Genomic DNA, 104,902 nt, shown 5'->3' with positions numbered 1-104,902 from the left:
GCCCTCCCTCCCTCCCTACCCTGTCCCTCTGCCCTCCCTCCCTACCCCATGCCTCTGCCCTCCTTCCCTATCCCGTCCCTCTGCCCTCCCTCCCTACCCCGTCCCTCTGCCCTCCTTCCCTATCCCGTCCCTCTGCCCTCCCTCCTTCCCTACCCCGTCCCTCTGCCCTCCCTCCCTACCCCGTCCCTCTGCCCTCCCTCCCTACCCCATGCCTCTGCCCTCCTTCCCTATCCCGTCCCTCTGCCCTCCCTCCCTACCCCGTCCCTCTGCCCTCCTTCCCTACCCCGTCCCTCTGCCCTCCCGCCCACCCTACCCTGTCCCCCTATCCTCCCACTCTCCCTACCCCATCTCCCTCCCTCCCTACCCCATCCCTCTGCCCTCCCTCCCTCCCTACCCTGTCCTCCTATCCTCCCACTCTCCCTACCCCGTCTCCCTCCCTCCCTACCCCATCCCTCTGCCCCCCCTCCCTCCCTACCCTGTCCTCCTGTCCTCCCACTCTCCCTACCCCGTCTCCCTCCCTCCCTACCCCATCCCTCTGCCCTCCCTCATTCCCTCCCCATCCTCTGCTCTCTCTCCCTACCCTGACCCCCGATCCTCCCTCTCTCCCTACCCCGTCCCTCTGTCCCCCCTCCCTCCCTACCCCATCCTTCTGCCCTCCCTCACTCCCTTCCTACCCGTCCCTCTGTCCCCCTCCCTCCCTACTCCATCCCTCTGCCCTCCCTCCCTCCCTCCCTACCCCGTCCCTCTGTCCTCTTTCCCTCCCAACCCCATCCCTCTGTCCTCCCTCACTCACTTCCTCCCCGCTCACTCCCTCCCCCCCGCACTCTCCTCCCTCGCTCCCTCCACACTCGCTCCCTCCACATACCTGGGACTCAGTTTGCCTCTTCGAACCTGTGAGGGAGAGAGGGAGGCAGAGGCAGAGAGAGGGGGAGGGAGAAAGGGAGAGCGGGAGGGAGAGGAAGAGGGAGGGAGAGAGGGAGAGGGGGAGGGGGAGAGAAAAGGGGTGGGGGAAAGGGAGAGAGAGGGAGGGAGAGAGAGGGAGGGAGAGAGGGGGAGGAAGATGGAGAGGGAGAGAGAGAAAGGGGGAGAGAGAGAGAGGGGGAGAGAGGGGGAGGGGAAGGAGGGAGGGGGAGGGGAAGGAGGGAGAGAGGGTGGGAGAGAGGCAGGGCAGAGAGAGAGAGAGGGAGGGAGTGAGGCAGGAGAAGAGACAGAGAGAGAGGGAGATGAGAGAGGGAGGGAGAGAGAGAGAGAAGGGGAGAGAAAGGGAGTGAGAGAGGGAGAGGGGGAAAGAGGGGGAGGGAGAGAGGGAGAGAGAGGGGGAGGGATAGAGGAAGAGAGAGGGGGAGGGAGAGAGGAAGAGAGAGGGGGAGAGAGGGAGAGGGAAAGAGAGAGAGGGGGAGGGAGAGAGAGGGAGAGGGAGAGAGAGGGAGAGGGGAGAGAGAGGGTGAGGGAGAGAAAGGGAGGGGGAGAGAGGGAGCGGGAGGGGGAGAGAGGGAGCGGGAGGGCGAGAGAGGGAGCGGGAGGGGGAGAGAGGGAGCGGGAGGGGGAGAGAGGGAGCGGGAGGGGGAGAGAGGGAGCGGGAGGGGGAGAGAGGGAGCGGGAAGGGGAGAGAGGGAGCGGGAGGGGGGAGAGAGGGAGCGGGAGGGGGAGAGAGGGAGCGGGAGGGGGAGAGAGGGAGCGGGAGGGGGAGAGAGGGAGCGGGAGGGGGAGAGAGGGAGCGGGAGGGGGGAGAGAGGGAGCGGGAGGGGGAGAGAGGGAGGGGGAGAGAGGGAGCGGGAGGGGGAGAGAGGGAGCGGGAGGGAGAGAGAGGGAGCGGGAGGGGGAGAGAGGGAGCGGGAGGGGGAGAGAGGGAGCGGGAGGGGGAGAGAGGGAGCGGGAGGGGGAGAGAGGGAGCGGGAGGGGGAGAGAGCGAGCGGGAGGGGGAGAAAGGGAGCGGGAGGGGGAGAGAGGGAGCGGGAGGGGGAGAGAGGGAGCGGGAGGGGGAGAGAGGGAGCGGGAGGGGGAGAGAGGGAGCGGGAGGGGGAGGGAGGGAGGGAGAGGGAGCGGGAGGGGGAGGGAGGGAGGGAGAGCGAGGGAGGGGGAGAGAGGGGGGGGAGAGAGGGAGGGGGAGAGAGAAAGAGGGGGAGAGAGAAAGAGTGGGGGGAAGGGAGGGGAGGGAGGGAGAGGGGCGGATAAAGGGAAGGAGGGAAGAGGGGGAGAAAGAGAGAGAGAGAGAGAGGGAGACACAGAGAGGGAGAGGGGGAGAGGGAGAGAGTGGAGGGGGCAGAGGGAGAGGAGGAGAGGGAGGGAGAGGGAGAGAAAGGGAGAGAAAGGGGAGAAAGAGTGAAGGAGAGAGAGAAGGAGGGGTAGGGAGGGGGAGAACGAGAGAAGGTTAGTGACAGAAACACAGTGAGTGACATTCCGAGCCTCAAAATGGAGCGGCCCCACCGGGACGCCCCCTCCCTCCCCTCCCCTCGCGTTGGCCGTCCCGTGACCGTGAGACCCTGCAGAGGCTGGCGATGATCCAGCTCCGAGGGGCAACGCAGCGGGACAGGGGGTCAGCATGGCAGGAAGAGGGAGCCGGAACCCGTCTCCCAGACGGAGCAGGGTGGGGAGCAAGTGGGTAGTAGCGACCCTCGCACAGAGCGCGTGACCCCTGCCCTCTCTCGAACCTGTCGCGACCTCACCCAGCGTCACCTCAGATGGGAGACGATCTACGCAAGGGGAGGAGGGGAGAAGTGGGGAGGAGGCCTCATGTTGGCCTCAGTACCACAGCTGCCTGAATCTCGAGGTGGGACTTACCTCCACATATTCTGGACTTCCGGCTGCAGAGAAGAAAAACAACCAGGAAAGCAAAGCAGGGAACGCCGGTGGAGAACAGAGCGATTAACACATAGGATACATTCAAACCTGGAACATAACATAGATCATCAGATACAGAGTAAAGCTCCCTCTACACTGTCCCCCATCAAACACTCCCAGGACAGGTACAGCACGGGGTTAGATACAGAGTAAAGCTCCCTCTACACTGTCCCCCATCAAACACTCCCAGGACAGGTACAGCACGGGGTTAGATACAGAGTAAAGCTCCCTCTACACTGTCCCCCATCAAACACTCCCAGGACAGGTACAGCACGGGGTTAGATACAGAGTAAAGCTCCCTCTACACTGTCCCCCATCAAACACTCCCAGGACAGGTACAGCACGGGGTTAGATACAGAGTAAAGCTCCCTCTACACTGTCCCCATCAAACACTCCCAGGACAGGTACAGCACGGGGCTAGATACAGAGTAAAGCTCCCTCTACACTGTCCCCATCAAACACTCCCAGGACAGGTACAACACGGGGTTAGATACAGAGTAAAGCTCCCTCTACACTGTCCCCATCAGACACTCCCAGGACAGGTACAGCACGGGGTTAGATACAGAGTAAAGCACCCTCTACACTGTCCCCCATCAAACACTCCCAGGACAGGTACAGCATGGGGTTAGATACAGAGTAAAGCTCTCTCTACACTGTCCCCATCAAACACTCCCAGGACAGGTACAGCACGGGGTTAGATACAGAGTAAAGCTCCTTCTACACTGTCCCCATCAAACACTCCCAGGACAGGTACAGCACGGGGCTAGATACAGAGTAAAGCTCCCTCTACACTGTCCCCCATCAAACACTCCCAGGACAGGTACAGCACGGGGTTAGATACAGAGTAAAGCTCTCTCTACACTGTCCCCCATCAAACACTCCCAGGACAGGTACAGCACGGGGTTAGATACAGAGTAAAGCTCCCTCTACACTGTCCCCCATCAAACACTCCCAGGACAGGTACAGCACGGGGTTAGATACAGAGTAAAGCTCCCTCTACACTGTCCCCATCAAACACTCCCAGGACAGGTACAGCACGGGGTTAGATATAGAGTAAAGCTCCCTCTACACTGTCCCCATCAAACACTCCCAGGACAGGTACAGCATGGGGTTAGATACAGAGTAAAGCTCCCTCTACACTGTCCCCCATCAAACACTCCCAGGACAGGTACAGCACGGGGTTAGATACAGAGTAAAGCTCCCTCTACACTGTCCCCATCAAACACTCCCAGGACAGGTACAGCACGGGGTTAGATACAGAGTAAAGCTCCCTCTACACTGTCTCCATCAAACACTCCCAGGACAGGTACAGCACGGGGTTAGATACAGAGTAAAGCTCCCTCTACACTGTCCCCCATCAAACACTCCCAGGACAGGTACGGCGCGGAGTTAGAGACTTACTGTTGTTGGGTTGTGGGTCCCAGGTGGGTCTTTGGGTCCACATGCGTTCTGCACACACACTGTCTGACACTAGAGATCCCGGTTTCCATTCAATTAATCCAAACGCTGTACAACTGTACGGAGAGAGAGATTGAGAGAGAGGAGAGAGGGAGAGATGGATGGAGAGAGAGAGAGAGATGGACAGAGAGAGGGTGAGATGTTCAGAGAGAGAGAGGTGGATGGAGAGAGAGAGAGAGGTGGATGGAGAGAGAGAGAGAGAGGTGGATGGAGAGAGAGAGAGAGGTGGACATAGAGAGTAGTGGACAGAGAGAGAAAGAGAGATGGGCAGAGAGAGAGAGAGGTGGACAGGGGGAGAGAGGGAGAGATGGGCGGAGAGGGAGAGAGATGAATGGAGAGAGGGAGAGAGAGAAGTGTGTACAGAGAGAGAGAGAGATGGATTGAGAGAGACAGAAATGGACAGAGAGAGATGGTTGGAGAGTGAGGTGGACGGAGAGATAGAGAGATGGACAGAGAGAGAGAGAGATGTACGGAGAGAGATGTTGACGGAGGGAGAGGGGTGGACGGAGGGAGAGTGGTGGATGACGAGAAAGAGTGGTGGACGGAGAGAGAGGGGTGGATGGAGAGAGAGAGATGGACGGAGAGAGGGAGAGATGGGCGGAGAGAGAGATGGAGATGGGCGGGGAGAAGGAGAGATAGGCAGAGAGAGGGAGAGAGTGGTGGAGATGGGCAGAGAGAGAGAGAGAGATGGGCGGAGAGAGAGAGAGATGGGCGGAGAGAGGGAGAGATGGGCGGAGAGAGATGGAGATGGGCGGAGAGGGGGAGAGATGGGCAGAGAGAGAGAGAGAGGAAGATGGGCGGATAGAGGGAGAGATGGGCAGAGAGAGAGAGAGAGAGAGATGGGCAGCGAGAGAGATGGAGATGGGCAGAGAGAGGGAAAGACAGGCAGAGAGAGAGAGAGGGAGATGGGCGGAGAGAGGGAGAGATGGGCAGAGAGAGAGAGAGAGATGGGCAGAGAGAGAGATGGAGATGGGCAGAGAGAGGGAGAGACAGGCAGGGAGAGAGAGAGGGAGATGGGCGGAGAGAGGGAGAGATGGGCAGAGAGAGAGAGAGAGAGATGGGTGGAGAGAGGGAGAGATGGGCGGAGAGAGAGATGGAGATGGGCGGAGAGAGGGAGAGATGGGCGGAGAGAGGGAGAAATGGGCGGAGAGATGGAGATGGGCGGAGAGAGGAAGGGAGAATGAGAGAGGGAGCAGGGGAAGTGAAGTTAGAAGGGCGGGGAGAGAGTGAGCGAGAGAGAATGACAGGAGAGAGCGAGGTGATCAGATAAAGGAGGGAAGTAGAGGAATAGATAAAAAACAAGTCAAATTAATTTAACAGCCCGAGGGGTATCTTTCCAATATTTATTTCAATACATCATCATCTGATCGAGCATCTGTGCCTCATGGATATCTGAGAATTTCAATCAGGACATTCCGCACACTCTAATTCCCCAATTATCCCATCGAAGACCCTTCCTCTAATCCCCTAACTCTCCCATGGAAGAACATCCCTCTAATCCCCTAACTCTCCCATGGAAGAACATCCCTCTAATCCCCTAACTCTCCCAGCGAAGACCCTCCCTCTAATCCTCTAACTCTCCATCGAAGACAATCCCTCTAATCCCCTAAATCCCCATCGAAGACCCTCCCTCTAATCCCCTAACTCTCCAATCGAAGACCCTCCCTCTAATCCTCTAACTCTCCATCGAAGACAATGCCTCTAATCCCCTAAATCCCCATCGAAGACCATCCCTCTAATCCCCTAACTCTCCATCAAAGACCCTCCCTCTAATCCCCTAACTCTCCCATCGAAGACCCTCCCTCTAATCCCCTAACCCTCCATCGAAGACCCTCCCGCTAATCCCCTAACTCTCCATCGAAGACCCTCCCTCTAATCCCCTAATTCTCCAATCGAAGACCCTCCCTCTAAACCCCTAACTCTCCAATCAAAGACCATCCCTCTAATCCCCTAACTCTCCATCGAAGACCCTCCCTCTAATCCCCAAACTCTCCCATCGAAGACCCTCCCTCTAATCCCCTAACTCTCCAATCGAAGACCCTCCCTCTAATCCCCTAACTCTCCATTGAAGACCATCCCTCTAATCCCCCAACTCGCCCATCAAAGACCATCCCTCGAATTCCTTAACTCTCCATCGAAGACCATCCCTCTAATTCCCTAACTCTCCCATCGAAGATCATCCCTCTAATCCCCTAACTCACCATCGAAGACCATCCCTCTAATCCCCTAACTTTCCCAGCGAAGACCCTCCCTCTAATCCCCTAACTCTCCAATCAAAGACCATCCCTCTAATCCCCTAACTCTCCAATCGAAGACCCTCCCTCTAATCCCCTAACCCTCCATCGAAGACCCTCCCTCTAATCCCCTAACTCTCCATCGAAGACCCTCCCTCTAATCCCCTAATTCTCCAATCGAAGACCCTCCCTCTAAACCCCTAACTCTCCAATCAAAGACCATCCCTCTAATCCCCTAACTCTCCATCGAAGACCCTCCCTCTAATCCCCAAACTCTCCCATCGAAGACCCTCCCTCTAATCCCCTAACTCTCCATCAAAGACCCTCCCTCTAATCCCCTAACTCTCCCATCGAAGACCCTCCCTCTAATCCCCTAACCCTCCATCGAAGACCCTCCCTCTAATCCCCTAACTCTCCATCGAAGACCCTCCCTCTAATCCCCTAATTCTCCAATCGAAGACCCTCCCTCTAAACCCCTAACTCTCCAATCAAAGACCATCCCTCTAATCCCCTAACTCTCCATCGAAGACCCTCCCTCTAATCCCCAAACTCTCCCATCGAAGACCCTCCCTCTAATCCCCTAACTCTCCAATCGAAGACCCTCCCTCTAATCCCCTAACTCTCCATTGAAGACCATCCCTCTAATCCCCCAACTCGCCCATCAAAGACCATCCCTCGAATTCCTTAACTCTCCATCGAAGACCATCCCACTAATTCCCTAACTCTCCCATCGAAGATCATCCCTCTAATCCCCTAACTCACCATCGAAGACCATCCCTCTAATCCCCTAACTTTCCCAGCGAAGACCCTCCCTCTAATCCCCTAACTCTCCAATCAAAGACCATCCCTCTAATCCCCTAACTCTCCAATCGAAGACCCTCCCTCTAATCCCCTAACCCTCCATCGAAGACCCTCCCTCTAATCCCCTAACTCTCCATCGAAGACCCTCCCTCTAATCCCCTAATTCTCCAATCGAAGACCCTCCCTCTAAACCCCTAACTCTCCAATCAAAGACCATCCCTCTAATCCCCTAACTCTCCATCGAAGACCCTCCCTCTAATCCCCAAACTCTCCCATCGAAGACCCTCCCTCTAATCCCCTAACTCTCCATTGAAGACCATCCCTCTAATCCCCCAACTCGCCCATCAAAGACCATCCCTCGAGTCCCTTAACTCTCCATCGAAGACCATCCCTCTAATTCCCTAACTCTCCCATCGAAGATCATCCCTCTAATCCCCTAACTCTCCCATCGAAGATCATCCCTCTAATCCCCTAACTCACCATCGAAGACCATCCCTCTAATCCCCTAACTCTCCCATCGAAGACCCTCCCTCTAATCCTCTAACTCTCCCATCGAAGAACTTCCCTCTAATCCCCTAACTCTCCCATCGAAAACCCTCCCTCTAATCCTCTAACTCTCCCATCGAAGACCATCCATCTAATCCCCTAACTCTCCATCGAAGACCATCCCTCTAATCCCCTAACTCACCAGTGAAGACCCTCCCTCTAATCCCCTCGCGCTCCATCGAAGACCCTCCCTCTAATCCCCTAACTCTCCATCGAAGACCATCCCTCTAATCCCCTAACTCTCCCATCGAAGACCATCCCTCTAATCCCCTAACTCTCCCATCGAAGACCCTCCCTCTAATCCCCTAACTCTCCATCAAAGACCCTCCCTCTAATCCCCTAACTCTCCAATCAAAGACCATCCCTCTAGTCCCCTAACTCTCCAATCAAAGACCCTCCCTCTAATCCTCTAACTCTCCAATCGAAGACCCTCCCTCTAGTCCCCTAACTCTCCAATCAAAGACCCTCCCTCTAATCCCCTAACCCTCCATCGAAGACCCTCCCTCTAATCCCCTAACTCTCCAATCGAAGACTCTCCCTCTAATCCCCTAACTCTCCAATCAAAGACCATCCTCTAGTCCCCTAACTCTCCAATCAAAGACCATCCCTCTAGTCCCCTAACTCTCCAATCAAAGACCATCCCTCTCGTCCCCTAACTCTCCAATCAAAGACCATCCCTCTAGTCCCCTAACTCTCCCATCGAAGACCATCCCTCTAATCCCCTAACTCTCCATCAAAGACCCTCCCTCTAATCCTCTAACTCTCCAATCGAAGACCCTCCCTCTAATCCCCTAAATCCCCATCGAAGACCATCCCTCTAATCCCCTAACCCTCCATCAAAGACCCTCCCTCTAATCCTCTAACTCTCCAATCGAAGACCCTCCCTCTAATCCTCTAACTCTCCAATCGAAGACCCTCCCTCTAATCCCCTAACTCCCCATCGGAGACCCGCCCTCTAATCCCCTAACTCTCCCATCGAAGACCCGCCCTCTAGTCCCCTAACTCTCCCATCGAAGACCATCCCTCTAATCCCCTAACTCTCCAATCGAAGACCCTCCCTCTAATCCCCTAACTCTCGAATCGAAGACCCTCCCTCTAATCCCCTAACTCTCCCATCGAAGACCCTCCCTCTAATCCCCTCACTCTCTCATCGAAGACCCTCCCTCTAATCCCCTAACTCTCCCATCGAAGATCCTCCCTCTAGTCCCCTAACTCTCCCATCGAAGACCCTCCCTCTAATCCCCTAACTCTCCAATCGAAGACCCTCCCTCTAAACCCCTAACTCTCCCATCGAAGACCATCCCTCTAATCCCCTAACTCTCCAATCGAAGACCCTCCCTCTAATCCCCTAACTCTCCAATCGAAAACCCTCCCTCTAATCCCCTAACTCTCCAATCGAAGACCCTCCCTCTAATCCCCTAACTCTCCCATCGAAGACCCTCCCTCTAATCCCCTAACTCTCCAATCGAAGACTATTCCTCTAATCCCCTAACTCTCCCATCGAAGACCCTCCCTCTAATCCCCTAACTCTCCAATCGAAGACCCTCCCTCTAATCCCCTAATTCTCCAATCGAAGACCCTCCCTCTAATCCCCTAACTCTCCCATCGAAGACCATCCCTCTAATCCCCTAACTCTCCATCAAAGACCCTCCCTCTAATCCCCTAACTCTCCCATCGAAGACCCTCCCTCTAAACCCCTAACTCTCCCATCGAAGACCATCCCTCTAATCCCCTAACTCTCCCATCGAAGACCCTCCCTCTAATCCCCTAACTCTCCCATCGAAGACCCTCCCTCTAATCCCCTAACTCTCCCATCGAAGACCCTCCCTCTAATCCCCTAACTCTCCCATCGAAGACCCTCCCTCTAATCCACTAACTCTCCCATCGAAGACCCTCCCTCTAATCCCCTAACTCTCCAATCGAAGACCCTCCCTCTAATCCCCTAACTCTCCAATTGAAGACCCTCCCTCTAATCCCCTAACTCTCCAATCGAAGACCCTCCCTCTAATCCCCTAACTCTCCCATCGAAGCCCACCCTCTAATCCCCTCACTCTCTCATCGAAGACCCTCCCTCTAATCCCCTAACTCTCCCATCGAAGATCCTCCCTCTAAACCCCTAACTCTCCCATCGAAGACCATCCCTCTAATCCCCTAACTCTCCAATCGAAGACCCTCCCTCTAATCCCCTAACTCTCCAATCGAAGACCCTCCCTCTAATCCTCTAACTCCCCATCGAAGACCATCCCTCTAATCCCCTAACTCTCCAATCGAAGACCCTCCCTCTAATCCCCTAACTCCCCATCGAAGACCCTCCCTCTAATCCCCTAACTCTCCCAGCGAAGACCATCCCTCTAATCCTCTAACTCCCCATCGAAGACCCTCCCTCTAATCCCCTAACTCTCCCAGCGAAGACCATCCCTCTAAACCCCTAACTCTCCCATCGAAGACCATCCCTCTAATCCCCTAACTCTCCAATTGAAGACCCTCCCTCTAATCCCCTAACTCTCCAATCGAAGACCCTCCCTCTAATCCCCTAACTCTCCAATCGAAGACCCTCCCTCTAATCCCCTAACTCTCCAATCGAAGACCCTCCCTCTAATCCCCTAACTCTCCAATCAAAGACCATCCCTCTAGTCCCCTAACTCTCCAATCAAAGACCATCCCTCTAATCCCCTAACTCTCCAATCGAAGACCCTCCCTCTAATCCCCTAACTCTCCCATCGAAGACCCTCCCTCTAATCCCCTAACTCTCCCATCGAAGACCCTCCCTCTAATCCCCTAACTCTCCCATCGAAGACCCTCCCTCTAATCCCTGAATTCTCCATCAAAGACCCTCCCTCTAATCCTCTAACTCCCCATCGAAGACCCTCCCTCTAATCCTCTAACTCCCCATCGAAGACCCTCCCTCTAATCCCTGAATTCTCCATCAAAGACAGTTCCAAATGTCAATTCAACAGTTTGTCTTGAAGATTAGTCTTACTTTTTGTGATTTCTACATTTTTCGAATGTGGATTTGCTCTGGAAAGTTCCGGGCGGACAGTCTTTGCAGACTGTGTCCAAAGTTGGAGAGCCTGCAGCAGAAAAATGGGACAATTCTCAGAAAGAAGCGATACCGAGAGTGAGTTACAGCCTGGAATCAAATCGAGGGGTTCGGGGTGGTTTATATATAGAATAACAGATACCCGGGAGTGAGTTACAGACTGGAATCTAATCGAGGGGTTCGGGGTGGTTTATATATAGAATAACAGATACCCGGGAGTGAGTTACAGACTGGAATCTAATCGAGGGGTTCGGGGTGGTTTATATACAGAATAACAGATACCCGGGAGGGAGTTACAGACTGGAATCTAATCGAGGGGTGGTTTATATATAGAATAACAGATACCCGGGAGTGAGTTACAGACTGGAATCTAATCGAGGGGTGGTTTATATATAGAATAACAGATACCCGGGAGGGAGTTACAGACTAGAATCTAATCGAGGGGTTCGGGGTGGTTTATATATAGAATAACAGATACCTGGGAGTGAGTTACAGACTGGAATCTAATCGAGGGGTTCGGGATGGTTTATATATAGAATAACAGATACCCGGGAGGGAGTTACAGACTGGAATCTAATCGAGGGGTTCGGGGTGGTTTATATATAGAATAACATATACCCGGGAGTGAGTTACAGACTGGAATCTAATCGAGGGGTTTGGGGTGGTTTATATATAGAATAACAGATACCCGGGAGTGAGTTACAGACTGGAATCTAATCGAGGGGTGGTTTATATATAGAATAACAGATACCTGGGAGTGAGTTACAGACTGGAATCTAATCGAGGGGTTCAGGGTGGTTTATATATAGAATAACAGATACCCGGGAGTGAGTGACAGACTGGAATCTAATCGAGGGGTTCGGTGTGGTTTATATATAGAATAACATAGACCCGGGAGTGAGTTACAGACTGGAATCTAATCGAGGGGTTCGGTGTGGTTTATATATAGAATAACAGATACCCGGGAGTGAGTTACAGACTGGAATCTAATCGAGGGGTTCGGGGTGGTTTATATATAGAATAACAGATACCCGGGAGTGAGTTACAGACTGCAATCTAATCGAGGGGTTCGGGGTGGTTGATATATAGAATAACAGATACCCGGGAGTGAGTTACAGACTGGAATCTAATCGAGGGGTTCAGGGTGGTTTATATATAGAATAACAGATACCCGGGAGTGAGTTACAGACTGGAATCTAATCGAGGGGTTCAGGGTGGTTTATATATAGAATAACAGATACCCGGGAGTGAGTTACAGACTGGAATCTAATCGAGGGGTTCGGGGTGGTTTATATATAGAATAACAGATACCCGGGAGTGAGTTACAGACTGGAATCTAATCGAGAGGTTCAGGGTGGTTTATATATAGAATAACAGATACCCGGGAGTGAATTACAGACTGGAATCTAATCGAGGGGTTCGGGGTGGTTTATATACAGAATAACAGATACCCGGGTGTGAGTTACAGACTGGAATCTAATCGAGGGGTTCAGGGTGGTTTATATATAGAATAACAGATACCCGGGAGTGAGTTACAGACTGGAATCTAATCGAGGGGTTCAGGGTGGTTTATATATAGAATAACAGATACCCGGGAGTGAGTTACAGACTGGAATCTAATCGAGGGGTTCAGGGTGGTTTATATATAGAATAACAGATACCTGGGAGTGAGTTACAGACTGGAATCTAATCGAGGGGTTCGGGGTGGTTTATATATAGAATAACAGATAACCGGGAGTGAGTTACAGACTGGAATCTAATCGAGGGGTTCAGGGTGGTTTATATATAGAATAACAGATACCCGGGAGTGAGTTACAGACTGGAATCTAATCGAGGGGTTCAGGGTGGTTTATATATAGAATAACAGATACCCGGGAGTGAGTTACAGACTGGAATCTAATCGAGGGGTTCGGGGTGGTTTATATACAGAATAACAGATACCCGGGAGTGAGTTAAAGACTGGAATCAAATCGAGGGGTTCGGGGTGGTTTATATACAGAATAACAGATACCCGGGAGTGAGTTACAGACTGGAATCTAATCGAGGGGTTCAGGGTGGTTTATATATAGAATAACAGATACCCGGGAGTGAGTTACAGACTGGAATCTAATCGAGGGGTTCGGGGTGGTTTATATACAGAATAACAGATATCCGGGAGTGAGTTACAGACTGGAATCTAATCGAGGGGTGGTTTATATATAGAATAACAGATACCCGGGAGTGAGTTACAGACTGGAATCTAATCGAGGGGTGGTTTATATATAGAATAACAGATACCCGGGAGGGAGTTACAGACTGGAATCTAATCGAGGGGTTCGGGGTGGTTTATATATAGAATAACAGATACCCGGGAGTGAGTTACAGACTGGAATCTAATCGAGGGGTTCGGGATGGTTTATATATAGAATAACAGATACCCGGGAGGGAGTTACAGACTGGAATCTAATCGAGGGGTTCAGGGTGGTTTATATATAGAATAACAGATACCCGGGAGTGAGTTACAGACTGGAATCTAATCGAGGGGTTCAGGGTGGTTTATATATAGAATAACAGATACCTGGGAGTGAGTTACAGACTGGAATCTAATCGAGGGGTTCGGGGTGGTTTATATATAGAATAACAGATAACCGGGAGTGAGTTACAGACTGGAATCTAATCGAGGGGTTCAGGGTGGTTTATATATAGAATAACAGATACCCGGGAGTGAGTTACAGACTGGAATCTAATCGAGGGGTTCAGGGTGGTTTATATATAGAATAACAGATACCCGGGAGTGAGTTACAGACTGGAATCTAATCGAGGGGTTCGGGGTGGTTTATATACAGAATAACAGATACCCGGGAGTGAGTTAAAGACTGGAATCAAATCGAGGGGTTCGGGGTGGTTTATATACAGAATAACAGATACCCGGGAGTGAGTTACAGACTGGAATCTAATCGAGGGGTTCAGGGTGGTTTATATATAGAATAACAGATACCCGGGAGTGAGTTACAGACTGGAATCTAATCGAGGGGTTCGGGGTGGTTTATATACAGAATAACAGATATCCGGGAGTGAGTTACAGACTGGAATCTAATCGAGGGGTGGTTTATATATAGAATAACAGATACCCGGGAGTGAGTTACAGACTGGAATCTAATCGAGGGGTGGTTTATATATAGAATAACAGATACCCGGGAGGGAGTTACAGACTGGAATCTAATCGAGGGGTTCGGGGTGGTTTATATATAGAATAACAGATACCCGGGAGTGAGTTACAGACTGGAATCTAATCGAGGGGTTCGGGATGGTTTATATATAGAATAACAGATACCCGGGAGGGAGTTACAGACTGGAATCTAATCGAGGGGTTCGGGGTGGTTTATATATAGAATAACATATACCCGGGAGTGAGTTACAGACTGGAATCTAATCGAGGGGTTTGGGGTGGTTTATATATAGAATAACAGATACCCGGGAGTGAGTAACAGACTGGAATCTAATCGAGGGGTGGTTTATATATAGAATAACAGATACCTGGGAGTGAGTTACAGACTGGAATCTAATCGAGGGGTTCAGGGTGGTTTATATATAGAATAACAGATACCCGGGAGTGAGTTACAGACTGGAATCTAATCGAGGGGTTCGGTGTGGTTTATATATAGAATAACATATACCCGGGAGTGAGTTACAGACTGGAATCTAATCGAGGGGTTCGGTGTGGTTTATATATAGAATAACAGATACCCGGGAGTGAGTTACAGACTGGAATCTAATCGAGGGGTTCGGGGTGGTTTATATATAGAATAACAGATACCCGGGAGTGAGTTACAGACTGCAATCTAATCGAGGGGTTCGGGGTGGTTTATATATAGAATAACAGATACCCGGGAGTGAGTTACAGACTGGAATCTAATCGAGGGGTTCAGGGTGGTTTATATATAGAATAACAGATACCCGGGAGTGAGTTACAGACTGGAATCTAATCGAGGGGTTCAGGGTGGTTTATATATAGAATAACAGATACCCGGGAGTGAGTTACAGACTGGAATCTAATCGAGGGGTTCGGGGTGGTTTATATATAGAATAACAGATACCCGGGAGTGAGTTACAGACTGGAATCTAATCGAGAGGTTCAGGGTGGTTTATATATAGAATAACAGATACCCGGGAGTGAATTACAGACTGGAATCTAATCGAGGGGTTCGGGGTGGTTTATATACAGAATAACAGATACCCGGGTGTGAGTTACAGACTGGAATCTAATCGAGGGGTTCAGGATGGTTTATATATAGAATAACAGATACCTGGGAGTGAGTTACAGACTGGAATCTAATCGAGGGGCTCGGGGTGGTTTATATATAGAATAACAGATAACCGGGAGTGAGTTACAGACGGGAATCTAATCGAGGGGTTCAGGGTGGTTTATATATAGAATAACAGATACCCGGGAGTGAGTTACAGACTGGAATCTAATCGAGGGGTTCAGGGTGGTTTATATATAGAATAACAGATACCCGGGAGTGAGTTACAGACTGGAATCAAATCGAGGGGTTCGGGGTGGTTTATATACAGAATAACAGATACCCGGGAGTGAGTTAAAGACTGGAATCAAATCGAGGGGTTCGGGGTGGTTTATATACAGAATAACAGATACCCGGGAGTGAGTTACAGACTGGAATCTAATCGAGGGGTTCAGGGTGGTTTATATATAGAATAACAGATACCCGGGAGTGAGTTACAGACTGGAATCTAATCGAGGGGTTCGGGGTGGTTTATATATAGAATAACAGATACCCGGGAGTGAGTTACAGACTGGAATCTAATCGAGGGTTCGGGATGGTTTATATATAGAATAACAGATACCCGGGAGTGAGTTACAGACTGGAATCTAATCGAGGGGTGGTTTATATATAGAATAACAGATACCCGGGAGTGAGTTACAGACTGGAATCTAATCGAGGGGTGGTTTATATATAGAATAACAGATACCCGGGAGGGAGTTACAGACTGGAATCTAATCGAGGGGTTCGGGGTGGTTTATATATAGAATAACAGATACCCGGGAGTGAGTTACAGACTGGAATCTAATCGAGGGGTTCGGGATGGTTTATATATAGAATAACAGATACCCGGGAGTGAGTTACAGACTGGAATCTGATCGAGGGGTTCGGGGTGGTTTATATATAGAATAACAGATACCCGGGAGTGAGTTACAGACTGCAATCTAATCGAGGGGTGCGGGGTGGTTTATATATAGAATAACAGATACCCGGGAGTGAGTTACAGACTGGAATCTAATCGAGGGGTTCAGGGTGGTTTATATATAGAATAACAGATACCCGGGAGTGAGTTACAGACTGGAATCTAATCGAGGGGTTCGGGGTGGTTTATATACAGAATAACAGATACCCGGGAGTGAGTTAAAGACTGGAATCAAATCGAGGGGTTCGGGGTGGTTTATATACAGAATAACAGATACCCGGGAGTGAGTTACAGACTGGAATCTAATCGAGGGGTTCAGGGTGGTTTATATATAGAATAACAGATACCCGGGAGTGAGTTACAGACTGGAATCTAATCGAGGGGTTCGGGGTGGTTTATATACAGAATAACAGATACCCGGGAGTGAGTTACAGACTGGAATCTAATCGAGGGGTGGTTTATATATAGAATAACAGATACCCGGGAGTGAGTTACAGACTGGAATCTAATCGAGGGGTGGTTTATATATAGAATAACAGATACCCGGGAGGGAGTTACAGACTGGAATCTAATCGAGGGGTTCGGGGTGGTTTATATATAGAATAACAGATACCCGGGAGTGAGTTACAGACTGGAATCTAATCGAGGGGTTCGGGATGGTTTATATATAGAATAACAGATACCCGGGAGGGAGTTACAGACTGGAATCTAATCGAGGGGTTCGGGGTGGTTTATATATAGAATAACATATACCCGGGAGTGAGTTACAGACTGGAATCTAATCGAGGGGTTTGGGGTGGTTTATATATAGAATAACAGATACCCGGGAGTGAGTTACAGACTGGAATCTAATCGAGGGGTTCAGGGTGGTTTATATATAGAATAACAGATACCCGGGAGTGAGTTACAGACTGGAATCTAATCGAGGGGTTCAGGGTGGTTTATATATAGAATAACAGATACCCGGGAGTGAGTTACAGACTGGAATCTAATCGAGGGGTTCAGGGTGGTTTATATATAGAATAACAGATACCTGGGAGTGAGTTACAGACTGGAATCTAATCGAGGGGCTCGGGGTGGTTTATATATAGAATAACAGATAACCGGGAGTGAGTTACAGACTGGAATCTAATCGAGGGGTTCAGGGTGGTTTATATATAGAATAACAGATACCCGGGAGTGAGTTACAGACTGGAATCTAATCGAGGGGTTCAGGGTGGTTTATATATAGAATAACAGATACCCGGGAGTGAGTTACAGACTGGAATCTAATCGAGGGGTTCGGGGTGGTTCATATACAGAATAACAGACACCCGGGAGTGAGTTAAAGACTGGAATCAAATCGAGGGGTTCGGGGTGGTTTATATACAGAATAACAGATACCCGGGAGTGAGTTACAGACTGGAATCTAATCGAGGGGTTCAGGGTGGTTTATATATAGAATAACAGATACCCGGGAGTGAGTTACAGACTGGAATCTAATCGAGGGGTTCGGGGTGGTTTATATACAGAATAACAGATACCCGGGAGTGAGTTACAGACTGGAATCTAATCGAGGGGTTCGGGGTGGTTTATATACAGAATAACAGATACCCGGGAGGGAGTTACAGACTGGAATCTAATCGAGGGGTTCGGGGTGGTTTATATATAGAATAACAGATACCCGGGAGTGAGTTACAGACTGGAATCTAATCGAGGGGTTCGGGATGGTTTATATATAGAATAACAGATACCCGGGAGTGAGTTACAGACTGGAATCTAATCGAGGGGTTCGGGGTGGTTTATATATAGAATAACAGATACCCGGGAGTGAGTTACAGACTGCAATCTAATCGAGGGGTTCGGGGTGGTTTATATATAGAATAACAGATACCCGGGAGTGAGTTACAGACTGGAATCTAATCGAGGGGTTCAGGGTGGTTTATATATAGAATAACAGATACCCGGGAGTGAGTTACAGACTGGAATCTATTCGAGGGGTTCAGGGTGCTTTATATATAGAATAACAGATACCTGGGAGTGAGTTACAGACTGGAATCTAATCGAGGGGCTCGGGGTGGTTTATATATAGAATAACAGATACCCGGGAGTGAGTTACAGACTGGAATCTAATCGAGGGGTTCGGGGTGGTTTATATACAGAATAACAGATACCCGGGAGTGAGTTAAAGACTGGAATCAAATCGAGGGGTTCGGGGTGGTTTATATACAGAATAACAGATACCCGGGAGTGAGTTACAGACTGGAATCTAATCGAGGGGTTCAGGGTGGTTTATATATAGAATAACAGATACCCGGGAGTGAGTTACAGACTGGAATCTAATCGAGGGGTTCGGGGTGGTTTATATACAGAATAACAGATATCCGGGAGTGAGTTACAGACTGGAATCTAATCGAGGGGTGGTTTATATATAGAATAACAGATACCCGGGAGTGAGTTACAGACTGGAATCTAATCGAGGGGTGGTTTATATATAGAATAACAGATACCCGGGAGGGAGTTACAGACTGGAATCTAATCGAGGGGTTCGGGGTGGTTTATATATAGAATAACAGATACCCGGGAGTGAGTTACAGACTGGAATCTAATCGAGGGGTTCGGGATGGTTTATATATAGAATAACAGATACCCGGGAGGGAGTTACAGACTGGAATCTAATCGAGGGGTTCGGGGTGGTTTATATATAGAATAACATATACCCGGGAGTGAGTTACAGACTGGAATCTAATCGAGGGGTTTGGGGTGGTTTATATATAGAATAACAGATACCCGGGAGTGAGTAACAGACTGGAATCTAATCGAGGGGTGGTTTATATATAGAATAACAGATACCTGGGAGTGAGTTACAGACTGGAATCTAATCGAGGGGTTCAGGGTGGTTTATATATAGAATAACAGATACCCGGGAGTGAGTTACAGACTGGAATCTAATCGAGGGGTTCGGTGTGGTTTATATATAGAATAACATATACCCGGGAGTGAGTTACAGACTGGAATCTAATCGAGGGGTTCGGTGTGGTTTATATATAGAATAACAGATACCCGGGAGTGAGTTACAGACTGGAATCTAATCGAGGGGTTCGGGGTGGTTTATATATAGAATAACAGATACCCGGGAGTGAGTTACAGACTGCAATCTAATCGAGGGGTTCGGGGTGGTTTATATATAAAATAACAGATACCCGGGAGTGAGTTACAGACTGGAATCTAATCGAGGGGTTCAGGGTGGTTTATATATAGAATAACAGATACCCGGGAGTGAGTTACAGACTGGAATCTAATCGAGGGGTTCAGGGTGGTTTATATATAGAATAACAGATACCCGGGAGTGAGTTACAGACTGGAATCTAATCGAGGGGTTCGGGGTGGTTTATATATAGAATAACAGATACCCGGGAGTGAGTTACAGACTGGAATCTAATCGAGAGGTTCAGGGTGGTTTATATATAGAATAACAGATACCCGGGAGTGAATTACAGACTGGAATCTAATCGAGGGGTTCGGGGTGGTTTATATACAGAATAACAGATACCCGGGTGTGAGTTACAGACTGGAATCTAATCGAGGGGTTCAGGATGGTTTATATATAGAATAACAGATACCTGGGAGTGAGTTACAGACTGGAATCTAATCGAGGGGCTCGGGGTGGTTTATATATAGAATAACAGATAACCGGGAGTGAGTTACAGACTGGAATCTAATCGAGGGGTTCAGGGTGGTTTATATATAGAATAACAGATACCCGGGAGTGAGTTACAGACTGGAATCTAATCGAGGGGTTCAGGGTGGTTTATATATAGAATAACAGATACCCGGGAGTGAGTTACAGACTGGAATCTAATCGAGGGGTTCGGGGTGGTTTATATATAGAATAACAGATACCCGGGAGGGAGTTACAGACTGGAATCTAATCGAGGGGTTCGGGGTGGTTTATATATAGAATAACATATACCCGGGAGTGAGTTACAGACTGGAATCTAATCGAGGGGTTTGGGGTGGTTTATATATAGAATAACAGATACCCGGGAGTGAGTTACAGACTGGAATCTAATCGAGGGGTTTGGGGTGGTTTATATATAGAATAACAGATACCCGGGAGTGATTTACAGACTGGAATCTAATCGAGGGGTTCGGGGTGGTTTATATATAGAATAACAGATACCTGGGAGTGAGTTACAGACTGGAATCTAATCGAGGGGTTCAGGGTGGTTTATATATAGAATAACAGATACCCGGGAGTGAGTTACAGACTGGAATCTAATCGAGGGGTTCGGTGTGGTTTATATATAGAATAACATATACCCGGGAGTGAGTTACAGACTGGAATCTAATCGAGGGCTTCGGTGTGGTTTATATATAGAATAACAGATACCCGGGAGTGAGTTACAGACTGGAATCTAATCGAGGGGTTCGGGGTGGTTTATATATAGAATAACAGATACCCGGGAGTGAGTTACAGACTGCAATCTAATCGAGGGGTTCGGGGTGGTTTATATATAGAATAACAGATACCCGGGAGTGAGTTACAGACTGGAATCTAATCGAGGGGTTCAGGGTGGTTTATATATAGAATAACAGATACCCGGGAGTGAGTTACAGACTGGAATCTAATCGAGGGGTTCGGGGTGGTTTATATATAGAATAACAGATACCCGGGAGTGAGTTACAGACTGGAATCTAATCGAGAGGTTCAGGGTGGTTTATATATAGAATAACAGATACCCGGGAGTGAGTTACAGACTGGAATCTAATCGAGGGGTTCGGGATGGTTTATATATAGAATAACAGATACCCGGGAGTGAGTTACAGACTGGAATCTAATCGAGGGGTTCGGGGTGGTTTATATATAGAATAACAGATACCCGGGAGTGAGTTAAAGACTGGAATCAAATCGAGGGGTTCGGGGTGGTTTATATACAGAATAACAGATACCCGGGAGTGAGTTACAGACTGGAATCTAATCGAGGGGTTCGGGGTGGTTTATATATAGAATAACAGATACCCGGGAGTGAGTTACAGACTGGAATCTAATCGAGGGGTTCAGGGTGGTTTATATATAGAATAACAGATACCTGGGAGTGAGTTATAGACTGGAATCTAATCGAGGGGCTCGGGGTGGTTTATATATAGAATAACAGATAACCGGGAGTGAGTTACAGACTGGAATCTAATCGAGGGGTTCAGGGTGGTTTATATATAGAATAACAGATACCCGGGAGTGAGTTACAGACTGGAATCTAATCGAGGGGTTCAGGGTGGTTTATATATAGAATAACAGATACCCGGGAGTGAGTTACAGACTGGAATCTAATCGAGGGGTTCGGGGTGGTTTATATACAGAATAACAGATACCCGGGAGTGAGTTAAAGACTGGAATCAAATCGAGGGGTTCGGGGTGGTTTATATACAGAATAACAGATACCCGGGAGTGAGTTACAGACTGGAATCTAATCGAGGGGTTCAGGGTGGTTTATATATAGAATAACAGATACCCGGGAGTGAGTTACAGACTGGAATCTAATCGAGGGGTTCGGGGTGGTTTATATACAGAATAACAGATACCCGGGAGTGAGTTACAGACTGGAATCTAATCGAGGGGTGGTTTATATATAGAATAACAGATACCCGGGAGTGAGTTACAGACTGGAATCTAATCGAGGGGTGGTTTATATATAGAATAACAGATACCCGGGAGGGAGTTACAGACTGGAATCTAATCGAGGGGTTCGGGGTGGTTTATATATAGAATAACAGATACCCGGGAGTGAGTTACAGACTGGAATCTAATCGAGGGGTTCGGGATGGTTTATATATAGAATAACAGATACCCGGGAGGGAGTTACAGACTGGAATCTAATCGAGGGGTTCGGGGTGGTTTATATATAGAATAACATATACCCGGGAGTGAGTTACAGACTGGAATCTAATCGAGGGGTTTGGGGTGGTTTATATATAGAATAACAGATACCCGGGAGTGAGTTACAGACTGGAATCTAATCGAGGGGTGGTTTATATATAGAATAACAGATACCTGGGAGTGAGTTACAGACTGGAATCTAATCGAGGGGTTCAGGGTGGTTTATATATAGAATAACAGATACCCGGGAGTGAGTTACAGACTGGAATCTAATCGAGGGGTTCGGTGTGGTTTATATATAGAATAACATATACCCGGGAGTGAGTTACAGACTGGAATCTAATCGAGGGGTTCGGTGTGGTTTATATATAGAATAACAGATACCCGGGAGTGAGTTACAGACTGGAATCTAATCGAGGGGTTCGGGGTGGTTTATATATAGAATAACAGATACCCGGGAGTGAGTTACAGACTGCAATCTAATCGAGGGGTTCGGGGTGGTTTATATATAGAATAACAGATACCCGGGAGTGAGTTACAGACTGGAATCTAATCGAGGGGTTCAGGGTGGTTTATATATAGAATAACAGATACCCGGGAGTGAGTTACAGACTGGAATCTAATCGAGGGGTTCAGGGTGGTTTATATATAGAATAACAGATACCCGGGAGTGAGTTACAGACTGGAATCTAATCGAGGGGTTCAGGGTGGTTTATATATAGAATAACAGATACCCGGGTGTGAGTTACAGACTGGAATCTAATCGAGGGGTTCGGGGTGGTTTATATATAGAATAACAGATACCCGGGAGTGAGTTACAGACTGGAATCTAATCGAGAGGTTCAGGGTGGTTTATATATAGAATAACAGATACCCGGGAGTGAATTACAGACTGGAATCTAATCGAGGGGTTCGGGCTGTTTTATATACAGAATAACAGATACCCGGGTGTGAGTTACAGACTGGAATCTAATCGAGGGGTTCAGGGTGGTTTATATATAGAATAACAGATACCCGGGAGTGAGTTACAGACTGGAATCTAATCGAGGGGTTCGGGGTGGTTTATATACAGAATAACAGATACCCGGGAGTGAGTTACAGACTGGAATCTAATCGAGGGGTGGTTTATATATAGAATAACAGATACCCGGGAGTGAGTTACAGACTGGAATCTAATCGAGGGGTGGTTTATATATAGAATAACAGATACCCGGGAGGGAGTTACAGACTGGAATCTAATCGAGGGGTTCGGGGTGGTTTATATATAGAATAACAGATACCCGGGAGTGAGTTACAGACTGGAATCTAATCGAGGGGTTCGGGATGGTTGATATATAGAATAACAGATACCCGGGAGGGAGTTACAGACTGGAATCTAATCGAGGGGTTCGGGGTGGTTTATATATAGAATAACATATACCCGGGAGTGAGTTACAGACTGGAATCTAATCGAGGGGTTTGGGGTGGTTTATATATAGAATAACAGATACCCGGGAGTGAGTTACAGACTGGAATCTAATCGAGGGGTGGTTTATATATAGAATAACAGATACCTGGGAGTGAGTTACAGACTGGAATCTAATCGAGGGGTTCAGGGTGGTTTATATATAGAATAACAGATACCCGGGAGTGAGTTACAGACTGGAATCTAATCGAGGGGTTCGGTGTGGTTTATATATAGAATAACATATACCCGGGAGTGAGTTACAGACTGGAATCTAATCGAGGGGTTCGGTGTGGTTTATATATAGAATAACAGATACCCGGGAGTGAGTTACAGACTGGAATCTAATCGAGGGGTTCGGGGTGGTTTATATATAGAATAACAGATACCCGGGAGTGAGTTACAGACTGCAATCTAATCGAGGGGTTCGGGGTGGTTTATATATAGAATAACAGATACCCGGGAGTGAGTTACAGACTGGAATCTAATCGAGGGGTTCAGGGTGGTTTATATATAGAATAACAGATACCCGGGAGTGAGTTACAGACTGGAATCTAATCGAGGGGTTCAGGGTGGTTTATATATAGAATAACAGATACCCGGGAGTGAGTTACAGACTGGAATCTAATCGAGGGGTTCAGGGTGGTTTATATATAGAATAACAGATACCCGGGAGTGAGTTACAGACTGGAATCTAATCGAGGGGTTCGGGGTGGTTTATATATAGAATAACAGATACCCGGGAGTGAGTTACAGACTGGAATCTAATCGAGGGGTTCGGGGTGGTTTATATATAGAATAACAGATACCCGGGAGTGAGTTACAGACTGGAATCTAATCGAGGGGTTCGGGGTGGTTTATATATAGAATAACAGATACCCGGGAGTGAGTTACAGACTGGAATCTAATCGAGGGGTTCGGGGTGGTTTATATATAGAATAACAGATACCCGGGAGTGAGTTACAGACTGGAATCTAATCGAGGGGTTCGGGATGGTTTATATATAGAATAACAGATACCCGGGAGTGAATTACAGACTGGAATCTAATCGAGGGGTTCGGGGTGGTTTATATACAGAATAACAGATACCCGGGTGTGAGTTACAGACTGGAATCTAATCGAGGGGTTCAGGGTGGTTTATATATAGAATAACAGATACCCGGGAGTGAGTTACAGACTGGAATCTAATCGAGGGGTTCAGGATGGTTTATATATAGAATAACAGATACCTGGGAGTGAGTTACAGACTGGAATCTAATCGAGGGGCTCGGGGTGGTTTATATATAGAATAACAGATACCCGGGAGTGAGTTACAGACTGGAATCTAATCGAGGGGTTCAGGATGGTTTATATATAGAATAACAGATACCTGGGAGTGAGTTACAGACTGGAATCTAATCGAGGGGTTCGGGGTGGTATATATACAGAATAACAGATACCCGGGTGTGAGTTACAGACTGGAATCTAATCGAGGGGTTCAGGGTGGTTTATATATAGAATAACAGATACCCGGGAGTGAGTTACAGACTGGAATCTAATCGAGGGGTTCAGGATGGTTTATATATAGAATAACAGATACCTGGGAGTGAGTTACAGACTGGAATCTAATCGAGGGGCTCGGGGTGGTTTATATATAGAATAACAGATAACCGGGAGTGAGTTACAGACTGGAATCTAATCGAGGGGTTCAGGGTGGTTTATATATAGAATAACAGATACCCGGGAGTGAGTTACAGACTGGAATCTAATCGAGGGGTTCAGGGTGGTTTATATATAGAATAACAGATACCCGGGAGTGAGTTACAGACTGGAATCTAATCGAGGGGTTCAGGGTGGTTTATATATAGAATAACAGATACCCGGGAGTGAGTTACAGACTGGAATCTAATCGAGGGGTTCGGGGTGGTTTATATATAGAATAACAGATACCCGGGAGTGAGTTACAGACTGGAATCTAATCGAGAGGTTCAGGGTGGTTTATATATAGAATAACAGATACCCGGGAGTGAATTACAGACTGGAATCTAATCGAGGGGTTCGGGGTGGTTTATATACAGAATAACAGATACCCGGGGGTGAGTTAAAGACTGGAATCTAATTGAGGGGTTCAGGATGGTTGATATATAGAATAACAGATACCTGGGAGTGAGTTACAGACTGGAATCTAATCGAGGGGCTCGGGGTGGTTTATATATAGAATAACAGATAACCGGGAGTGAGTTACAGACTGGAATCTAATCGAGGGGTTCAGGGTGGTTTATATATAGAATAACAGATACCCGGGAGTGAGTTACAGACTGGAATCTAATCGAGGGGTTCAGGGTGGTTTATATATAGAATAACAGATACCCGGGAGTGAGTTACAGACTGGAATCTAATCGAGGGGTTCGGGGTGGTTTATATATAGAATAACAGATACCCGGGAGGGAGTTACAGACTGGAATCTAATCGAGGGGTTCGGGGTGGTTTATATATAGAATAACATATACCCGGGAGTGAGTTACAGACTGGAATCTAATCGAGGGGTTTGGGGTGGTTTATATATAGAATAACAGATACCCGGGAGTGAGTTACAGACTGGAATCTAATCGAGGGGTGGTTTATATATAGAATAACAGATACCTGGGAGTGAGTTACAGACTGGAATCTAATCGAGGGGTTCAGGGTGGTTTATATATAGAATAACAGATACCCGGGAGTGAGTTACAGACTGGAATCTAATCGAGGGGTTCGGTGTGGTTTATATATAGAATAACATATACCCGGGAGTGAGTTACAGACTGGAATCTAATCGAGGGCTTCGGTGTGGTTTATATATAGAATAACAGATACCCGGGAGTGAGTTACAGACTGGAATCTAATCGAGGGGTTCGGGGTGGTTTATATATAGAATAACAGATACCCGGGAGTGAGTTACAGACTGCAATCTAATCGAGGGGTTCGGTTTGGTTTATATATAGAATAACAGATACCCGGGAGTGAGTTACAGACTGGAATCTAATCGAGGGGTTCGGTGTGGTTTATATATAGAATAACAGATACCCGGGAGTGAGTTACAGACTGGAATCTAATCGAGGGGTTCGGGGTGGTTTATATATAGAATAACAGATACCCGGGAGTGAGTTACAGACTGGAATCTAATCGAGAGGTTCAGGGTGGTTTATATATAGAATAACAGATACCCGGGAGTGAATTACAGACTGGAATCTAATCGAGGGGTTCGGGGTGGTTTATATACAGAATAACAGATACCCGGGTGTGAGTTACAGACTGGAATCTAATCGAGGGGTTCAGGGTGGTTTATATATAGAATAACAGATACCCGGGAGTGAGTTACAGACTGGAATCTAATCGAGGGGTTCAGGGTGGTTTATATATAGAATAACAGATACCCGGGAGTGAGTTACAGACTGGAATCTAATCGAGGGGTTCAGGGTGGTTTATATATAGAATAACAGATACCTGGGAGTGAGTTATAGACTGGAATCTAATCGAGGGGCTCGGGGTGGTTTATATATAGAATAACAGATAACCGGGAGTGAGTTACAGACTGGAATCTAATCGAGGGGTTCAGGGTGGTTTATATATAGAATAACAGATACCCGGGAGTGAGTTACAGACTGGAATCTAATCGAGGGGTTCAGGGTGGTTTATATATAGAATAACAGATACCCGGGAGTGAGTTACAGACTGGAATCTAATCGAGGGGTTCGGGGTGGTTTATATACAGAATAACAGATACCCGGGAGTGAGTTAAAGACTGGAATCAAATCGAGGGGTTCGGGGTGGTTTATATACAGAATAACAGATACCCGGGAGTGAGTTACAGACTGGAATCTAATCGAGGGGTTCAGGGTGGTTTATATATAGAATAACAGATATCCGGGAGTGAGTTACAGACTGGAATCTAATCGAGGGGTTCGGGGTGGTTTATATACAGAATAACAGATACCCGGGAGTGAGTTACAGACTGGAATCTAATCGAGGGGTGGTTTATATATAGAATAACAGATACCCGGGAGTGAGTTACAGACTGGAATCTAATCGAGGGGTGGTTTATATATAGAATAACAGATACCCGGGAGGGAGTTACAGACTGGAATCTAATCGAGGGGTTCGGGGTGGTTTATATATAGAATAACAGATACCCGGGAGTGAGTTACAGACTGGAATCTAATCGAGGGGTTCGGGATGGTTTATATATAGAATAACAGATACCCGGGAGGGAGTTACAGACTGGAATCTAATCGAGGGGTTCGGGGTGGTTTATATATAGAATAACAGATACCCGGGAGTGAGTTACAGACTGGAATCTAATCGAGGGGTTCGGGATGGTTTATATATAGAATAACAGATACCCGGGAGTGAATTACAGACTGGAATCTAATCGAGGGGTTCGGGGTGGTTTATATACAGAATAACAGATACCCGGGTGTGAGTTACAGACTGGAATCTAATCGAGGGGTTCAGGGTGGTTTATATATAGAATAACAGATACCCGGGAGTGAGTTACAGACTGGAATCTAATCGAGGGGTTCAGGATGGTTTATATATAGAATAACAGATACCTGGGAGTGAGTTACAGACTGGAATCTAATCGAGGGGCTCGGGGTGGTTTATATATAGAATAACAGATACCCGGGAGTGAGTTACAGACTGGAATCTAATCGAGGGGTTCAGGATGGTTTATATATAGAATAACAGATACCTGGGAGTGAGTTACAGACTGGAATCTAATCGAGGGGTTCGGGGTGGTTTATATACAGAATAACAGATACCCGGGTGTGAGTTACAGACTGGAATCTAATCGAGGGGTTCAGGGTGGTTTATATATAGAATAACAGATACCCGGGAGTGAGTTACAGACTGGAATCTAATCGAGGGGTTCAGGATGGTTTATATATAGAATAACAGATACCTGGGAGTGAGTTACAGACTGGAATCTAATCGAGGGGCTCGGGGTGGTTTATATATAGAATAACAGATAACCGGGAGTGAGTTACAGACTGGAATCTAATCGAGGGGTTCAGGGTGGTTTATATATAGAATAACAGATACCCGGGAGTGAGTTACAGACTGGAATCTAATCGAGGGGTTCAGGGTGGTTTATATATAGAATAACAGATACCCGGGAGTGAGTTACAGACTGGAATCTAATCGAGGGGTTCAGGGTGGTTTATATATAGAATAACAGATACCCGGGAGTGAGTTACAGACTGGAATCTAATCGAGGGGTTCGGGGTGGTTTATATATAGAATAACAGATACCCGGGAGTGAGTTACAGACTGGAATCTAATCGAGAGTTTCAGGGTGGTTTATATATAGAATAACAGATACCCGGGAGTGAATTACAGACTGGAATCTAATCGAGGGGTTCGGGGTGGTTTATATACAGAATAACAGATACCCGGGGGTGAGTTAAAGACTGGAATCTAATCGAGGGGTTCAGGATGGTTGATATATAGAATAACAGATACCTGGGAGTGAGTTACAGACTGGAATCTAATCGAGGGGTTCAGGGTGGTTTATATATAGAATAACAGATAACCGGGAGTGAGTTACAGACTGGAATCTAATCGAGGGGTTCAGGGTGGTTTATATATAGAATAACAGATACCCGGGAGTGAGTTACAGACTGGAATCTAATCGAGGGGTTCAGGGTGGTTTATATATAGAATAACAGATACCCGGGAGTGAGTTACAGACTGGAATCTAATCGAGGGGTTCGGGGTGGTTTATATATAGAATAACAGATACCCGGGAGGGAGTTACAGACTGGAATCTAATCGAGGGGTTCGGGGTGGTTTATATATAGAATAACATATACCCGGGAGTGAGTTACAGACTGGAATCTAATCGAGGGGTTTGGGGTGGTTTATATATAGAATAACAGATACCCGGGAGTGAGTTACAGACTGGAATCTAATCGAGGGGTGGTTTATATATAGAATAACAGATACCTGGGAGTGAGTTACAGACTGGAATCTAATCGAGGGGTTCAGGGTGGTTTATATATAGAATAACAGATACCCGGGAGTGAGTTACAGACTGGAATCTAATCGAGGTGTTCGGTGTGGTTTATATATAGAATAACATATACCCGGGAGTGAGTTACAGACTGGAATCTAATCGAGGGCTTCGGTGTGGTTTATATATAGAATAACAGATACCCGGGAGTGAGTTACAGACTGGAATCTAATCGAGGGGTTCGGGGTGGTTTATATATAGAATAACAGATACCCGGGAGTGAGTTACAGACTGCAATCTAATCGAGGGGTTCGGGGTGGTTTATATATAGAATAACAGATACCCGGGAGTGAGTTACAGACTGGAATCTAATCGAGGGGTTCAGGGTGGTTTATATATAGAATAACAGATACCCGGGAGTGAGTTACAGACTGGAATCTAATCGAGGGGTTCGGGGTGGTTTATATATAGAATAACAGATACCCGGGAGTGAGTTACAGACTGGAATCTAATCGAGAGGTTCAGGGTGGTTTATATATAGAATAACAGATACCCGGGAGTGAATTACAGACTGGAATCTAATCGAGGGGTTCGGGGTGGTTTATATACAGAATAACAGATACCCGGGTGTGAGTTACAGACTGGAATCTAATCGAGGGGTTCAGGGTGGTTTATATATAGAATAACAGATACCCGGGAGTGAGTTACAGACTGGAATCTAATCGAGGGGTTCAGGGTGGTTTATATATAGAATAACAGATACCCGGGAGTGAGTTACAGACTGGAATCTAATCGAGGGGTTCAGGGTGGTTTATATATAGAATAACAGATACCTGGGAGTGAGTTATAGACTGGAATCTAATCGAGGGGCTCGGGGTGGTTTATATATAGAATAACAGATAACCGGGAGTGAGTTACAGACTGGAATCTAATCGAGGGGTTCAGGGTGGTTTATATATAGAATAACAGATACCCGGGAGTGAGTTACAGACTGGAATCTAATCGAGGGGTTCAGGGTGGTTTATATATAGAATAACAGATACCCGGGAGTGAGTTACAGACTGGAATCTAATCGAGGGGTTCGGGGTGGTTTATATACAGAATAACAGATACCCGGGAGTGAGTTAAAGACTGGAATCAAATCGAGGGGTTCGGGGTGGTTTATATACAGAATAACAGATACCCGGGAGTGAGTTACAGACTGGAATCTAATCGAGGGGTTCAGGGTGGTTTATATATAGAATAACAGATACCCGGGAGTGAGTTACAGACTGGAATCTAATCGAGGGGTTCGGGGTGGTTTATATACAGAATAACAGATACCCGGGAGTGAGTTACAGACTGGAATCTAATCGAGGGGTGGTTTATATATAGAATAACAGATACCCGGGAGTGAGTTACAGACTGGAATCTAATCGAGGGGTGGTTTATATATAGAATAACAGATACCCGGGAGGGAGTTACAGACTGGAATCTAATCGAGGGGTTCGGGGTGGTTTATATATAGAATAACAGATACCCGGGAGTGAGTTACAGACTGGAATCTAATCGAGGGGTTCGGGATGGTTTATATATAGAATAACAGATACCCGGGAGGGAGTTACAGACTGGAATCTAATCGAGGGGTTCGGGGTGGTTTATATATAGAATAACATATACCCGGGAGTGAGTTACAGACTGGAATCTAATCGAGGGGTTTGGGGTGGTTTATATATAGAATAACAGATACCCGGGAGTGAGTTACAGACTGGAATCTAATCGAGGGGTGGTTTATATATAGAATAACAGATACCTGGGAGTGAGTTACAGACTGGAATCTAATCGAGGGGTTCAGGGTGGTTTATATATAGAATAACAGATACCCGGGAGTGAGTTACAGACTGGAATCTAATCGAGGGGTTCGGTGTGGTTTATATATAGAATAACATATACCCGGGAGTGAGTTACAGACTGGAATCTAATCGAGGGGTTCGGTGTGGTTTATATATAGAATAACAGATACCCGGGAGTGAGTTACAGACTGGAATCTAATCGAGGGGTTCGGGGTGGTTTATATATAGAATAACAGATACCCGGGAGTGAGTTACAGACTGCAATCTAATCGAGGGGTTCGGGGTGGTTTATATATAGAATAACAGATACCCGGGAGTGAGTTACAGACTGGAATCTAATCGAGGGGTTCAGGGTGGTTTATATATAGAATAACAGATACCCGGGAGTGAGTTACAGACTGTAATCTAATCGAGGGGTTCGGGGTGATTTATATATAGAATAACAGATACCCGGGAGTGAGTTACAGACTGGAATCTAATCGAGGGGTTCGGGGTGGTTTATATATAGAATAACAGATACCCGGGAGTGAGTTACAGACTGGAATCTAATCGAGGGGTTCAGGGTGGTTTATATATAGAATAACAGATACCCGGGAGTGAGTTACAGACTGGAATCTAATCGAGGGGTTCGGGGTGGTTTATATATAGAATAACAGATACCCGGGAGTGAATTACAGACTGGAATCTAATCGAGGGGTTCGGGGTGGTTTATATATAGAATAACAGATACCCGGGAGTGAGTTACAGACTGGAATCTAATCGAGGGGTTCAGGGTGGTTTATATATAGAATAACAGATACCCGGGAGTGAGTTACAGACTGGAATCTAATCGAGAGGTTCAGGGTGGTTTATATATAGAATAACAGATACCCGGGAGTGAATTACAGACTGGAATCTAATCGAGGGGTTCGGGGTGGTTTATATATAGAATAACAGATACCCGGGAGTGAGTTACAGACTGGAATCTAATCGAGGGGTTCAGGGTGGTTTATATATAGAATAACAGATACCCGGGAGTGAGTTACAGACTGGAATCTAATCGAGGGGTTCAGGATGGTTTATATATAGAATAACAGATACCTGGGAGTGAGTTACAGACTGGAATCTAATCGAGGGGCTCGGGGTGGTTTATATATAGAATAACAGATAACCGGGAGTGAGTTACAGACTGGAATCTAATCGAGGGGTTCAGGGTGGTTTATATATAGAATAACAGATACCCGGGAGTGAGTTACAGACTGGAATCTAATCGAGGGGTTCAGGGTGGTTTATATATAGAATAACAGATACCCGGGAGTGAGTTACAGACTGGAATCTAATCGAGGGGTTCAGGATGGTTTATATATAGAATAACAGATACCTGGGAGTGAGTTACAGACTGGAATCTAATCGAGGGGCTCGGGGTGGTTTATATATAGAATAACAGATAACCGGGAGTGAGTTACAGACTGGAATCTAATCGAGGGGTTCAGGGTGGTTTATATATAGAATAACAGATACCCGGGAGTGAGTTACAGACTGGAATCTAATCGAGGGGTTCGGGGTGGTTTATATATAGAATAACAGATACCCGGGAGGGAGTTACAGACTGGAATCTAATCGAGGGGTTCGGGGTGGTTTATATATAGAATAACATATACCCGGGAGTGAGTTACAGACTGGAATCTAATCGAGGGGTTTGGGGTGGTTTATATATAGAATAACAGATACCCGGGAGTGAGTTACAGACTGGAATCTAATCGAGGGGTGGTTTATATATAGAATAACAGATACCTGGGAGTGAGTTACAGACTGGAATCTAATCGAGGGGTTCAGGGTGGTTTATATATAGAATAACAGATACCCGGGAGTGAGTTACAGACTGGAATCTAATCGAGGTGTTCGGTGTGGTTTATATATAGAATAACATATACCCGGGAGTGAGTTACAGACTGGAATCTAATCGAGGGCTTCGGTGTGGTTTATATATAGAATAACAGATACCCGGGAGTGAGTTACAGACTGGAATCTAATCGAGGGGTTCGGGGTGGTTTATATATAGAATAACAGATACCCGGGAGTGAGTTACAGACTGCAATCTAATCGAGGGGTTCGGGGTGGTTTATATATAGAATAACAGATACCCGGGAGTGAGTTACAGACTGGAATCTAATCGAGGGGTTCAGGGTGGTTTATATATAGAATAACAGATACCCGGGAGTGAGTTACAGACTGGAATCTAATCGAGGGGTTCGGGGTGGTTTATATATAGAATAACAGATACCCGGGAGTGAGTTACAGACTGGAATCTAATCGAGAGGTTCAGGGTGGTTTATATATAGAATAACAGATACCCGGGAGTGAATTACAGACTGGAATCTAATCGAGGGGTTCGGGGTGGTTTATATACAGAATAACAGATACCCGGGTGTGAGTTACAGACTGGAATCTAATCGAGGGGTTCAGGGTGGTTTATATATAGAATAACAGATACCCGGGAGTGAGTTACAGACTGGAATCTAATCGAGGGGTTCAGGGTGGTTTATATATAGAATAACAGATACCCGGGAGTGAGTTACAGACTGGAATCTAATCGAGGGGTTCAGGGTGGTTTATATATAGAATAACAGATACCTGGGAGTGAGTTATAGACTGGAATCTAATCGAGGGGCTCGGGGTGGTTTATATATAGAATAACAGATAACCGGGAGTGAGTTACAGACTGGAATCTAATCGAGGGGTTCAGGGTGGTTTATATATAGAATAACAGATACCCGGGAGTGAGTTACAGACTGGAATCTAATCGAGGGGTTCAGGGTGGTTTATATATAGAATAACAGATACCCGGGAGTGAGTTACAGACTGGAATCTAATCGAGGGGTTCGGGGTGGTTTATATACAGAATAACAGATACCCGGGAGTGAGTTAAAGACTGGAATCAAATCGAGGGGTTCGGGGTGGTTTATATACAGAATAACAGATACCCGGGAGTGAGTTACAGACTGGAATCTAATCGAGGGGTTCAGGGTGGTTTATATATAGAATAACAGATACCCGGGAGTGAGTTACAGACTGGAATCTAATCGAGGGGTTCGGGGTGGTTTATATACAGAATAACAGATACCCGGGAGTGAGTTACAGACTGGAATCTAATCGAGGGGTGGTTTATATATAGAATAACAGATACCCGGGAGTGAGTTACAGACTGGAATCTAATCGAGGGGTGGTTTATATATAGAATAACAGATACCCGGGAGGGAGTTACAGACTGGAATCTAATCGAGGGGTTCGGGGTGGTTTATATATAGAATAACAGATACCCGGGAGTGAGTTACAGACTGGAATCTAATCGAGGGGTTCGGGATGGTTTATATATAGAATAACAGATACCCGGGAGGGAGTTACAGACTGGAATCTAATCGAGGGGTTCGGGGTGGTTTATATATAGAATAACATATACCCGGGAGTGAGTTACAGACTGGAATCTAATCGAGGGGTTTGGGGTGGTTTATATATAGAATAACAGATACCCGGGAGTGAGTTACAGACTGGAATCTAATCGAGGGGTGGTTTATATATAGAATAACAGATACCTGGGAGTGAGTTACAGACTGGAATCTAATCGAGGGGTTCAGGGTGGTTTATATATAGAATAACAGATACCCGGGAGTGAGTTACAGACTGGAATCTAATCGAGGGGTTCGGTGTGGTTTATATATAGAATAACATATACCCGGGAGTGAGTTACAGACTGGAATCTAATCGAGGGGTTCGGTGTGGTTTATATATAGAATAACAGATACCCGGGAGTGAGTTACAGACTGGAATCTAATCGAGGGGTTCGGGGTGGTTTATATATAGAATAACAGATACCCGGGAGTGAGTTACAGACTGCAATCTAATCGAGGGGTTCGGGGTGGTTTATATATAGAATAACAGATACCCGGGAGTGAGTTACAGACTGGAATCTAATCGAGGGGTTCAGGGTGGTTTATATATAGAATAACAGATACCCGGGAGTGAGTTACAGACTGTAATCTAATCGAGGGGTTCGGGGTGATTTATATATAGAATAACAGATACCCGGGAGTGAGTTACAGACTGGAATCTAATCGAGGGGTTCGGGGTGGTTTATATATAGAATAACAGATACCCGGGAGTGAGTTACAGACTGGAATCTAATCGAGGGGTTCAGGGTGGTTTATATATAGAATAACAGATACCCGGGAGTGAGTTACAGACTGGAATCTAATCGAGGGGTTCGGGGTGGTTTATATATAGAATAACAGATACCCGGGAGTGAATTACAGACTGGAATCTAATCGAGGGGTTCGGGGTGGTTTATATATAGAATAACAGATACCCGGGAGTGAGTTACAGACTGGAATCTAATCGAGGGGTTCAGGGTGGTTTATATATAGAATAACAGATACCCGGGAGTGAGTTACAGACTGGAATCTAATCGAGAGGTTCAGGGTGGTTTATATATAGAATAACAGATACCCGGGAGTGAATTACAGACTGGAATCTAATCGAGGGGTTCGGGGTGGTTTATATATAGAATAACAGATACCCGGGAGTGAGTTACAGACTGGAATCTAATCGAGGGGTTCAGGGTGGTTTATATATAGAATAACAGATACCCGGGAGTGAGTTACAGACTGGAATCTAATCGAGGGGTTCAGGATGGTTTATATATAGAATAACAGATACCTGGGAGTGAGTTACAGACTGGAATCTAATCGAGGGGCTCGGGGTGGTTTATATATAGAATAACAGATAACCGGGAGTGAGTTACAGACTGGAATCTAATCGAGGGGTTCAGGGTGGTTTATATATAGAATAACAGATACCCGGGAGTGAGTTACAGACTGGAATCTAATCGAGGGGTTCAGGGTGGTTTATATATAGAATAACAGATACCCGGGAGTGAGTTACAGACTGGAATCTAATCGAGGGGTTCAGGATGGTTTATATATAGAATAACAGATACCTGGGAGTGAGTTACAGACTGGAATCTAATCGAGGGGCTCGGGGTGGTTTATATATAGAATAACAGATAACCGGGAGTGAGTTACAGACTGGAATCTAATCGAGGGGTTCAGGGTGGTTTATATATAGAATAACAGATACCCGGGAGTGAGTTACAGACTGGAATCTAATCGAGGGGTTCAGGGTGGTTTATATATAGAATAACAGATACCCGGGAGTGAGTTACAGACTGGAATCTAATCGAGGGGTTCGGGGTGGTTTATATATAGAATAACAGATACCCGGGAGAGAGTTACAGACTGGAATCTAATCGAGGGGTTCAGGGTGGTTTATATATAGAATAACAGATACCCGGGAGTGAGTTACAGACTGGAATATAATCGAGCGGTTCGGGGTGGTTTATATATAGAATAACAGATACCCGGGAGTGAGTTACAGACTGGAATCTAATCGAGGGGTTTGGGGTGGTTTATATATAGAATAACAGATACTCGGGAGTGAGTTATAGACTGGAATCTAATCGAGGTGTTCAGAGTGGTTTATATACAGAATAACAGATACCCGGGTGTGAGTGACAGACTGGAATCGAATCGAGGGGTTCGGGGTGGTTTATATATAGAATAACAGATACCCGGGAGTGAGTTACAGACTGGAATCTAATCGAGGGGTTTGGGGTGGTTTATATATTGAATAACAGATACCCGGGAGTGAGTTACAGACTGGAATCTAATCGAGGGGCTCGGGGTGGTTTATATATAGAATAACAGATAACCGGGAGTGAGTTACAGACTGGAATCTAATCGAGGGGTTCAGGGTGGTTTATATATAGAATAACAGATACCCGGGAGTGAGTTACAGACTGGAATCTAATCGAGGGGTTCGGGGTGGTTTATATATAGAATAACAGATACCCGGGAGTGAGTTACAGACTGGAATCTAATCGAGGGGTTCGGGGTGGTTTATATATAGAATAACAGATACCCGGGAGTGAGTTACAGACTGGAATCTAATCGAGGGGTTCGGGGTGGTTTATATATTGAATAACAGATACCCGGGAGTGAGTTACAGACTGGAATCTAATCGAGGGGCTCGGGGTGGTTTATATATAGAATAACAGATAACCGGGAGTGAGTTACAGACTGGAATCTAATCGAGGGGTTCAGGGTGGTTTATATATAGAATAACAGATACCCGGGAGTGAGTTACAGACTGGAATCTAATCGAGGGGTTCAGGGTGGTTTATATATAGAATAACAGATACCCGGGAGTGAGTTACAGACTGGAATCTAATCGAGGGGTTCGGGGTGGTTTATATATAGAATAACAGATACCCGGGAGTGAGTTACAGACTGGAATATAATCGAGGGGTTCGGGGTGGTTTATATATAGAATAACAGATACCCGGGAGTGAGTTACAGACTGGAATCTAATCGAGGGGTTTGGGGTGGTTTATATATAGAATAACAGATACTCGGGAGTGAGTTATAGACTGGAATCTAATCGAGGTGTTCAGAGTGGTTTATATACAGAATAACAGATACCCGGGTGTGAGTTACAGACTGGAATCTAATCGAGGGGTTCAGGGTGGTTTATATACAGAATAACAGATACCCGGGAGAGAGTTACAGACTGGAATCTAATCGAGGGGTTCGCGATGGTTTATATATAGAATAACAGATACCCGGGAGTGAGTTACAGACTGGAATCTAATCGAGGGGGTCGGGGTGGTTTATATATAGAACAACAGATATCCGGGAGTGAGTTACAGACTGGAATCTAATCGAGGGGTTCGGGGTGGTTTATATATAGAATAACAGATACCCGGGAGTGAGTTACAGGCTGGAATCTAATCGAGGGTTTCGGGGTGGTTTATATATAGAATAACAGATACCCGGGAGTGAGTTACAGACTGGAATCTAATCGAGGGTTCGGGGTGGTTTATATATAGAATAACAGATACCCAGGAGTGAGTTACAGACTGGAATCTAATCGAGGGGTTCGGGATGGTTTATATACAGAATAACAGATACCCGGGAGTCAGTTACAGACTGGAATCTAATCGAGGGGTTCGGGATGGTTTATATACAGAATAACAGATACCCGGGAGTCAGTTACAGACTGGAATCTAATCGAGGGGTTCGGGATGGTTTATATACAGAATAACAGATACCCGGGAGTGAGTTACAGGCTGGAATCTAATCGAGGGGTTCGGGGTGTTTTATATATAGAATAACAGATACCCGGGAGTGAGTGACAGACTGGAATCGAATCGAGGGGTTCGGGGTGGTTTATATATAGAATAACAGATACCCGGGAGTGAGTTACAGACTGGAATCTAATCGAGGGGTTCGGGGTGGTTTATATAGAGAATAACAGATACCCGGGAGTGAGTTACTGACTGGAATCTAATCGAGGGGTTCAGGGTGGTTTATATATAGAATAACAGATACCCGGGAGTGAGTTACAGACTGGAATCTAATCGAGGGGTTCAGGGTGGTTTATATACAGAATAACAGATACCCGGGAGTGAGTTACAGACTGGAATCTAATCGAGGGGTTCGCGATGGTTTATATATAGAATAACAGATACCCGGGAGTGAGTTACAGACTGGAATCTAATCGAGGGGTTCGGGGTGGTTTACATATAGAATAACAGATACCCGGGAGTGAGTTACAGACTGGAATCTAATCGAGGGGTTCGGGGTGGTTTATATATAGAATAACAGATACCCGGGAGTGAGTTACAGACTGGAATCTTATCGAGGGGTTCGGGGTGGTTTATATATAGAATAACAGATACCCGGGAGTGAGCTACAGACTGGAATCTAATCGAGGGGTTCAGTGTGGTTTATATAGAGAATAACAGATACCCGGGAGTGAGTTACAGACTGGAATCTAATCGAGGGGTTCGGGGTGGTTTATATAGAGAATAACAGATACCCGGGAGTGAGTTACAGACTGGAATCTAATCGAGGGGTTCGGGGTGGTTTATATAGAGAATAACAGATACCCGGGAGTGAGTTACAGACTGGAATCTAATCGAGGGGTTCGGGGTGGTTTATATAGAGAATAACAGATACCCGGGAGTGAGTTACAGACTGGAATCTAATCGAGGGGTTCGGGGTGGTTTATATAGAGAATAACAGATACCCGGGAGTGAGTTACAGACAGGAATCTAATCGAGGGGTTCGGGGTGGTTTATATATAGAATAACAGATACCCGGGAGTGAGTTACAGGCTGGAATCTAATCGAGGGGTTCGGGGTGGTTTATATACAGAATAACAGATACCCGGGAGTGAGTTACAGACTGGAATCTAATCGAGGGGTTCAGGGTGGTTTATATATAGAATAACAGATACCTGGGAGTGAGTTATAGACTGGAATCTAATCGAGGGGCTCGGGGTGGTTTATATATAGAATAACAGATAACCGGGAGTGAGTTACAGACTGGAATCTAATCGAGGGGTTCAGGGTGGTTTATATATAGAATAACAGATACCCGGGAGTGAGTTACAGACTGGAATCTAATCGAGGGGTTCAGGGTGGTTTATATATAGAATAACAGATACCCGGGAGTGAGTTACAGACTGGAATCTAATCGAGGGGTTCGGGGTGGTTTATATACAGAATAACAGATACCCGGGAGTGAGTTACAGACTGGAATCTAATCGAGGGGTTCAGGGTGGTTTATATATAGAATAACAGATACCTGGGAGTGAGTTATAGACTGGAATCTAATCGAGGGGCTCGGGGTGGTTTATATATAGAATAACAGATAACCGGGAGTGAGTTACAGACTGGAATCTAATCGAGGGGTTCAGGGTGGTTTATATATAGAATAACAGATACCCGGGAGTGAGTTACAGACTGGAATCTAATCGAGGGGTTCAGGGTGGTTTATATATAGAATAACAGATACCCGGGAGTGAGTTACAGACTGGAATCTAATCGAGGGGTTCGGGGTGGTTTATATACAGAATAACAGATACCCGGGAGTGAGTTAAAGACTGGAATCAAATCGAGGGGTTCGGGGTGGTTTATATACAGAATAACAGATACCCGGGAGTGAGTTACAGACTGGAATCTAATCGAGGGGTTCAGGGTGGTTTATATATAGAATAACAGATACCCGGGAGTGAGTTACAGACTGGAATCTAATCGAGGGGTTCGGGGTGGTTTATATACAGAATAACAGATACCCGGGAGTGAGTTACAGACTGGAATCTAATCGAGGGGTGGTTTATATATAGAATAACAGATACCCGGGAGTGAGTTACAGACTGGAATCTAATCGAGGGGTGGTTTATATATAGAATAACAGATACCCGGGAGGGAGTTACAGACTGGAATCTAATCGAGGGGTTCGGGGTGGTTTATATATAGAATAACAGATACCCGGGAGTGAGTTACAGACTGGAATCTAATCGAGGGGTTCGGGATGGTTTATATATAGAATAACAGATACCCGGGAGGGAGTTACAGACTGGAATCTAATCGAGGGGTTCGGGGTGGTTTATATATAGAATAACATATACCCGGGAGTGAGTTACAGACTGGAATCTAATCGAGGGGTTTGGGGTGGTTTATATATAGAATAACAGATACCCGGGAGTGAGTTACAGACTGGAATCTAATCGAGGGGTGGTTTATATATAGAATAACAGATACCTGGGAGTGAGTTACAGACTGGAATCTAATCGAGGGGTTCAGGGTGGTTTATATATAGAATAACAGATACCCGGGAGTGAGTTACAGACTGGAATCTAATCGAGGGGTTCGGTGTGGTTTATATATAGAATAACATATACCCGGGAGTGAGTTACAGACTGGAATCTAATCGAGGGGTTCGGTGTGGTTTATATATAGAATAACAGATACCCGGGAGTGAGTTACAGACTGGAATCTAATCGAGGGGTTCGGGGTGGTTTATATATAGAATAACAGATACCCGGGAGTGAGTTACAGACTGCAATCTAATCGAGGGGTTCGGGGTGGTTTATATATAGAATAACAGATACCCGGGAGTGAGTTACAGACTGGAATCTAATCGAGGGGTTCAGGGTGGTTTATATATAGAATAACAGATACCCGGGAGTGAGTTACAGACTGGAATCTAATCGAGGGGTTTGGGGTGGTTTATATATAGAATAACAGATACTCGGGAGTGAGTTATAGACTGGAATCTAATCGAGGTGTTCAGAGTGGTTTATATACAGAATAACAGATACCCGGGTGTGAGTGACAGACTGGAATCGAATCGAGGGGTTCGGGGTGGTTTATATATAGAATAACAGATACCCGGGAGTGAGTTACAGACTGGAATCTAATCGAGGGGTTCGGGGTGGTTTATATATTGAATAACAGATACCCGGGAGTGAGTTACAGACTGGAATCTAATCGAGGGGCTCGGGGTGGTTTATATATAGAATAACAGATAACCGGGAGTGAGTTACAGACTGGAATCTAATCGAGGGGTTCAGGGTGGTTTATATATAGAATAACAGATACCCGGGAGTGAGTTACAGACTGGAATCTAATCGAGGGGTTCGGGGTGGTTTATATATAGAATAACAGATACCCGGGAGTGAGTTACAGACTGGAATCTAATCGAGGGGTTCGGGGTGGTTTATATATAGAATAACAGATACCCGGGAGTGAGTTACAGACTGGAATCTAATCGAGGGGTTCGGGGTGGTTTATATATTGAATAACAGATACCCGGGAGTGAGTTACAGACTGGAATCTAATCGAGGGGCTCGGGGTGGTTTATATATAGAATAACAGATAACCGGGAGTGAGTTACAGACTGGAATCTAATCGAGGGGTTCAGGGTGGTTTATATATAGAATAACAGATACCCGGGAGTGAGTTACAGACTGGAATCTAATCGAGGGGTTCAGGGTGGTTTATATATAGAATAACAGATACCCGGGAGTGAGTTACAGACTGGAATCTAATCGAGGGGTTCGGGGTGGTTTATATATAGAATAACAGATACCCGGGAGTGAGTTACAGACTGGAATATAATCGAGGGGTTCGGGGTGGTTTATATATAGAATAACAGATACCCGGGAGTGAGTTACAGACTGGAATCTAATCGAGGGGTTTGGGGTGGTTTATATATAGAATAACAGATACTCGGGAGTGAGTTATAGACTGGAATCTAATCGAGGTGTTCAGAGTGGTTTATATACAGAATAACAGATACCCGGGTGTGAGTTACAGACTGGAATCTAATCGAGGGGTTCAGGGTGGTTTATATACAGAATAACAGATACCCGGGAGTGAGTTACAGACTGGAATCTAATCGAGGGGTTCGCGATGGTTTATATATAGAATAACAGATACCCGGGAGTGAGTTACAGACTGGAATCTAATCGAGGGGGTCGGGGTGGTTTATATATAGAACAACAGATATCCGGGAGTGAGTTACAGACTGGAATCTAATCGAGGGGTTCGGGGTGGTTTATATATAGAATAACAGATACCCGGGAGTGAGTTACAGGCTGGAATCTAATCGAGGGTTTCGGGGTGGTTTATATATAGAATAACAGATACCCGGGAGTGAGTTACAGACTGGAATCTAATCGAGGGTTCGGGGTGGTTTATATATAGAATAACAGATACCCAGGAGTGAGTTACAGACTGGAATCTAATCGAGGGGTTCGGGATGGTTTATATACAGAATAACAGATACCCGGGAGTCAGTTACAGACTGGAATCTAATCGAGGGGTTCGGGATGGTTTATATACAGAATAACAGATACCCGGGAGTCAGTTACAGACTGGAATCTAATCGAGGGGTTCGGGATGGTTTATATACAGAATAACAGATACCCGGGAGTGAGTTACAGGCTGGAATCTAATCGAGGGGTTCGGGGTGTTTTATATATAGAATAACAGATACCCGGGAGTGAGTGACAGACTGGAATCGAATCGAGGGGTTCGGGGTGGTTTATATATAGAATAACAGATACCCGGGAGTGAGTTACAGACTGGAATCTAATCGAGGGGTTCGGGGTGGTTTATATAGAGAATAACAGATACCCGGGAGTGAGTTACTGACTGGAATCTAATCGAGGGGTTCAGGGTGGTTTATATATAGAATAACAGATACCCGGGAGTGAGTTACAGACTGGAATCTAATCGAGGGGTTCAGGGTGGTTTATATACAGAATAACAGATACCCGGGAGTGAGTTACAGACTGGAATCTAATCGAGGGGTTCGCGATGGTTTATATATAGAATAACAGATACCCGGGAGTGAGTTACAGACTGGAATCTAATCGAGGGGTTCGGGGTGGTTTACATATAGAATAACAGATACCCGGGAGTGAGTTACAGACTGGAATCTAATCGAGGGGTTCGGGGTGGTTTATATATAGAATAACAGATACCCGGGAGTGAGTTACAGACTGGAATCTTATCGAGGGGTTCGGGGTGGTTTATATATAGAATAACAGATACCCGGGAGTGAGCTACAGACTGGAATCTAATCGAGGGGTTCAGTGTGGTTTATATAGAGAATAACAGATACCCGGGAGTGAGTTACAGACTGGAATCTAATCGAGGGGTTCGGGGTGGTTTATATAGAGAATAACAGATACCCGGGAGTGAGTTACAGACTGGAATCTAATCGAGGGGTTCGGGGTGGTTTATATAGAGAATAACAGATACCCGGGAGTGAGTTACAGACTGGAATCTAATCGAGGGGTTCGGGGTGGTTTATATAGAGAATAACAGATACCCGGGAGTGAGTTACAGACTGGAATCTAATCGAGGGGTTCGGGGTGGTTTATATAGAGAATAACAGATACCCGGGAGTGAGTTACAGACAGGAATCTAATCGAGGGGTTCGGGGTGGTTTATATATAGAATAACAGATACCCGGGAGTGAGTTACAGGCTGGAATCTAATCGAGGGGTTCGGGGTGGTTTATATACAGAATAACAGATACCCGGGAGTGAGTTACAGACTGGAATCTAATCGAGGGGTTCAGGGTGGTTTATATATAGAATAACAGATACCTGGGAGTGAGTTATAGACTGGAATCTAATCGAGGGGCTCGGGGTGGTTTATATATAGAATAACAGATAACCGGGAGTGAGTTACAGACTGGAATCTAATCGAGGGGTTCAGGGTGGTTTATATATAGAATAACAGATACCCGGGAGTGAGTTACAGACTGGAATCTAATCGAGGGGTTCAGGGTGGTTTATATATAGAATAACAGATACCCGGGAGTGAGTTACAGACTGGAATCTAATCGAGGGGTTCGGGGTGGTTTATATACAGAATAACAGATACCCGGGAGTGAGTTAAAGACTGGAATCAAATCGAGGGGTTCGGGGTGGTTTATATACAGAATAACAGATACCCGGGAGTGAGTTACAGACTGGAATCTAATCGAGGGGTTCAGGGTGGTTTATATATAGAATAACAGATACCCGGGAGTGAGTTACAGACTGGAATCTAATCGAGGGGTTCGGGGTGGTTTATATACAGAATAACAGATACCCGGGAGTGAGTTACAGACTGGAATCTAATCGAGGGGTGGTTTATATATAGAATAACAGATACCCGGGAGTGAGTTACAGACTGGAATCTAATCGAGGGGTGGTTTATATATAGAATAACAGATACCCGGGAGGGAGTTACAGACTGGAATCTAATCGAGGGGTTCGGGGTGGTTTATATATAGAATAACAGATACCCGGGAGTGAGTTACAGACTGGAATCTAATCGAGGGGTTCGGGATGGTTTATATATAGAATAACAGATACCCGGGAGGGAGTTACAGACTGGAATCTAATCGAGGGGTTCGGGGTGGTTTATATATAGAATAACATATACCCGGGAGTGAGTTACAGACTGGAATCTAATCGAGGGGTTTGGGGTGGTTTATATATAGAATAACAGATACCCGGGAGTGAGTTACAGACTGGAATCTAATCGAGGGGTGGTTTATATATAGAATAACAGATACCTGGGAGTGAGTTACAGACTGGAATCTAATCGAGGGGTTCAGGGTGGTTTATATATAGAATAACAGATACCCGGGAGTGAGTTACAGACTGGAATCTAATCGAGGGGTTCGGTGTGGTTTATATATAGAATAACATATACCCGGGAGTGAGTTACAGACTGGAATCTAATCGAGGGGTTCGGTGTGGTTTATATATAGAATAACAGATACCCGGGAGTGAGTTACAGACTGGAATCTAATCGAGGGGTTCGGGGTGGTTTATATATAGAATAACAGATACCCGGGAGTGAGTTACAGACTGCAATCTAATCGAGGGGTTCGGGGTGGTTTATATATAGAATAACAGATACCCGGGAGTGAGTTACAGACTGGAATCTAATCGAGGGGTTCAGGGTGGTTTATATATAGAATAACAGATACCCGGGAGTGAGTTACAGACTGTAATCTAATCGAGGGGTTCGGGGTGATTTATATATAGAATAACAGATACCCGGGAGTGAGTTACAGACTGGAATCTAATCGAGGGGTTCGGGGTGGTTTATATATAGAATAACAGATACCCGGGAGTGAGTTACAGACTGGAATCTAATCGAGGGGTTCAGGGTGGTTTATATATAGAATAACAGATACCCGGGAGTGAGTTACAGACTGGAATCTAATCGAGGGGTTCGGGGTGGTTTATATATAGAATAACAGATACCCGGGAGTGAATTACAGACTGGAATCTAATCGAGGGGTTCGGGGTGGTTTATATATAGAATAACAGATACCCGGGAGTGAGTTACAGACTGGAATCTAATCGAGGGGTTCAGGGTGGTTTATATATAGAATAACAGATACCCGGGAGTGAGTTACAGACTGGAATCTAATCGAGAGGTTCAGGGTGGTTTATATATAGAATAACAGATACCCGGGAGTGAATTACAGACTGGAATCTAATCGAGGGGTTCGGGGTGGTTTATATATAGAATAACAGATACCCGGGAGTGAGTTACAGACTGGAATCTAATCGAGGGGTTCAGGGTGGTTTATATATAGAATAACAGATACCCGGGAGTGAGTTACAGACTGGAATCTAATCGAGGGGTTCAGGATGGTTTATATATAGAATAACAGATACCTGGGAGTGAGTTACAGACTGGAATCTAATCGAGGGGCTCGGGGTGGTTTATATATAGAATAACAGATAACCGGGAGTGAGTTACAGACTGGAATCTAATCGAGGGGTTCAGGGTGGTTTATATATAGAATAACAGATACCCGGGAGTGAGTTACAGACTGGAATCTAATCGAGGGGTTCAGGGTGGTTTATATATAGAATAACAGATACCCGGGAGTGAGTTACAGACTGGAATCTAATCGAGGGGTTCAGGATGGTTTATATATAGAATAACAGATACCTGGGAGTGAGTTACAGACTGGAATCTAATCGAGGGGCTCGGGGTGGTTTATATATAGAATAACAGATAACCGGGAGTGAGTTACAGACTGGAATCTAATCGAGGGGTTCAGGGTGGTTTATATATAGAATAACAGATACCCGGGAGTGAGTTACAGACTGGAATCTAATCGAGGGGTTCAGGGTGGTTTATATATAGAATAACAGATACCCGGGAGTGAGTTACAGACTGGAATCTAATCGAGGGGTTCGGGGTGGTTTATATATAGAATAACAGATACCCGGGAGAGAGTTACAGACTGGAATCTAATCGAGGGGTTCAGGGTGGTTTATATATAGAATAACAGATACCCGGGAGTGAGTTACAGACTGGAATATAATCGAGCGGTTCGGGGTGGTTTATATATAGAATAACAGATACCCGGGAGTGAGTTACAGACTGGAATCTAATCGAGGGGTTTGGGGTGGTTTATATATAGAATAACAGATACTCGGGAGTGAGTTATAGACTGGAATCTAATCGAGGTGTTCAGAGTGGTTTATATACAGAATAACAGATACCCGGGTGTGAGTGACAGACTGGAATCGAATCGAGGGGTTCGGGGTGGTTTATATATAGAATAACAGATACCCGGGAGTGAGTTACAGACTGGAATCTAATCGAGGGGTTCGGGGTGGTTTATATATTGAATAACAGATACCCGGGAGTGAGTTACAGACTGGAATCTAATCGAGGGGCTCGGGGTGGTTTATATATAGAATAACAGATAACCGGGAGTGAGTTACAGACTGGAATCTAATCGAGGGGTTCAGGGTGGTTTATATATAGAATAACAGATACCCGGGAGTGAGTTACAGACTGGAATCTAATCGAGGGGTTCGGGGTGGTTTATATATAGAATAACAGATACCCGGGAGTGAGTTACAGACTGGAATCTAATCGAGGGGTTCGGGGTGGTTTATATATAGAATAACAGATACCCGGGAGTGAGTTACAGACTGGAATCTAATCGAGGGGTTCGGGGTGGTTTATATATTGAATAACAGATACCCGGGAGTGAGTTACAGACTGGAATCTAATCGAGGGGCTCGGGGTGGTTTATATATAGAATAACAGATAACCGGGAGTGAGTTACAGACTGGAATCTAATCGAGGGGTTCAGGGTGGTTTATATATAGAATAACAGATACCCGGGAGTGAGTTACAGACTGGAATCTAATCGAGGGGTTCAGGGTGGTTTATATATAGAATAACAGATACCCGGGAGTGAGTTACAGACTGGAATCTAATCGAGGGGTTCGGGGTGGTTTATATATAGAATAACAGATACCCGGGAGTGAGTTACAGACTGGAATATAATCGAGGGGTTCGGGGTGGTTTATATATAGAATAACAGATACCCGGGAGTGAGTTACAGACTGGAATCTAATCGAGGGGTTTGGGGTGGTTTATATATAGAATAACAGATACTCGGGAGTGAGTTACAGACTGGAATCTAATCGAGGGGGTCGGGGTGGTTTATATATAGAACAACAGATATCCGGGAGTGAGTTACAGACTGGAATCTAATCGAGGGGTTCGGGGTGGTTTATATATAGAATAACAGATACCCGGGAGTGAGTTACAGGCTGGAATCTAATCGAGGGTTTCGGGGTGGTTTATATATAGAATAACAGATACCCGGGAGTGAGTTACAGACTGGAATCTAATCGAGGGTTCGGGGTGGTTTATATATAGAATAACAGATACCCAGGAGTGAGTTACAGACTGGAATCTAATCGAGGGGTTCGGGATGGTTTATATACAGAATAACAGATACCCGGGAGTCAGTTACAGACTGGAATCTAATCGAGGGGTTCGGGATGGTTTATATACAGAATAACAGATACCCGGGAGTCAGTTACAGACTGGAATCTAATCGAGGGGTTCGGGATGGTTTATATACAGAATAACAGATACCCGGGAGTGAGTTACAGGCTGGAATCTAATCGAGGGGTTCGGGGTGTTTTATATATAGAATAACAGATACCCGGGAGTGAGTGACAGACTGGAATCGAATCGAGGGGTTCGGGGTGGTTTATATATAGAATAACAGATACCCGGGAGTGAGTTACAGACTGGAATCTAATCGAGGGGTTCGGGGTGGTTTATATAGAGAATAACAGATACCCGGGAGTGAGTTACTGACTGGAATCTAATCGAGGGGTTCAGGGTGGTTTATATATAGAATAACAGATACCCGGGAGTGAGTTACAGACTGGAATCTAATCGAGGGGTTCAGGGTGGTTTATATACAGAATAACAGATACCCGGGAGTGAGTTACAGACTGGAATCTAATCGAGGGGTTCGCGATGGTTTATATATAGAATAACAGATACCCGGGAGTGAGTTACAGACTGGAATCTAATCGAGGGGTTCGGGGTGGTTTACATATAGAATAACAGATACCCGGGAGTGAGTTACAGACTGGAATCTAATCGAGGGGTTCGGGGTGGTTTACATATAGAATAACAGATACCCGGGAGTGAGTTACAGACTGGAATCTAATCGAGGGGCTCGGTGTGGTTTATATATAGAATAACAGATACCCGGGAGTGAGTTACAGACTGGAATCTAATCGAGGGGTTCGGGGTGGTTTATATATAGAATAACAGATACCCGGGAGTGAGTTACAGACTGGAATCTAATCGAGGGGTTCGGGGTGGTTTATATATAGAATAACAGATACCCGGGAGTGAGTTACAGACTGGAATCTAATCGAGGGTTCGGGGTGGTTTATATATAGAATAACAGATACCCGGGAGTGAGTTACAGACTGGAATCTAATCGATGGGTTCAGGGTGGTTTATATACAGAATAACAGATACCCGGGAGTGAGTTACAGACTGGAATCTAATCGAGGGGTTCGGGGTGGTTTATATATAGAATAACAGATACCCGGGAGTGAGTTACAGACTGGAATCTAATCGAGGGGTTCGGGGTGGTTTATATATAGAATAACAGATACCCGGGAGTGAGTTACAGACTGGAATCTAATCGAGGAGTTCGGGGTGGTTTATATATAGAATAACAGATACCCGGGAGTGAGTTACAGACTGGAATCTAATCGAGGGGTTCAGGGTGGTTTATATATAGAATAACAGATACCCGGGAGTGAGTTACAGACTGTAATCTAATCGAGGGGTTCGGGGTGATTTATATATAGAATAACAGATACCCGGGAGTGAGTTACAGACTGGAATCTAATCGAGGGGTTCGGGGTGGTTTATATATAGAATAACAGATACCCGGGAGTGAGTTACAGACTGGAATCTAATCGAGGGGTTCAGGGTGGTTTATATATAGAATAACAGATACCCGGGAGTGAGTTACAGACTGGAATCTAATCGAGGGGTTCGGGGTGGTTTATATATAGAATAACAGATACCCGGGAGTGAATTACAGACTGGAATCTAATCGAGGGGTTCGGGGTGGTTTATATATAGAATAACAGATACCCGGGAGTGAGTTACAGACTGGAATCTAATCGAGGGGTTCAGGGTGGTTTATATATAGAATAACAGATACCCGGGAGTGAGTTACAGACTGGAATCTAATCGAGAGGTTCAGGGTGGTTTATATATAGAATAACAGATACCCGGGAGTGAATTACAGACTGGAATCTAATCGAGGGGTTCGGGGTGGTTTATATATAGAATAACAGATACCCGGGAGTGAGTTACAGACTGGAATCTAATCGAGGGGTTCAGGGTGGTTTATATATAGAATAACAGATACCCGGGAGTGAGTTACAGACTGGAATCTAATCGAGGGGTTCAGGATGGTTTATATATAGAATAACAGATACCTGGGAGTGAGTTACAGACTGGAATCTAATCGAGGGGCTCGGGGTGGTTTATATATAGAATAACAGATAACCGGGAGTGAGTTACAGACTGGAATCTAATCGAGGGGTTCAGGGTGGTTTATATATAGAATAACAGATACCCGGGAGTGAGTTACAGACTGGAATCTAATCGAGGGGTTCAGGGTGGTTTATATATAGAATAACAGATACCCGGGAGTGAGTTACAGACTGGAATCTAATCGAGGGGTTCAGGATGGTTTATATATAGAATAACAGATACCTGGGAGTGAGTTACAGACTGGAATCTAATCGAGGGGCTCGGGGTGGTTTATATATAGAATAACAGATAACCGGGAGTGAGTTACAGACTGGAATCTAATCGAGGGGTTCAGGGTGGTTTATATATAGAATAACAGATACCCGGGAGTGAGTTACAGACTGGAATCTAATCGAGGGGTTCAGGGTGGTTTATATATAGAATAACAGATACCCGGGAGTGAGTTACAGACTGGAATCTAATCGAGGGGTTCGGGGTGGTTTATATATAGAATAACAGATACCCGGGAGAGAGTTACAGACTGGAATCTAATCGAGGGGTTCAGGGTGGTTTATATATAGAATAACAGATACCCGGGAGTGAGTTACAGACTGGAATATAATCGAGCGGTTCGGGGTGGTTTATATATAGAATAACAGATACCCGGGAGTGAGTTACAGACTGGAATCTAATCGAGGGGTTTGGGGTGGTTTATATATAGAATAACAGATACTCGGGAGTGAGTTATAGACTGGAATCTAATCGAGGTGTTCAGAGTGGTTTATATACAGAATAACAGATACCCGGGTGTGAGTGACAGACTGGAATCGAATCGAGGGGTTCGGGGTGGTTTATATATAGAATAACAGATACCCGGGAGTGAGTTACAGACTGGAATCTAATCGAGGGGTTCGGGGTGGTTTATATATTGAATAACAGATACCCGGGAGTGAGTTACAGACTGGAATCTAATCGAGGGGCTCGGGGTGGTTTATATATAGAATAACAGATAACCGGGAGTGAGTTACAGACTGGAATCTAATCGAGGGGTTCAGGGTGGTTTATATATAGAATAACAGATACCCGGGAGTGAGTTACAGACTGGAATCTAATCGAGGGGTTCGGGGTGGTTTATATATAGAATAACAGATACCCGGGAGTGAGTTACAGACTGGAATCTAATCGAGGGGTTCGGGGTGGTTTATATATAGAATAACAGATACCCGGGAGTGAGTTACAGACTGGAATCTAATCGAGGGGTTCGGGGTGGTTTATATATTGAATAACAGATACCCGGGAGTGAGTTACAGACTGGAATCTAATCGAGGGGCTCGGGGTGGTTTATATATAGAATAACAGATAACCGGGAGTGAGTTACAGACTGGAATCTAATCGAGGGGTTCAGGGTGGTTTATATATAGAATAACAGATACCCGGGAGTGAGTTACAGACTGGAATCTAATCGAGGGGTTCAGGGTGGTTTATATATAGAATAACAGATACCCGGGAGTGAGTTACAGACTGGAATCTAATCGAGGGGTTCGGGGTGGTTTATATATAGAATAACAGATACCCGGGAGTGAGTTACAGACTGGAATATAATCGAGGGGTTCGGGGTGGTTTATATATAGAATAACAGATACCCGGGAGTGAGTTACAGACTGGAATCTAATCGAGGGGTTTGGGGTGGTTTATATATAGAATAACAGATACTCGGGAGTGAGTTACAGACTGGAATCTAATCGAGGGGGTCGGGGTGGTTTATATATAGAACAACAGATATCCGGGAGTGAGTTACAGACTGGAATCTAATCGAGGGGTTCGGGGTGGTTTATATATAGAATAACAGATACCCGGGAGTGAGTTACAGGCTGGAATCTAATCGAGGGTTTCGGGGTGGTTTATATATAGAATAACAGATACCCGGGAGTGAGTTACAGACTGGAATCTAATCGAGGGTTCGGGGTGGTTTATATATAGAATAACAGATACCCAGGAGTGAGTTACAGACTGGAATCTAATCGAGGGGTTCGGGATGGTTTATATACAGAATAACAGATACCCGGGAGTCAGTTACAGACTGGAATCTAATCGAGGGGTTCGGGATGGTTTATATACAGAATAACAGATACCCGGGAGTCAGTTACAGACTGGAATCTAATCGAGGGGTTCGGGATGGTTTATATACAGAATAACAGATACCCGGGAGTGAGTTACAGGCTGGAATCTAATCGAGGGGTTCGGGGTGTTTTATATATAGAATAACAGATACCCGGGAGTGAGTGACAGACTGGAATCGAATCGAGGGGTTCGGGGTGGTTTATATATAGAATAACAGATACCCGGGAGTGAGTTACAGACTGGAATCTAATCGAGGGGTTCGGGGTGGTTTATATAGAGAATAACAGATACCCGGGAGTGAGTTACTGACTGGAATCTAATCGAGGGGTTCAGGGTGGTTTATATATAGAATAACAGATACCCGGGAGTGAGTTACAGACTGGAATCTAATCGAGGGGTTCAGGGTGGTTTATATACAGAATAACAGATACCCGGGAGTGAGTTACAGACTGGAATCTAATCGAGGGGTTCGCGATGGTTTATATATAGAATAACAGATACCCGGGAGTGAGTTACAGACTGGAATCTAATCGAGGGGTTCGGGGTGGTTTACATATAGAATAACAGATACCCGGGAGTGAGTTACAGACTGGAATCTAATCGAGGGGTTCGGGGTGGTTTACATATAGAATAACAGATACCCGGGAGTGAGTTACAGACTGGAATCTAATCGAGGGGCTCGGTGTGGTTTATATATAGAATAACAGATACCCGGGAGTGAGTTACAGACTGGAATCTAATCGAGGGGTTCGGGGTGGTTTATATATAGAATAACAGATACCCGGGAGTGAGTTACAGACTGGAATCTAATCGAGGGGTTCGGGGTGGTTTATATATAGAATAACAGATACCCGGGAGTGAGTTACAGACTGGAATCTAATCGAGGGTTCGGGGTGGTTTATATATAGAATAACAGATACCCGGGAGTGAGTTACAGACTGGAATCTAATCGATGGGTTCAGGGTGGTTTATATACAGAATAACAGATACCCGGGAGTGAGTTACAGACTGGAATCTAATCGAGGGGTTCGGGGTGGTTTATATATAGAATAACAGATACCCGGGAGTGAGTTACAGACTGGAATCTAATCGAGGGGTTCGGGGTGGTTTATATATAGAATAACAGATACCCGGGAGTGAGTTACAGGCTGGAATCTAATTGAGGGGTTCGGGGAGTGCCTCCGGCGGGGGACATCGTACCTTGCTGTACCTGCTCCTGTCCTGGGCCACAATCGCTGTGGGGGTCGCACTCCGCACAGTTTTTCCCTGGCGCACAGTGGTGCCCCTCCCCACATTGGCACTCCGTATTGTGTTGATTTGTGCAGTTACGTTTGACAACTAGACCGCGTCCTGAGGGAAAGAACACAGATATCCAGTTACTAATCAAAATTAAATACGCAGGAACAGGAGGAGGCCATTCAGCCCCTCTCTCTCTCCAGCCTGTTACACAGGAACAGGAGGAGGCCATTCAGCCCCTCTCTCTCTCGATCCTGTTACACAGGAACAGGAGGACACCATTCCGCCCCTCTCTCTCTCCAGCCTGTTACACAGGAACAGGAGGACACCATTCCGCCCCTCTCTCTCTCCAGCCTGTTACACAGGAACAGGAGGAGGCCATTCAGCCCCTCTCTCTCTCCAGCCTGTTACACAGGAACAGGAGGAGGCCATTCAGCCCCTCTCTCTCTCCAGCCTGTTACACAGGAACAGGAGGAGGCCATTCAGCCCCTCTCTCTCTCCAGCCTGTTACACAGGAACAGGAGGAGGCCATTCAGCCCCTCTCTCTCTCCAGCCTGTTACACCAGGAACAGGAGGAGGCCATTCAGCCCCTCTCTCTCTCCAGCCTGTTACACAGGAACAGGAGGAGGCCATTCAGCCCCTCTCTCTCTCGATCCTGTTACACAGGAACAGGAGGACACCATTCCGCCCCTCTCTCTCTCCAGCCTGTTACACAGGAACAGGAGGAGGCCATTCAGCCCCTCTCTCTCTCCAGCCTGTTGCACCAGGAACAGGAGGAGGCCATTCAGCCCCTCTCTCTCTCCAGCCTGTTACACAGGAACAGGAGGAGGCCATTCAGCCCCTCTCTCTCTCCAGCCTGTTACACCAGGAACAGGAGGAGGCCATTCAGCCCCTCTCTCTCTCCAGCCTGTTACACAGGAACAGGAGGAGGCCATTCAGCCCCTCTCTCTCTCCAGCCTGTTACACCAGGAACAGGAGGAGGCCATTCAGCCCCTCTCTCTCCAGCCTGTTACACCAGGAACAGGAGGAGGCCATAGAACCATAGAAAATTACAGCTCAGAAACAGGCCTTTTGGCCCTTCTTGTCTGTGCCGAACCATTTTCTGCCTAGTCCCACTGACCTGCACTTGGACCATATCCCTCCACACCCCTCTCATCCACGAACCCGTCCAAGTTTTTCTTAAATGTTAAAAGTGACCCCGCATTTACCACTTTATCCGGCAGCTCATTCCACACTCCCACCACTCTCTGCGTGAAGAAGCCCCCCCTAATATTCCCTTTAAACTTTTCTCCTTTCACCCTTAACCCATGCCCTCTGGTTTTTTTCTCCCCGAGCCTCAGCGGAAAAAGCCTGATTGCATTCACTCTATCTATACCCATCAAAATCTTATACACCTCCATCAAATCTCCCCTCAATCTTCTACGCTCCAGGGAATAAAGTCCCAACCTATTCAATCTCTCTCTGTGTAACTCAGCTTCTCAAGTCCCGGCAACATCCTTGTGAACCTTCTCTGCACTCTTTCAATCTTATTTACATCCTTCCTGTAACTAGGTAACCAAAACTGTACACAATACTCCAAATTCGGCCTCACCAATGCCTTACATAACCTTACCATAACACTCCAACTTTTATACTCAATACTCCGATTTATAAAGGCCAATGTACCAAAGGCACTCTTTACAACCCTATCCACCTGTGACGTCACTTTTAGGGAATTCTGTACCTGTATTCCCAGATCCCTCTGTTCAACTGCACTCTTCAGAGTCCTTCCATTTACCCTGTATGTTCTACTTTGGTTTGTCCTTCCAATGTGGAATATCTCACACTTGTCTGCGTTAAAATTCGAGAGCCCCTTCAGCCCCTCTCCCTCTCGTGAGCCTGTTACACAGGAACAGGAGGAGGCCATTCAGCCCCTCTCTCTCCAGCCTGTTACACAGGAACAGGAGGAGGCCATTCAGCCCCTCTCTCTCTCTCGAGCCTGTTACACAGGAACAGGAGGAGGCCATTCAGCCCCTCTCTCTCTCGAGGCTGTTACACAGGAACAGGAGGAGGCCATTCAGCCCCTCACTCTCTCGAGCCTGTTACACAGAAACAGGAGGAGGCCATTCAGCCCCTCTCTCTCTCCAGCCTGTTACACAGGAACAGGAGGAGGCCATTCAGCCCCTCTCTCTCTCGAGCCTGTTACACAGAAACAGGAGGAGGCCATTCAGCCCCTCTCTCTCTCCAGCCTGTTGCACAGGAACAGGAAGAGGCCATTCAGCTTCTCTCTCTCCAGCCTGTTACACAGGAACAGGAGGAGGCCATTCAGCCCCTCTCTCTCTCCAGCCTGTTACACAGGAACAGGAGGAGACCATTCAGCCCCTCTCTCTCCAGCCTGTTACACAGGAACAGGAGGAGGCCCATTCAGCCCCTCTCTCTCCAGCCTGTTACACAGGAACAGGAGGAGGCCATTCAGCCCCTCTCTCTCTCCAGCCTGTTACATAGGAACAGGAGGAGACCATTCAGCCCCTCTCTCTCCAGCCTGTTACACAGAAACAGGAGGAGGCCCCTTCAGCCCCTTCATGCTGATCCCTATTCCCTTCCCACCTCCTGGCCTTACTGTTGCCCCCATCCCTATCCCTGTTTCGCCCTGGGGAAGTGAGGGTGTAAGCTCAGTCAGAACATACGGTGATCGCAGTGGGAACAGAGGTTACATTCGCGGACATAATTCCAGAAGGCGGTATATTCTCCATGGGGACAGGTTTTGCACTGAGTTTCTGATTGCTTTGTACACCTCTGGGAAGCATAAAAACCTGTAATGATAGCAGACAAAGACACATGTCACTCACATAATCTGTATCCATACAACAATGTATTAACTAGACAATAGACCCACAAACGCACCTCTCCCCATGTAACATCAGCCGCCCACTACTGAATCCAGACACCTAAATACCCCCCCAAACACCCTCCGATGTACACTATAACCACACACTGTCCCCCATCAAACACTCCCAGGACAGGTACAGCACAGGGTTAGATACAGAGTAAAGCTCCCTCTACACTGTCCCCCATCAAACACTCCCAGGACAGGTACAGCACGGGGTTAGATACAGAGTAAAGCTCCCTCTACACTGTCCCCCATCAAACACGCCCAGGACAGGTACAGCACGGGGTTAGATACAGAGTAAAGCTCCCTCTACACTGTCCCCCATCAAACACTCCCAGGACAGGTACAGCACGGGGTTAGATACAGAGTAAAGCTCCCTCTACACTGTCCCCATCAAACACACCCAGGACAGGTACAGCACGGGGTTAGATACAGAGTAAAGCTCCCTCTACACTGTCCCCATCAAACACTCCCAGGACAGGTACAGCACGGGGTTAGATACAGAGTAAAGCTCCCTCTACACTGTCCCCATCAAACACTCCCAGGACAGGTACAGCACGGGGTTAGATACAGAGTAAAGCTCCCTCTACACTGTCCCCAACAAACACTCCCAGGACAGGTACAGCACGGGGTTAGATACAGAGTAAAGCTCCCTCTACACTATCCCCATCAAACACTCCCAGGACAGGTACAGCACGGGGTTAGATACAGAGTAAAGCTCCCTCTACACTGTCCCCCATCAAACACTCCCAGGACAGGTACAGCACGGGGTTAGATACAGAGTAAACCTCCCTCTACACTATCCCCATCAAACACTCCCAGGACAGGTACAGCACGGGGTTAGATACAGAGTAAAGCTCCCTCTACACTGTCCCCCATCAAACACTCCCAGGACAGGTACAGCACGGGGTTAGATACAGAGTAAAGCTCCCTCTACACTGTCCCCCATCAAACACTCCCAGGACAGGTACAGCATTTACAGGACAGGTAATTATAGGCCGGTGAGCTTGACATCCGTGGCGGGGAAGTTGTTGGAGAAGATTCTTAAAGATAGGATGTACACGCATTTAGAAAGGAATAAACTCATTAACGATAGTCAACATGGTTTTGTGAGAGGGAGGTCATGCCTCACTAACCTGGTGGTGTTTTTTGAAGAAGTGACCAAAATGGTTGACGAAGGAAGGGCCGTGGATGTTGTCTATATGGACTTTAGTAAAGCATTTGACAAAGTCCCTCATGGTAGGCTAGTGAAAAAGGTTGGATCCCATGGGATAAAGGGGGAGGTGGCTAGATGGGTGGAGAACTGGCTTGGTCATAGAAGACAGAGGGTGGTAGTGGAAGGGTCTTTTTCCGGCTGGAGGCCTGTGACTAGTGGTGTACCGCAGGGCTCTGTATTGGGACCTCTGCTGTTTGTGATTTATATAAATGATCTGGAAGAAGGAGTAACTGGGGTGATCAGTAAGTTTGCGGACGACACAAAACTGGCAGGACTTGCAGATAGTGAGGAACATTGTCAGAGGCTACAGAAGGATATAGATAGGCTGGAAATTTGGGCAAGGAAATGGCAGATGGAGTTCAATCCTGATAAATGCGAAGTGATGCATTTTGGTGGGGATAATGTAGGGAGGAGCTACACGATAAATGGAAGAACCATAAAGGGTGTAGAGACGCAGAGGGACCTGGGTGTGCAAGTCCACAGATCTTTGAAGGTGACGTCACAGGTAGAGAAGGTGGTGAAGAAGGCATATGGCATGCTTGCCTTTATAGGACGGGGCATAGAGTATAAGAGTTGGGGTCTGATGTTGTAGATGTACAGAACGTTGGTTCGGCCTCATTTGGAATACTGCGTCCAGTTCTGGTCGCCACACTACCAGAAGGACGTGGAGGCTTTGGAGAGAGTACAGAGGAGGTTTACCAGGATGTTGCCTGGTATGGAGGGGCTTGGTTATGAGGAGAGATTGGGTAAACTGGGGTTGTTCTCCCTGGAAAGACGGAGGATGAGGGGAGACTTAATAGAGGTGTATAAAATTATGAAAGGCATAGATAGGGTGAACGGTGGGAAGCTTTTCCCCGGGTCGGTGGTGACGTTCACGAGGGGTCATAGGTTCAAGGTGAAGGGGGGGAGGTTTAACACAGATATCAGAAGGACATATTTCACACAGAGGGTTGTGGGGGCCTGGAATGTGTTGCCGGGCAAGGTGGTGGAGGCGGACACACTGGGAACGTTTAAGACTTATCTAGACAGCTATATGAACGAAGTGGGAATGGAGGGATACAAAAGAGTGGTCTAGTTTGGACCAGGGAGCGGCGCGGGCTAATTGTTCCTTGTTTCTCGTTTCAAGGCATCATTCTATGATCATCTTGCTGGTGCCAGTACAGAGCGAGACTGCGGATAGTTGGGAACCTGTCTCGGGGGCAGGGAATTCATATGGTGTTCGTGGAAGTGGAAATGACTAGGGTTGGGAAGCATTTTCCGATCGGGGCCATTGTGATCTCCTGGACTCGTTTCGATCGCCTCAGGGGGTCGGAGAGGAATTTCCCAGATTTTTTTCCCCCATATTGGCCCTGGGGTTTTCACTCTGGGTTTTCGCCTCTCCCTGGAGATCACATGGTCTGGAATGGGGGGGTGGGGGTGAGTTAATAGGTTGTGATGAACAAAGCATCGTAGCTGTGAGGGACAGCTCGGTGGATAGGATATTGGTATGTAGATAGGCTGGAAAATTGGGCGGGGATCCTGGATTCAGGATTCAACCCTGGACCGGGGAGCGGCGCGGGCTTGGAGGGCCGAAAGGCCTGTTCCTGTGCTGTATTGTTCTTTGTTCTTTGTTCTTTGTAGCACAGGGTTAGATACAGAGTAAAGCTCCCTCTACACTGTCCCCCATCAAACACTCCCAGGACAGGTACAGCACGGGGTTAGATACAGAGTAAAGCTCCCTCTACACTGTCCCCCATCAAACACTCCCAGGACAGGTACAGCACGGGGTTAGATACAGAGTAAAGCTCCCTCTACACTGTCCCCCATCAAACACTCCCAGGACAGGTACAGCACGGGGTTAGATACAGAGTAAAGCTCCCTCTACACTGTCCCCCATCAAACACTCCCAGGACAGGTACAGCACGGGGTTAGATACAGAGTAAAGCTCCCTCTACACTGTCCCCCATCAAACACTCCCAGGACAGGTACAGCACGGGGTGAGATACAGAGTAAAGCTCCCTCTACACTGTCCCCCATCAAACACTCCCAGGACAGGTACAGCACGGGGTTAGATACAGAGTAAAGCTCCCTCTACACTGTCCCCATCAAACACTCCCAGGACAGGTACAGCACGGGGTTAGATACAGAGTAAAGCTCCCTCTGCACTGTCCCCCATCAAACACTCCCAGGACAGGTACAGCACGGGGTTAGATACAGAGTAAAACTCCCTCTACACTGTCCCCCATCAAACACTCCCAGGACAGGTACAGCACGGGGTGAGATACAGAGTAAAGCTCCCTCTACACTGTCCCCCATCAAACACTCCCAGGACAGGTACAGCACGGGGTTAGATACAGAGTAAAGCTCCCTCTACACTGTCCCCATCAAACACTCCCAGGACAGGTACAGCACGGGGTGAGATACAGAGTAAAGCTCCCTCTACACTGTCCCCCATCAAACACTCCCAGGACAGGTACAGCACGGGGTTAGATACAGAGTAAAGCTCCCTCTACACTGTCCCCATCAAACACTCCCAGGACAGGTACAGCACGGGGCTAGATACAGAGTAAAGCTCCCTCTACACTGTCCCCATCAAACACTCCCAGGACAGGTACAGCACGGGGTTAGATACAGAGTAAAGCTCCCTCTACACTGTCCCCATCAAACACACCCAGGACAGGTACAGCACGGGGTTAGATACAGAGTAAAGCTCCCTCTACACTGTCCCCCATCAAACACTCCCAGGACAGGTACAGCACGGGGTTAGATACAGAGTAAAGCTCCCTCTCATGGGTGTGAAGCTGGAATTGGTTCCTACCTGGGGGACACTTCTTACAGCAGTCTTCCCGATCTTCGCTGTAATATTCTTGACTTTGGTCACAGTGGCCCCCCAAGAGAGGGTGCGGCTTTGACCTGGAGACCTGGAGCAAGAGGGCAAGGGTGAGAGGTCAGAGAGCAAAGGTTTCAGGGTCAGTAACATTCATTAATCGGAGACACAGATCAGGGGAGAACTCGCAACCCCTCCAACATCCAGCGACAAAATCCCACCAACACCAATTGGCTGTGTCAGTCGCAGGAGAAGGCCCATTCAGCCCCCTCTCTCTCTCCAGCCTGTTACACAGGAACAGGAGGAGGCCATTCAGCCCCTCTCTCTCCAGCCTGTTACACAGGAACAGGAGGAGGCCATTCAGCCCCTCTCTCTCCAGCCTGTTACACAGGAACAGGAGGAGGCCATTCAGCCCCTCTCTCTCTTCAGCTACTTGCACAGGAATAGGAGGAGGCCATTCAGCCCCTCTCTCTATCCAGCCTGTTACACAGGAACAGGAGGAGGCCATTCAGCCCCTCTCTCTCTCTCCAGCCTGTTACACAGGAACAGGAGGAGGCCATTCAGCCCCTCTCTCTCTCCAGCCTGTTACATAGGAACAGGAGGAGGCCATTCAGCCCCTCTCTCTCTCCAGCCTGTTGCACAGGAACAGGAGGAGGCCATTCAGCCCCTCTCTCTCTCCAGCCTGTTGCACAGGAACAGGAGGAGGCAATTCAGCCCCTCTCTCTCTCCAGCCTGTTACACAGGAACAGGAGGAGGCCATTCAGCCCCTCTCTCTCTGCAGCCTGTTACACAGGAACAGGAGGAGGCCATTCAGCCCCTCTCTCTCTCCAGCCTGTTACACAGGAACAGGAGGAGGCCATTCAGCCCCTCTCTCTCTCCAGCCTGTTACACAGGAACAGGCCATTCAGCCCCTCTCTCTCTCCAGCCTGTTACACAGGAACAGGCCATTCAGCCCCTCTCTCTCTCCAGCCTGTTACACAGGAACAGGAGGAGGCCATTCAGCCCCTCTCTCTCTCCAGCCTGTTACACAGGAACAGGAGGAGGCCATTCAGCCCCTCTCTCTCTCCAGCCTGTTACACAGGAACAGGAGGAGGCCATTCAACCCTTTGAGCTTGCTCCGCCATTCATTACGATCATGGTTGATCATCAAATGCAATCTCCTAATCCCCCCCCTTCTCCCCACCATAACCCTCGACCCCTTTAGTCCCGAGAGCTATATCTAATTTCTTGTTGCAATCACACAACGTTTTGGCCTCAACTACTTTCTGTGGGAGTGAATTCCACACATTCACCACCCTCTGGGTGAAGAAATTTCTCCTCACCTCAGTCCTAAAAGGTTTACCCCTTCTCCTCAAACTATAACCGGCCCCCCCTCCTCCCCGCCCCCCCGCAGTTCTGGACTCCCCCCACCATTGGGAACATTCTTTCTGAATCTACCCTGTCTAACCCTGTTAGAATTTTATAAGTTTGTATGACCTCAAACAATGACGAGACAGGGTACAGGAATGAGAGAGAGAACCTGGTGAACTGGTGCGTCAACAATAATCTCTCCCTCAATGTCAACAAAACGAAGGAGATTGTCATCGACTTCAGGAAGCGTAAAGGAGAACATCCCCCTGTCTACATCAACGGGGACCAAGTAGAAATGGTCGAGAGAGCTTCAGGTTTTTAGGTGTCCAGATCACCAACAACCTGTCCTGGTCCCCTCGCCAAGCCGACACTATCGTTAAGAAAGCCCCACCAACGCCTCTACTTTCTCTGAAGACTAAGGAAATTGGGCATGTCAGCTCCGACTCTCACCAACCTTTACAGATGCACCCATAGAAAGCATTCTTTCTGGTTGTATCACAGCTTGATCTGGGGCTCCTGCTCTGCCCAAGACCGCAAGGAACTACAAAAGGGGTCGTGAATGTAGCCCAATTCATCACCAGCCTCCCATCCATTGACTCTCTCTACACTTCCCGCTGCCTCGGGGAAAAGCAGCCAGCATAATCAAGGACCCCCCACGCACCCCGGACATTCTCTCTTCCATCAGGGAAAAAGATACAAAAGTCTGAAGTCACGTACCGACCGACTCAAGAACAGCTTCTTCCCTGCTGCCGTCAGACTTTTGAATGGGCCTATAGAGTATAAAAGTTGGGGTCTGATGATGCAGCTGTATAGAACGCTGGTTAGGCCTCATTTGGAGTACTGCGTCCAGTTCTGGTCGCCGCACTACCAGAAGGACGTGGAGGCATTGGAGAGAGTGCAGAGGAGGTTTACCAGGATGTTGCCTGGTATGGAGGGTCTTAGCTATGAGGAGAGATTGGGTAGACTGGGGTTGTTCTCCTTGGAAAGACGGAGAATGAGGGGAGATCTAATAGAGGTGTACAAGATTATGAAGGGTATAGATAGGGTGAACGGTGGGAAGCTTTTTCCCAGGTCGGAGGTGACGATCACGAGGGGTCACGGGCTCAAGCTGAGAGGGGCGAAGTATAACTCAGACATCAGAGGGACGGTTTTTACACAGAGGGTGGTGGGGGCCTGGAATGCGCTGCCAAGTAGGGTGGTGGAGGCAGGCACGCTGACATCGTTTAAGACTTACCTGGATAGTCACATGAGCAGCCTGGGAATGGAGGGATACAAACGATTGGTCTAGTTGGACCAAGGAGCGGCACAGGCTTGGAGGGCCGAAGGGCCTGTTTCCTGTGCTGTACTGTTCTTTGTTCTTTGTTCTTTGTACCTCGCACTAAGTTGATCTTTCTCTACACCCCGAGCTGTGACTGTAACACTACATTCTGCACCCTCTCCTTTCCTTCTCTATGAACAGTATGCTTTGTCTGTATAGTGCGCAAGAAACAATACTTCTCACTGTATCCCAGTGACAACAATAAATCAAATCAAATCAAATCAAAGATTCCCTCTCACTGTTCTAAACTCCAGTGAATATAATCCTAACCGACTTAGTCTCTCCTCATATGACAGACCCGCCATCCCAGGAATCAGGGTAAACCTTCGCTGCGCTCCCTCTATAGCAAGGACATCCTTCCTCAGATAAGGAGACCAAAACTGCGCACAATACTCCAGGTGTGGCCTCACCAAGGCCCTGGATAATTGCAGCGAAACATCCCTAAGACCATAAGACATAGGAGCAGAATTAGGCCACTCGGCCCATCGAGTCTGCCCCGCCATTCAACCATGGCTGATATTTTTCTCATCCCCATTCTCCTGCCTTTTCCCCCTGATCCCCTTATTAATCAAGAACCTATCTATCTCTGTCTTAAAGACACTCAATCACCCGGCCTCCACAACCTTCTGCGTCAAAGAGTTCCACAGATTCACCGCTCTCTGGCTGAAGAAATTCCTCCTCATCTCTGTTTTAAAGGATCGTCCCTTTAGCCTGAGGTTGTGCCCTCTGGTTCTAGTTTTTCCTGGAAGAAGTCTCACAACACCAGGTTAAATTCCAACAGATTTATTTGGTGTTATTTTATCACCAAATAAACCTGTTGGACTTTAACCTGGTGTTGTGAGACTTCTTACTGTGTTCACCCCAGTCCAACGCCGGCATCTCCACATCTAGTTTTTCCTACCAGTGGAAACATCCTCTCCACAAACAAAGAGCAAAGAACAATACAGCACAGGAACAGACCCTTCGGCCCTCCAAGCCCGCGCCGCTCCCCGGTCCAAGATTGAATCCTGAATCCAGGATCCCCGCCCAATTTTCCAGCCTATCTACATACCAATATCCTATCCACCGAGCTGTCCCTCACAGCTACGATGCTTTGTTCATCACAACCTATTAACTCACCCCCACCCCCCCATTCCAGACCATGTGATCTCCAGGGAGAGGCGAAAACCCAGAGTGAAAAACCCCAGGGCCAATATGGGGAAATAAAAATCTGGGAAATTCCTCTCCGACCCCCTGAGGCGATCGAAACGAGTCCAGGAGATCACAATGGCCCCGATCGGAAAATGCTTCCCAACCCTAGTCATTTCCACTTCCACGAACACCATATGAATTCCCTGCCCCCGAGACAGGTTCCCAACTATCCGCAGTCTCGCTCTGTACTGGCACCAGCAAGCTGATCATAGAATGAAGCCTTGAAACGAGAAACAAGGAACAATTAGCCCGCGCCGCTCCCTGGTCCAAACTAGACCACTCTTTTGTATCCCTCCATTCCCACTCCGTTCATATAGCTGTCTAGATAAGTCTTAAACGTTCCCAGTGTGTCCGCCTCCACCACCTTGCCCGGCAACACATTCCAGGCCCCCACCACCCTCTGTGTAAAATATGTCCTTCTGATATCTGTGTTAAACCTTCACCTTGAACCTATGACCCCTCGTGAACGTCACCACCGACCTGGGGAAAAGCTTCCCACCGTTCACCCTATCTATGCCTTTCATAATTTTATACACCTCTATTAAGTCTCCCCTCATCCTCCGTCTTTCCAAGGAGAACAACCCCAGTTTCCCCAATCTCTCCTCATAACCAAGCCCCTCCATACCAGGTAACATCCTGGTAAACCTCCTCTGCACTCTCTCCAAAGCCTCCACGTCCTTCTGGTAGTGTGGCGACCAGAACTGGGCGCAGTATTCCAAATGCGGCCGAACCAACGTTCTATACATCTGCAACATCAGACCCCAACTTTTATACTCAATGCCCCGTCCTATAAAGGCAAGCATGCCATATGCCTTCTTCACCACCTTCTCCACCTGTGACATCACCTTCAAAGATCTGTGGACTTGCACACCCAGGTCCCTCTGCGTCTCTACACCCTTTATGGTTCTTCCATTTATCGTGTAGCTCCTCCCTACATTATTCCCACCAAAATGCATCACTTCGCATTTATCAGGATTGAACTCCATCTGCCATTTCCTTGCCCAAATTTCCAGCCTATCTATATCCTTCTGTAGCCTCTGACAATGTTCCTCACTATCTGCAAGTCCTGCCAGTTTTGTGTCGTCCGCAAACTTACTGATCACCCCAGTTACACCTTCTTCCAGATCGTTTATATAAATCACAAACAGCAGAGGTCCCATGACAGAGCCCTGCGGAACACCACTGGTCACAGACCACGTCCACTCCATCCTCGCAGTGTCCTGTAAGTTTCAATAAGATCCCCCCCCCTCATCCTTCTAAACTCCATCGAGCACAGACCCAGAGACCTCAACCGTTCCTCATCCGACAAGCTCTTCATTCCAGGGATCATTCTTGTGGACCTCCTCTGGACCCTTTCCAAGGCCCAGCACATCCTTCCTTAGATACCCCCATCCCCATACTCAAATCCTCTCACTATGAAGGCCAACAGACCAAATGCTTTCTGATGGCGCAATACGAAGCAGGAGTTGGTCGGGTTTTGGAGGATTGAAAGGTAGGGCGGACATCAGGGGCTTTGGGAAAGGCCAGAGAGGGAGCAAGATCATGGTGCACAGAATGGAACACCGGGTCACAGAGCTTCACAGCAGGGAAAGTGGCTCTTCGCCCATCGTGTCTGTGCTGGCAGCGATCTCTACCCATCCCATTTTCCAACACTCGCTCCATAGCCTTGTATCTCTGTGGCATTTGAAGTGCTCATCCATACGCTTCTTAATTGTTGTGAGAGATTATTATTTTTTCATTTGATCTATTATTGTCACATATACAAGCATACAGTGAAAAGTATTTTTTCCTGCGCTCCGTATAGACAAAGCATACAGTTCATAGAGAAGGGCCGAAAAATGGCAGATGGAGTTTAACCCTGATAAGTGAGAGGTGATTCATTTTGGGAGGACAAATTTAAATGCGGATTACAGGGTCAACGGTAGGGTTCTGAAGACTGTGGAGGAACAGAGAGATCTTGGGGTTCATATCCACAGATCTCTGAAGGTTGCCACTCAAGGGTTGGGAAGCATTTCCCGATCAGGGCCAATGTGATCTCCTGGACTCGTTTCGATCGCCTCAGGGGGTCGGAGAGGAATTTCCCAGATTTTTTTTTCCCCATATTGGCCCTGGGGTTTTTCACTCTGGGTTTTCGCCTCTCCCTGGAGATCACATGGTCTGGAATGGGGGGGTGGGGGTGAGTTAATAGGTTGTGATGAACAAAGCATCGTAGCTGTGAGGGACAGCTCGGTGGATAGGATATTAGGATGTAGATAGGCTGGAAAATTGGGCGGGGATCCTGGATTCAGGATTCAATCCTGGACCGGGGAGCGGCGCGGGCTTGGAGGGCCGAAGTGCCTGTTCCTGTGCTGTATTGTTCTTTGATCTTTGTTCAAGTGCATAGAGCTGTGAAGAAGGCCTATAGTGTGTTGGCGTTCATTAACAGGGGGTTGGAGTTTAAGAGCCGTGGGGTTATGCTGCAACTGTACAGGACCTTGGTGAGACCGCATTTGGAATATTGTGTGCAGTTCTGGTCACCTCACTATTAGAAGGATGTGGAAGCGCTGGAAAGAGTGCAGAGGAGATTTACCAGGATGCTGCCTGGTTTGGAGGGTAGGTCTTATGAGGAAAGGTTGAGGGAGCGAGGGCTTTTCTCTTTAGAGCGGAGGAGGATGAGAGGCGACTTAATAGAGGTTTGTAAGATGATGAGGGGGATAGATAGAGTGGACGTTCAGAGACTATTTCCTCGGGTGGATGGAGCTGTTACTGGGGGGCATATCATAAGAACATAAGAAATAGGAGCAGGAGTAGGCCATCTAGCCCCTCGAGCCTGCCCCGCCATTCAATAAGATCATGGCTGATCTGACGTGGATCAGTACCACTTACCCGCCTGATCCCCATAACCCTTAATTCCCTTACCGATCAGGAATCCATCCATCCGCGCTTTAAACATATTCAGCGAGGTAGCCTCCACCACCTCAGTGGGCAGAGAATTCCAGAGATTCACCACCCTCTGGGAGAAGAAGTTCCTCCTCAACTCTGTCTTAAACCGACCCCCCTTTATTTTGAGGCTGTGTCCTCTAGTTTTAACTTCCTTACTAAGTGGAAAGAATCTCTCCGCCTCCACCCTATCCAGCCCCCGCATTATCTTATAAGTCTCCATAAGATCCCCCCTCATCCTTCTGAACTCCAACGAGTACAAACCCAATCTCCTCAGCCTCTCCTCATAATCCAAACCCCTCATCTCCGGTATCAACCTGGTGAACCTTCTCTGCACTCCCTCCAATGCCAATATATCCTTCCTCATATAAGGGGACCAATACTGCACACAGTATTCCAGCTGCGGCCTCACCAATGCCCTGTACAGGTGCATCAAGACATCCCTGCTTTTATATTCTATCCCCTTCGCAATATAGGCCAACATCCCATTTGCCTTCTTGATCACCTGTTGTACCTGCAGACTGGGCTTTTGCGTCTCATGCACAAGGACCCCCCAGGTCCCTTTGCACGGTAGCATGTTTTAATTTGTTTCCATTGAGATAGTAATCCCATTTGTTATTATTTCCTCCAAAGTGTATAACCTCGCATTTCTCAACGTTATACTCCATTTGCCATATCCTCGCCCACTCACTCAGCCTGTCCAAATCTCTCTGCAGATCTTCTCCGTCCTCCACCCGATTCACTTTTCCACTTATCTTTGTGTCGTCTGCAAACTTCGTTACCCTACACTCCGTCCCCTCCTCCAGATCATCTATATAAATGGTAAACAGTTGCGGCCCGAGTACCGATCCCTGCGGCACGCCACTAGTTACCTTCCTCCAACCGGAAAAACACCCATTTATTCCGACTCTTTGCTTCCTGTCGGATAGCCAGTCCCCAATCCACTATAAGGTTCATGGTGGGAGATATAGGAAGGATATCAGAGGTAGGTTCTTTACGCAGAGAGTGGTTGGGGTGTGGAATGGACTGCCTGCAGTGATAGTGGAGTCAGACACTTTAGGAACATTTAAGCGGTTATTGGATAGGCACATGGAGCACACCAGGATGATAGGGAGTGGGATAGCTTGATCTTGGTTTCGGACAAAGCTCGGCACAACATCGAGGGCTGAAGGGCCTGTTCTGTGCTGTACTGTTTAAACAAAAAAGGAAAGGAAAGGATGCAGAATGTAGTTTTACAGTCAGAGCTAGGGGTGTAGAGAAAGATCAACTTAATGCGAGGTCGGTCCATTCAAAAGTCTGACGGCAGCAGGGGAGAAGCTGTTCTTGAGTCGGTCGGTACGTGACCACAGACTTTTGCATCTTATTCATAGAATCATAGAATAGACATCATAGAATCCCGACAGGGCAGAAGGAGGACATTCGGCCCATCGAGTCTGCACCGACCACAATCCCACCCGGGCCCTATCCCCATAATCCGATGCATTTAACCTAGCCAGTCCCCCTAACACGAAAGGGCAATTTAGCACGGCCAATCCACCTAACCCGCACATCTTTGGACAGTGGGAGGAAACTGGAGCACCCGGAGGAAACCCACGCAGAGACGGGGAGAATGTGCAGACTCCGCACAGACAGTGACCCAAGCTGGGAATCGAACCCGGGCCGCTGTGAGGCAGCAGTGCTAACCCACTGTGCCACCGTGCTGTCCTGAGACAGTGGGAAGTGTAGACGGAGCCAATGGATGGGAGGCTGGGTTTGCGTGATGGATTGGGCTACATTCAAACAACCCTTTGTAGTTCCTTGCGGTCTTGGGCAGAGCAGGAGACATAGCAAGCTGTGATACAACCAGAAAGAATGCTTTCTATGGTGCATCTGAAAAAGTTAGTGAGAATCGCACTTGACATTCCAAATTTCCTTCGTCTTCAGAGAAAGTTGGTGGGGCTTTCTTAACTTATTTTCTTAACTGTCAGCGTGGAGGGACCAGGACAGGTTGTTGGTGATCTGGACACCTAAAAACTTGAAGCTCTCTCGACCCTTTCTACTTGGTCCCCTGTTGAGATAGACAGGGACATGTTCTCCTTTACGCTTCCTGAAGTCGATGATAATCTCCTTCGTTTTGTTGACATTGAGGGAGAGATTATTGTTGCCGCACCAGTTCACCAGATTCTCTGCCTCATTCCTGTACTCTGTCTCCTCATTGTTTGAGAGAGTTCTCATCTCTACAAAGCTTGAAGGCAGTGAGTCCCATATTCCCACCAGCCTCTGGGTAAAAATGATTCACATAAAATCCCATCAGAATCTCAGCCTTAACTGAAATTTATTCCCCCGGGGTGACTGAGGAGGATATCACAAATGTCAAAGCAGGGTGCAGAAGAGTGCAAGGGGGGTTGTATAAATCATTGTTTGGCCACAGCCAGAGTAGACAGTGCAGTATTCACTCCCGGGTATCTGTTATTCTGTATATAAACCACCCCGAACCCCTCGATTAGATTCCAGTCTGTAACTCACTCCCGGGTATCTGTTATTCTGTATATAAACCACCCCGAACCCCTCGATTAGATTCCAGTCTGTAACTCACTCCCGGGTATCTGTTATTCTATATATAAACCACCCCGAACCCCTCGATTAGATTCCAGTCTGTAACTCACACCCGGGTATCTGTTATTCTATATTTTAACCATCCCGAACCACTCGATTAGATTCCAGTCTGTAACTCACTCCCGGGTATCTGTTATTCTATATAAAAACAACACCGAACCCCTCGATTAGATTCCAGTCTGTAACTCACTCCCGGGTATCTGTTATTCTATATATAAAAAACCCCGAATCCCTCGATTCGATTCCAGTCTGTAACTCACTCCCGGATATCTGCTATTCTATATATAATCCATCCCGAACACCTCGATTAGATTCCAGTCTGTAACTCACTCCCGGGTATCTGTTATTCTATATATAAACCACCCCAAACCCCTCGATTAGATTCCAGTCTGTAACTCACTCCCGGGTATCTGTTATTCTATATATAAACCACCCTGAACCCCTCGATTGGATTCCAGTCTGTAACTCACTCCCGGGTGTCTGTTATTCTATATATAAACCACCCCGAACCCCTCGATTAGATTCCAGTCTGTAACTCACTCCCGGGTATCTGTTATTCTGTATATAAACCACACCGAACCCCTCGATTAGATTCCAGTCTGTAACTCACTCCCGGGTATCTGTTATTCTATATATAAACCACCCCGAACACCTCGATTAGATTCCAGTCTGTAACTCACTCCCGGGTATCTGTTATTCTATATATAAACCACCCCGAACCCCTCGATTAGATTCCAGCGTGTAACTCACTTCCGGGTATCTGTTATTCTATATATAAACCATCCCGAACCCCTCGATTAGATTCCAGTCTGTAGCTCACTCCCGGGTATCTGTTATTCTATATATAAACCACCCCGAACCCCTCGATTAGATTCCAGTCTGTAACTCACTCCCGGGTATCTGTTATTCTATATATAAACCACCCCGAACACCTCGATTAGATTCCAGTCTGTAATTCACTCCCGGGTATCTGTTATTCTATATATAAAAGACCCCGAATCCCTCGATTAGATTCCAGTCTGTAACTCACTCCCGGGTATCTGTTATTCTATATATAAACCACCCCGAACCCCTCGGTTAGATTCCAGTCTGGAACTCACTCCCGAGTATCTGTTATTCTATATATAAACCACCCCTAACCCCTCGATTAGATTCCAGTCTGTAACTCACTCCCGGGTATCTGTTATCCTGTATATAAAGCACCCCGAACCCCTCGATCAGATTCCAGTCTGTAACTCACTCCCGGGCATCTGTTATTCTATATATAAACCACCCCGAACCCCTCGATTAGATTCCAGTCTGTAACTCAATCCTCGGTATCTGTTATTCTATATATAAAACACCCCGAATCCCTTGATTCGATTCCAGTCTGTAATTCACTCCCGGGTATCTGTTATTCTATATAAAAAACACCCCGAATCCCTCGATTCGATTCCAGTCTGTAGCTCACTCCGAGGTATCTGTTATTCTATATATAAACCACCCCGAACCCCTCGATTAGATTCCAGTCTGTAACTCACTCCCGGGTGTCTGTTATTCTATATATAAACCACCCCGAACCCCTCGATTAGATTCCAGTCTGAAACTCACTGCCGGGTATCTGTTATTCTGTATATAAACCACCCCGAACCCCTCGATCAGATTCCAGTCTGTAACTCACTCCCGGGTATCTGTTATTCTAAATATAAACCACCCCGAACCCCTCGATTAGATTCCAGTCTGTAACTCACTCCCGGGTATCTGTTATTCTATATATAAACCACCCCGAACCCCTCGATTAGATTCCAGTCTGTAACTCACTCCCGGGTATCTGTTATTCTATATATAAACTATCCCGAACCCCTCGATTAGATTCCAGTCTGTAACACACTCCCGGGTATCTGTTATTCTATATATAAACCACCCCGAACCCCTCGATTAGATTCCAGTCTGTAACTCACTCCCGGGTGTCTGTTATTCTGTATATAAACCACCCCGAACCCCTCGATTAGATTCCAGTCTGTAACTCACTCCCGGGTATCTGTTATTCTATATATAAACCACCCCGAACCCCTCGATTAGATTCCAGTCTGTAACTCACTCCCGGGTGTCTGTTATTCTGTATATAAACCACCCCAAACCCCTCGATTAGATTCCAGTCTGTAACTCACTCCCGGGTATCTGTTATTCGATATAGAAACCACCCCAAACCCCTCGATTAGATTCCAGTCTGTAACTCAGTCCCGGGTATCTGTTATTCTAAATATAAACCACCCCGAACCCCTCGATCAGATTCCAGTCTGTAACACACTCCCGGGTATCTGTTATTCTATATATAAACAATCCCGAACCCCTCGATTAGATTCCAGTCTGTATTTCGATCCCGGGTATCTGTTATTCTGTATATAAACCATCCCGAACCCCTCGATTAGATTCCAGTCTGTAACTCACTCCCGGGTATCTGTTATTCTGTATATAAACCACCCCGAACCCCTCGATTAGATTCCAGTCTGTAACTCACTCCCGGGTATCTGTTATTCCATATATAAACCACCCTGAACCCCTCGATTAGATTCCAGTCTGTAACTCACTCCTCGGTATCTGTTATTCTGTATATAAACCACCCCGAACCCATCGATTAGATTCCAGTCTGTAACTCACTCCCAGGTATCTGTTTTTCTATATATAAACCACCCTGAACCCCTCAATTAGATTCCAGTCTGTAACTCAATCCTCGGTATCTGTTATTCTATATATAAAACACCCCGAATCCCTCGATTCGATTCCAGTCTGTAACTCACTCCTCGGTATCTGTTATTCTGTATATAAAACACCCCGAATCCCTCGATTAGATTCCAGTCTGTAACTCACTCCCGGGTATCTGTTATTCTATATATAAACCACCCCGAACCCCTCGATTAGATTCCAGTCTGTAACTCACTCCCGGGTATCTGTTATTCTATATATAAACCACCCCGAACCCCTCGATTAGATTCCAGTCTGTAACTCACTCCCGGGTATCTGTTATTCTATATATAAACCACCCCGAACCCCTCGATTAGATTCCAGTCTGTAACTCACTCCCGGGTATCTGTTATTCTATATATAAACCACCCCGAACCCCTCGATTAGATTCCAGTCTGTAACTCACTCCCGGGTATCTGTTATTCTATATATAAACCACCCTGAACCCCTCGATTAAATTACAGTCTGTAACTCACTCCCGGGTATCTGTTATTCTGTATGTAAACCAGCCCGAACCCCTCGATTAGATTCCAGTCTGTAACTCACTCCTCGGTATCTGTTATTCTGTATATAAAACACCCCGAACCCCTCTATTCGATTCCAGTCTGTAACTCACTCCTCGGTATCTGTTATTCTATATATAAAACACCCCGAACCCCTCGATTCGATTCCAGTCTGTAACTCACTCCTCGGTATCTGTTATTCTATATATAAAACACCCCGAATCCCTCGATGAGATTCCAGTCTGTAACTCACTCCCGGGTATCTGTTATTCTGTATATAAACCACCCCGAACCCCTCGATCAGATTCCAGTCTGTAACTCACTCCCGGGTATCTGTTATTCTATATATAAACCACCCCGAACCCCTCGATTAGATTCCAGTCTGTAACTCACTCCCGGGTATCTGTTATTCTATATATAAACCACCCCGAACCCCTCGATTAGATTCCAGTCTGTAACTCACTCCCGGGTATCTGTTATTCTATATATAAACCACCCCGAACCCCTCAATTAGATTCCAGTCTGTAACTCACTCCCGGGTATCTGTTATTCTATATATAAACCATCCCGAACCCCTCGATTAGATTCCAGTCTGTAACTCACTCCCGGGTATCTGTTATTCTATATATAAACCACCCCGAACCCCTCGATTAGATTCCAGTCAGTAACTCACTCCCGGGTATCTGTTATTCTATATATAAACCACCCCGATCCCCTCGATTAGATTCCAGTCTGGAACTCAGTCCCGGGTACCTGTTATTCTATATATAAACCACCCCGAACACCTCGATTAGATTCCAGTCTGTAACTCACTCCCGGGTATCTGTTATTCTATATATAAAACACCCCGAACCCCTCGATTAGATTCCAGTCTGTACCTCACTCCCGGGTATCTGTTATTCTAAACAGAAACCATCCCGAACCCCTCGATTAGATTCCAGTCTGTAACTCACTCCCGGGTATCTGTTATTCTATATGTAAACCACCGCGAACCCCTCGATTAGATTCCAGTCTGTAACTCACTCCCGGGTATCTGTTATTCTAAATATAAACCACCCCGAACCCCTCGATTAGATTCCAGTCTGTAACTCACTCCCGGGTATCTGTTATTCTAAATATAAACCACCCCGAACCCCTCGATTAGATTCCAGTCTGTAACTCACTCCCGGGTATGTGTTACTCGATATATAAACCACCCTGAACCCCTCGATTAGATTCCAGTCTGTAACTCACTCCCGGGTATCTGTTATTCTATATATAAACCACCCCGATCCCCTCGATTAGATTCCAGTCTGGAACTCAGTCCCGGGTATCTGTTATTCTATATATAAACCACCCCGAACACCTCGATTAGATTCCAGTCTGTAACTCACTCCCGGGTATCTGTTATTCTATATATAAACCATCCCGAACCCCTCGATTAGATTCCAGTCTGTAACTCACTCCCGGGTAACTGTTTTTCTATATATAAACCATCCCGAACCCCTCGATTAGATTCCAGTCTGTAACTCACTCCCGGGTATCTGTTATTCTATATATAAACCATCCCGAACCCCTCAATTAGATTCCAGTCTGTAGCTCACTCCCGGGTATCTATTATTCAATATATAAACCACCCCGAACCCCTCGATTAGATTCCAGTCTGGAACTCACTCCCGGGTATCTGTTATTCTATATATAAACCTCCCCGAACACCTCGATTAGATTCCAGTCTGTAACTCACTCCCGGGTATCTGTTACTCGATATACAAACCACCCCGAACCCCTCGATTAGATTCCAGTCTGTAACTCACTCCCGGGTATCTGTTTTTCTATATAAAAACCACCCTGAACCCCTCAATTAGATTCCAGTCTGTAACTCACTCCCGGGTATCTGTTATTCTATATATAAACCACCCCGAACCCCTTGATTAGATTCCAGTCTGGAACTCACTCCCGGGTATCTGTTATTCTATATATAAACCACCCCGAACACCTCGATTAGATTCCAGTCCGTAACTCATTCACGGGTATCTGTTATTCTAAATATAAACCACCCCGAACCCCTAGATTAGATTCCAGTCTGTAACTCACTCCTGGGTATCTGTTATTCTATATATAAACCACCCCGAACCCCTCGATTAGATTCCAGTCTGTAACTCACTCCCGGGTATCTGTTATTCTAGATATAAACTAACCCAAACCCCTCGATTAGATTCCAGTCTGTAACTCACTCCCGGGTATCTGTTATTCTATATACCAACCATCCCAAACCCCTCGATTAGTTTCCAGTCTGTAATTCACTCCGAGGTATCTGTTATTCTTTATATAAATCGCCTCGAACCCTCGATTAGATTCCAGTCTGTAACTCACTCCCGGGTATCTGTTATTCTATATATAAACCACCCCGAACCCCTCGATTAGATTCCAGTCTGTAACTCACTCCCGGGTATCTGTTATTCTATATATAAACCACCCCGAACCCCTCGATTAGATTCCAGTCTGTAACTCACTCTCGGGTATCTGTTATTCTATATATAAACCACCCCGAACCTCTCGATTAGATTCCAGTCTGTAACTCACTCCCGGGTATCTGTTACTCGATATACAAACCACCCCGAACCCCTTGATTAGATTCCAGTCTGTAACTCACTCACGGGTATCTGTTATTCTAAATATAAACCACCCCGAACCCCTCGATTATATTCCAGTCTGTAACTCACTCCTGGGTATCTGTTATTCAATATACAAACCACCACGAACCCCTCGATTAGATTCCAGTCAGTAACTCACTTCCGGGTATCTGTTTTTCTATATATAAACCACCCCAAACCCCTCGATTACATTCCAGTCTGTAACTCAATCCTCGGTATCTGTTATTCTATATATAAACCACCCCGAGCCCCTCGATTAGATTCCAGTCTGTAACTCACTCCCGGGTATCTGTTATTCTATATATAAACCACCCCGAACCCCTCGATTAGATTCCAGTCTGTAACTCACTCCCGGGTATCTGTTATTCTATATATAAACCACCCCGAACCCCTCGATTAGATTCCAGTCTGTAACTCAGTCCCGGGTATCTGTTATTCTATATATAAACCACCCCGAACCCCTCGATTAGATTCCAGTCTGTAACTCACTCCCGGGATCTGTTATTCTATATATAAACCACCCCGAACACCTCGATTCGATTCCAGTCTGTAACTCACTCCCGGGTATATATTATTCTATAGATAATCCATCCCGAACCCCTCGATTAGATTCCAGTCTGTAACTCACTCCCGGGTATCTGTTTTTCTTTATATTAAACCTTCCCGAACACTTTTATTAGTTTCCAGTCTGTAACTCACTCCCGGGTATCTGTTATTCTATATATAAACCATCCTGAACCCCTCAATTAGATTCCAGTCTGTAACTCACTCCCGGGTATCTGTTATTCTATATACAAACCACCCTGAACCCCTCGATTAGATTCCAGTCTGTAACTCACTCCGAGGTATCTGTTATTCTTCATATAAATCGCCTCGAACCCTCGAATAGATTCCAATCTGTAACTCACTCCCGGGTATCTGTTATTCTATATATAAACCACCCCGAACCCCTCGATTAGAATCCAGTCTGTAACTCACTCCCGGGTATCTGTTATTCTATATATAAACCACCCCGATCCCCTCGATTAGATTCCAGTCTGGAACTCACTCCCGGGTATCTGTTATTCTATATATAAACCACCCCGAACCCCTCGATTAGATTCCAGTCGGTAACTCACTCCCGGGTATCTGTTATTCTATATATAAACCACCCCGAACCCCTCGATTAGATTCCAGTCTGTAACTCACTCCCGGGTATCTGTTTTTCTATATATAAACCACGCTGAACCCCTCAATTAGATTCCAGTCTGTAACTCACTCCTGGGTATCTGTTATTCTATATATAAAGCACCCTGAACCCCTCGATTAGATTCCAGTCTGTAACTCACTCCCGGGTATCTGTTATTCTATATATAAACCACCCCGAACCCCTCGATTAGATTCCAGTCTGGAACACACTCCCGGGTATCTGTTATTCTATATATAAACCACCCTGAACCCCTCGATTAGATTCCAGTCTGTAACTCACTCCCGGGTATCTGTTATTCTATATATAAACCACCCCGAACCCCTCGATTAGATTCCAGTCTGTAACTCACTCCCGGGTATCTGTTATTCTATATATAAACCACCCTGAACCCCTCGATTAGATTCCAGTCTGTAACTCACTCCGAGGTATCTGTAATTCTAAATATAAACCACCCCGAACCCCTCAATTAGATTCCAGTCTGGAACTCACTCCCGGGTATCTGTTATTCTATATATAAACCACCCCGGACACCTCGATTAGATTCCAGTCTGTAACTCACTCCGCGGGTATCTGTTATTCTATATATAAACCACCCTGAACCCCTCGATTAGATTCCAGTCTGTAACTCACTCCGAGGTATCTGTTATTCTATATATAAACCGCCCAGAACCCCTCGATTAGATTCCAGTCTGTAACTCACTCCCGGGTATCTGTTATTCTATATATAAACCACCCCGAACCCCTTGATTAGATTCCAGTCTGGAACTCACTCCCGGGTATCTGTTATTCTATATATAAACCACCCCGAACACCTCGATTAGATTCCAGTCCGTAACTCACTCCCAGGTATCTGTTTTTCTATATATAAACCACCCTGAACCCCTCAATTAGATTCCAGTCTGTAACTCAATCCTCGGTATCTGTTATTCTATATATAAACCATCCCGAACCCCTCAATTAGATTCCAGTCTGTAGCTCACTCCCGGGTATCTATTATTCAATATATAAACCACCCCGAACCCCTCGATTAGATTCCAGTCTGGAACTCACTCCCGGGTATCTGTTATTCTATATATAAACCTCCCCGAACACCTCGATTAGATTCCAGTCTGTAACTCACTCCCGGGTATCTGTTACTCGATATACAAACCACCCCGAACCCCTCGATTAGATTCCAGTCTGTAACTCACTCCCGGGTATCTGTTTTTCTATATAAAAACCACCCTGAACCCCTCAATTAGATTCCAGTCTGTAACTCACTCCCGGGTATCTGTTATTCTATATATAAACCACCCCGAACCCCTTGATTAGATTCCAGTCTGGAACTCACTCCCGGGTATCTGTTATTCTATATATAAACCACCCCGAACACCTCGATTAGATTCCAGTCCGTAACTCATTCACGGGTATCTGTTATTCTAAATATAAACCACCCCGAACCCCTCGATTAGATTCCAGTCTGTAACTCACTCCTGGGTATCTGTTATTCTATATATAAACCACCCCGAACCCCTCGATTAGATTCCAGTCTGTAACTCACTCCCGGGTATCTGTTATTCTAGATATAAACTAACCCAAACCCCTCGATTAGATTCCAGTCTGTAACTCACTCCCGGGTATCTGTTATTCTATATACCAACCATCCCAAACCCCTCGATTAGTTTCCAGTCTGTAATTCACTCCGAGGTATCTGTTATTCTTTATATAAATCGCCTCGAACCCTCGATTAGATTCCAGTCTGTAACTCACTCCCGGGTATCTGTTATTCTATATATAAACCACCCCGAACCCCTCGATTAGATTCCAGTCTGTAACTCACTCCCGGGTATCTGTTATTCTATATATAAACCACCCCGAACCCCTCGATTAGATTCCAGTCTGTAACTCACTCTCGGGTATCTGTTATTCTATATATAAACCACCCCGAACCTCTCGATTAGATTCCAGTCTGTAACTCACTCCCGGGTATCTGTTACTCGATATACAAACCACCCCGAACCCCTTGATTAGATTCCAGTCTGTAACTCACTCACGGGTATCTGTTATTCTAAATATAAACCACCCCGAACCCCTCGATTATATTCCAGTCTGTAACTCACTCCTGGGTATCTGTTATTCAATATACAAACCACCACGAACCCCTCGATTAGATTCCAGTCAGTAACTCACTTCCGGGTATCTGTTTTTCTATATATAAACCACCCCAAACCCCTCGATTACATTCCAGTCTGTAACTCAATCCTCGGTATCTGTTATTCTATATATAAACCACCCCGAGCCCCTCGATTAGATTCCAGTCTGTAACTCACTCCCGGGTATCTGTTATTCTATATATAAACCACCCCGAACCCCTCGATTAGATTCCAGTCTGTAACTCACTCCCGGGTATCTGTTATTCTATATATAAACCACCCCGAACCCCTCGATTAGATTCCAGTCTGTAACTCAGTCCCGGGTATCTGTTATTCTATATATAAACCACCCTGAACCCCTCGATTAGATTCCAGTCTGTAACTCACTCCCGGGATCTGTTATTCTATATATAAACCACCCCGAACACCTCGATTCGATTCCAGTCTGTAACTCACTCCCGGGTATATATTATTCTATAGATAATCCATCCCGAACCCCTCGATTAGATTCCAGTCTGTAACTCACTCCCGGGTATCTGTTTTTCTTTATATTAAACCTTCCCGAACACTTTTATTAGTTTCCAGTCTGTAACTCACTCCCGGGTATCTGTTATTCTATATATAAACCATCCTGAACCCCTCAATTAGATTCCAGTCTGTAACTCACTCCCGGGTATCTGTTATTCTATATACAAACCACCCTGAACCCCTCGATTAGATTCCAGTCTGTAACTCACTCCGAGGTATCTGTTATTCTTCATATAAATCGCCTCGAACCCTCGAATAGATTCCAATCTGTAACTCACTCCCGGGTATCTGTTATTCTATATATAAACCACCCCGAACCCCTCGATTAGAATCCAGTCTGTAACTCACTCCCGGGTATCTGTTATTCTATATATAAACCACCCCGATCCCCTCGATTAGATTCCAGTCTGGAACTCACTCCCGGGTATCTGTTATTCTATATATAAACCACCCCGAACCCCTCGATTAGATTCCAGTCGGTAACTCACTCCCGGGTATCTGTTATTCTATATATAAACCACCCCGAACCCCTCGATTAGATTCCAGTCTGTAACTCACTCCCGGGTATCTGTTTTTCTATATATAAACCACGCTGAACCCCTCAATTAGATTCCAGTCTGTAACTCACTCCTGGGTATCTGTTATTCTATATATAAAGCACCCTGAACCCCTCGATTAGATTCCAGTCTGTAACTCACTCCCGGGTATCTGTTATTCTATATATAAACCACCCCGAACCCCTCGATTAGATTCCAGTCTGGAACACACTCCCGGGTATCTGTTATTCTATATATAAACCACCCTGAACCCCTCGATTAGATTCCAGTCTGTAACTCACTCCCGGGTATCTGTTATTCTATATATAAACCACCCCGAACCCCTCGATTAGATTCCAGTCTGTAACTCACTCCCGGGTATCTGTTATTCTATATATAAACCACCCTGAACCCCTCGATTAGATTCCAGTCTGTAACTCACTCCGAGGTATCTGTAATTCTAAATATAAACCACCCCGAACCCCTCAATTAGATTCCAGTCTGGAACTCACTCCCGGATATCTGTTATTCTATATATAAACCACCCCGGACACCTCGATTAGATTCCAGTCTGTAACTCACTCCGCGGGTATCTGTTATTCTATATATAAACCACCCTGAACCCCTCGATTAGATTCCAGTCTGTAACTCACTCCGAGGTATCTGTTATTCTATATATAAACCGCCCAGAACCCCTCGATTAGATTCCAGTCTGTAACTCACTCCCGGGTATCTGTTATTCTATATATAAACCACCCCGAACCCCTTGATTAGATTCCAGTCTGGAACTCACTCCCGGGTATCTGTTATTCTATATATAAACCACCCCGAACACCTCGATTAGATTCCAGTCCGTAACTCACTCCCAGGTATCTGTTTTTCTATATATAAACCACCCTGAACCCCTCAATTAGATTCCAGTCTGTAACTCAATCCTCGGTATCTGTTATTCTATATATAAAACACCCCGAATCCCTCGATTCGATTCCAGTCTGTAACTCACTCCTCGGTATCTGTTATTCTGTATATAAAACACCCCGAACCCCTCGATTAGATTCCAGTCTGTAACTCACTCCCGGGTATCTGTAATTCTATATATAAACCACCCCGAACCCCTCGATTAGATTCCAGTCTGTAACTCACTCCCGGGTATCTGTTATTCTATATATAAACCACCCCGAACCCCTCGATTAGATTACAGTCTGTAACTCACTCCCGGGTATCTGTTTTTCTATATATAAACCACCCTGAACCCCTCGATTAGATTCCAGTCTGTAACTCACTCCCGGGTATCAGTTATTCTATACATAAACCACCCTGAACCCCTCGATTAGATTCCAGTCTGTAACTCACTCCCGGGTATCTGTTATTCTATATATAAACCACCCCGAACCCCTCGATTAGATTCCAGTCTGTAACTCACTCCCGGGTATCTGTTATTCTATATATAAACCACCCCGAACCCCTCGATTAGATTCCAGTCTGTAACTCACTCCCGGGTATCTGTTATTCTATATATAAACCACCCCGAACCCCTCGATTAGATTCCAGTCTGTAACTCACTCCCGGGTATCTGTTATTCTATATATAAACCGCCCAGAACCCCTCGATTAGATTCCAGTCTGTAACTCACTCCCGGGTATCTGTTATTCTATATATAAACCACCCCGAACCCCTTGATTAGATTCCAGTCTGGAACTCACTCCCGGGTATCTGTTATTCTATATATAAACCACCCCGAACACCTCGATTAGATTCCAGTCCGTAACTCACTCCCAGGTATCTGTTTTTCTATATATAAACCACCCTGAACCCCTCAATTAGATTCCAGTCTGTAACTCAATCCTCGGTATCTGTTATTCTATATATAAAACACCCCGAATCCCTCGATTCGATTCCAGTCTGTAACTCACTCCTCGGTATCTGTTATTCTGTATATAAAACACCCCGAATCCCTCGATTAGATTCCAGTCTGTAACTCACTCCCGGGTATCTGTAATTCTATATATAAACCACCCCGAACCCCTCGATTAGATTCCAGTCTGTAACTCACTCCCGGGTATCTGTTATTCTATATATAAACCACCCCGAACCCCTCGATTAGATTCCAGTCTGTAACTCACTCCCGGGTATCTGTTATTCTATATATAAACCACCCCGAACCCCTCGATTAGATTACAGTCTGTAACTCACTCTCGGGTATCTGTTATTCTATATATAAACCACCCCGAACCTCTCGATTAGATTCCAGTCTGTAACTCACTCCCGGGTATCTGTTACTCGATATACAAACCACCCCGAACCCCTTGATTAGATTCCAGTCTGTAACTCACTCACGGGTATCTGTTATTCTAAATATAAACCACCCCGAACCCCTCGATTATATTCCAGTCTGTAACTCACTCCTGGGTATCTGTTATTCAATATACAAACCACCACGAACCCCTCGATTAGATTCCAGTCAGTAACTCACTTCCGGGTATCTGTTTTTCTATATATAAACCACCCCAAACCCCTCGATTACATTCCAGTCTGTAACTCAATCCTCGGTATCTGTTATTCTATATATAAACCACCCCGAGCCCCTCGATTAGATTCCAGTCTGTAACTCACTCCCGGGTATCTGTTATTCTATATATAAACCACCCCGAACCCCTCGATTAGATTCCAGTCTGTAACTCACTCCCGGGTATCTGTTATTCTATATATAAACCACCCCGAACCCCTCGATTAGATTCCAGTCTGTAACTCACTCCCGGGTATCTGTTATTCTATATATAAACCACCCCGAACCCCTCGATTAGATTCCAGTCTGTAACTCACTCCCGGGATCTGTTATTCTATATATAAACCACCCCGAACACCTCGATTCGATTCCAGTCTGTAACTCACTCCCGGGTATATATTATTCTATAGATAATCCATCCCGAACCCCTCGATTAGATTCCAGTCTGTAACTCACTCCCGGGTATCTGTTTTTCTTTATATTAAACCTTCCCGAACACTTTTATTAGTTTCCAGTCTGTAACTCACTCCCGGGTATCTGTTATTCTATATATAAACCATCCTGAACCCCTCAATTAGATTCCAGTCTGTAACTCACTCCCGGGTATCTGTTATTCTATATACAAACCACCCTGAACCCCTCGATTAGATTCCAGTCTGTAACTCACTCCGAGGTATCTGTTATTCTTCATATAAATCGCCTCGAACCCTCGAATAGATTCCAATCTGTAACTCACTCCCGGGTATCTGTTATTCTATATATAAACCACCCCGAACCCCTCGATTAGAATCCAGTCTGTAACTCACTCCCGGGTATCTGTTATTCTATATATAAACCACCCCGATCCCCTCGATTAGATTCCAGTCTGGAACTCACTCCCGGGTATCTGTTATTCTATATATAAACCACCCCGAACCCCTCGATTAGATTCCAGTCGGTAACTCACTCCCGGGTATCTGTTATTCTATATATAAACCACCCCGAACCCCTCGATTAGATTCCAGTCTGTAACTCACTCCCGGGTATCTGTTTTTCTATATATAAACCACGCTGAACCCCTCAATTAGATTCCAGTCTGTAACTCACTCCTGGGTATCTGTTATTCTATATATAAAGCACCCTGAACCCCTCGATTAGATTCCAGTCTGTAACTCACTCCCGGGTATCTGTTATTCTATATATAAACCACCCCGAACCCCTCGATTAGATTCCAGTCTGGAACACACTCCCGGGTATCTGTTATTCTATATATAAACCACCCTGAACCCCTCGATTAGATTCCAGTCTGTAACTCACTCCGAGGTATCTGTAATTCTAAATATAAACCACCCCGAACCCCTCAATTAGATTCCAGTCTGGAACTCACTCCCGGGTATCTGTTATTCTATATATAAAACACCCCGGACACCTCGATTAGATTCCAGTCTGTAACTCACTCCGCGGGTATCTGTTATTCTATATATAAACCACCCCGAACCCCTCGATTAGATTACAGTCTGGAACTCACTCCCGGGTATCTGTTATTCTATATATAAACCACCCCGAACCCCTTGATTAGATTCCAGTCTGGAACTCACTCCCGGGTATCTGTTATTCTATATATAAACCACCCCGAACACCTCGATTAGATTCCAGTCCGTAACTCACTCCCAGGTATCTGTTTTTCTATATATAAACCACCCTGAACCCCTCAATTAGATTCCAGTCTGTAACTCAATCCTCGGTATCTGTTATTCTATATATAAAACACCCCGAATCCCTCGATTCGATTCCAGTCTGTAACTCACTCCTCGGTATCTGTTATTCTGTATATAAAACACCCCGAATCCCTCGATTAGATTCCAGTCTGTAACTCACTCCCGGGTATCTGTAATTCTATATATAAACCACCCCGAACCCCTCGATTAGATTCCAGTCTGTAACTCACTCCCGGGTATCTGTTATTCTATATATAAACCACCCCGAACCCCTCGATTAGATTCCAGTCTGTAACTCACTCCCGGGTATCTGTTATTCTATATATAAACCACCCCGAACCCCTCGATTAGATTACAGTCTGTAACTCACTCCCGGGTATCTGTTTTTCTATATATAAACCACCCTGAACCCCTCGATTAGATTCCAGTCTGTAACTCACTCCTGGGTATCAGTTATTCTATACATAAACCACCCTGAACCCCTCGATTAGATTCCAGTCTGTAACTCACTCCCGGGTATCTGTTATTCTATATATAAACCACCCCGAACCCCTCGATTAGATTCCAGTCTGTAACTCACACCCGGGTATCTGTTATTCTATATATAAACCACCCTGAACGCCTCGATTAGATTCCAGTCTGTAACTCACTCCCGGGTATCTGTTATTCTGTATGTAAACCACCCCGAACCCCTCGATTAGATTCCAGTCTGTAACTCACTCCTCGGTATCTGTTATTCTATATATAAAACACCCCGAACCCCTCGATTCGATTCCAGTCTGTAACTCACTCCTCGGTATCTGTTATTCTATATATAAAACACCCCGAATCCCTCGATGAGATTCCAGTCTGTAACTCACTCCCGGGTATCTGATATTCTGTATATAAACCACCCCGAACCCCTCGATCAGATTCCAGTCTGTAACTCACTCCCGGGTATCTGTTATTCTATATATAAACCACCCCGAACCCCTCGATTAGATTCCAGTCTGTAACTCACTCCCGGGTATCTGTTATTCTATATATAAACCACCCCGAACCCCTGGATTAGATTCCAGTCTGTAACTCACTCCCGGGCATCTGTTATTCTATATATAAACCACCCCGAACCCCTCAATTAGATTCCAGTCTGTAACTCACTCCCGGGTATCTGTTATTCTATATATAAACCATCCCGAACCCCTCGATTAGATTCCAGTCTGTAACTCACTCCCGGGTATCTGTTATTCTATATATAAACCACCCCGAACCCCTCGATTAGATTCCAGTCAGTAACTCACTCCCGGGTATCTGTTATTCTATATATAAACCATCCCGAACCCCTCGATTAGATTCCAGTCTGTAACTCACTCCCGGGTATCTGTTATTCTATATATAAACCACCCCGAACCCCTCGATTAGATTCCAGTCTGTAATTCACTCCCGGGTATCTGTTATTCTATGTATAATCCATCCCGAACCCCTCGATTAGATTCCAGTCTGTAACTCACTCCCGGGTATCTGTTATTCGATATAGAAACCACCCCGAACCCCTCAATTAGATTCCAGTCTGTAACTCACTCCTCGGTATCTGTTATTCTGTATATAAAACACCCCGAATCCCTCGATTAGATTCCAGTCTGTAACTCACTCCCGGGTATCTGTTATTCTATATATAAACCACTCCGAACCCCTCGATTAGATTCCAGTCTGTAACTCACTCCCGGGTATCTGTTATTCTATATATAAACCACCCCGAACCCCTCGATTAGATTCCAGTCTGTAACTCACTCCCGGGTATCTGTTATTCTATATATAAACCACCCCGAATCCCTCGATTAGATTCCAGTCTGGAACTCACTCCCGGGTATCTGTTATTCTATATATAAAACACCCCGAACCCCTCGATTAGATTCCAGTCTGTACCTCACTCCCGGGTGTCTGTTATTCTAAACAGAAACCATCCCGAACCCCTCGATTAGATTCCAGTCTGTAACTCACTCCCGGGTATCTGTTATTCTATATGTAAACCACCCCGAACCCCTCGATTAGATTCCAGTCTGTAACTCACTCCCGGGTAACTGTTATTCTAAATATAAACCACCCCGAACCCCTCGATTAGATTCCAGTCTGCAACTCACTCCCGGGTATGTGTTACTCGATATATAAACCACCCTGAACCCCTCGATTAGATTCTAGTCTGTAACTCACTCCCGGGTATCTGTTATTCTATAAAAAACCACCCCGATCCCCTCGATTAGATTCCAGTCTGGAACTCAGTCCCGGGTATCTGTTATTCTATATATAAACCACCCCGAACACCTCGATTAGATTCCAGTCTGTAACTCACTCCCGGGTATCTGTTATTCTATATATAAACCATCCCGAACCCCTCAATTAGATTCCAGTCTGTAACTCACTCCCGGGTATCTATTATTCAATATATAAACCACCCCGAACCCCTCGATTAGATTCCAGTCTGGAACTCACTCCCGGGTATCTGTTATTCTATATATAAACCACCCCGAACACCTCGATTAGATTCCAGTCTGTAACTCACTCCCGGGTATCTGTTACTCGATATACAAACCACCCCGAACCCCTCGATTAGATTCCAGTCTGTTACTCACTCCGAGGTATCTGTTATTCTATATATAAACTACCCCGAACCCCTCGATTAGATTCCAGTCTGTAACTCACTCCCGGGTATCTGTTTTTCTATATAAAAACCACCCTGAACCCCTCAATTAGATTCCAGTCTGTAACTCACTCCCGGGTATCTGTTATTCTATATATAAACCACCCCGAACCCCTTGATTAGATTCCAGTCTGGAACTCACTCCCGGGTATCTGTTATTCTATATATAAACCACCCCGAACACCTCGATTAGATTCCAGTCCGTAACTCATTCACGGGTATCTGTCATTCTAAATATAAACCACCCCGAACCCCTCGATTAGATTCCAGTCTGTAACTCACTCCTGGGTATCTGTTATTCTATATATAAACCACCCCGAACCCCTCGATTAGATTCCAGTCTGTAACTCACTCCCGGGTATCTGTTATTCTAGATATAAACTAACCCAAACCCCTCGATTAGATTCCAGTCTGTAACTCACTCCCGGGTATCTGTTATTCGATATACCAACCATCCCAAACCCCTCGATTAGTTTCCAGTCTGTAATTCACTCCGAGGTATCTGTTATTCTTTATATAAATCGCCTCGAACCCTCGATTAGATTCCAGTCTGTAACTCACTCCGCGGGTATCTGTTATTCTATATATAAACCACCCTGAACCCCTCGATTAGATTCCAGTCTGTAACTCACTCCGTGTTATCTGTGATTCTATATATAAACCGCCCCGAACCCCTCGATTAGATTCCAGTCTGTAACTCACTCCCGGGTATCTGTTATTCTATATATAAACCACCCCGAACCCCTCGATTAGATTCCAGTCTGTAACTCACTCTCGGGTATCTGTTATTCTATATATAAACCACCCCGAACCTCTCGATTAGATTCCAGTCTGTAACTCACTCCCGGGTATCTGTTACTCGATATACAAACCACCCCGAACCCCTTGATTAGATTCCAGTCTGTAACTCACTCACGGGTATCTGTTATTCTAAATATAAACCACCCCGAACCCCTCGATTATATTCCAGTCTGTAACTCACTCCTGGGTATCTGTTATTCAATATACAAACCACCACGAACCCCTCGATTAGATTCCAGTCAGTAACTCACTTCCGGGTATCTGTTTTTCTATATATAAACCACCCCAAACCCCTCGATTACATTCCAGTCTGTAACTCAATCCTCGGTATCTGTTATTCTATATATAAACCACCCCGAACCCCTCGATTAGATTCCAGTCTGTAACTCACTCCCGGGATCTGTTATTCTATATATAAACCACCCCGAACACCTCGATTCGATTCCAGTCTGTAACTCACTCCCGGGTATATATTATTCTATAGATAATCCATCCCGAACCCCTCGATTAGATTCCAGTCTGTAACTCACTCCCGGGTATCTGTTTTTCTTTATATTAAACCTTCCCGAACACTTTTATTAGTTTCCAGTCTGTAACTCACTCCCGGGTATCTGTTATTCTATATATAAACCATCCTGAACCCCTCGATTAGATTCCAGTCTGTAACTCACTCCCGGGTATCTGTTATTCCATATACAAACCACCCTGAACCCCTCGATTAGATTCCAGTCTGTAACTCACTCCGAGGTATCTGTTATTCTTCATATAAATCGCCTCGAACCCTCGAATAGATTCCAATCTGAAACTCACTCCCGAGTATCTGTTATTCTATATATAAACCACCCCGAACCCCTCGATTAGAATCCAGTCTGTAACTCACTCCCGGGTATCTGTTATTCTATATATAAACCACCCCGATCCCTTCGATTAGATTCCAGTCTGGAACTCACTCCCGGGTATCTGTTATTCTATATATAAACCACGCCGATCCCCTCGATTAGATTCCAGTCTGTAACTCACTCCCGGGTATCTGTTGTTCTGTATGTAAACCACCCCGAACCCCTCGATTAGATTCCAGTCTGTAACTCACTCCCGGGTATCTGTTATTCTATATATAAACCACGCCGATCCCCTCGATTAGATTCCAGTCTGCAACTCACTCCCGGATATCTGTTATTCTATATATAAACCACCCTGAACCCCTCGATTAGATTCCAGCCTGTAACTCACTCCCGGGTATCTGTTATTCTTTATGTAAACCACCCCGAACCCCTCGATTAGATTCCAGTCTGTAACTCACTCCCGGGTATCTGTTATTCTATATATAAACCACCCCGAACCCCTCGATTAGATTCCAGTCTGTAACTCACTCCGAGGTATCTGTTATTCTATATATAAATCGCCTCGAACCCTCGAATAGATTCCAGTCTGTAACTCACTCCCGGGTATCTGTTATTCTATATATAAACCACCCCGAACCCCTCGCTTAGATTCCAGTCTGTAACTCACTCCCGGGTATCTGTTATTCTATATATAAAATCACCCCAAACCCCTCGATTAGATTCCAGTCTGTAACTCACACCCGGGTATCTGTTATTCTATATATAAACCATCCCGAACCCCTCGATTAGATTCCAGTCTGTAACTCACTCTCGGGTATCTGTTATTCTATATATAAACCACCCTGAACCCCTCGATTAGATTCCAGTCTGTAACTCACTCCCGGGTATCTGTTATTCTATATATAAACCAACCCGAACCCCTCGATTAGATTCCAGTCTGTAACTCACTCCCGGGTATCTGTTATTCTATATATAAACCATCCCGAACCCCTCGATTATATTCCAGTCTGTAACTCACTCCCGGGTATCTGTTATCCTATCTATAAACCATCCCGAACCCCTCGATTAGATTCCAGTCTGTAACTCACTCCCGGGTAACTGTTATTCTATTTGTAAACCACCCCGAACCCCTCGATTAGATTCCAGTCTGTAACTCACTCCCGGGTATCTGTTATTCTATTTGTAAACCACCCCGAACCCCTCGATTAGATTCCAGTGTTGAGTATAGGGCTAACGGGAGGACTTTGAATAGTGTGGAGGAGCAGAGGGATCTAGGTGTATGTGTGCATAGATCCCTGAAAGTTGGGAATCAAGTAGATAAGGTTGTTAAGAAGGCATATGGTGTCTTGGCGTTTATTGGTAGGGGGATTGAATTTAGGAGTCGTAGCGTTATGTTGCAACTGTACACAACTCTGGTGCGGCCGCACTTGGAGTACTGTGTGCAGTTCTGGTCCCCACATTACAGGAAGGATGTGGAGGCTTTGGAGAGGGTGCAGAGGAGGTTTACCAGGATGTTGCCTGGTATGGAGGGGAGATCCTATGAGGAGAGGCTGAGGGATTTGGGATTGTTTTCGCTGGAAAGGCGGCGGCTAAGAGGGGATCTTATTGAAACATATAAGATGATTAGAGGTTTAGATAGGGTGGATAGTGATAGCCTTTTTCCTCTGATGGAGAAATCCAGCACGAGGGGGCATGGCTTTAAATTGAGGGGGGGTAGTTATAGAACCGATGTCAGGGGTAGGTTCTTTACCCAGAGGGTGGTGAGGGATTGGAATGCCCTGCCAGCATCAGTAGTAAATGCGCCTAGTTTGGGGGCGTTTAAGAGATCCGTAGATAGGTTCATGGACGAAAAGAAATTGGTTTAGGTTGGAGGGTCACAGTTTTTTTTTTAACTGGTCGGTGCAACATCGTGGGCCGAAGGGCCTGTTCTGCGCTGTAATGTTCTATGTTCTAGTCCGTAACTCACTCCCGGGTATCTGTTATTCTGTATATAAACCACCCGAACCCCTCGATTAGATTCCAGTCTGTAACTCACTCCCAGGTATCTGTTTTCTGTATATAAACCACCCCGAACCCTCGATTAGATTCCAGTCTGTAACTCACTCCCGGGTATCTGTTATTCGATTTGTAAACCACCCCGAACCCTCGATTAGATTCCAGTCTGTAACTCACTCCCGGGTATCTGTTATTCTATATATAAACCACCCCGGACTCCTCGATTAGATTCCAGTCTGTAACTCACTCCCGGGTATCTGTTATTCTATATATAAACCACCCCGAACCCCTCGATTAGATTCCAGTCTGTAACTCACTCCTCGGTATCTGTTATTCTATATATAAACCACCCCGAACCCCTCGATTAGATTCCAGTCTGTAACTCACTCCTTGGTATCTGTTATTCTATATATAAAACACCCCGAATCCCTCGATTAAGTTCCGGTCTGTAACTCACTCCCGGGTATCTGTTATTCTATATATAAACCACCCTGAACCCCACGATTAGATTCCAGTCTGTAACTCACTCCCGGGTGTCTGTTATTCTATATATAAACCACACCGAAACCCTTGATAAGATTCTAGATTGCAACTCAGTCCCAGGTATCTGTTATTCTATATATAAACCACCCTGAACCGCTTGATTAGATTCCAGTATGTAACACACTCCAGGATATCTGTAATTCTATATATAAACCACCCCATCCGCCTTGATTAGATTCCAGTCTGTAACTCACTCCCGGGTATCTGTTATTCTATGTATAAACCACACCGAAAACCTCGATTAGATTCCAGTCTGTAACTCACTCCCGGGTATCTGTTATTCTATATATAAACCACCCGAACCCCTCGATTAGATTCCAGTCTGTAACTCACTCCCGGGCATCTGTTATTCTATATATAAACCACCCCGAACCCCTCGATTAGATTCCAGTTTGTAACTCACTCCCGGGTATCTGTTATTCTATATATAAACCACCCTGAACCCCTCGATTAGATTCCAGTCTGTAACTCACTCCCGGGTATCTGTTATTCTGTATATAAACCACCCCGAACCCCTCGATTAGATTCCGGTCTGTAACTCACTCCCGGGTATCTGTTATTCTATATATAAACCACCCCGAACCCCTCGATTAGATTCCAGTCTGTAACTCACTCCCGGGTATCTGTTATTCTATATATAAACCACCCCGAACCCCTCGATGAGATTCCAGTCTGTAACTCACTCCCGGGTATCTGTTATTCTATATATAAACCACCCCGAACCCCTCGATTAGATTCCAGTCTGTAACTCACTCCCGGGTATCTGTTATTCTGTATATAAACCACCCCGAACCCCTCGATTAGATTCCAGTCTGTAACTCACTCCCGGGTATCTGTTATTCTATATATAAACCACCCCGAACCCCTCGATTAGATTCCAGTCTGTAACTCACTCCTCGGTATCTGTTATTCTATATATAAAACACCCCGAATCCCTCGATTAAGTTACGGTCTGTAACTCACTCCCGGGTATCTGTTTTTCTATATATAAACCATCCCGAACCCCTCGATTAGATTCCAGTCTGTAACTCACTCCCGGGTATCTGTTATTCTATATATAAACCACCCCGAACCCCTCGATTAGATTCCAGCCTGTAACTCACTCCCGGGTATCTGTTATTCCATATATAAACCACCCTGATCCCCTCGATCACGTCGGGGTATCTGTTATTCTATATATAAACCATCCCGAACACATTTATTAGATTCCAGTCTGTAACTCACTCCCGGATATCTGTTATTCTATATATCAACCACCCCGAACCCCTCGATTAGATTCCAGTCTGTAACTCACTCCCGGGTATCTGTTATTCTTTATGTAAACCACCCTGAACCCCTCGATTAGATTCCAGTCTGTAACTCACTCCCGGGTATCTGTTATTCTATATATAAACCACCCCGAACCCCTCGATTAGATTCCAGTCTGTAACTCACTCCCGGGTATCTGTTATTCTATATATAAACCACCCCGAACCCCTCGATTAGATTCCAGTCTGTAACTCACTCCCGGGTATCTGTTATTCTAAATATAAACCACCCCGAACCCCTCGATTAGATTCCAGTCTGTAACTCACTCCCGGGTATCTGTTATTCTATATATAAACCACCCCGAACCCCTCGATTAGATTCCAGTCTGTAACTCACACCCGGGTATCTGTTATTCTAAATATAAACCACCCCGAACCCCTCGATTAGATTCCAGTCTGTAACTCACACCCGGGTATCTGTTATTCTAAATATAAACCACCCCGAACCCCTCGATTAGATTCCAGTCTGCAACTCATTCCCGGATATCTGTTATTCTATATATAAACCACCCCGAACCCCTCGATTGGAGTCCAGTCTGTAACTCACTCCCGGGTATCTGTTATTCTATATGTAAACCACCCCGAACCCCTCGATTAGATTCCAGTCTGTAACTCACTCCCGGATATCTGTTATTCTGTATATAAACCACCCCGAACCCCTCGATTAGATTCCAGTCTGTAACTCACTCCCGGATATCTGTTATTCTATATATAAACCACACCGAACCCCTCGATTCGATTCCAGTCTGTAACTCACTCCCGGGTATCTGTAGGATGGTGTTAAGATTTATTTCATTGCGTTGTGTGTCCTGTTTCGGGCTGTGCTAAGGATTGCGGCCTAGTAGTTTAGGCTTTGCTCTTTGCTGACCGCCATTTTGTCAATGACCACAGGACTGGGGATTCACACGCAGGGAACACCCTGGGCCTTCGCACCATTTTGTTTCACCTGATAATATTTAATGATTCTTATTAGACGAGCCGAACAGGATATTTGTAGGCACTTCTCACAGTGAACGATAGGCAATTAACTGATGATCCCACGGCATCAGATCACGCTTGCCCCTCCGCAAGATGCAATCAGGTCAACTCTACCAGTGTGACCCCGAAAAAAATTATATAATAGGCCACAGCCCTGTCTGTGGTCGATGAGGTTGCCAGGCAACAAGTGGCAAAGGCGTGAGATAAACATCATCTGTGTTGACCTATATCCGAGAGATTGTGTGATCAACATTTCCTTCCCAGAACCCAGAATTCGGTTAGATACAGAGTAAAGCTCCCTCTACACTGTCCCCCATCAAACACTCCCAGGACAGGTACAGCACGGGATTAGATACAGAGTAAAGCTCCCTCTACACTGTCCGCATCAAACACTCCCAGGACAGGTACAGCACGGGGTTAGATACAGAGTAAAGCTCCCTCTACACTGTCCCCCATCAAACACTCCCAGGACAGGTACAGCACGGGGTTAGATACAGAGTAAAGCTCCCTCTACACTGTCCCCCATCAAACACTCCCAGGACAGGTACAGCACGGGGTTAGATACAGAGTAAAGCTCCCTCTACACTGTCCCCCATCAAACACTCCCAGGACAGGTACAGCACGGGGTTAGATACAGAGTAAAGCTCCCTCTACACTGTCCCCATCAAACACTCCCAGGACAGGTACAGCACGGGGTTAGATACAGAGTAAAGCTCCCTCTACACTGTCCCCCATCAAACACTCCCAGGACAGGTACAGCACGGGGTTAGATACAGAGTAAAGCTCCCTCTACACTGTCCCCCATCAAACACTCCCAGGACAGGTACAGCACGGGGTTAGATACAGAGTAAAGCTCCCTCGACACTGTCCCCCATCAAACACTCCCAGGACAGGTACAGCACGGGGTTAGATACAGAGTAAAGCTCCCCTACAATTTCCCCAATGTACCCCCTCCCTATCTCTGCAACCTCCTCCAGACCCCTGCACCCCTCCCTATCTCTGTGACCTCCTCCAGACCCCTACACCCCTCCCTATCTCTGTGACCTCCTCCAGACCCCTACACCCCTCCCTATCTCTGTTACCTCCTCCAGCCCCTACACCCCTCTCTATCTCTGTAACCCCCTCCAGCCCCTACACCCCTCCCTATCTCTGTAACCTCCTCCAGCCCCTACACCCCCTCCCTATCTCTGTTACCTCCTCCAGCCCCTACACCCCTCTCTATCTCTGTAACCCCCTCCAGCCTCTACACCCCTCCCTATCTCTGTAACCTCCTCCAGCCCCTACACCCCTCCCTATCTCTGTAACCTCCTCCAGCCCCTACACCCCTCCCTATCTCTGTAACCTCCTCCAGCCCCTACACCCCTCCCTATCTCTGTAACCTCCTCCAGCCCCTACACCCCTCCCTATCTCTGTGACCTCCTCCAGACCCCTACACCCCTCCCTATCTCTGTAACCTCCTCCAGACCCCTACACCCCTCCCTATCTCTGTTACCTCCTCCAGCCCCTACACCCCTCTCTATCTCTGTAACCCCCTCCAGCCCCTACACCCCTCCCTATCTCTGTAACCTCCTCCAGCCCCTACACCCCTCCCTATCTCTGTAACCTCCTCCAGCCCCTACACCCCCTCCCTATCTCTGTAACCTCCTCCAACCCCCTACACCCCTCCCTATCTCTGTAACCTCCTCCAGCCCCTACACTCCCTCCCTATCTCTGTAACCTCCTCCAGCCCCTACACCCCCTCCCTATCTCTGTAACCTCCTATGACCCTCCGAGATCTCCATGTTCCTCCAATTCCAAGCATCCCCCGATTCCCATCTCTCCGCCATTGGCGTCCGTGCCTTCAGCTGCCTGGGGGGTCCCTAAACTCTGAAATTCCCTCCCTAAACCTCTCCACCTGACACTCTCTCTCTCTGTCTCTCCCCCTCTCTCTCTCTCTCTCTGTCTCTCTGACTCACTCTCTGTCTGTCTCTCTATATCTAACCTGTGGAGTTTGCACATTCCCCCCGTGTCTGCGTGGGTTTTCTCCGGGTGCTCCGGTTTCCTCCCACAGTCCAAAGATGTGCGGGTTAGGTTGATTGGCCGTGCTAAAAATTGCCCCTTAGTGTCCTGAGATGTGTAGGTTAGAGGGATTCGTGGGTAAAATATGTAGGGACATGGGGGTAGGGCCTGGGTGGGATTGTGGTCGGTGCAGACTCGATGGGCCGAATGGCCTCTTTCTGTACTGTAGGGTTTCTATGATCTATCTCTCATTCTCTCTCTCTGTCTCTCTGTCTCTCTCTCTGTCTCTCTCTCTGTCTCTCTCTCTCTATCTGTCTCTCTCTATCTGTGGGCGGCACGGTGGCACAGTGGTTAGCACTGCTGCCTCACAGCGCCAGGGACCCGGGTTCGATTCCCGGCTCGGGTCACTGTCTGTGTGGAGTTTGCACATTCTCCTCGTGTCTGCGTGGGTTTCCTCCGGGTGCTCCAGTTTCCTCCCACAGTCCAAAAGATGTGTGGGTTAGGTTGATTGGCCGTGCTAAAATTGCCCCTTAGTGTCCTGGGATGCGTAGGTTAGAGGGATTAGTGGGTAAATATGTAGGGATATGGGGGTAGGGCCTGGGTGGGATTGTGGTCGGTGCAGACTCGATGGGCCGAATGGCCTCTTTCTGTACTGTAGGGTTTCTATGATCTATCTCTCATTCTCTCTCTCTGTCTCTCTCTCTCTGTCTCTCTCTCTCTGTCTCTCTCTCATTCTCTCTCTCTGTCTCTCTCTCTCTGTCTCTCTCTCTCTGTCTCTCTCTCTCTGTCTGTCCCTCTGTGACTCATTATCTCAGTGTCTCTCCTCTCTGACTCACTCTCTCTGTCTCTCTCTCTCTCTCTCTGTCTCTCTCTCTCTCTCTGTCTCTCTCTCTCTGTCTCTCTCTGTCTCTCTCTCTCTGTCTCTCTCTCTCTGTCTCTCTCTCACTCTGTTTGTCTCTCTCTCTCTCCCTGTCCCTCTGTGACTCAGTGTCTCTCCTCTCTGACTCACTCCCTCTGTCTCTTTCTGTCTCTCTCTCTGTGTCTCTCTCTCTGTCTCGTTCTCTCTGTGTCTCTCCCTCTCTCTCTCTCTCTCTCCCTCTCTCTCTCTGCCTCTCTCTCTCTCTTTCTCTCTCTCTCTCTCTCTTTGTTCCTCTGACTCATTATCTCAGTGTCTCTCTGACTCACTCTCTCTCTCTGTCCCTCTCTGTTTCTGTCTCTTCCTCTCTCTCTATCTCTCTCTCTGTATCTATCTCTCTCTCTCTGTAAATCTCTCTCTCTCCCTGTCCCTCTCTCTCTCTCTCTGTAAATCTCTCTCTCTCTCTCACTGTATATCTCTCTCTCTCTGTCTCTCTCTCACACACACCATTTTCACAGTCTCTTCCTGTTACTACCGTCCCTCTCCCTCCCCCCACGACCAGTGACTCTCTCGATCCTTTGTCCATCTCTGACCAGCCGACCTCTCTCTCTCTCTCATCGAACCCTTCCCCCGACTCCAGCCCCTCCGCGCCTCTCTCTCACCCTCCCTCCGCGCCTCTCTCTCACCCTCCCTCCCCCCCTCCCTCCCTCCCTCCCTCCGCGCCTCCCTCTCCCCCCCCCTCCCCTCAGTACGAAATTAAAAACTTGGCAGAACTCACCCAGTGCCCAAGAAGACAGAGCAGAGAGAGTAACTCACACGTCCGCCTGGGAAGCTTCATTTTGACACAGCGGTGGGGGGGCTTCCTCGAGGGCTCTCTCGATCGAGGGACTGAGCTCCGAGGGCCGGCGCTCCCTCAGAGGGAGGGAGGGAGGGAGGGAGAGGGAGGGAGGCGCCCCCCCCGTTGTCACTGCATCCGAAGCGGACTCCAGTCCGAGGTGAGGACCCGCGGGGGGAGGCTGCTGCTCGCACTCACTCGCTTGGAGGGGAGGGACCGAGGAGGGGAGGGAGGGATCGAGGGAGGGGACTCCGGCCCGCTGACGCCTCAGAGTCTCTGACACTGAGTCATTGAGTTAACCAGAAATGACACCGAGTTCCCGGCCCGAGGAGGGGCTGAGCGGCCAATCAGGATCGAGGGAATGTACAGGCACAGGGCGATCCAACTCAGATTACACCCTCCACTCACCGTCACTCACTCCTCACTCACTCCAATCACCGTCACTCACTCCTCACTGCCTCCACTCACCGTCACTCACTCCTCACTCACTCCAATCACCGTCACTCACTCCTCACTGCCTCCACTCACCGTCACTCACTCCTCACTCACTCCACTCACCGTCACTCACTCCTCACTCACTCCACTCATCGTCACTCACTCCTCACTCACTCCACTCACCGTCACTCACTCCTCACTCCCTCCACTCATCGTCACTCATTCCTCACTCACTCCACTCACCGTCACTCACTCCTCACTCACTCCACTCACCCCTCACTCACTCCTCACTCCCTCCACTCACCGTCACTCACTCCTCACTGCCTCCACTCACCGTCACACACTCCACTCACCGTCACTCACTCCTCACACCCTCCACTCATCGTCACTCACTCCGCACGCCCTCCACTCATCGTCACTCTCTCCTCACTCACTCCACTCACCCCTCACTCACTCCACTCATCGTCACTCACTCCTCACTCACTCCACTCATCGTCACTCACTCCTCACTCACTCCACTCACCGTCACTCACTCCACTCATCGTCACTCACTCCTCACTCACTCCACTCATCGTCACTCACTCCTCATTCCCTCCACTCATCGTCACTCACTCCTCACACCCTCCACTCATCGTCACTCACTCCTCACTCACTCCACTCATCGTCACTCACCCCTCACTCACTCCACTCACCGTCACTCACTCCACTCACCGTCACTCACTCCTCACACCCTTCACTCATCGTCACTCACTCCTCACTCACTCCACTCATCGTCACTCACTCCTCACCCCCTCCACTCATCATCACTCACTCCTCACTCACTCCAGTCACCCCTCACTCACTCCACTCACCCCTCACTCACTCCACTCATCGTCACTCACTCCTCACTCACTCCACTCACCGTCACTCACTCCTCACTCCCTCCACTCACTCCTCACTACCTCCACTCACCGTCACTCACTCCTCACTACCTCCACTCACCGTCACTCACTCCTCACTACCTCCACTCACCGTCACTCACTCCTCACTCACTCCACTCACCCCTCACTCACTCCACTCATCGTCACTCACTCCTCACACCCTCCACTCATCGTCACTCACTCCTCACTCCCTCCACTCACCGTCACTCACTCCTCACGACCTCCACTCACCGTCACTCACTCCTCACTCACTCCACTCACCCCTCACTCACTCCACTCATCGCCACTCACTCCTCACTCACTCCACTCATCGTCACTCACACCTCACTCCCTCCACTCACCGTCACTCACTCCTCACTCACTCCACTCACCGTCACTCACTCCTCACTCACTCCACTCACCGTCACTCACTCCTCACTCCCTCCACTTACCGTCACTCACTCCTCACTCACTCCACTCACCGTCACTCACTCCTCACACCCTCCACTCACCGTCACTCACTCCTCACTCACTCCACTCATCGTCACTCACTCCTTACACCCTCCACTCACCGTCACTCACTCCTCACTCACTCCACTCATCGTCACTCACTCCTCACTCACTCCACTCACCGTCACTCACTCCTCACTCCCTCCACTCATCGTCACTCACTCCTCACTGCCTCCACTCACCGTCACTCCTCACTCCCTCCACTCATCGTCACTCACTCCTCACTACCTCCACTCACCGTCACTCACTCCTCACTCACTCCACTCATCGTCACTCACTCCTCACTACCTCCACTCATCGTCACTCACTCCTCACTACCTCCACTCACCGTCACTCACTCCTCACTCCCTCCACTCACCGTCACTCACTCCTCACTGCCTCCACTCACCGTCACTCACTCCCTCCACTCATCGTCACTCACTCCTCACTACCTCCACTCACCGTCACTCACTCCTCACTCACTTCACTCACCCCTCACTCACTCCACTCATCGTCACTCACTCCTCACTCACTCCACTCATCGTCACTCACTCCTAACTCACTCCACTCACCGTCACTCACTCCACTCACCGTCACTCACTCCTCACTCCCTCCACTCATCGTTCCTCACCCCTCACTCCCTCCACTCATCGTCACCCACTCCTCACTCACTCCACTCACCGTCACTCACTCCACTCATCGTCACTCACTCCTCACTCACTCCACTCACCGTCACTCACTCCTCACTCACTCCACTCACCCCTCACTCACTCCACTCATCGTCACTCACTTCTCACTCCCTCCACTCATCGTCCCTCACTCCTCACTCCCTCCACTCATCGTCACTCACTCCTCACTCACTCCTCACTCACCGTCACTCACTCCTCACTCCCTCCACTCACCGTCACTCCATCCTCACTCACTCCACTCATCGTCACTCACTCCTCACTCCCTCCACTCATCGTCACTCACTCCTCACTCCCTCCACTCACCGTCACTCACTCCTCACTCTCTCCACTCATCGTCGCTCACTCCTCACTCCCTCCACTCATCTTCACTCACTCCTCACTGCCTCCACTCACCGTCACTCACTCCTCACTCCCTCCACTCATCGTCACTCACTCCTCACTCACTCCACTCGCCGTCACTCACTCCTCACTCACTCCACTCATCGTCACTCACTCCTCACTCACTCCACTCACCGTCACTCACTCCTCACTCACTCCACTCACCGTCACTCACTCCTCACACCCTCCACTCATCGTCACTCACTCCGCACTGCCTCCACTCATCGTCACACACTCCTCATTCCCTCCACTCATCGTCACTCACTCCTCACTCACTCCACTCACTGTCACTGACTCCTCACTGCCTCCACTCACCGTCCCTCAATCCTCACTCCCTCCACTCATCGTCACGCACTCCTCACTACCTCCACTCATCGTCACTCACTCCTCACTGCCTCCACTCACCGTCACTCACTCCTCATTCCCTCCACTCATCGTCACTCACTCCTCACTCCCTCCACTCATCGTCACTCACTCCTCACTCCCTCCACTCACCGTCACTCACTCCTCATTCCCTCCACTCTGCATCACTCACTCCTCACTCCCTCCACTCACCGTCACTCACTCCTCACTCCCTCCACTCATCGTCACTCACTCCACACTCCCTCCACTCATCGTCACTCACTCCACACTCCACCTACTCATAGTCCCTCACTGCTCACTCCCAAACACTCCATCAAACACTCCCAGGACAGGTACAGCACGGGGTTAGATATAGAGTAAAGCTCCCTCGACACTGTCCCCCATCAAACACTCCCAGGACAGGTACAGCACGGTGTTAGATACAGAGTAAAGTTCCCTCTGCACTGTCCCCATCAAACACTCCCAGGACAGGCACAGCACAGGGTTAGATACAGAGTAAAGCTCCCTCTGCACTGTCCCCATCAAACACTCCCAGGACAGGTACAGCACGGGGTTAGATACAGAGTAAAGCTCCCTCTACACTGTCCCCCATCAAACACTCCCAGGACAGGTTCAGCACGGGGTTAGATACAAAGTAAAGCTCCCTCGACACTGTCCCCATCAAACACTCCCAGGACAGGTACAGCACGGGGTTAGATACAGAGCAAAGCTCCCTCTACACTGTCCCCATCAAACACTCCCAGGACAGGTACAGCACGGGGTTAGATACAGAGTAAAACTCCCTCTACACTGTCCCCATCAAACACTCCCAGGACAGGTACAGCATGGGGTTAGATACAGAGTAAAGCTCCCTCTCCACTTTCCCCCATCAAACACTCCCAGGACAGGCATAGCACGGGGTTAGATACAGAGTAAAGCTCCCTCTACACTGTCCCCATCAAACACTCCCAGGACAGGTACAGCACGGGGTTAGATACAGAGTAAAGCTCCCTCTACACTGTCCCCCATCAAACACTCCCAGGACAGGTACAGCACGGGGTTAGATACAGAGTAAAGCTCCCTCTACACTGTCCCCTATCAAACACTCCCAGGACAAGTACAGCACGGGGTTAGATACAGAGTAAAGCTCCCTCTACACTGTCCCCCATCAAACACTCCCAGGACAGGTACAGCACGGGGTTAGATACAGAGTAAAGCTCCCTCTACACTGTCCCCATCAAACACTCCCAGGACAGGTACAGCACGGGGTTAGATACAGAGTAAAGCTCCCTCTACACTGTCCCCCATCAAACACTCCCAGGACAGGTACAGCACGGGGTTAGATACAGAGTAAAGCTCCCTCTACACTGCCCCCCATCAAACACTCCCAGGACAGGTACAGCACGGGGTTAAATACAGAGTAAAGCTCCCTCTACACTGTCCCCCATCAAACACTCCCAGGACAGGTACAGCACGGGGTTAGATACAGAGTAAAGCTCCCTCTACACTGTCCCAATCAAACACTCCCAGGACAGGTACAGCACGGGGTTAGATACAGAGTAAAGCTCCCTCGACACTGTCCCCATCAAACACTCCCAGGACAGGTACAGCACGGGGTTAGATACAGAGTAAAGCTCCCTCTACACAGTCCCCCATCAAACACTCCCAGGACAGGTACAGCACGGGGTTAGATACAGAGTAAAGCTCCCTCGACACTGTCCCCCATCAAACACTCCCAGGACAGGTACAGCACGGGGTTAGATACAGAGTAAAGCTCCTTATACACTGTCCCCCATCAAACACTCCCAGGACAGGTACAGCACGGGGTTAGATACAGAGTAAAGCTCCCTCTACACTGTCCCCATCAAACACTCCCAGGACAGGTACAGCACGGGGTTAGATACAGAGTAAAGCTCCCTCTACACTGTCCCCCATCAAACACTCCCAGGACAGGTACAGCACGGGGTTAGATACAGAGTAAAGCTCCCTCTGCACTGTCCCCATCAAACACTCCCAGGACAGGTACAGCACGGGGTTAGATACAGAGTAAAGCTCCCTCTACACTGTCCCCATCAAACACTCCCAGGACAGGTACAGCACGGGGTTAGATACAGAGTAAAGCTCCCTCTACACTGTCCCCATCAAACACTACCAGGACAGGTACAGCACGGGATTAGATACAGAGTAAAGCTCCCTCTACACTGTCCCAATCAAACACTCCCAGGACAGGTACAGCACGGGGTTAGATACAGAGTAAAACTCCCTCTACACTGTCCCCATCAAACACTCCCAGGACAGGTACAGCATGGGGTTAGATACAGAGTAAAGCTCCCTCTCCACTTTCCCCCATCAAACACTCCCAGGACAGGCACAGCACGGGGTTAGATACAGAGTAAAGCTCCCTCTACACTGTCCCCATCAAACACTCCCAGGACAGGTACAGCACGGGGTTAGATACAGAGTAAAGCTCCCTCTACACTGTCCCCCATCAAACACTCCCAGGACAGGTACAGCACGGGGTTAGATACAGAGTAAAGCTCCCTCTACACTGTCCCCCATCAAACACTCCCAGGACAGGTACAGCACGGGGTTAGATACAGAGTAAAGCTCCCTCTACACTGTCCCCCATCAAACACTCCCAGGACAGGTACAGCACGGGGTTAGATACAGAGTAAAGCTCCCTCTACACTGTCCCCATCAAACACTCCCAGGACAGGTACAGCACGGGGTTAGATACAGAGTAAAGCTCCCTCTACACTGTCCCCCATCAAACACTCCCAGGACAGGTACAGCACGGGGTTAGATACAGAGTAAAGCTCCCTCTACACTGTCCCCCATCAAACACTCCCAGGACAGGTACAGCACGGGGTTAGATACAGAGTAAAGCTCCCTCTACACTGTCCCCCATCAAACACTCCCAGGACAGGTACAGCACGGGGTTAGATACAGAGTAAAGCTCCCTCTACACTGTCCCCATCAAACACTCCCAGGACAGGTACAGCACGGGGTTAGATACAGAGTAAAGCTCCCTCTACACTGTCCCCCATCAAACACTCCCAGGACAGGTACAGCACGGGGTTAGATACAGAGTAAAGCTCCCTCTACACTGTCCCCCATCAAACACTCCCAGGACAGGTACAGCACGGGGTTAGATACAGAGTAAAGCTCCCTCTACACTGTCCCCCATCAAACACTCCCAGGACAGGTACAGCACGGGGTTAGATACAGAGTAAAGCTCCCTCTACACTGTCCCCCATCAAACACTCCCAGGACAGGTACAGCACGGGGTTAGATACAGAGTAAAGCTCCCTCTACACTGTCCCCATCAAACACTCCCAGGACAGGTACAGCACGGGGTTAGATACAGAGTAAAGCTCCCTCTACACTGTCCCCCATCAAACACTCCCAGGACAGGTACAGCACGGGGTTAGATACAGAGTAAAGCTCCCTCTACACTGTCCCCATCAAACACTCCCAGGACAGGTACAGCACGGGGTTAGATACAGAGTAAAGCTCCCTCTACACTGTCCCCCATCAAACACTCCCAGGACAGGCACCTCTCACAGCACGGGGTTAGATACAGAGTAAAGCTCCCTCTACACTGTCCCCATCAAACACTCCCAGGACAGGTACAGCACGGGGTTAGATACAGAGTAAAGCTCCCTCTACACTGTCCCCATCAAACACTCCCAGGACAGGTACAGCATGCGGGGTTAGATACAGAGTAAGAGCTCCCTCTACACTGTCCCCATCAAACACTCCCAGGAGCACGGGGTTAGATACAGAGTAAAGCTCCCTCTACACTGTCCCCATCAAACACTCCCAGGACAGGTACAGCACGGGGTTAGATACAGAGTAAAGGCTCCCCTACACTGTCCCCCATCAAACACTCCCAGGACAGGTACAGCACGGGGTTAAGCACGGGGTTAGATACAGAGTAAAGCTCCCTCTACACTGTCCCCCATCAAACACTCCCAGGACAGGTACAGCATGGGGTTAAGTGATTCTTCGTCTCTCTGCTTTCTCAGTAGGGGGCACTCGATCACTAACTTTCCACAGATACGAGAGTGCCTCTCAAGCTCTGGGGATTTGCGAATGAAATTCTTTCCCCCACGTGTGTGTTCCACACTTTGGAACTTGTCTCACTGTCTCTGGTGGGAGTTGCAGCTCAGAGATGTCCACACAGACTCTCCGTGTGTCTGTCTCGGTGTGGTGGACACTCCATCTCTGCCCATTCGGCAACACCACCACCGCTCAGAGAGTTATATGCATTGCGGGGAGCGATCACACAGTCTGGGCATGTATTCACTCGATTGCAACA

The 104,902-nt window shown here is 47.0% G+C and overlaps 1 protein-coding gene across 1 annotated transcript; it reads right to left on the bottom strand.

The window, feature by feature from the left end:
- Positions 1-865: 865 nt before the first annotated feature.
- On the bottom strand, positions 866-97,556 carry LOC144488064 (tumor necrosis factor receptor superfamily member 5-like; the record flags this gene model as incomplete). Its single annotated transcript, XM_078206086.1, has 8 exons — positions 97,293-97,556; positions 60,688-60,790; positions 56,472-56,597; positions 53,770-53,919; positions 10,861-10,951; positions 4,243-4,355; positions 2,782-2,889; positions 866-891 (listed from the first exon to the last, which is right to left on the bottom strand). Coding segments are annotated over exons 1-8 (777 nt in total), but the record flags the coding sequence as incomplete, so codon positions are not given.
- Between the last annotated feature and the right edge of the window lie 7,346 nt (positions 97,557-104,902).

This window comes from Mustelus asterias, unplaced genomic scaffold (genome assembly GCF_964213995.1).
Source record: "Mustelus asterias unplaced genomic scaffold, sMusAst1.hap1.1 HAP1_SCAFFOLD_1248, whole genome shotgun sequence".
In the NCBI taxonomy this organism is placed as follows: domain Eukaryota; kingdom Metazoa; phylum Chordata; class Chondrichthyes; order Carcharhiniformes; family Triakidae; genus Mustelus; species Mustelus asterias.
Note: the sequence above shows the minus strand (reverse complement) of the source record. Positions and strands in the feature narration are given on the sequence as shown.